General features: G+C 39.2%; 1 protein-coding gene across 2 annotated transcripts; it reads right to left on the reverse strand.

Moving 5' to 3' along the window:
• Positions 1–538: 538 nt before the first annotated feature.
• On the reverse strand, positions 539–85,074 carry LOC127423955 (protein dispatched homolog 3-like). 2 transcript variants are annotated; one of them, XM_051668673.1, is made up of 22 exons: positions 84,822–85,074; positions 53,482–53,625; positions 52,611–53,329; positions 50,824–51,043; positions 49,675–49,811; positions 45,988–46,122; positions 45,700–45,860; positions 43,258–43,397; positions 42,341–42,429; positions 41,937–42,101; positions 19,522–19,683; positions 16,318–16,449; positions 15,926–16,062; positions 15,129–15,298; positions 13,761–13,891; positions 13,159–13,334; positions 12,236–12,362; positions 12,006–12,151; positions 9,578–9,737; positions 9,236–9,349; positions 4,174–4,349; positions 539–2,323 (listed from the first exon to the last, which is right to left on the reverse strand). In XM_051668673.1, the coding sequence occupies exons 2-22, from the start codon at positions 53,514–53,516 to the stop codon at positions 1,979–1,981; spliced, it is 3,777 nt and encodes a 1,258-aa protein (XP_051524633.1). In that variant the 5' UTR covers positions 53,517–53,625; positions 84,822–85,074; the 3' UTR covers positions 539–1,978. The 2 variants fall into 2 exon arrangements, with proteins under 2 accessions (XP_051524633.1, XP_051524632.1); XM_051668672.1 differs by having other exon boundaries at positions 52,611–53,625.
• Positions 85,075–115,998: the final 30,924 nt, after the last annotated feature.

Raw genomic sequence — 115,998 nt, forward strand, 5'->3', positions numbered from 1 at the left:
CCATAATTTTACAATTTCATCATACAATCCAGACAATGCTCTTAAAGGGATAGTGAAGTTCTCTCATCATTTACTCGCATCTCATCCCAGATATGTTTGACTGTCTTTCTTCTGCTGAACACAAATGAAGATTTTTAGAAGAATATTTAAGTTCTGTAAATGTTCATAAAATGCAAGTGAATTGTGTCCAAAACTTTGAAGCTCCAAAAAGCACATAAAGTCAGCATAAAAGTAATCCATACGACTCCAGTGGTTAATTCCGTGTTTTCAGAAGCGATATGATAGGTGTGGGTGAGAAACAGATCAATATGTATTTATTTTTACTATAAATTCTCCTTCTTGACCAGCAGGTGGCGATGTGTATGAATAATGTGAATCACCAAAAACAAAATAACTCTAAGGAGAAAAGTGTGCATAGGAGGGCTGTTTGAAAGTGGAGATTTATAGTAAAAAAGGACTTAATTATTGATCTGTCATATAGATTACATTTATGCTGCCTTTATGTACTTTTTGAAGCTTCAAAGTTTTGGTTACCATTCACTTGCATTGTATGGACCTACAGAGCTGAGATATTCTTCTAAAAATCTTTGTGTTCTGCAAAAGAAAAAAGTCACACACATCTGGGATGGCATGAGGGTGAGTACATGATGAGAGATTTTACAGACAAACAAACAAAAGCTTTTCTGATTATGTTTAATTTGAAATACAGCTAAGTGTCCTAAGGTAGAAAGATACTGTAATCAATTTTGGTTTATCTTCATGGTCACATTAAAACAAAACAATGTAATCTCATTTCTTTCATTAGGGAAGGAAAATGTTGGCCTTCGTCATGAGGAAAGAATGCTTTTCATGTTTGACAGACCTTGTTTCTGTTGCTTAAAGTCTACATGATATCAAAATTAAGCCTATTTACTTTCTTAAAACACACCCCTGGTCTTACAGTGCACAGTCATGTTTATACTGTATTTCTTCTAAGACTTCAGGACCTCATCAAACCTCTCATAATAACAGCTAATAGCTATTTAGTCGTTAGGGTTTTAGACTGCTCTTTTAGGTAATGCATCCTTTCTAAAAAAAATTCCAATTGTTAAAAGTAATTTAATGCCAATTACCATAATAAAGGTTATGGCAATATTAGGAAATAACAATTGAAACAGAAGATTTCAAGGGTCAACTTATGTGCCTCTATGTCCCGGTCAAAACCCCTCCATGAAAGTGGGTGCCAGCTGTGTTTTAGGAGTGGAGTAGTCTTCCAAACTCAACTGCGAACTCATATTCAGGTCTGGCACTATTCTGGTAATACCCACTTTTCATGATACAATCTGCATCACATTAATGTAAATAAATTGTGAATGCCATTTCATGTTGACTTTAACCCAAAGCTGAAATGTAGGCCTTCTGGAATTGATTTTTTTGATTTGATTCTTTCACTGTTTTCCACCATGCAAGATGAATTCACAGAATTCATGTTTATACTGTATTTCTTCTGAGACTTCAGGACCTCATCAAACCTCTCATAAGAACAGTTATAATACATGTCCTTCTGTACCCCCAGAGTTACTTCAGTTCAGGATGTGAATAAGATACAAAATACTGAAAGGTGATCAGTTCTATGTAGTCATACATTTACATAAAATGTAAGCCCCTGACAGACTGACTTCTCTAACATGGGACTCATAGCTGATAACAAATTCAGAGGGTGTTATTCACCTTAATGTCTCAGACATCAATTTACCACTTCTATAAGAGCTCGCTACCTTCATGCTGACTATTTACGTACTGGATTTCCTAATTTCTAACAGCATCACAATTTGGCCAACTTGCTGAAAAACATCATCACATTCATAGGACAGTCATATACATGTCATCTCAACGTATCACACATAAATTCAGTATGTGCACATTAGCACATTTGAATTTGCACTTGATTTGATTAAGCAACAGGTGGAATCCGCAGTGTGATTTCTTGATTCCAACATTATATCAGTGTGCCAAGAGCAAATTGTGATCCAATCCACCAAAAGAGACCTCCAGAGGCTCCCAATATCAGCACCGCCAGAGCGGCTTTGAGCACTGCTCTAGCGGGTCGAGTAAAGTCAACGGGGCCCATTGTGGCCAGTAGAGCGGTAGTGACCGTGTGTGTAAATACAATGGAGATGGCTGTGTTGATGGCCACAATCTGACCAAACTTTGCGAAAGGCACAATGACACAAAAAAAGAGTGGAAGGGTAGATATCACTGTGGTGACGGCACTAGAAACTATGGCAACCCCCACGTGATTGGCTGCTTCAAGAGTCCGTAGTTGCCGTTTGATATATGAGTCCTGAATGTAAAAGAAAAGGGGGTGTCAAAGGTTTCTGCATTCAGTAACTATGAAGACCATTGTATACTTCTAGAAGCTAGGGTTAGGATGTGATACAATAGGACACACTTGTTGCATCAGTGTGTACTTTTTCAGCCGTCTAGGTTCTGGAAGTATTTTTCCCATTCATTTCTTCCATAAGAATCTCATAAAATCATTCATAAAAGAGTTCTAAGCCATGAACCAAACCAACCAGCTCTGCACCAGCAGATGGTAATAAAGTTCATGTCCAAACCCTGAAAATATAGTGGAACATTAAATAATGTCCTTACTACTGTTGTAGTCATTTGATTAAACAAAAATGTTTGAGATATGTGTTAAACTTTCTAGAGGTCATGGTTTATTTTTCAATTTTTATCATTATAGTGTTTAAATTTACAATTGTATTTATTATCTAATTTGTTTTGGTATTTTTCAACCTGTTATCGTAGAGTGATATTTAAGTCACTGCAAAAGAGAGAGAGTAAAATGTTTGGATTTTGGGAGATGTTTACGATTTTTTGTACCACTTCGTTATTTTAATTATATTTTCGATTAGTTTGAAATGTAATTTGAATTTTGAAATATTTTTGGTTTAAGTTTTTTGTGTTTCAATAAATGAATGTAAATTTTAAAGCAGAATCGACTGGTAGAAGTGAAGTGCATGCATGCAAAAAAAAAAAACCTGATCCCTCGATCCACAGTCTAACCTGGAAGGCTGACCCAATCACTGTTAGTACTAGCCATGATTTCTGTGTCACTTGATCCATATGATTAATAATGCTTACATTCTCTTTAATTTAATGGAGCCAATATCCAAATCCTGAACCATATTTTCCATGTGTATAAAAGGAGCGTGTCACTGTCATAGAAATATGACTGACATTCAACACGGACGCAGATATGCACAAAAGAACGTAAGTCCATATCTCTATTCTTCTAATTCATTGCATACAGTCCATTTTCACTACCAACTTCTTATGAATGTGCTTTCTTTGTGTATATTGCTGGTGCTTGAGGGATCACACTATCAAATAGGACGCAGATGATTAGAAGAACCTCAGAATTAAATTTCACTTGATCAAGCCCATTAGCACTTTGCACACACGATTTCACCAAACCCACTTGCGCCTAGACTTAGCGCATGCTTGCACAAAAATGTTAAAACTTCATGGCCATGCCCATTGACTGCACGTATGACATATCGCACAGTTTTCTTTCCTGTGTTGACATATTTTCTACTGCCTTTGTTGACATATTTCCTACTGAAACAGCAAGTTTGTGCAGGACATATCAAAGGGTTTGTCCCTTTTTTTTAAATGGCCAATAGGATTTGGTTACCATCATTTGCTACTTGCTTGTTGGGTACATTCTCGTTCTATTGAGCATTTAATTGGATGTGAAGTGCAACATGAGTCATCAATATTTTTGGTATATTTTCTCAGAAGAGAAAGATTGCAAAAGTGAATTTTGTCAATGATTAGAGGTACACAAGCATATAGCAAATATAAACCATAAAACTCTAATTCTGATTTAATTCTTTAATCACTATGCACTAAAATTTTTTTTAAAGCTACAGATGTGCTTTATATGGTAATATCTAAATGAATAGGTTACACCAACAAAACTAATTTTAAGGGTTAGATCAAGTAGAAATAGCTCCTTAAGATAACAATTTCAGGTTACCGCTTTTCACAGTTTGCAACCACCACTACAGGAACGGTCGGGAAAATAAATATCCTGAAAACAGCCACTATCAATGTTTTCATTTAAGAATCAAAGAACATATTTTTAGACACATTTGTTAGTTAATGGACAAAGGGTAAACATACCAAACTGTGATCAGCGAGTCCTAAGTTCCCAGTGTCTCCAGCCAGTAGATAGCCCTCCACAAGATGTAAGCAATAGTCTACCGAAGAGCCCACCAATATGGAGAGCGAGATGGCTTCTACTGCACCCATCTCCCAACCTAACCAATACATCATCGCCACCACCAGACAAACCATTCCTGCAAAATATAAAAAGTCTTTGTAACAGTGTTACATTAATGTATATGGCAGACGTATATATCCAAAATGACTTGTACTGATAAAATGTATACCTTGAAAGAACTACATGAGTTGCTTGGGAATCAAACACATGACCTTGGTGTTGTTCGTACAATGCTCTAATGTTGATTCTAGAAACAGTTCTGATGGCCCCCACCCTGGTCGGACGGCAATACGCTATGTTGGATTCAAGGAACATTAAACCATTTTGTAAATCTATTTTCTTGTTTAGTTCGACCCATAGGAGTTGGATACTTTTCAGAGTCTCCTTTCATTTAGCATAATTTGTGTATTCGTTCAGCATGAGTAATCACTTGCAGTGATGATATTCCTGATTGAAAGCTAGTAAAAATAAGGCCATGTTTGGCATATTGTATTAACATATAAATGAGATGGGAATAGAGCTGCACATTTCAAAGGCAATGATTTTTACCACCAGTGCATTTTACTTGAGTCAATTAAAAAGGTGACGCTATCCCTAAGTATCCTCAATGGAATTTATTGGGGCCCACAGTAATAAATGGTGGTAAACTATATCAAAGGGAGAGTTAAGTATAATATAAGAGTAAACAAAAGTGTCAATTTTATTTAAGCAATATCACACTCGCAATCATGCTATATGGCCCTAATTCAGCACTGCTGTGATTCCTCCGCAGGCCGAGTGCGATAGGTAATAAAACATGGCACTTTAGAACTAGTATCATGGCTTGGGTTGTTTCTAACAGGTTATTGGAGAAACAAGGGTGTGTGTGTGTTTGTGTGTGTGTTTGTGTGTGTGTGTGTGTGATAGTGTCAGAGAGAGATGGAGTGTGTGCGATCACCTGTTGCCACTCCCAAGCAGAGATGCTGTAGTTTGTTAGTCAGCTTTCTGGAGATAATATCATTTTGGTCAAATGCATACTATTTTCTCTGTAGAAAAATAGCCATCCAAGCAGGGGTATTCCTCCCTGTTTCACGGTAGCCGGTGCGCAAGATTAATTCACTATAGAAACCGCAATCTTCTCTGCCATTTTGAACAGTATGTCCTCTCAAATGTGGAAACTCCAGTTAGAGGTAAGCGCCTAAAGTTTGTGTAATTAAAAAGTCTGTTGTGTCTCTCAGCTGTGATGAGCCTTAATGCTGAAGTTGTTAGTTTAAAGCATTTAAAGCTATTTCCTAGCTTTAGTAGTGTAGTAGTAATACGAGCGATCACGTAGTGCTGATGAATGATAATACACGCCACCTAGCTCATATTACACACAAAAATGGTCTTTTGCCGCCACCTGCTGGCAAAAATATGTAATGTCACAAAATTGTAAATAGACAAATATAGCTCTTAACACATCTGCGCTGCTCTTACACTTTAGTTTAGAACGGTACGAACACAAGCAGAGTGATACACACAGTGAAGCGTCCGAGTGCTGATGGTGTGAGACCATCAGTACTCATTGAACGTCTCTCGTCCAGTCAGATTCCAGGACCGGAACTAACCGTTGTATATATGTGTATATACACTATATTGCCAAAGGTATTCGCTCACCCATCCAAATAATTAAATTCAGGTGTTCCAATCACTTCCATGGCAACAGGTGTATAAAATGAAGCACCTAGGCATGCAGACTGCTTCTACAAACATTTGTGAAAGAATGGGCCGCTCTCAGGAGCTCAGTGAATTCCAGCGTGGTACTGTGATAGGATGCCACCTGTGCAACAAGTCCAGTCGTGAAATTTCCTCACTACTAAATATTCCACAGTCAACTGTCAGTGGTATTATAACAAAGTGGAAGCGATTGGGAATGACAGCAACTCAGCCACGAAGTGGTAGGCCACGTAAAATGACAGAGCGGTGTCAGCGGATGCTGAGGCGCATAGTGCGCAGAGGTCGCCAACTTTCTGCAGAATCAATCGCTACAGACCTCCAAAGTTCATGTGGCCTTCAGATTAGCTCAAGAACAGTGCGTAGAGAGCTTCATGGAATGGGTTTCCATGGCCGAGCAGCTGCATCCAAGCCATACATCACCAAGTGCAATGCAAAGCGTCGGATGCAGTGGTGTAAAGCACGCCGCCACTGGACTCTAGAGCAGTGGAGACGTGTTCTCTGGAGTGACGAATCACGCTTCTCCATCTGGCAATCTGATGGACGAGTCTGGGTTTGGCGGTTGCCAGGAGAACGGTACTTGTCTGACTGGATTGTGCCAACTGTGAAGTTTGGTGGAGTGGGGATTATGGTGTGGGGTTGTTTTTCAGGAGCTGGGCTTGGCCCCTTAGTTCCAGTGAAAGGAACTCTGAATGCTTCAGCATACCAAGAGATTTTGGACAATTCCATGCTCCCAACTTTGTGGGAACAGTTTGGGGATGGCCCCTTCCTGTTCCAACATGACTGCGCACCAGTGCACAAATCAAGGTCCATAAAGACATGGATGAGCGAGTTTGGTGTGGAAGAACTTGACTGGCCTGCACAGAGTCCTGACCTCAACCCGATAGAGCACCTTTGGGATGAATTAGAGCGAAGACTGTGAGCCAGGCCTTCTCTTCCAACATCAGTGTCTGACCTCACAAATGCGCTTCTGGAAGAATGGTCAAAAATTCCCCTAAACACACTCCTAAACCTTGTGGAAAGCCTTCCCAGAAGAGTTGAAGCTGTTATAGCTGCAAAGAGTGGGCCAACGTCATATTAAACCCTATGGATTAAGAATAGGATGTCACTTAAGTTCATATGCGTCTAAAGGCAGATGAGCGAATACTTTTGGCAATATAGTGTGATATATATATATATATATATATATATATATATATATATATATACACACACACACACACACACTCTCAGCACTTTATTAGGAACACTATACTAATACTGGGTAGAGCCACCCTTTGCTCTCAAAACAGCCTCAATTCTTCATGGCATGGACTCCACAAGAAACATCCCTTTGAGATTCTGGTCCATGTTGACATGATTGCATCACACAATTTTTGCAGATTTGTCAGCTGCACATTCATACTGCAAATCTCCCGTTCTACCACATCCCAAAGGTGTTCTATTGGATTCAGATCCGGTGACAGGGAGGGCCACTGAAGAACAGTGAACTCATTGTCATGTTCATGAAACCAGTTTGAGATGACTTTTGCTTTGTGACATGTTCATGTCATATCATGCTGGAAGTAGCCGTTAGAAAATGGGTAAATTGTGGCCATGAAGGGCTGCACATGGTCAGCAACAATACTCAAATAGGCTGTGGCATTCAAGCGATGAATGATTGGTATTAACAGGCCCAAAGTGTTCCAAGAATGCATTCCCCACACCATTACACCACCACCACCACCAGCCTGAACTGTTGGCACAAGGCAGGCTGGGTCAGTGGATTCATGCTGTTGGCACCAAATTCTGACCCTTCTATCTGTGTACCTGAGCAGAAATGGAAATTCATCAGACCAGGCTACGTTTTTTAAGTCTTCAACTGTCCAGTTTTGTCAAACATATGCCCACTCCAAGCTTTCTGTTCTTGGCTGACAGAAGTGGAACCCAATGTGGTCTTCTGCTGTTGTAGCCCATCCACCTCAAGGTTCGACGTGCTGTGTATTCTGAGATGCTATTCTGCTCACCACAATTGTACAGAGGGGTTATCTGAGTTACCGTAGCCTTTCTGTCAGCTCGAACCAGTCTGGTCATTTTCTGTTGACCTCTCTCATCAACAAAGCATTACTGTCTGCAGAACTGCCGCTCACTGGATGTTTATTGTTTTTGGCACCATTCTGAGTAATTTCTAGAGGCTGTTGTGCGAGAAAATCCCAGGTGATCAGCAGTTACAGAAATACTCAAACCAGCCCGTCTGGCACCAATAATAATGCCACGGTCTAAATCATTGAGATCATATTCTTTCCTCATTTTGATGGTTGATGTGAACATTAACTGAAGCTCCTGACCCATATCTGCTTGATTTTATGCACTGTACTGCTGCCAAATGATTGGCTGATTAGATAATCGCATGAATAAGTAGGTGTATATGTATAGCTAATAAAGTGCTCAGTGAGTGTAATTCTCATTATTCTCAATGGCAAATCTCATTACTGTATAACAGTAATTTTTTTCCTTAATTGTCATGCAAATAATGTAACAATTTAAAAATCTTACTGATTATAAAATAGGCTTCTATTTCTTTACGCAAAATGCAATTTCTTATTTTTATTTTAATTTTGGGTAAAATATGATCTGGACATGTTCTAGACAGGGTTTGTTTGAATCCTAATGATTAAATGTATCAAAACAGCTAAGCATCTTATGTTATATGTAACAACACAGTTATAACCACAAAACAAAGGGATGAAAAATAATATACAGACAGAAATGTACTCTAAATGATTGAATAATTGGGACAAAAATGTTACAAAACATACTATCAAAAATATTAGAAAACATGCGTTAAGCAATTTTTTGTATAAGAAAGTCATTTAGATTCCTTTAAAGGTGTACACAGTAATCTTTTGAATATGTCCTCTTGGACTTACAGTGACACCTATTGGTGTGGATGCAGCATCATTCAAACGCAATAGTTTTCAGTTACAGATGCTATTGGAGAAATGTACTATTCACAGTCAGCCATGATTAATTTAATCCAAGAGTGAAAGTGCCCAATAACAGGGTGGTTTCTGAGATTAATCAAGTAGTATTCAGCTGGTCATGTGATCCTAACATGGCAGCCCCCATGTAAAATAAAACAGCTTTTATAATGTTACTGATATGACTGGAGTCTTCGTATGTTTCAAAATAACAAATAATATTTTTAGAAATAGTGAGTGCATCTTTAAGTGATGTACTAAAATGTGCAAAGTACTAAAATTTACTAAAATTTGCAAAGGTATCACTTACCTAGAATGCTCAGCAGGATAGGAAGCAGCAAAAGTGGATGAGCAGTAAATACAGCTACAGACGCAATGCAAATGGCAAGTGACAGCAGTAAACTGTAGAGGGCGCTCTCCACACCTAGACTCAAGGGGAAGAGCAGAGAAGAGGTCAGGGGGCAATCTGATTTTATTAAATGTAAAATAAATAGAGAAACTGAATACACTCTTATTTTTATGTCTTGAGTGTCAGGTTAATGGGTACTCCTGTTAATGATGTCTGCGTCTCAGACTAATCACTCTGAAACTGGCCATTTATTCAACCAGAGGCACTTTAATTAAAGCTCTGTACTATTTTTCGCTCTCTTGCCTATAATTTCCATGAAGATCTGTTTCCAGTGTTGGCAGGTCTGGAACCCGCGCCTCAAGGCAGACGATGCTGGGAGTGATGCAAGCTGCTTCTGTAGGAAACTCTCCCATTGGAGGAAATCAGAGTGAGTCTGAAATGAAGATTTTCCCTTGTAGGTGGTCTGGATTACAGAGACAATGAGAACAAAGAACCAGAAAAAATACTTATTGACTTGGAGAGCTTTGTATGAGGTCGATGACAATGAAAATAAAAATGATGCAGATATTTTGCAATTGACAGAATTAAGGAATAGTTCACCCCAAAATTTTATTATCTGGGGCTGTCAATCTCGAAAAAGGATCAAAAGCACCATAACAATTATTTATGAAAAATTGAAAAATATTATTGAAATTACTTTTTCATAAATTAATGAAAAATTTAAATGCCAATTCTTTCCAGGGCTGCTGAGTGAATCCAGTCAGGCTTCCTAAGCTAACATTTGGCCCGGTTGCTAGGGTGGGTAGAATCATGCTGGGTTAACGCATTGGGAATTGGACATGCTCTATGGAGAATTGGACATTCCCCCCCCAAAAAAGCCAATTCTTAAGGTCAGCAATGGAATTATTTTTTATATCAGTAATTACATTTGCACTAGTAATAACATTATTCATATAAAAATGACGTAAATATTTGTGGAAATCAAATCAAAAATGGAATTTCAACTATTAAAAAACATACTGATACCTGTAACTGCATTTTCACCAGTATAATTCCAAAATGATCTGTCATTTACAAAACGCAATGGACCCTTTTCACACTTCTGGGATTTGGAACATGGAAGTAAACGACTGCAGGGTAAACTTTGATATCGGTGAATGGGAGTAAAATGGGAGACCATGCCAAATACTAGTTTTTACTTGCCCATTTGCTCCAACACCAAAATTAAAAAACCCCACCACTATTACATTACCACAACATTAGAAATGAAGAAAGAAATTGGGAATGATGGATTATGACAGAAGAAAGAGAGAAGAGAACATTTACTGTCACTCAGCTAAGTTAGAAACTTCATCGCATTTGTGGTAACAGTTTTTTTTATTTTTATTATTATTAATTCCAGGGTAATATAAAAGTATATTGTTATAAATTAACACTTAATAATTAAAAAATTGGGTCCATTACAGACATCAATAATTTATTTATTACTAGTTGAAATTAGAATTTCACATATCAGTAATGTACTTATTAGTAAAACTGATCATTTTTTGATATCAATGATTAAATTGTTACTAGTGAAAATGTCCATTCCAGATATCAACAATTGAATTATAACTAGTACAATGGTCATTTTTAATATGTGTAATTTGGTTTTCACTAGTAGCAATGTTAATTTCAGTTATCTGTAATGTGATATATTTCATGATATATTTAATTACTCTTCAGTTTATTAAAATCTGAAATCCATTTCCACTGAAACTGTAATGCAAACCAAATTATAAATGTCAGTATCAGAAATGGACATTTGCATTAGTGACAATACAATAATTATATCAAACATTATTATTTTTACTAGTAAGGAGTGCATAGCTGATATGTGTATTTGGAATTTAACTAATAAGAAATGAATTTGACTACCACCCCTGGAGTCACGAGTTCGAATCCAGGGCATGCTGAGTGACTCCAGCCAGGTCTCCTAAGCAACCAAATTGGCCCGGTTGCTAGGGAGGGTAGAGTCACATAGGGTAACCTCCTCATGGCCGCTATAATGTGGTTCTCGCTCTCGGTGGGGCATGTGGTGAGTTGTGCGTGGATGCCGTGGAGAATAGCGTGAAGCCTCCACACACGCTATGTCTCCGCGGTAACGTGTTCAACAAGCCACGTGATAAGATGCGCGGATTGACGGTCTCAGACGTGGAGGCAGCTGAGTCACTACGCCACCACAAGGACTTAGAGTGCATTGGGCATTCCAAATTGGGGAGAAAAGGGGAGAAAATAAAAAAAATACAAAATAATAATATAAATAAATAAAAATAAGAAATTAATTATAAATATCTGTAATTGCTTTTTGAAACAGGAGTGAATGACAGGTCATTGTGAAATTCTATGAGTGAAAATGCAGTTATGAATATCAAACCTTTTTTTTACGTTGAAATTTAATTTTTGATATTTAGAATGGATATATTCGCGAGTAAATGACAACATTTTGATATCAAGAATTCACATTTGAACTAGTGCAAATGTAATAACCGATGTCAAAAATTTGCTTGCAAAATTCCTTGTAGCAATTCCATTTCTGATCACAAGAATTAACATTTTAACCAGTGCAAATTGAATTATAGATCTATAGTTCGTACCCTGCACATGATTAAATGTCAAAAGGGCTTATGACAAAAGTGTTTAAACCTTTCCACTTTAATTATTAATCCATGAAATGTTGCAGTGAACTCACAGATTCAAAAGCCATAGAGATCCAGTGCACTCTACCGCCCTGCATGCCCACTGCACCATGAGACAGCTGGCCAGGCAAGAGGTTGGGCTCAGGAAGAGAGTGACAGTCAGGGTGGAGCAAGGGCAGAATGGAAGTGAGGCTATTACCTGCGAAATATAAAGGGATCACGGTAAAACTACGAACATCAAGATAGGATCAACAAGCATTTCTGCTGTGTGATTCACTGCTACCTGATGGCAAACACTGAGCTCCACCAGGCTTCACTAGCTTGGTATTGGCACTGATGGCTTTGCAAAGCTGGCACAAATGTCCAATCTCATTAAAGAGATCAAAGTCTGGATCATAGATCACACTGCCCTTTGAGAAGGAGAGAAAATCAATAATATTCATAAATCAACTGGAGCTTCAAAGGAAAACAACCTATATAAACAGCAATATGTATTTATGATTTCTATTGGGAATGGACATGACATATTATGAGAGATAAAACTTACTGAGAGTAATAATTAATATTAACTAGTGCACAAAGCTGAAAATTAGGGTCAATGTTGATAGTGTTTTACTGGGCAAATCCAAAGCTTAGCTTATTAAAAGGCATTGTGCTACTGTTTGTTCATTAAGTGGAAGAAACTGCTATTACTGGCTGATTCCCAATTTGTATACTTCTACTATGCAATTAAAGTATGTATTCCACATCATAACACTGCATCTTAATACCACAGACCCCTTCGTTGCACATTGGTGTTTGCATTTAATGGCCTCTGGCTAAAATAGTTACCTTTAGTGGTCTCGCATCCATTGCTGATTATAAACTACTAAGAAAATCGAAAGAGAACCGTCACAAACTTCTACTCTTCCGTGCATCATTAGAAAATCTAGCATACTATGAGTAGAATTGAAATGCCATTTGCCATTTCTACCATTGCCATACTATCAGCATAATTGAAGATGCACTAATCCTAATGTTGCATACTAATTAGGATGTATTTGAATGACACTTGGAATGCAGCCACTGTGATTTTTTGGTAAGTTACGAGCTGATGTTATCCTTGAGCATTAGCAATTATGATTGGAACATCACATATGTAGTGGGTATGATATTTGTTTTTAGAGGTATTTTATTCACAGTGGAAACAGTTTAACTATGACTCACCAGGTCTCCAATAACATGGTTGTCTGAATGCTGAGTGCGGTTAACCCCTAGTATACCGAAAACCACAAACACCATGGCTCCAGTGTCCACTAGAGGGCGCACTGCTGGTTTCCCACATCCACCTCCACTGCAAGGGTTAAAACCTGATGTCCTAGAGATCTTAACCTGGGTGGGGACTGATGAGATATAGAAGATGTAACTGATGTTCATGTAAGAAAGAACAAAAAGCATCGTGCCAAACGAGAATACAAGAAAGATTGGTCATGGGCGTTTTTTGAATTCAACATTTTATTACGTTAACTTTGTCTATCTCTAGATCTCTAACCACTAAACCTTAGATTTAGATATCGAAATCTAGAAAAGTCATCTCTAGAGTGGGTTCATGAGTTTGTTTCTCAGACTTCTGCTGTATTTTAAGACCGTTTTTATGTGTATGACTTTTGTGTATGAAATCTGATTCGATATTCAAGATCAAATGTACAATTAAATGTAATTATATGTATATTGTGCTGTATATTGCATAGTATATGTATATACTGTATATGTAATTACAAATAATTAAGTACATTTAACAACAAAGAGTGCCAATTTCAATGGGGTACCTGCAGGTAGTGGGGCGTAGAAACTGCCCTGAGTGGGTCCATCGGGACCAGAGCTGAACACACACCCCGGTGGCCCCACACACACACGACTGGGGTACGGGCTGATCGTGTGCTGGGCAAAATAGAGCTTCCTGGAAAAAGACATACGTTTCCACAATATGAAAAAAAAAGCAGTATTAAGTGTTAACAGAAAATTACGTTGTTTTTGTGACATTAAGCTTTTTATGCATCATTATTTTATTTTTATTTTTTACATTTAAGCACATGTCCCCCAAATTTACATTACTGTAATGAAAAAATAAATAAAATAATTTTAATTTATTTAAAAATAATAATAATAAAAAAATAATTTAAATAATTTGATTTAATTAAATCATTGAAATTAATAAATCACTAAAAATAATAATTTGCATTTCTGTAATGGGAAAAAATCATTATATATTATTTAAATATTAAGATATTTATAGATCATGGTTAATTAACCTTCATTATCTTTATGTAAAAGTTTTGTTTGTTTGTTTGTTTGTTTGTTTTTTACATGTGAACTGGACATACATTCAAAAGGTTTACCAGTTTTTTTTAGGTGATTTCTTTAAGAATATCCAAGCCTCTTTTTTCCAAATAAGAAAAGTGAATGAGGACTGTAGTTGTCAAGCTCCAAAATAACCAACAAGTATAATTTTTTGTCTATTATAATATCATTAAAGTGATCCATGTAATTTCTGTGCTATATTCCAAGTCTTTTGAAGACTTATGATAGCTCTGCGTGAAGAACTGAAATTTAACCACATAAAGGAGCCAATACACTTATAGCGAAATCGAAGAATGAACAGGTGTTACGTCATTTAAAAACAAATCTGCCCAAAAATGTGTTTTTAAGTTAGTTGCAGTGGTTTGTAACAGCTCGCCAACTCAACAACGGAAAATGAAAATTTTGCACCGACTGCTAAACATCTTCATACTTCTATTGGTCCACATCATTGTACGCCCCCATATTTAAATGCACCTGTAAACACCTCCACCAGCAGCGTGGCCGATTTCAGAATGTTCACAAACAATATACCATTGCTCGACTGTTTTGAACTGCTTACCAACTCTGAACGAAGAACTTCGCCGTGAGTTTATCAAAGCCTTAAGTCATCGACTCCTTTTATGATACTTTTGTGGTGCTTGTGGTTTGGAAGGTTTGGAATGACATGAGGCAAAGTAAACTCATGAATTTTCATTTTTAGGTGAACTATTCCATTAAAGGTTATACGGAGAAATGTTGATCAGTGGAGAGGTGATATTGCTCTGGCATGCACATAATAAATTATCTCAATGAGTTACGGATCATCTGAGAACATCATGTCTGCTCCTGTTCCTCACCTGCTGTGCTGTTGCTCAACCAAAGCCACATAGAATTCAAACTCTGTTATCCAGCGCCGGCTGACGTCACATGACCGTAGAGTAAGCATCCACCGCGGGCGGGGGTGATAGGCATGAGATACACACACGGTCATCCGCGTGCTGAAGTTGCTATGGGGACTGCTGTAGGCCTGTTACCGTGACAACACATCGATCAGTTTGTCAGCTCAGATGGAATGGAGCTATAAGGGCAAATGAAGCATGCTGAGGTGATATGAACACACACCACACACATTATTGCACATAAATTCTTTGAAGGATGATGGAATTTGGAGGGCTTGAACTAAATTGTGTACATTGAAAGTTTTATTTGTTCAGTAAGGCGTTTGCAAATAGGCAGTAAGGAATTTTTTTTTCCTGTGTTGCAAAGGAATTAAGCAATGTGAAAAACACATTTGCCGAACATAATTATGTTGTCATGAAAGTGTCTTGAAAATGGCATTTTAAGAAAATGGTTTCTCCTTGCAAAGTTTGTGCTTGTATAAAGTAGTTTTTTAATTATTATTATTTGTTTCTCATCCAATGAAAGTGAATGGTGACTGAGACTGTCAGTCCCTAACAATCTGCCTAACAGCTCCATTTGTGTTTCTTATGTGTTAGGTACAACATGAGGGTGAATAAATGATAACAGAATTTTCATTTTTGAAAATGTAATGATACATTACAAATTATGATGTTCAAACGACAATAGACTTTGTGTGTATCTATGCATGTATTTATGTGAAGATGTACATTTACATATATAAGTGCATACAGACCTGAAAGAACGGTACATCCCCGTGCCCAGCTGATGATTTTTGCCAGGGTTTGGGTACGCTGGCACTCAGTGAATAGCGATAGAGAGTGACAGGTGAGGCCAGCTCCAATTTAAAGACATAGATGGTGAGGAGACCATCTGTTCACACAAACAGTTTTTTTAGTACAAACACCAGTGCCAGGAGAAGATCCAAACGTTAGTTTTCACTGAGCATTAGATGCATAAGTTTAAAGAGATAGTTCACCCAATTTTCTCATCATTTACTCACCATTTACTCAATGAAGATTTTTAGTAAAATAACTCAAATAAGCAATGTTGGTCCGTTCAATGCAAGTTATTATGTAAATTATTATTTTGTGCCCCCATTCCTTCCAGTAGAGCAGAAAAACAAACCTGTGATTGTCTGTGCTGTGCTGTTGGGTGCTGCTTTGGTCTGGTTCGAGTAAATTACGGGATGTTTTCCTGAGGCAGAACTTGTGGAGCCAGAAGTATTGTGCAGATTATGAGGTCGCTCCATAAAAACACCTGTAAGACACAGAGAGGTGGGACAGGTCAGTCTGTTCCAATTTATTTCATGTTATGTCTCACATTTAGTGATAAAACCTGTATAACCTTCTTTCTTTTTAGGAACACAAAGGGAGAAATTTGGGAAAATCTCCTACTCGTTGTTGTCCATACAATGGCAGTGGACAGTGCCCATCTCTTCAAGCTTCAAAAGGATGCAAAATTATAATTTGGAAGTCTAATAAATAATTACATTTTACTTGTAACTTGTTCTGAAGTTGCTACAACTGGAGTTGGACCACCAGAAAGATATTCACAACGAGAACACAACACAGCTGCCACAAACTGGAGAACCAAACTTACAAAACCTGTCTGAAGAGATTGAAGTTGTAGAGGAGATGCATTTGTATGACCAGTCATATTTGTATGAACCAGAATACTCAAACTGATAGATGGAAGAGGCTGACAGAGTCAGACAGAGAATACAGGAGACCACAGTTTTTTGGATGTTTCACTTACCAAAAGTGAACTGTAAAATCAGGGAGAAAGTCAGAGGGAGCCGGAGCCACCTCTTCCGAGTCCTCCGGTTCATAAAAAAATAAAGCTTAAAGGAATAGTTCACCCAAAAATGAAAATTCTCTCATCATTTACTGATATCCCAGATGTGTATGACTTTATTTCTTCACCTAAACACAACAGTTAAAAAGTTAAATTGTTAAAAGGTACTTAAATATTTATGTTTTTCCACATCAAAAGTAATTGTGTCACTTTAGAAGACATTTATTTAACATCTGGAGTCATATGGATGACATTTATGCTGACAGTCTGTGATTTTTGGAGCTTCAAAAGAGAAATCTCCATTCACTTGCATTTTAAGGACCTACTGAGCTGAGATACTATTTTTCTTCAAATGTGTTCTGGTGAAGAAAACAAGTCATACACACCTGGGATATCATGAGGGTGAATAAATAATGAGAGAATTTTTTGAAATATCCCATTAATAATAATGCATGTCCTCCTCAGACATGTTTTGTCAACTTCAGACATGTTTTGTAAGTCAGTTTCTTTAGTTTTTGTGCAGCAGTGTTGTAGTCTCTGATGTGAATATCTCTGTGGTGGTCCGGTTGTAGCAACAGCAAAAAACGAGTTCTCGCTTGAACATCCCTTCTCTCGAGTGAGGGCAGCGTGAACTGCTGCTCTCTTGCAATCTCTTGATCGCACACAGGAGAGCAATGGCCGGTCAAGATTTTCACTAAATAATAAATTAGATTTCGGTTTGTTTCTCACCAAACCTTATTGTATGCTTTTCCATGAAAAATTATTTAATCGACTTTTGAATAACACTTTTGTGTCCTTTTGTAGCTAAAAGAGAAGTATACTATCCACTACCATTGTATGGACAACAACGAGCAGTAGATTTTCCCAAATTTCTCCCTTTGTGTTCCGAAAAATAAAAAAGAAACATGGCTTTAGAACAACACAAGCACAGGTGACTAAACAATGACTGAATTTTCATTTATGAGTGAACTATCACTTTAAGTTAATCTGCCTTATTAAACAGCTCTCTGGAATACATGATTCTGATTGGTAAATTGCAGCATTCTACAGTCAAATATTTTTGTATAATGATAGCTAAACTGTATAAGTTCAAATTCGTATCTCCTGCATTCATACAACTTTTCCTTTAAAAGACAGGTGCGTCCCAAATCACACACTTCTGTGCTTTTTTATGCCATTAAGTATGTTTACACTGAAAATGCAACAAAAAAATGTGTACTACAAGTACCCGGATGATGCACTTCTTCAGCCGTCAAAACTGAGTGTGGAATGTTGGACACTTCATGCACTCAGCGCTCGCGGCTTGCCGTACATAGCGGAAGGGGCGATTGCTTGTTTGACAAAACAATTGTGAATAATGGAGAATGTAGCAACTAGCGAAACTACAGTGAAAACAGCACCTTACAAATGTAACTTGAATGCTTTACCATCACCCCACACTGTGTGAATATGGACGTTATTTGAGATAGAAGTGTTGAACTGAGGATGGCTAACACGCTAAAGCTAGCAGCAACACATCACATGCATTTGAAATGTCACTTCTGTCAGCTGTTAAACAGCGAATGTTTCTATGTAGTAAAAAAAGGTTACGTGTTCCATTTGGGGCGATACTACGCTTTTAAAATTCATACACTACATGGCTGAGTTCATAGTGTATATTTGTAAGCGCATAGTGTATAGTGTGTCATTTGGGACACAGCTACACTTTTCAAGCAAAACAACAAAGGTTTGTTTGGTTTGAAATGATAAAATAATACAGATATACTGTTCAGAATGCAGACAAAAAGTATTTTGACACTTTCTGGTTGTTAAACTTGCATAAGGGGAACTGACTTCATACATCCATAAAAATCAGCTTGATAACAGTTTGTTTAAAGTAGTAGCAAAAATGGCTCAGAAAAGTGAAGTTAGTTCTGTGAAATGCTCTACCATCATTTGTTTGCAAATGCCACTTGGTTTGATATTGTTATACATATAATGCAATAACATCCATACACCGACAGATGGGCTGGTTTGAATATTTCTGTAATTGCTGATATCCTGGGATTTTTAACTCACAACAGTCTCTAGAATTTACTCAGAATGGTGCCAAAAACAAAAATACATCCAGTGAGCGGCAGTTCTGTGGACAGAAATGACTTGTTGATGAGAGAGGTCAACAGAGAATGGCCAGACTGGTTCAAACTGACAAAGTCTATGGTAACTCAGATAACCGCTCTGTACAATTGTGGTGAGAAGAATATCATCTCAGAATGCTATTCTGAGATGCGGATTGGCGCTGTTTTGGCGGCACGAGGGGGACCTACACAATATTAGGTAGGTGGTTTTAATGTTGTGGCTGATTGGTGTATGTTTTTAAGTGCATCTTCAGTTTCCAAATACTTTTTGGGGCCACTGTACTTCACTGTACTTGTCATGAATAAAAGCTCTAAAACCTATTTAAATAAGGCAGCATAACAGAGTTTATGCAATTGTTTTTCGTGACCCACTGGGGTACACTCAAGCGGTTGAGTCTTTATAGTTTTATTCCCGCACCCGAGCACATGTGGCAGGAGATCCCCTGGGCACTCAGGTTACTACGCAGATTCAGCAGTCTCTGCAGGTTTGTGTCTCGGTGGAACAGCACAGGAGCGTGACTGGCCGGCCGCAGTAGACAGCAGCACCACACGGATCCCAGCAGAACCAGAACATAAACCCCTATGAGATAGTGAACACAAACAAAAAGAATGACATCAAAGAAACATATTTTAAGAGCCCATTTAGGGGCCAGACACCAACGGTGGTACCTGTTGTATCTATTAGCTAGCGTTTCTCAGTTCTTCCAATTGTTTTTTGTGTGTTTTTTTTTCTGTTTGTGAGTCTATGGCAGCCCATAAAACAGTATGGTAAAAAGTAGTGGAATTTGGCACACTAATTGGGGAGTGTTTCAACACATCTGATGGCAATAGTTTTTGGGTGAACTATTCCTTTAAGATTTAACCTGTAGGTGATGTTTTTTATAGAAAAATAAAAGTTTGAGATGTATTCTTTGTGTGGCTTTTTATTTTTATTTTTTTGAACACTTGAACATCATTTCTCTTTTCATTGTGATTATACTAAAACATATTGCGTGGATGTGCATAACATGGCTTTTTATCATTGTTTTGTTTTTATTACATTTGGGGTCTTAAAGTGTTGGAATGTTCCCTGTCTTGTATTGTAAATTTGAAATAAACTTAAAATACTAGTGCATCTGTGCTGATATTGGTGATAGAAATAAAGGAGGGTAGACAGATATTCGAGGAGATGTTTATTTGAAAAAACAGGTGCTAAGATTAAAATGCAATCTGCTACATTATGCATGAATCTGCATGGTAACTGTCTCTGTAAGTCTATAATTATACTGAATTTGTATCAGTACTGCTCAAGCTGCACATGAAATAAGAGTAAAGAGCATTGGTGACCTGAGAAAAAACTGACACTAATTTAGCTTATTGACATGCATGATGCATGGGGTGGCATAAATATGCATTTACACAACAAATGTTTGTTAAAATTGCTTAGTACAGTTTGACATGCTGATAAAAGCTTATTGCACTGTTACAGGCATATGAAGAATGTAGTTCAGAACTCTTTTGTTTGAACTGTGAACAGACTGTCATTGAGAATAAGAAACACATTAAATTGAGTCTGAAGCAAAACAGAATTTTCACTTTACTAATCCATAGATTATGTATTTTAGCAGAAAGATCTTTTGCTCGCCTTTCATTAATTCCTCTTTTTAATAACAACCTTATACAGTAATAGTGCTTTACATGTTCATAAGGAGTATGAGTATATTATATAATTCATTGTATATTATTCATCCATCCATTTTCTAAAACTGCTTATCCTATAGTGTTGCGAGGAGTGCTGGAGCAGGACTGAACTTTTAGGTGTTAGCACTGGTGCTAGTGGGCTAAAAGATATGGTAGATTTTTTTGTAGAATGGCATGCAACAAACGGATGCTCTTAAAATAATCACTTAATCATATAGGCTACAGTATAATCTGCTTAAAACAGTTCTCTTTAATTTCATTTAAAGATTCAATCCCATAAATTTGGCAAGCTTTGGCAAATCTAAAAAGTTTTCGACAAGTTCTTTCTTAGAGGAGTCATTTACAAGTACAAGTACTTTACAAGTACAGTAGCTAAAACAAGGGAGTGCAAAAAAAAAAACAAAAAAAACTTTTAATTAAACCCAAATACAAAATGCATTTTTATATAGATACATTTTTATTACTTTTAATATTCATGTTAATATAAATTATAGCCATTTTGAAAACTCCAACATATCACAGAATACACATTTTTGTATTCACTGCCTTGTAATAAACACTAACACAATACGTGTATACATACAAATACATAAATAAATGTTTTTTACATTTTTTTATTAAAATTCATTGTACTAGTTTAAAGTACCGCTAAAAAACCTTATCTGTCGGCCACTTATATGAATAGCCTCTTAGAGTAATGCATTTTTGTTTCTCTAAGAAACATGCTGAATTCAGTGTTTCTGAGTTAATAGCTTTTCATTTTAAGCTCATTTTCTATAAGTCAAGCATCTACAAACTCACAGACTTGCGGGCAAACAGATAAATATCTTGCGTTTTAACTGATTCCAAAACGTTTAAAACGGTATGATATCATCTTGTTGTTAATTTTGGTACCATATTAATGTATGCTGCCATTAGCAAAATGAAATGTAATGTGAGAGTTTTGAGATGAAATCAAAGACCATTTGAAAATAATGATAAAAAAGCCTCTTTATGGTCAAGTGTATCATTAAACAGCAGAAGGAACCACGGGTGTGCTGAGTGACTCCAGTCAGGTCTCCTAAGCAACCAAATTGACCCGTTTGCTAGGGAGGGTAGAGTCACATGGGGTAACCTCCTCGTGGTCGCTATAAAGTAGTTCTCGCTCTCAGTGGGGCGCATGGTGAATTGTGCGTGTATGCCGCGGAGAATAGCTGAAGCCTCCACACGCGCTATGTCTCCGCGGTAACGTGCTCAACAAGCCATGTGATAAGATGCGCGGATTGACGGTCTGAGACGCTGAGGCAACTGAGATTCATCCTCCGCCACCCGGATTGAGGTGAGTCACTACGCCACCATGAGGACTTAAAGAGCATTGGGAATTGGGCATTCCAAATTGGGGAAAAAAACAGCAGAAGGATGTCATTTAAAGAAATAATATACAGTCACATGTGCTGCACGCCACAGTATGAATAACAGGCGCCTCTCTGCCCTGTCATTTCCTTCACACACAGGCACACACAAACACACACACACGGATACGCACAGGAACACACGCACAAATGCAACACACACTACTAATGCTTGATTTTCATGCAGTGTGTCCAGTAGTATCCATCTGCCTAGCCACAGATCAGTGTGTTGAATGTATAAACGGCTGTAAACTCTATAATGAACACTTTCTCCATTGCAGCTTGGAGATTTCAGCTCGCGAGTCGCAGGAAGCTTGATATAACAAACCTCAAATGAACTTCAAAGATCTTTAAAAATAAAAGTCCTACTGAAATGAGAGCTTTATTTAACTGAATGCGTGAAATTTAAAACATTACGACAGAAAAAGTGTTCTTTTTTTTTTCTGCCATGGGAGTCTATGGCAGCCCATAGAACTGTTCACAGGAAAGTTCTGAGTTATTAAAATATTCAGAGTCAAACGATACCCAATTTTCCCATGTCGGCCATTTTGGCCGTTGGCCATTTTGAATTTTGTCGCAAAATGCTGTATTTTATGAATGCATTGGCGTATCATTACGAAACTTTGTATGTGTCATCAGGACCATGAAGGTGCCTGAGAAGATTGGGTCCGGCGCCACCTAGTGGTGGAAAAATGATTTTTTTTTTTAACTGTGAGCTTATAACTTTTAGTGGCATTGGTCTATCTTCACAGGACTGGTCTCGTTAAGTTTGGGAGGACTTGCCGAGCGCAACGATACCATATTTGCTATGGTTCGCCTTATGGCCTGTTGCCACTTCGAAAATAGTTCCGAAACTACTTTAGCGAATTGCTTCAAAGCCCTTCGTCAGATCGGAATGAAACCACCAAAATGAGAAGTGTCATTAGTACATTTCTTAAGATTAAAGAGGACATGGCAAAATTTTGCCCTTAAATGCCAAAAACAGGCTGATGAATTTTAAAAGTGGTCTCTGCTTTTTTGTAAATTTATATAACTCTTAAGTGAAATGAGACATTTTAACCAAACTTGACACACTTATATAAGGGCTCAACCTGAGAACACACAGAAAAGTTGCGGGGTTTGGCCATTTGGTGGCACTATAACAGGGAACAATATGAAAGTGGCTCTAAATATAGAAACATTGGTCTGATTAATTTCAAAATTTGTATGCAGTGTCTTTGCATTCAGTGTCTTTGTGGGAGATGCCATCATTGATCATGAGGACAGTTGCATATATTGAGAAACATGGCAGCCATTGGCCAGTCATCAACAAATGTGACATTGAGCACACCAAAATGGTCCTGAGGCTGTATGTTTGCATTTGTGTGAGACTGGTCTTGTTAGATTGTGTGGGTCATGCAGAGAACAATGATACCATGGTTGGCCATGATTTGATTTTATGTAAACATTTTGTTGTTGCTATTACTCCTATAACATTTGTCCAATCAACATGAAATTGAAAGCTGCTGATTATTTGCAGACCATGCCTAAAAATATTAGCAAATAGATTTTTGTTGTTTAGAATTATTTCACAAACAAATTTGAAAGTACCAAATTTATAAAAAATACTAAAGAGGAATTAAGGCTGTTGCATTTGCTTAGTAAAAAAAAAAATATTTTAGGACCTTGCCCTGGGGGGTCATTGTGAATTCTGGATGCCCTGTAGTAAACAATGGCTAAATGTGCTTGCTTAAATATTTCAATCAATTAGACAAATTGTTTTCAATTTAGTTAGTGTCATGGAAATCATCAAAACATATATATGTATATTTTTGTTTAAATGATGTATTGAAATCAGCATCACTGTCACAAAATACAAAAAATAATGAGAAGAGACAAAAACAATTTTGTTCAAAGGCAAAAACATTAGCTGTAGTAAAACAAGAACACTTATAAAAAAAAAAAAAAAAAGATAATAATTACAGAATCAAAAGAAATATTTGAAAAAATAGCAGTTCTGTATTTAATTGTGTCAAAATTCACTCAGTGTTGCACTTAACACTCTCTGCACAACCTTGAGTAAACACTCTTTATCAATGTACTAATAGCCAAAAGAGCAAGCACTTTTGTTCTGCCGATAATAGAGATTTTAATGTGCAACTAGTACATGCAAATAGAACAGTAGTGTATCTTGAGAAACATGGCCATAGATGTTTCTTTTTTTAACTTTAACTCCTACAGCATTCACCAGAATTCTAACTTAAAATGTGTCACGATGCTTCTTTCGCTGCTCATGCTGCCGATAATTGGCTTGACCCTGGGATTGCTGCTTGCAATATTTAGTATTATATTTGCAATATTTAGTATTATAATCTGTAAGCAATATCACATAAGCAAGTGTACCGTATATCAGCATGTTGTGATTCAGCCATGGCAGCATTTTGCCTCAGGTAATCAGATTGTTTTAATTTACTGTTTTATTTTTGGAGAGGTGGTGGCGTAGTGGGCTAAAGCACATAACTGGTAATCAGGTTGCTGGTTCAATCCCCACAGCCATCACCATTGTGTCCTTGAGCAAGGCACTTAACTCCAGGTTGCTCCAGGGGGATTGTCCCTGTAATAAGTGCACTGTAAGTTGCTATATATATATATATATATATATATATATATATATATATATATATATATATATATATATATATATATATATATACAGTTGTGCTCAAAAGTTTGCATTCCCTGGCAGAAATTTTGGCATTGATTTTGAAAATATGACTGGTCATGCAAAAAAACTGTCTTTTATTTAAGGATAGTGATCTTATGAAGCCATTTATCATCACATAGTTGTTTGGCTCCTTTTTAAATCATAATGAAATCACAGAAATCACCCAAAAGGCCCTGATCAAAAGTTGACATACTCTTGAATGTTTGGCCTTGTTACAGACACACAAGGTAACACACACAGGTTTAAATGGCAATTAAAGGTTAATTTCCCACACCTGTGGCTTTTTAATTTGCAATTAGTGCCTGTGTATAAATAGTCAATGAGTTTGTTAGCTCTCACATGGATGCACTGAGCAGGCTAGATACTGAGCCATGGGGAGCAGAAAAGAACTTACCAAAAGACCTGCATAACAAGGTAATGGAACATTATAAAGATGGAAAAGGATATAAAAAGATATCCAAAGCCTTGAAAATGCCAGACAGTACTGTTCAATCATTTATTAAGAAGTGGAAAATTCGGGGATCTCTTGATACCAAGCCACTGGTCAGGTAGACCAAGAAAGATTTCAGCCAAAACTGCCAGAAGAATTGTTCGGGATACAAAGAAAAACCCACAGGTAACCTCAGGAGAAATACAGGCTGCTCTGGAAAAAGACAGTGTGGTTGTTTCAAGGAGCACAATACGACGATACTTGAACAAAAATGAGCTGCATGGTCGAGTTACCAGAAAGAAGCCTTTACTGCGCCAATGCCACAAAAAAGCCCAGTTACAATATGCCCGACAACACCTTGACATGCCTCACAGCTTCTGGCACACTGTAATTTGGAGTGACGAGACCAAAATAGAGCTTTATGGTCACAGCCATAAACACTATGTTTGGAGAGGGGTCAACAAGACCTATAGTGAAAAGAATACCATCCCCACTGTGAAGCATGGTTGTGGCTCACTGATGTTTTGGGGGTATGTGAGCTCTAAAGACACAGGGAATCTTGTGAAAATTGATGGCAAGATGAATGCAGCATGTTATCAGAAAATACTGGCAGACAATTTGCATTCTTCTGCACGAAAGCTGCGCATGGGGTGCTCTTGGACTTTCCAGCACGACAGTGACCCTAAGCACAAGGCCAAGTTGACCCTCCAGTGGTTGCAGCAGATAAAGGTGAAGATTCTGGAGTGGCCATCACAGTCTCCTGACCTTAATATCATCGAGCCACTCTGGGGAGATCTCAAACGAGCAGTTCATGCAAGACGACCAAAGACTTTGCATGACCTGGAGGCAATTTGCCAAGACGAATGGACAGCTATACTACCTGCAAGAATTTGGGGCCTCATAGACATCTATTACAAAAGACTGCACACTGTCATTGATGCTAAAGGGGGCAATACACAATATTAAGAACTTAGGGTATGCAGACTTTTGAATAGGGGTCATTTCATTTTTTTTTATTGTTGCCATGTTTTGTTTTATGATTGTGCCATTCTGTTATAACCTACAGTTGAATATGAATCCCATAAGAAATAAAAGAAATGTGTTTTTCCTGCTCACTCATGTTTTCTTTAAAAATGGTACAAATATTACCAATTCTCCAAGGATATGCAAACTTTGAAGCACAACTTTATATATGTTTTATATATATATATATATATATATATATATATATATATAGACAGCTCTATAAAAAATTAAGAGATCACTGCAAAATGATCAGTTTCTCTGTATTTACTATTTATAGGTATGTGTTTGAGTACAATTAACATTTTTGTTTTATTCTATAAATTACTGACAACATTTCTCCCAAATTCCAAATAATAATATTGTCATTTAGAGCATTTATTTGCAGAAAATGACAACAGGCCAAACTAACAAAAAAGATGCAGTGTTTTCAGACCTCGAATAATGCAAATTAAAAATTCATTTTTAAACGACACAATACTAAAGTTTTAGCTTAGGAAGAGTTCAGAAATCAATATTTGGTGGAATAACCCTGATTTCCAATCACAGCTTTAATGCATCTTGGCATGCTCTCTACCAGTCTTTCACATTGCTGTTGGGTGACTTTATGCCACTCCTACAATTCAAGCAGCTCCACTTTGTTTGATGACTTGTGGTCATCCATCTTCATCTTGATCACATTCCAGATTTTTTCAATGGGGTTCAGGTCTGGAGATTGGGCTGGCCATGACAGGGTCTTGATCTGGTGGTCCTCCATCCACACCTTAATTGACCTGGCTGTGTGGCATGGAGCATTGTTCTGCTGGAAAAACCAATCCTCAGAGTTGGAGAACATTGTCAGAGCAGAAGGAAGCAAGTTTTCTTCCAGGATAACCTTGTACGTGGCTTGATTCATGCGTCATTTACAAAGATGAATCTGTCCGATTCCAGCCTTGCTGAAGCACCCCCAGGTCATCACGACCCTCTACCTAGTCATCTAATGGTTAGACGGAGACCTGGAGAGGACTTCTGAGAGGATCTGTGATGATCTGGGGGTGCTTCAGCAAGGCTGGAATCGGGCAGATTTGTCTTTGTGAAGGACACATGAATCAAGCTGCCCATGTCGCCCATGCCTAAATCCGCCACTGCTTACTGTACTTCACCATAAAGTTTAACAAGCTCAAATTTCTGGTACAGGGTCCTTCCAGCTTGCTTTTTATCAGTGGACCAAATGGGTGGAGCATAAAAAGTCATAAAATTATACTCCAACACCAAATAACCGCACTGAAGATGACAGTATATAGAAGATCAGGTCTTAGATTTTGTACTTTGTATAAAGTATTTATGAACTGCCTGGAATTTTCTGTCTGTGTTGAGATCCATCATGTGGATTTTTTTCATGGGCACCTCTCAGCAGTAAGTAACTAATATTGTAGCTTTGCATGCACTTAGCCTTCCAGGCATGTGCTAGCAACATGTTATAGTGTGATGCACTGCATCCAGTATTATTAGTGACCAAACAAAGATTAGTGGTGTCAACGGCACATTCTAGGTGATAAAATATTTCTAAACCAAGCTTATTGCAGATACAAACAGTGAATGCCAGTATTTAAATTCTTAATTGAATTGATCAACAACTATTCAGATACCTTGACCTGCATGTTAATCATTTCTGTAAAGTGATTGCCTGTGACATGCAAAAACATTATCGCATTGGAAAGCCTGTTGGCGTACTGTAAGTTGCTGTTCTGCTTGGGGCGCTGAGTCTAAAATAGTTCCTTATTAGTGGAGTGGCCAGTATCTCCGTCTTTCATGTGGAAACTGGGTTTCAACTCCCAGAAAGGAGGATTTCCTTCTTTTGGTCTGCTAAACAACTTTTCCTGCCTACCAAAACTACAGGTTACCCTTAAAGGTGCACTCAGTAACTTTTGTGTTTGTGTCCTCTTGGACTTACACTGGCATCTAGGGGCATGGATGCAGCATCATTCAAAATCAATAGTTTACAGTTTTTAGATGTCATTGTAGAAATAAACTATTCACAGCCAGCCATGATTAATTTAATCCATGAGTAAAAGTGTCAAATAACAGGGTGGATACTGAGATTAAGCGAGTAGTATTTGACTGGTCATGTGATCCTAACATAGCAGCCTCCATGACCCTCTCCATGTAAAATAAAACAGGTTTTATAAGGTTACTGATATGACTGAAGTCTTAATCTCATGTGAGTGGTTATGATTTCATACATATATTTCAAAATTACAATTCGTTTATTTAGGTGTAAAACCTTTTTAATAAGGAAAAAATTACTGAGTGCACCTTTGTGAAGAACTGTGCCCTCTAACTGCCTTTCATTTTAATTACAGCTTTTCCAAAGTGAGTGCATTGGCGAGAAGGGTCTGTCTGCATCCTGCAAGATTACTACAAGGCACACCCACTACAAGTTACGCTCCCTCCAAATAACCAGTGAAATCCTGAAGTCTTGGAACTACACTGTGTTTGTTTTGTCTATTTGGAGACCCGCAGCAACCCTACACCTATCCATATCTCTAAACCTAACCATAACCACAAAGATTTTAAACGTGAAAAGTTTGTAAAATCATTAATTATACTGCAAATTAAAAGTTCTTGAATAATCATACCACCGTATCACTAGGTGGCGACAGTGAGGAGAAATGAAGTGGAAACGAAGCAAGCGGTATGCTAAGCTAATAGGCTAACCAATTAGCTTGTAAGCTAACTGGAGAAAACAGAACAGATAAATGTTTATTTTACCATTTATGCCTTTTTTATTATTATTGAGCAAACATCAAAAAAGAAGAAAAATCACTGCTCACTTGATAAATTATTAGCAGGTGCATAGGAAAAATAACTGAGGTAAATAAACAAGAAACAAAATCCTGCAAAGTGCAGCTGTTTGTGAATAAACAATTTAATTACACATCCCAAATGTCTGGACCCAGCTTAGACATCTTGTTTAAGAAAAGTACTCCCTTTAATACTAAATAACCATAATGCTGTCTTTATACTTGTTTATGAAATTCATGTTAAAAGTTGATAACTTAGGCTAGTCCTATCCTTCTATTACACTATAATTCTCAACAAGGGTAATCTCTGGTGCAAGCTCCTCACAGGCAACTATTTATCAATATGCCATACCAATTGGGTGGCACAAAACTCATAAAAATTTAATTTGTCAGAATAACCAAAATCACAAGTTAAGGATCACTGAAGTCACAGAAGACAATAGTAAATTATTTTAAAATTAGGTCCATGCATTTAACAACAGTGTTTAAACACTACACAACAATTAATAAAAAGCACTGAAGAAATCAATACATGTTTAGGCATCCTCCAATTAAAATGATCCCTGTTAAAGGGTTTATACATAATGAAGAAAAACTCAAGCTGTGTCCCTTGATACTTTGGGCCAGTCCTATCCCTCCATTACTCTCAAGCTGTACCCCTGAACCTTTGGGCCAGTGCTCTCCCTCTACTACACTATAATACTCTTCAAAGGGTAATCTCTGCTTCAGGCTCCGCAAAGCCAGCTTTATTAATCAATGGATCATTCTTATTGGGTGGAGCAAAAGTCATAAAAATCCCTTACATCATCAAATAACCCCAATTCAAATGAGAGAGGAAATCACTGAAGATGAAAGTATGTTAAAGTTAGGGTTAGGTGAAGGCAAGGGTTCGGGTTATTTGGATATGCATTTGCATTTACATATGCTGTTGTGAAACAAGAAACCCTCAGAGCTTGGGTGGATTTACAAATCCAATTGACTAAAGATTGTGTTGCACTTCATAACATATCTGCAGTACTCTTGACTACTTTGGACAGGCTTAAATAAAGGTCCAAACATGCAATGGCTTTTTAGAGTAAGTTGATGTTCTGCTGTCCAGTTCTTGGATTTTGCAATTTGCAAAAGTTTTTTTGGACATCCTGGAACATCTGCATATGACTGCCTCTTCACCAAGACATCAATGCCCACTTTTCATCATTGCACCCTTGGCCCCACCCACTAGTTACACTGCTCAGTTACACAGGTGAAATGAAAAGACATGGGCCTGTCGTGGGAGATTCATCTAAAGGAGACTTACACAGGACACCTTCATGTGCCTATCTGGATTTAAATGTTTTTCTACACTAGATGAACAGTTTTGTTCTGTTATCATTCATGTCACACTGCTTTTAAAAGACGCAATGTTAAGTTATAACTCTAAAAGGAGACCTCCATTCAGTTTCATTCATCTGCGCTGTTTCTTGATGTTTTGAAGGCATCCTGGATCGTTTTTGCAGCCATCTGTGCTATTTTAATTGTTAGTCTTTTGAAACATGCACCTATATGGACATCTTTGATCATTTAGATGTGCTTCCAGTGATGTGTGCTGCGTTTTAAAGGAATGGTCCAGGTTCAAAACAAGTTAAGCTCAATCGACAGCATTTGTCACATAATATTGATTACCACAAAATTAATTTTCACTCGTCCCTCCTTTTCTTTAAAAAAAAGCAAAAATCTTGGTTCCAGTGAGGCACTTACAATGGAAGTCAATGTGGCTAATCCGAAAATTTTAAATTACTCACTTTTTCAAAAGTATAGCCACAAGACATAAAGGATATGCATGTAAAAATGATTTTTTGTGTGATAAAATAATTTACTAACCTTTTTTGTGTAAAGTTATAGCCAATTTTACAAATTTGTTACCATGACGGTGTTGTCAACAAACCCTAAAACCCTAAAATGACTGTAAAAATAAAAATTTTAACAACTTTACAGCTCAAATAATACACAAGTTTTAACAGAAGAACTGATGCAAGTGCCTTTAAAAAATTATAAGCTTTCTGTGTTTAAACCCTCCAAAAATTGGCCACATTCACTTTCATTGTCCCAATTCACTTCCATTGTAAGTGCCTCACTGTAACCTCAATGTTTACCTATTTTTTATGCCCAATTCCCGATGCGCGCTCAAGGTGCTCAAGGTGGCGTAGTGACTCGCCTCAATCCGGGTGGCGGAGGACGAATCTCCATTGCCTCTGCGTCTGAGATAGTCAATCTGTGCATCTTATCACATGGCTTGTTGAGCACGTTACCATGTAGATGTAGCACGTGTGGAGGCTATTCTCGCTATTCTCTGCGGCATCCACGCACAACTCACCACGCGCCACAAGGAGGTTAACCCAACGTGACTCTACCCACCCTAACAACCGGGCCAAATGGTTGCTTAGGAAGCCTGACTGGAGTCACTCAGCACGCCCTGGATTCGAATCTGAGACTCCAGGTGTGGTAGTCAGCGTCTTTGCTTGCTGAGCTCAACATTAACTCACAGCGCCCAAACTGGGCAAAGCATATGTAACCTTTCATGCTCCTCTGACTCAAATGGGGGAGAAGAGAATGTCTGAAAAATAATGGTATGCGAGTGAAATGACAAAGAAATAACTTTGGGAAAATAGCCCAAACAAGGTCTTAAAACAACTTTTGAACACCCTGGCTCAAAATCCATACACAAGGGATTGACCGACAGGCCATGCAAGTCACTGACTCTCCTAAACGATGCCAATGCCACTAGCAGTGCCATTTTGAGAGTCAAAAACGTATCAGTAACTGTTGTCAAAGGCTCGAACGGACAGATAAATCCCATAAAGGAACATGGACGGGACAGAAAGGTCTAAGTCTGCATACCCTGCACATAAAGAGAGAGACAAGAGAATGTCTGCCAATAGAGACTCCATTGATAAGCGCATGTTCAGTAGCTATAGCGGCAATATAGACTTTAAGCGTCACTGGGGCAACCCCGGACCCCGAACACTCCTGAAAAAATATCAGCACTATACCGACAGGGCAGTGAACTGGATACCGACAGGGCAGTGAACTGGATTTTCACTTCCCGCTGTACACCAAGAAGCAAAAATACATAACCTACTTGGTGATAGAGCTGTAGCATTTAGAATGATATCAACCACAGTGTGGGTTAACCATCATTCAAACGAGCGCCCCGTTAAGTGGCCACACACATAATTCCACAAGTCTGGCCAGGGGTTCCAAATGCTGCCCCGTGCCTGAGACAACATGTTCACTCAGACTGGAATCTCCCAAGATGTCTTCTCCAGGAGAGAGACCAGAGTCAAAAACCATACTTGAGGTGGCCAATACAGCGCCACTAACAGAAGCCGAACCCAATTCTCTCGAACCCTCTGCAGACCTGCATGCAGCAGAATGATCAGTGGAAATGCATAAATACATGCTCTCAGCCACTGATGCGCCAGTGCATCGATGCCCAGTTGTGCCGGGGGCGAGAGCGAAAACCAGAGGGGACAGTGCGATATCTCATTCAAAGTGAACCGGTCCACTTCTGCTCTGCCAAACCTACTCCAGATTTGTTCCATAATCTGAGGGTGTGATGTCCATTCTCCAGGTGTCAGATCCTGTCTGGACAGGACATCCGCCCCCAAGTTCAACCGGCCCAGAACATGTATGGCTTGTAGAGATGGTACATTGTCCCGTGCCCACAGATGAATATGACGTGCAAGCCTTAGCATGGCACAAGAGCACACCCGTCTCTGGCAATTGATGTAGGACACCACTGTCCTGTTGTCCGACTGGATGAGAACATGACTGTCCTGAATCTCTGGAAGGAAAAACATTAATGCCAGCAGCACTGTAAGCATCTCCACACATTTTATGTGCCAATATTGCCATTGGCCCGTCCAGACTCTGTGTACAGCGCCCCAATCCATGGAGTAGGTGTCTGTAGTTATCACCTTGCAGCGACACACCTGTCCCAACAGAATGCCCAACATCAGAAGGCGAGTCTGTTTCCATGGCAGCAGAGTTTGGTAGCACCCACGCATCACTCTGAAGGGACAAAGCGCATGTGTCAGTGGTTGAAGTCCCTTTGTGGAGTTCATCCAGCACTGAAAAGGTCTTGCATGCAACATGCCCAGGAGAATGACAGCAGACACTGTGATCATGAGCCCCAAAAGCCTGTGAAATGATCTTGCAGGGAGAACAGCGTCTGTCATTATCACTTTGCAGTGACACACCTGTCTCAACAGAATGCCCGACATCAGAAGGCACGTCTGTTTCCATGGCAGCAGAGTTTGGTAGCACCCACGCATCACTCTGAAGGGACAAAGCGCATGTGTCAGTGGTTGAAGTCCCTTTGTGGAGTTCATCCATCACTGAAAAGGTCTCGCATGTAACATGCCCAGGGGAATTACAGCAGACGGCGCGATCATGAGCCCAAAAAGTCTGTGAAATGTTCTCGCAGGGAGAACCCGTCCCACTCTGAACATTGCTAGACACTGGCATAATGACAGAACACGTGCTGGAGACAGGTGCGCCTGCATCGCCTGCAAGTTCAGCTCCACATCTAGAAACAGAGTCTGTTGCCCTGGCAGCAGTCCCCGGCTGTACTTGTGACATTATTTTTTACTGCATCAGCATTCTGAATTGACATTTCATTAGGGTGAAATTCAATCGTCTCTAATCCAGAATGGGAGGCAAGCCGCCATCTTTTTTGGGACCAGAAAATAATGGCTGTAAAAGCCACATTCTCTTTGAGAAGGTGGAATCTCCTCCTCTACTCCTCTAGCCCCTTTTTCTTTGTATACAGAATCAGTTATATAAATTAAACCCCTCCCATCACACACAAGTGATCATCAATCGTTTGATTACAGCTTATTTTTCAGTTTAATCCAATTCAAAGTACTTACATACCCATAAATTGTTTCCAACTATCCATGGTTCCCTGTCTGTCACTCACTCGTCGTTGTGTTGATGTAGTGACACTAGGGGTTCGATCTTGAGATGCTAAGATGGCAGCCGTGCTTGCCCAGGTGGCTGCGAACATCTGGCTGAAGTGGAACCCTCCACCCTGCCCTGAGCGTTTGCGGCTGGATGATTGGTTTCTGGGCTCCGGTGCCTTTCTTCCTGGAAGTGCACGAGGAGCTAACGAAGTCGTGGAAGGCACCTTTTACTGCCCGTACATGCTTCGCAGGCTAGTTCACTCTAACTACCCTCGACGACGGAGCGGCTAAGGGATATGTCGAGCTTCCCCAGGTATAGTGCACTGTAGCGGTGCATTTATGCCCGCAGGGTGCAGCCACCTGGCGTGACCGACCAAGGATCCCTTCCAAGGCCTGTAAGTTCTCTTCCTCTTTAATGATGAAGACTTACAAGGCCGTGGGTCAGGCCGCTTCCGCCCTGTATGCAATGGCCATCCTGCAGGTCCACCAGACCAAGGCACTAAAAGACCTGCACGAGGGTAGGACCGACCCACTTCGACTGACCTCGCCTTACGTGCGGCGAAGGTCATGGCATGCGCCCTGGGGCAGACGATGTCCATGCTTGTGGTCCAAGAGCGGCACCTGTGGCTTAACCTTGCAGAGATGCGTGATGCCGAGAAAGTCCACTTTCTTGATGCGCCCATCTCCCAAGGGGGGCTTTTTGGCGACACCATCGAGGATTTTGCCCATCAGTTCTCGATGGTGAGAAAGCAGACCAAGGCAATTATTCACATCCTGCCATGGCATGACCCGGCCACCTTCAGGCCACCAAGGTCCTGCACCCCGTCTGCTTCTCGCCAGAGCTGTTCCCCTGCGGTGGCGGCCTCAGCTCCTGTATCATCGGAGCCCGCACACCAGCCTCAGAGAAAAGGATCCTCCCGTGGGAAGTCGGCTCCACCTGCCCGTCAGCTGGCCCCCAAGAACCCCAGATGGGCTTTGAGGCAGTCCTGACATGGCCCACCCAGGGATGAGGCGACCGCTCCTGACCGATCTGGCCCGGGACATCTCTCCAGCCCCACCATTGCCCCTGGGCCAGCATGTGGTGAGTATGACATCGCCGAGTGCCTCTGGGCCTCGGCACCCACATGGTCAATAAAAGAGTAGTTTCCTCATTCCCTGGACCAGCACACTCGCAACAGCCAGGCGCTGGTAGACTTTCCGGTCAATCAGAGTACTTCCTGTTCCCTCGTTCTCCGTCGAGAGACAGCCGGCGAACAGGTAAGTGTGCTGGTCACTGGGGCCACTCAACCACCCCAGTCACCGGCCACCGTTGCTGGCTTGCGGAGCAGCACGTCCCCCCTGGGCTGTCTTCCAGGTGGGGCGCCTGCTCTGCCTTGCCGCAAACTACCCTGCCCGGGCACGGTAAGTCCAGTCGTCCCCCTGGTGCTGCTGTCACGGAGACTGGAGGCCTGGTTAGAGCTCTCCAGCCCCTCACGTTGGCTTATCTGGATGATTCGCCTCGGCTACGTGATCCAGTTCGCCAGACACTCACCCCGGTTCAGTGGTGTCCTCTCCACTACGGTGCAGGACGAGGGTTCCTCTGTCTTTCGGGCGGAAGTTGCCACCCTTCTGGCTAAGGGAGCAATAGAGCCCGTCCCCGTAGCCGAGATGCGCAAGGGCTTCTACAGCCCTTATTTTATCGTGCCCAAGTGAGGGGGAGGGTCACGCCCACTCTTGGACCTGCGTGCCCTGAACAAGGCCTTACACAGGCTTCCGTTCAGGATGTTAACGCAGAAGCGCATCCTGGCATCAGTACGACATCAGGATTGGTTCGCGGCCATCGACCTGAAGGACATGTACTTTCACGTATCGATCCTGCCTTGACACAGACCCTTTCTTCGGTTTGCTTTCAAGGGATGAGCATACCAGTACAAGGTCCTCCCCTTCAGTCTATCCCTGTCCCCTCGCGTCTTTACCAAGGTCGCAGAGGCTGCCCTGGCCCCGCTACGGGAGAAGGGCATACGCATTCTCAATTATCTCAACGACTGGCTAATCCTAGCTCATTCACGAGATCTACTGTGTGCACACAGGGATCTTGTGCTTCAGCACCTCGACCGACTCGGGCTTCAGGTCAACTGGGAGAAAAGTTGCACTCTCCTCTGTGCAGAGCATATCTTTGCTCGGTATGGAGTTGGACTCAGTCGCTCTCAGGGCACGTCTTACAACTGAACGTGCTCAGTCAGTGCTGACCTGCCTGAAGACTTTCAGGCAGAAGGTAGCGGTGCCAGTGAAAAAATTTCAGAGGCTCCTGGGGCATATGGCATCCTCGGCAGCGGTTCTCCCCCTCGGGTTAATGCATATGAGACCACTTCAGTACTGGCTACAGACTCGAGTCCCGAGGTGGGCATGGCACCACGGCACCCGGTGTGTGACCATCATGCCACAGTGCCATCAGACTTTCAGCCCTTGGTCGGACCAGGTGTTCCCCTACAGCAGGTCTCAAGGCACGTCGTGGTCACGACAGATGCCTCGAACTCAGGCTGGGGCGCCATGTGCAACGGGCAGGCAGTGTCGGGGCTCTGGACGGGGACCCAACATTGGCACATCAACTGCTTAGATTTGCTGGCAGTATCGCTGGACTTGAGGAGGCTCCGGCCATTGATTCAGGGCAAGCATGTGTTGGTCCGAACTGACAACGCAGCAACCATAGCGTACATAAACTACCAAGGCAGCGTATGCTTGCGTCACATAGTGCAACTCGCCCGCCACCTCCTCCTTTGGAGTCAGCAGACCTTGAAGTCTCTGAGAGCCACTCACCTTCCGGGCGCCCTCAACTTTGCAGAGTGGAGGACCCAAATTAATCGCGCATGTGAGCTGCTCTGCATTTGTCACAAGAGCTCACATTTTAAGGAGTGCATGGTTGACGTGCTCGCACTGATCCTGTCACTGGAGCTCACATTTCGCGGGAAGCATGGTTGACGCGTGTGTAAGCCGCACGGATAGCAGAGCGCAATTTGACTTCAAAGACACTGCGTACATCTGTGTCCCACATGAAAAGCATATTTAGCACTCATAAAGTCAAATGAATGTAATAAGCTTGCTTCATCGCCTGACAGAAATGCATACAGACATGGCTGACACTAGAGATTTAAAATAAAGGTACATCTTAAAAAAATGTATATATCGATATTTACGCATTGTATCGATAACATTGGATCGTTGGTTAAGATCGATGAATCTACTTTGCGCCTCTACTACTGTGGCTGGTTGAATGGGATTTAACAATATTTCTGCCTTTATTGTATTCAGGCATAAATAATGAGCGCCCTGAAATGCATTTATAGCAGGGATGCTGACAGAATAAACATTTTCCCTGGTATTTTGAACGGGGAAGAGTGTGTGAACATTGGGGGGAATGTTTATTAGAGAAAACTGGTTTGCCACAATGGCCCCAGCATTCTTTATGGGGGGTGGGGGGTGGGGCAACGTGTGGTGCTTACGTTCACAATGTGTTTGTTGTACACATGTGCTTGATGAATATCGAATTCTGATATACATGTCTTAAGACCACTGGTCATGGAGACAATGGCTGAATTCGGGAAGTGGTTTTTTAATGTTCGCTCCCCAGAGCAAGCTGCGGGGGGAAACTGAACCATATTCTGGTTGTCAGGCATTCGAGGCATGTACAAGAGTGAACATTTATGCAGTCCAATTTCATTCAATGAATGGGGGCTCACCCTTTGTTACACAGCAAGCCCATCAGGCTCATGTGTAGACCTATTTTTATTGTACATTGAGTTATATTACATGTGTCCTGAGACCCTTGGTCATGGAGGCAGAGGCAAAACTCAAACTGAAGATATTCAATGCTCGTTCGCCAGTGCAAATTATGAGGGAAACTGAGCTAAATTGGTGTAATGAAAAACCGATTAGACACTAAACTGGTCCCAGCATATAATTGGGGAACAATGTGTAGTACTTGAGACAAAGTGCTTTTGCACACCAGACAGAAAATGTACTTGAGAATTCTCAACATAATTTTTTTTTGCGTTATTCACTGGGGGGGAGACAGACACAATTTCAAGTGCTCGAGATGTGAAGAAACTTGACTCGATAGTGAACTCCGCTTCATCAATAAATACTTTAGCGGGCTTCGGCCTGGTCAGAAGTACGGTCCTCTGGATGGTGCCAATACAAACCCTTAAGAGCTTGTTTGTGAGACGCGATACATGTGGGGGGGAGCGATTGCTAACCTCAGTTTGTAGAAGAAGGCACAAAGTCTCTTGTCTATCACCCTCGCAAACAAAAGCATTGCCTTGACCAACTTGTTTCCCAGCGTGAGGCGCGGGGGGGAAATCGAGGGAAAGTCCAAACGGAGCCGGTGAACTCAAAGGCATTCCTTAACGTGATGCACTTGGTTTGACTGCAAAACCATCGTGTGTCGATCCAACAGCTGTCTGAAAAGAGCAACATCCATGCCACCATTGAAAAATTGAGCAGAGACAGCAGTGCCTGTCTCTTCTCTCACCAGAACGCCTGTGTGAACCATGAAAGGAGCAAAAGAAAAAAAATAACGAGTTAAATTACCTCACATCTCCCGATAGAATACCAAGAGAATAATGGCACCGACAAAGCACTCCGCACGTTGGTTCGCCATCACTCAGTTGGGGAATATTCTCTTATTCCAGCCCCCTTGTTCTGCGGCCAGGCTCATCAGTCCATGCATGATCCCCTCTGCAGCGAGCAGTGCTCCAAATAGGGAGGGGAGTGAGAGAGAGGCTTAGGCCGCTCCTCCATTGCCTTATACATGTGCAATCTGGAGGCTGTAGAACTGGAACATTTGGGGATAATGCCTTGTGGTAAGAAATTGCAAGCCTTGACGAAGCGCCATTGTCCTCGTCTGTCCCTTGTAATGTTTGGAAAAAACACATTGAAATTGGTCTGAAATTTACACTGTCAACAACGTCCTTACGTGTTTGCCAATCAAAAGGGAGAAAAATAATCCTCACTTTGATGTGAGTGGCAAGAGACAAACACGGCCTAGAAAATGAATGCACTGAAGAACAGAAAATCTGACTCAATGGCAAAAGCGAGCGCCTTTATGGAGCCCGTCACGTAGCTCCCTAAGGGGCGTCACTTAAGCGCCATCAACCAATAAATTGTCGTGATTGCATAAGGGCTTCAGACCACATGACACTCGGACGGTGTCCTGTAGCAATCATACGCAGCTTGAGTTCCCTGAAAGGTGGGGTAGTTAAAACACTATTCGACTGCAAAAACGTAATTAAACTATTTAATTCATGAATATTTCATATGTCATGACTGTTTGATAGTTTATGATGCTGTGTGAACAGTTTAATATATTCAGATGAAATGTGGTTGATGAGCGCTATATGTTAATCCTGAAATTTAGTTTTATAAATGTTGTGGTCTTGTAGAGTTTGTTCATTTTCTTCGGATTGCGTATCAAATATGGCTGTATTGGAGGGGCTGCTCGTTGTCAGCCAATCATAACAGTGGGTGTTTGTATTGAAGTTTAAAAGGGCCAGAGACAGGGTGGAAAATGATTATATATTACTAAATTATGACTGTTTTGGTGCAAAAAAAAAAACTATATTAACAATGGGCCTCATTCATGAAACACGAGCAGAACACATTTTTGTGTAAATCGTTCGTAAAGCCGTTCTGATGTAAATGTTCAAATTCATGAAAGTTTTCGTATTTTCAAAACGTTAGTTGGTACAAACAAAATTTACACCTGCTCCCGCCAGCAAAAAGAAAAAGTCTGCACACTTTAAAGGTTTTTCCTGTTGCAAGGGAAATATCACTGTTACATCATGATTTACCTGAGAAGTTTTACCAGTGACACTGGTGATGTGCTCAACTGAACCAGAGAAGATTAATGGTGGTGGACGTTCTCCTGAAAAATTTTTTACACTAAAACTTCATTTCAAACCATTGTTATTGACCTCTTGGACTGTTTAATTGACAATAGAACCTCAGATGACAGCAAAAGCATGCAATGACTGTAAGTTCCTCACTTTCTTTTTAGAACGAACATGCAAGTGTTTGCTAAATCAGTATTTTACGATGTGAATGCATTCCATTTGAAAAAAAAAACTTTTATTACTGTTCGCATAGATGTTATAAGCTTCCTATTCTCATTTACTAGCGAGTCTGAAGTTTTCCTTATATGGCTTTTCTATGGCCGTGTATTATGATAATTGTGAATGAACGTGCACACGCACCCTGTTTACGAATTAAATGTTACTGTTGTGAAGCAGAGGCTGCAGCCAGAAAATGCTTCTTTAAGGCCCAAATATACTATACGCAAGTTCGTGAACACAGACACACCTTGCTACACAAACTCGATGTCACGTGTCGTTGCGTTGTGAAATGTGTCAGTGCTGCATTCTCAGCATTGCCACAAGGGGCGCTAGAACGGATTTTCTTCTTTCAATCAACAACTGTCATGGTGGACTCGGGCAGCAATTTGAGTTGAATCTTTTTGAAAAATATATACGACTTTTTGTTCCCAGGCCATTTAAATGAACTGCCTAATCAGTTAATGGCTTGACTGACAGCTGTTTTGAATGAATGGAACTCTTAAAGAACTGGTCTCCAAACAGTTTGAAAAGCACATAATTTTCATCCTGCCTCCGTATACAGTCTCTGAAGGCAGCATTTTCCTGGTTTGGGACGCAGCACCGGTTTCGTGGTCATGTCTAAAAAATCTATTGCCCTCTTGTGGTCTGAGGTTTGTAACCGCCAGAGCAACACAAAAGCGCATGTAATGTATGTACAACGGGACCATGCATTGGCAATGCGTTGGCCAAACGCTCACGTCTGGCTTGCGTACTTGCGTGAAGTATGTTTCGGCCTTAATCCTTTGCCTGTACATGTGTCTGAAATTGTGGCATGTCAGCACTTTAAAATATGCCAAAAATACACAAAATTAACAAAAAGTGAAATCTACAAATTTTTTGTTTAATAAATATCTAATCAAATGATCCTCTGGAGAGCACACTCCAAAAACATGCCTATATTTCAGATTTACGCATTTCAATTTCATAACAAAATTCCATGAAATTTAATTGAGTGATCTTGAACAAAATTAAATTAATAAAACCTCAGTATATTTAAATGTTATTAATGTAATTTTTATAAAACTTAATCAGTTCAATTTGATGGAATTTTGTTTGTTTGAGTGAATGAAATTCTATCCATTTATCAAACTAAATAATGTTTAAGACAACTTCACATATATTCATTAACAAAACAGCAAAGGGTAGTAAACTGCTGTAATTTCCTTCTTTTAGCCTTTGAGACTCTGAGCTCTTACCGAATTGTTTGGCAGAAAAAACAATTTCTAATTAAGAAGAGAGCAGTCAGTTGGCCAGACAGTGTAACTCCTGTCCCCACCTTCCACCTGAAATATTCAATTACTCACTACAAATAGTTTAAGGATTAATTTGCTTTATTTAATTTATTTTACAATTGAGTTGAATATTTAGGCTTGCAAAAAAAGTAAAACACATTTAAAAGATACTAAATTATAAAAATTGGTTCAAATACAACATTTTGACAGAGTGTGTACAGTGGTCTAGCTGAGGGGGCACTGCCCCCTGGTGCCCCCCCATGGCACCGACCCTGTGTCATAAGAGTTAATTATTATAATTGTGGACATGAATATATTTGTGAAAGCACTTAATCACATCTTTCAAAATTCTGGAATGACACCATTTTTGAGCATCATAAGTCCAGTCTTGTAGTAGCTAAGAATTATTCATATCAGACATTCTAATGAAGTTCAGAAATGCTGTCTAGGCATTGAAACACAACCCATGTCTTTAGAGATAGCTCCATGTGTTTATTTTAATCAAGATGTTAGTGTACTCACCTATAATAGTTTTACGTTTCTTCACTACAGGTTCCGCCACCCAGTGTCTCAGTGCCCTCTGAAGGTGCGCACTGACAATCCCTACACCGCTCACAGTGGACGCGTCCAAGGGAGTTTCTACAGAGAGAGACAGCAGGGCTGTATCTGATTCTGAGTCACACAGACCTGGACCAAAACAGAGGAACAAAATGTTTTTGTCGTTACAATCTTATCAAAAGTAATAACTATCTCCGCTTCTGATCCGACTTTTTGGCAGACATCACAAAGCCCCTCACTCTAAGCACATGGCTCCATTCTGAAAAAATCACTTAATTTGTACACATTTTCCAAGACATTCTATTCTCACTGAATATTTGTATGATTGCTCAAGCGTCTGTGAAGGGTCAGGGATGTGTCTGTCTTACCTGGTTCCATTTCTACGGTTAGGAGAGCAACATCATCCTCATCTGAGAGAGGACTGGGGCTGGCAGACAGTTTAGTTAGGGTGTTCCACCTGTAACAGGTATGTTTTGAAAACCTTAGTGTTAAAGGGATAGTTCACCCAAAAATGAAAATTCTCTCATCATTTACTCACCCTCATGCCATCCCAGATGTGTATGACTTTCTATCTTCTGCAGAACACAAATGAAGATTTTTAGAAGAACATCTTAGCTCTGTAGGTCCATTCAATACAAGTGAATGGTGTCCAGAACTTTGAAGCTCCAGAAAGCACATAAAGCACCATAAAAGTAATCCATACGACTCCAGTGTTTTAATCCATATCTTCAGAAGCAATATGATAGGTGTGGGTGAGAAGCAGATCAATTTTTAAGTCCTTTTTTTCCATCAGTGTCCACCTTTGACCAGCCCCAACCAGTAGGTGGTGATATGCACAAAGAATGTGAATCGGCAAAAAAATTGAAGAAGAAGAATGTGGACGTGAACGTGAACGTGGAGATTTATAGTAAAAAAGGACTTAAATATATATCTGTTTCTCACCCACACCTATCATATCGCTTCTGAAGATATGGATTTAACCACTGGAGTCTTTATGTGGTTTTTGGATCTTCAAAGTTCTGGTCACCATTCACTTGCATTGAATGAACCAACAGAGTTGAGATATTCTTCTTAAAATCTTCATTTGTGTTCTACTGAAGAAAGAAAGTCACACATCTGGGATCTGGTATGGCATGAGGGGGAGTAAATGATGAGAGAATTTTCATTTTTGGGTAAACTATCCCTTTAATGAATAAACAATACAACGATAAAATTATGCACATTCATCAAAAGGAGACACCACATCATGTTGAAATAGGCCAGAAAACCTATAGGAAGACTCTACCAATTGGGACAGGCATTGTGCTGGGCAGCTCCACATTGGGTCCAGATGCAAAGAGCAGCAGGCATTAGAAAGGACACCCAAAGCCAGCAGCAGCTCACAATGAGGGACATGAACAGACCAAAATCATGAACTGCTGGGATCTAATGACACATGCAAAACAGTTAAAGGTCATGCATCAGATGTTGTCAGAACTTTTACACTTCTTTGCATGTTTTAAATAAAATTAGTCAGTGTGATTCTCATTCCTCCAATACTGAATAAAACATGAGTTGGTGACAGAAACTTAAAAAACCCCATGGGTCCAAAAGCTTAGTGGAATAACATAGTTATCTGTAAAGATAAAGAATCATTTGACTGTCTGCTTTATATGTTATTGCAGCTTATTTCATCATTTGTGCTCATTGTGTTTATTCTTTGATTGATGTTAGATCCTGAGCTTCAAAGTGATGTAGACTACCACAAACAGGTCACTTGTGAACCCGCCAGTTCACTCAGACATTTGACTTATTTTGTCATACCATCTTAAATCAAAGTGACTGTTTAAGTGTTTGTTTTTCCTGTTGGCCATGTCAGGTTAACCAGTCACTGAAGTGGACATTTACATATCTACAGTATATTATTTATTACATATACATAAAAAGTGCTGTGGAAAAGTATTTGCCCCCATCCTGATTTCTTCTTCAAACGAGACATAACAAAAAACTCAGGCTACCTGAGTAAACACAAAATACAAATATATATTTTTTTATTGAAGCAAAAAAGTTATCCAACACCTATATCACCAATGTGAAAAATGAACTGCCCCCTTAAACTTAATAGCTGGTTGTGCCACCTTTAGCAGCAACAACTGCAACCAAACGCTTCCAATAACTGGAGATAAGTCTTTCACAATGCTGTGGTGGAATTTTGGCCCACTCTTCTTTGCAGAACTGCTTTAGTTCAGCCACATTGGAGGGTTTTCGAGCATGATCTGCCAATTAAAGGTCCTGCCAGAGCATCTCAATTCGGTTCAAGTCTGGACTTTGACTAGACCACTCCAAAACTTCAATTTTGCTTCTTTTGAGCCATTCAGAATTGGACTTACTCCTGTGCTTTGGATCATTGTCTTGCTGCATAATCCAGTTGCGCTTGAGCTTCAACTCACAGACAGTTGACTGGACGTTCTCCTTTAGGATTTTCTGGTAGAGAGCAGAATTTATGTTTCCCTCAATTATTGCAAGTCGCCCTGACCCTGAAGCAGCAAAGCTTCCCCACACCATCACACTACCACCACCATGCTTGACCGTAGGTATGATGTTCTTTTTGTGGAATTCTGTGTTCGATTTATGCCAGATGTAACGGGACCCCTGTCTTCCAAACAGTTCCACTTTGACTCACCGGTCCACAGAACATTCTCCCAAAAGCTTTGAGGATCATCAAGGTGTGTTTTGCCAAAATCCAGACGAGACTTGATGTTCTTCTGGGTTAGCAGTTGTTTTCGCCTCGCCACTCTTCCATGGATGCCATTTTTGGCCTGTGTCTTTCTGAAAGTGTTGTCATGAACAGTGACCCTTTATTGATGCGAGAGAGGCCTTCAGTTCCTTGGATGTTGTGCTTGGCTTTTTTGTGACTTCCTGGATGAGTCGTCGCTGTGCTCTTGGAGGAATTTTGGAAGGTCGGCCACTTCTGGGAAGGTTCACTACCCTGCCAAGTTTTCTATATTTGGAGATAATGGCTCTCACTGTGGTTCTTCGGAGTCCCAGAGTCTTTGAAATAGCTTTATAACCCTGCCCAGACTTATGTATTTCAATCACCTTTTTCCTCATCATTTCTGGAATTTCTTTCAGTCTTGGCATAGTGTGCTACTGGGTGAGACCTTTTGCCACTTCATGCTGCTGAAAAAGTTCTATTTAGGTGTCGATTTGATTGTACAGGGCTGGCAGTAATCAGGCCTGGGTGTGTCTAGTCCAGCTGAACCCCATTAAGAATGCAGTTTCATAGATTTGGGGATTTAGTAACTAAGAGCAAATACTTTTTCACACAGGCCCAGTTGGTATTGGATAACTTTTTTGCTTCAATAAATAATATTGTCGTTTAAAAACTGTATTTTGTGTTTATTCAGATTGCCTTTATGTTAGATTGTGTTTGAAATTTTGAAATGTATACAGAAAAACAGAAATCAGGAAGGGGTAAATACTTTTCCACAGCACTGTATATTATATGACTTGTACTGCAAAAACAGCCTGTGTAATGCAAAAAATCAGAGAGAGGGTGTAAATTATTATTTTAACTAAATTATGTTTTAGTGCCAAAAAAAAAAAAAAAAAAAAACTTCAGGGAACAACAAAAATGCAAGAAAATGTAGAATTAGGCCCCTTGAGAAAAACTAACGCAGCCTTCAAAATGGTCAAAATGTTGAAAAACGATTGTCAGGACATGTTTTTTATGCTTCATTGACTGCACCTGTGAAAAAGAGTTTGCAGCATATGCTGCTGCCGTTGTGAAGGACGTCAGGAATGTGGCTCTGCCTGCTGTCTTCACTGTATAAATCATACGCTGCATTGAACAAGTCAGGTGAGCTGCCTGTCTGAAGGTACTTATGAACACAAACACATCATCCACACCTAGAGAGAGAGAGAGAAAGAAAGAAAGAAAATTAAAGCTTTATATTAAGATGGTAGACCAAAGAACATTTACATTTAAAATGTGTAATGCTGAAAAGGTGATAGACTGATTATTTATTATTATCACCAATGCCGATGATGACGAAGGCTGCCACCCCATTGAGAATGCCGAGGTATTTCACTCCAAACACCACATGGTACAAGAAGAGTGCCACAAGACAGCTCAGACCAATGCTGGCCAAGCCAAAAAATGTTAGAAACACTGCAGACACACAAAATGGAAATGGAACGTTAGGTAAAGAAATGGAAGCCTAAGCGATAGTTCTATCAGTAAGACTCGTAGTAAGCATCACATCATTTAATCAATTCAGGCATCCCATCCTATCATAATCCAGTTTATCCTATGCTTTAAAAGCTTTGCACAGTTGTCCTTTATTACTTCGTTATGCCACCGCTTGTTTTCACCCCCCAAACCACCCCTTCACCATCAGTTTGGGTTCTGTCCTGATGTAAGGGGTAAGCTCATCTCTCCTCCCATCATCATCATCAATTTCAAGCTAGAATCTGAGAGCTGAACTGTAGGACAGGGCTTGTGCCAAAGGAAACTATTTTTTCACTTTATTCACGACATTTCTTACATTCCCCGAGTCTTTCTGTTATAAATTACACTGGTGACTTGAGGATGTTATGGGTAAGCTACTTTGAAACTGTAGCTTACCAAGCTACAAGCTACTCATAACTTCACCTTCCTATACTGTTCGGTCACAATTTCTGATGTAAAAAAAATGGTTTCCTTAATCTGAGCAATACAAGACTTGGTGACTGTTACTCCATTTGCCATCTGAACACAAAACAACTTGATTCAGCAAGTCTAAGTGGTCATAAAAAAAAAAAGGGACACCTTTGCTGTCCGCGGTAGGAAATGAATGGGAAAGACTAAAAAACAGAACAATTTCATTTGTCAAATACAATATATAATCAGCTACAATGCAGAAGACACACAAACACACACACACACATAAATGAGGGGGTAAGACCATAACACACCCACCTACACTCACACAAAAATAAATGGGTGAGACTAAAGCCTAATTTATACTATGGAAGAAGCCAATTCTTTTTTTCTCCTGGACAAACTAAACCACACTAGGCAAACGAAGCCGGCATTTATACTTTGCACGGCATCGTTTTATAATTAGTTTGTTAAGGGTGACGTCACTGTGTTTAATGTACTGTTCATGCCACGGAAGTAATAGCAATTATGCCAGTCTTTCTCTCCATAAATCAATGCTTTTAGCACTGTATTGTACGGAGCCCCTTCCACTTTTGGCGAAAAGTTATCTGATCTGACTTCATAAAAACACAATCTTTCTCCACGGATTTGTCTTGGCTATGCTGTCTTTGTGGAGTTTGTGTTGTGAATCATAAAAAAGTGTACTTCTGCACAATCTTCTAGGTCAAGAATTTTAGAGAAATGCCAACAAACGAACACCTTGGCAGAAAAAACGTTGCTGCATTTATCATAATTTTTAGGCGAACTAAAAGAAGCATGTTCGCCTAGTAAGTATACAATAAAGGCCCCATAGCAGAACACAAACACACTCACACAAGCATGCATGCAAACAGAAAGAGTCTTCTGTTTTATACACATTACTGCTCATTTTTATTATATTTGATGTTTGAAATAAATAATTGGCAACAAAATTATCATTCTATGAATAATAATAGTATAAATAATAGACAAATAATAGTTTGATAACATCTTAATATACAGTATATACAAATGCATAACATGTGATACAATTTTGAATTACTACACAGTAGGTGGCTGCATAGAACACTACAGCCACCTACTGGCTATTATTGTCATAACATGATTTTCAAGTCATGTTATTTTTCTTTTTCATCAGATGGCAGTAATCTGCTCCCTATACATGACACATTACAATATTTTCTTCATGTCTCAACTTATAGAAGTGCAGGCTTTCACTGTTATGAAGTTACATAAATGTGCTTATTTACATATGCAAATGAATGGTGAAATCGAGAAATGTATATGTAAATAAGAAAAAAAAAAATTATCCCAAAAGAAGTACATACTTTTAATGTTTTCACCTCAGGGAAGAATAAATGTTATCATTTGTTATTAAATGTTATTATTATTTATTATCTGTGCAAGTCAAGCACTTTGCAAGTGTTAACAGCTTAAATGAATTTAATGGGAGCAATCTAATATACCTTTTCGCTGAGTAAATAAATGCAAGCATCTACAGTAAACTACGACATGACTACTGACAAGTAACGTGCCTGTCTAAGTTCACCAAGGCATTATTGTAACTGTGAATTCTACATCAGCACTGTAAAACTGCAAACTATTTTCTGCTGAAACTATTATACCAAAGCTCCAGAGCAGCACTCTAAAAGTTCAGGAGAGTGTTAAAGACTTTGTATCAACAGTGGACCTACTGTTTTCAAGATCTGTCCATTGCCTCTCTAAAAAGGCAGCACATTGCAAAAGTGAGTGTTGTGCATTTGAAGAATAAATGAACCCTGAAAGTTCAGGTAAGGTTATATGATAAACAGATAAAGCACAATTTGTACAGATGTTAGGTAGTGTGAAATAGTGTCATTGGGATTTTCAGAAAAATATCAAATGGAAAATTACTGGTCCATTTTCTGTTTTCCAGACTCTTGTTGATGCCGTAGCAGTGAGGAAAATAATGCTAATTTTAGGAGTGTCTGGACAAAAATAGTTTAATGACCTGAATATACCCAGGAAACCAGCTAATGGCCAAATCAATAAGATTTACTTGATGAATTGCAGAACAACCAAACCTACAGCTGATACAGCTTGAAGCCTTCATCCACTGACAAGCCAAAATAGATTTGCTTGTGCTTTTAATAGATTCAGTAGCTGAAGTACATGCTTGCTGTTGTGTTTAATTAAGTCATACTGCACAAAGTTGTAATCTCATGCTGTTACTTGAAAGCCTCAGCAACATCTGTGCAGGTTTAAGACATGAGTAAGATTTCTTTCAAAATCCCTTGAAGCTAATCTGTTGACAAAAAGCATATTGAGGTCTTTGAAGATGAGAGATGGAATTCAATTAGCAATTCACACTAAAACCAGTCTCAATCACAATAAATTGGAAGAGAGAGAGAGAGAGAGAGAGAGAGAGAGAGAGAGAGAGAGAGAGAAAAGATTTGCTATACAAATGTGTTAGTATATTTACACTGTGAAGGAATAAAATGTGCCCACTGATAGCTCTGGTTATTTGCATTAGCTGTCTGCATTGTTTTACCAGCTGATTCACTAAAGAAATTAGGCACATTAGATTACAGTGAAAACACAACCAAATATTTTGTGCTAAATGCAATTTTCACTGTGCAATTCTTGATCTCGAAAAGAATGACAATGACTTAATTTAAATACTTATGGTGCTGAGCTATTTCCGTGGATTTGGTGCCAGGTCAAACTGGATTGCGGGTGGTTTGATATAATGCAACTCTTCAGTGAATTTGCCCTCAGATGTGTTTACATGTTTATAGAAAGTTCTGGCTCTAAAATCTAATTGGATGAGTTATGTTTGAAGCTGTCAAAGTTTGATAATTAGAGCTGGGGCTTGTTAAAATCCCTAAACCTAAGTATGAGAATTTGTAATAGAGATGCTTGCCTCATTAGACACCACTGGTTATTTACTGAACATTGGTGTGTCTACTTTGCATCATACCAACACCTCTTAACTGCGGTTAAATCACACATGGTCTCTTGTGTCTTATTTTTTTAATCTAGAATGGTCATTGAATATCTTACCAGAAAATGAGGTTAGAACGTACACAAGAACAGTGATGCAGCCGCCACTGAACAGAGCCAGCAACATGTCACTGTGGAAGGTCTTCCGTACCTCATCATCAAATAACTCTGTGCCCCCATACAGCACCTTCACTTTACTGAGAGAGGGAACAAGAAACAGAATGAATGGATTAGAAAGATTGGTAGACAAGAAGAGCATTGGATATTAAGCAAGAGAAGGATGGATGAGGGGAAGAGAGGGAATGAGACAGAGAAAATAGAGATGGGCACACATTAGTGATAGCAAAAGATTATCTTAATTACATCTTTGGGCTCTTAAAGGACTTATTACACCATCAGTGGTACAATGATTGTCTATTCCCTGTCTGGCCACTAGCTCATTTCTAGGCCTCCTACTATTGTAATCCAAGCAATAATGATGTGTCATTTGAAGAGTATCTGCCAAAGAGCCTTACAATGTCAGTCTTAATAGCAGTAAGTATATTAGTAGCATTTTTGCCAATGTAATGAAACCTTTAATGCGTCATTATCTCTGATTCATGGCTAGTTTGGTTTGGTTTCGAACTCAGTGATCATCCTTCTTGGGTTTTGTTTGCAAAAATGATTAATGCCAAAGCTAAACCTTGCACTAAGTTTACTAGTGAATTGGCACTAAGCAATACATAAGTGACTTTATGTTCCCACATTGTAATTAGTCATTAAATAGGTAAGTAGTGATTTGGCAGACTATCCAAATTTTATCCAAAGTGACTTACACTTATTACAGGGAAAATACCCCCGGAAGAATCTGGGGTCAAAAGTACCTTGCCAGACCGATCCATGCAGGAATCAAACCAGGACCTTCCAATTATCAGCCAGGAGCTTTAATCAGTACACCATATCACCCCAAGAAAGAAATCTCCAAATAAGGGAATTAAACCCCAGTCTTCTGCATGACATGCAGAAATACTGTCCAGTTCTCCAACAAGAGGGGGAGGGATCCAAAAACAAGTGTGTTGTTGAGGTTTGTTTGTTCTATTGGAACTGCTTTTACATTTACCAACAATGAATTAATGGTACATGCCATGGCATTGAGACCAGACAAGTATCCCCAGTAAGTTACATTATGAACATAAACCTACCATCACTAACCGTGACCTCAACACCCACCTGGTGGATTGCTGTGACAGGATGTCAGCATATTGCACCACAAAGTCTCTGAACTGACGTCTCTGTTCTAGTGGTCTGTCTTGGAGAGAATAGAAGGAGGGGAGAGGAGCCCCAAAATGGATTTCACTGCGAAGAAGAGAGGATTGAAGCTTGGCTGGTGTGAGTGACTCATCCACGTACCAGTAAAACTGGGGATGGGTGATTGCCAAGCTTAGGGCACCTGCAGAGAAAGGAAACTACCCTCAGGGAATTTTTATCAAAAATACATCAGTTTGGGCTGAAATGTGAAGGAGTCCTTTGAAGATCAAAACCTCACAATTTGTGTATACTCTATACAAGTCAAGCTCAATGAACAGCAAAATACTGATTACCACAAAAAATAATTTTGTTGTCCCTACTTGTTGAAAAATCGAGGTTACAGTGAGGCATTTACAATGGAAGTGAATGAGGCCAATTATTGGAGTGTTTAAAGGCAGAAATGTGAAGCTTAAAATTTTATAAAAGCACTAACATCAATTCTTCTTTTAAAACCTGTGTATTATTTGAGCTGTAAAGTTGTTTAAATTATTGTTTACTGGGATTACAGGGTTTAGGCGTTACGTCACCATGGCAACAAAGTTGTAAACTTTGATATAACATCACACAAAATTAGTGAGCAATTTTATCACACTAAAATCAAGTTAAAACTAGTGCTGACAGTCGATTAAAATTTTTAATCGCGATTAATCACATAATTTTTCATAGTTAATCACGATTAATCGCCGATTTTGAAAGTGCTGCAGTTTTACTCTCTCTATATTTCTTTTCTTGTGAAAATGCATTTAATTCCCTCTTAGGACAGAAAACAAAACAATATGTAACAATAATGTTTATTGACAGTTTCCAAACAAAGCCTTAACACAATATAAAGATAGAAATGCACTAAAATTTCACCAATTCAAGTAACATTAAATATTTCCCAAAGTCTAAGTGTGAGTTTTACTAACTAAAATAACTAATCCCCACATAGGTTGCATATTCATTGCAATGGGCATTAAATCTCTTAAACTCTCATCCTCCACAATATTAATTGACTGCTATTCGCTTTGTTACAGCAATCGTGAAGCTGCATTCATGATTCACGTCAGGGTGTCAATGCCAGCATCACACGGCACTTTGAATTCCACATGAAAACATTTGCAAAAGTCTCGTTCTGCATTTTCGTGATAGTTAAGACTTGACGTGCTTCTGTGGCAATTAAATTGTGCCTTACAGAGGCATCTGGGCTTGTTTTGTACAACAGATAGAGTTAATCATCATTTGATCACTGACACGGCTGTTGTGTGTGTGTTTGGTCAGTGTAATGACTCCGGGCGAACACATCACAAAGGTTCCACTCTGCCCAACCAGTGTATATGCTAGTTTATGCTGTATTAACGGTAAATGCGTTAATCGCGATTAAGAAAAATGAATGCGTTAAACTTGTAAAATTAATCATGTGCATTAACGCATTAACTTTGACAGCTCTAGTTTAAACACATATTGTTTACGTCTTGTGGCTATACTTTTGAAACAGTGAGTATTTGAATGTTTACGGATTGTCCCCATTCACTTCCATTGTAAATGCCTCACTGTAACCCAGAGTTTTGCATTTTTTTAAGAAAAGGAGGGACGAGTCAAAATTCATTTTTGTGGTAATGAATATTATGTTAAGTACACTAGCTGAAAATTAAGATTTTAGGGCCTAATTTACAGCTTGTGTATCATTAGTGGAGAAACAGTGTAAGATAGGTCTCCAGACGACTCACCATGTATATCGGCTAGATCAGGTCCCATGCCATCATAGTAGATCTTCCCTGCATGCTCACTGGGGAAGAGGTATGACAGGAGGGAGCTTGGAGGAGCGCAAAAGGAAGGTCCCAAGGGTAAGTCTCGTAGAGCCTCCAGCGGCTTCCAGCAGAACTGCTGAAATTGTGGATGCTGCATTAGAAGTCTCTCAACATGGTGTATGGTATGAAGGCGTTCGGGGGTGAAGATGTTGTTATCCCTGTCCCCCTGAGCAACAAACACCAGCTCTATCCTCCACAGGGCCTGGGTCTGGAGGTAGGAGTATCCCGCAAATCTTTGCTTCCTGATTAAAGGTGTGTTGGGTTTACTGCAGTCCTCGTGGGAGTTGTCTACATGGGAGTTGGCGCTTGGAGCTATTTTAGGGGTTGTGGAGTTTGTCTCTTGCTCTTGCATCTTGCCATTTTTCTCATTACTAAACCATTTATTTTCATTGTGTACCCTTGTCGCATGCTGTCCTGTTTCCGAGAACTCTGCAGACGTTTTGGCATTTGCCATTTCAGAGACATCCTTCCCTTGTCTGTTTGCCATGAGCAACAGAAGGTCCCTCAGAGCATTGGCCTCAAAGTCAAATCCCTCAGCGTCACGCCTGTGCCTGTCCCAAGACCCCAACTGACTTTTCAGTGCAATGGTAAGAGCATCAAATCGTTCAGCAGAGGAATGACTCCTAACCTCAAATGCGCTGTAGGAAAGATCAATGTCTAATGGTTCACAGCGAAGGAACATATAAGCTGAGAGGGCAAAGGGCAACAGAAATCCTGCCACTAAAACCAGCCCACTCGCCCAGGGCTGCGTGTACAACCAACCCAAAGCCCACCACACCCCTCTACGGACCTGCTGTCCTCTTCTGGCTCCTTCCACCACCCCATCTCTTTCCTCCTCCTCTTCTTCCTCGTCTTCTTGCTCTTCAAACCCGCTCACATTCCAGGTACCTTGGAGCCACAAGGGTTCGTCTTCCGAGTCCATGACAGCCACTGCCTATGACAAAGACACAAAGTGCTTAAATTACTGCCTTACAGTCCTTGAGGTGCTCCTGTTTGTGCCCTGACATGTGAATGTTGCGTTAAAGCACAGTTGATTTACGAAGGAACCGTAAGAGAGTGGCAGGTTATTCTCAGATGGCCACTGCAGTGACAAGGACACAGCCGTTAGCTCTGTCTTTCTGTAAGTGTAATAGCAGAAAGTTTGGCCTCTGGGTAGTGAGTGGTGAATGGAAATGAAGGTAGTGGTGAACCGAGTCTCACATGGCAGCGATCACACTGGAAGATGGTTTGGTCTCTGGTATAAGATGCTAAACCCAGAGTAAGTTTTTGTGTGTGTGTGTGTGTGAGTGATAACATATTCTTCTCTCTGAACTGTAAGCAGGTTTCATAGTAAGGGAGCCTTGTTTGTACTGTATGGTTGAAGACTCTCATTTAAATTGTCAAGAAATGTCTGGGTTGTTTTTCAACCCAAAATCAAAATCAAACAATAAGAAATTATATTTGCATTATAGTTTTGTAATATTATAAAGAAAATGAAGCCTACTTGCTATATTCTTTGTGTGTGTGTGTGTGTGTGTGTGTGTGTGTGTGTGTGTGTGTGTGTGTGTGTGACATCATTTAAAAAAAGAATAAATACATACAGACACACATGTATACATACATGAATAAACAGTTATTTATTAATCATAAAACAATTGGTAACACTTTATTTTAGGGATCAAAATTAGAAAAGTAATTCATGACAAATAATTACACTTGTAAGTGACTAGTTATGGACTTGTTTGGCATTATGATATATTTATTTAGTCTTTATTGGCTGATTTCTTGTTCTTGCTTTATAGCCCCTTTACATTTGCTTTAGTCATAACAATTAATTTGTTAGCTAAAAACAAAAAATATCAATAGCTAGTATGATGCAAATGACATCCTTTATGGGTTCTCAGTACTCTGTGTGAATGTGCAGCTTATATGTTTAAAATACATGTAGGAAGCATATAGTATTCCAACAAAGCAGGGAAGGTTATGGTTAGGTTTAGGGGTAGGAGTTGGTGTAAGGTGTTTGTGGGACTCTAAATAAACACAATAAACATGCTGCAGTGATGCCCCTTTATGGTATGGTAGTATTTAATTAGGCGTGCAAATAGCATCTAACACTATCTGCAATCAGTGCAAAGAAGATGATTTTGGTTGCTATTTACACTGAGTAACAAAAGTCTCTGCTTTCTATATTTTTATTATATTGATGTAGTCAAGTGGAAAAATTTCATGTAATTTAACTCTAGTCATAAATTGGACGTGGCCCCTTTAAGAACCTGAGATTTGCGGCACCTGCTTTCCGGCACTCCTTGTGTTGTGTATGTGTGCTGGATAGAGATGTGAGAACATATGTTGTGCAAGAGAGCTCCCGGTTTTGTTCATCTGTTCAGAATGATTGTGTAAATATCAAATTTAACACAAAATTCTTATAAATTGCATTAAATATGTGTTCAGAAGAGTCGTACGTTAAAACTGAGTGTTTTTATGGGTTATTTTTGAAGGATGCATATGGATTGTATGTGTGGAGTTTGATCACGTTTTGCACACATGCGAAGACTGGGTATATAAATTTAGAATTAATCATATTTCATTTTATGACTTATAGCCCAGAGTGTTTTCCAGTTTAGTGAATATGTGTAATACGTGTTATATGTGAAAATACGAGGGGTATTGTTGAAACTGCAATACATGTCCTTAAAGCCTGGTTAAAAATGCATAAAATGCTTTGAGTGATTTAAGCATGTGTTAAATGCATAAAATGCTGTGAATGAAATAAGCATGTATTAAGGTGATGTATGCTGAAGCATATGGGTAGGCTAATACCCTGTTTGTATTTTCATTAGCCTCTACCGTATTTCATTTTTTGTTTCATTATCGTATTTCATTGTACAGTATTTCTTTCTACTGATTTTCATTGTGCTGCAATTCACTTCATTTGGGACATTTTTCTTTTTGAGTCACATTTACAAATTGTCAGAAAACACCTGGATTGTGATCCAAATTTTCATTCTTCAAATATGTACAAAAACTGTGTAAGATAGGACTGTTCATATATATATATATATATATATATATATATATATATACACTTGTGGCCAAGAGTTTGGAATAATGTACAGATTTTGCTCTTATGGAAAGAAATTGGTACTTTATTCACCAAAGTGGCATTCAACTGATCACAATGTATAGTCAGGACATTAATAATTTGAAAAACTGGGGGCCTGGGTAGCTCAGCGAGTACTGACGCTGACTACCACCCCTGGAGTCGCGAGTTCGAATCCAGGGCGTGCTGAGTGACTCCAGCCAGGTCTCCTAAGCAGACAAATTGGCCCAGTTGTTAGGGAGGGTAGAGTCACATGGGGTTACCTCCTCGTGGTCACTATAATGTGTGGTTCTCGCTCTCGGCGGGGTGCGTGGTGAGTTGTGCGTGGATGCCGCGGAGAATAGCGTGAAGTCTCCACATGCGCTACGTCTCCGCAGTAACGTGCTCAACAAGCCATGTGATAAGATGCGTGAATTGACGTCTCAGACAAGGAGGCAACTGAGATTCGTTCTCCGCCACCCGGATTGAGGCGAGCCACTATGCCATCACGAGGACTTAGAGCGCATTGGGAATTGGGCATTCCAAATTGGGGAGAAAAGGGAAGAAAACCAAAATAAATAATAAAAATAAAATAATGTGAACAATTACTGTTACAATTCTACGTGCAGCAATGACAGCTTTGCAGATCCTTGGCATTCTAGCTGTCAGTTTGTCCAGATACTCAGGTGACATTTCATCCCACGCTTCCTGTAGCGCTTGCCATATATGTGGCTGTCTTGTCAGGCACTTCTCACACACCTTACAGTCTAGCTGATCCCACAGAATCTCAATGGGGTTAAGATCCATAACACTCTTTTCCAATTATCTGTTGTCCAATGCCTGTGTTTCTTTGCCCACTCTAACCTTTTCTTTTTGTTTTTCTGTTTCTAAAGTGGCTTTTTCTTTGCAATTATTCCCATAAGGCCTGCACCCCTGAGTCTTCTCTTTACTGTTGTACACGAAACTGGTGTTGAGCGGGTAGAACTCAATGAAGCTGTCAGCTGAGGACATGTGAGGTGTCTATTTCTCAAACTAGAGACTATGATGTACTTATCCTCTTGTTTAGTTGTACATCTGGCCTTCCACATCTCTTTCTGTCCTTGTTTGAGCCAGTTGTCCTTTGTCTTTGAAGACTGTAGTGTACACCTTTGTATGAAATCTTCAGTTTGTTTGGCAATTTCAAGCATACAATGCTTGAAATTGCCAAACAAACTGAAGATTTCATACAAAGGTGTACAGCCTTTATACCTCAAAACAATTATAAGCTGTTTCTTTTTTGCCATTTTTGACCTAATATTGACCTTAAGGCATGCCAGTCTATTGCATACTGTGGCAACTCAAAAACAAACATAGAGACAATTTTAAGCTTCATTTAACAAACCAAATAGCTTTCAGCTGTGCTTAAAATAATGGCAAGTGATTTTCTAGTACCAAATTAGCAATTTAGCATGATTACTCAAGGATAAGGTGTTGGAGTGATGGCTGCTTGAAATGGGGCCTGTCTAGATTTGATCAAAAATTACTTTTTTCAAACAGTAATGGTGCTGTTTTTTTCTATGAGTAATGTCCGGACTATACTTTGTGATCAGTTGAAAGCCACTTTGGTGAATTAAAGTACCAATTTCCTTCCGAAACAGCAAAATATGTACATTATTGCAAACATTTTGGAATAATGTATAGATTCTCAAACCAGCCTGTCTGGCACCAACAATCATCCATGCGATTATCTAATCAGCTAATCATGTGGCAGCAGTGCACTGTGTAATATCAAGCAAATACGGGTCAGGAGCTACAGTTAATGTTCACATCAACCATCAGAATGGGGACAAAAATGTGATCTCAGTGATTTGGACCATGGATGATTGTTGGTGCCAGACAGGCTGGTTTGAGTATTTCTGTAACTGCTGATCTCCTGGGATTTTCACATACAGCAGTCTCTAGAATTTACTCTGAATGGTGTCAAAAACAAAAAACATCCAGTGAGCGGCAGTTCTGTGGACAGAAACACCTTGTTGATGAGAGAGGTCAACAGAGAATGGTCAGACTGGTTCGAACTGACAAAGTCTACGGTAACTCAGATAACCGCTCTGTACAATTGTGGTGAGAAGAATAGCATCTCAGAATGCTATTCTGAGATGCAGGTTGGCCCTGTTTTGGTGGCACGAGGGGACCTACACAATATTAGAGAATCAGAATCAGAATCAGATTTATTGCCAAGTATGCTTACACATACAAGGAATTTGTCTTGGTGACAGAAACTTCCAGTGCACAAACAATACAAGACAGAGATAATAAAAAAAAATAAAAAAAATAAAAAAAATAAAAAGCGAATAGAAAATATAAGTATATATAGAAATACACAATAAGAAAAAAATTAAATAAAAAATAAATAAAATTATATATATATATATATACACTATATTGCCAAAAGTATTCACTCACCCATCCAAATAATTGAATTCAGGTGTTCCAATCACTTCCATGGCCACAGGTGTATAAAATGAAGCACCTAGGCATGCAGACTGCTTCTACAAACATTTGTGAAAGAATGGGCCGCTCTCAGGAGCTCAGTGAATTCCAGTGTGGTACTGTGATAGGATGCCACCTGTGCAACAAGTCCAGTCATGAAATTTCCTCGCTACTAAATATTCCACAGTCAACTGTCAGTGGTATTATAACAAAGTGGAAGCGATTGGGAATGACAGCAACTCAGCCACGAAGTGGTAGGCCACGTAAAATGACAGAGCGGGGTCAGCGGATGCTGAGGCGCATAGTGCGCAGAGGTCGCCAACTTTCTGCAGAGTCAATCGCTACAGACCTCCAAAGTTCATGTGGCCTTCAGATTAGCTCAAGAACAGTGCGTAGAGAGCTTCATGGAATGGGTTTCCATGGCCGAGCAGCTGCATCCAAGCCATACATCACCAAGTGCAATGCAAAGCGTCGGATGCAGTGGTGTAAAGCACGCCGCCACTGGACTCTAGAGCAGTGGGGACGCGTTCTCTGGAGTGACGAATCACGCTTCTCCATCTGGCAATCTGATGGAAGAGTCTGGGTTTGGCGGTTGCCAGGAGAACGGTACTTGTCTGACTGCATTGTGCCAACTGTGAAGTTTGGTGGAGGGGAGATTATGGTGTGGGGTTGTTTTTCAGGAGCTGGGCTTGGCCCCTTAGTTCCAGTGAAAGGAACTCTGAATGCTTCAGCATACCAAGAGATTTTGGACAATTCCATGCTCCCAACTTTGTGGGAACAGTTTGGGGATGGCCCCTTCCTGTTCCAACATGATTGCGCACCAGTGCACAAAGCAAGGTCCATAAAGACATGGATGAGCGGGTTTGGTGTGGAAGAACTTGACTGGCCTGCACAGAGTCCTGACCTCAACCCGATAGAGCACCTTTGGGATGAATTAGAGCGAAGACTGTGAGCCAGACCTTCTCATCCAACATCTGTGTCTGACCTCACAAATGCGCTTCTGGAAGAATGGTCAAAAATTCCCATAAACACACTCCTAAACCTTGTGGAAAGCCTTCCCAGAAGAGTTGAAGCTGTTATAGCTGCAAAGGGTGGGCCGACGTCATATTAAACCCTATGGATTAAGAATGGGATGTCACTTAAGTTCATATGCATCTATAGGCAGATGAGCGAATACTTTTGGCAATATAGTGTATATACAAATACAAATCTGCTATATACAGATAGTGCAAGGGAATGTAATGGCAGAAAAGGTAGGATATGCTGGATAAATATAAATAGACTAAGCTGTGTATTGCACATAATTATTGAACAGTTTTAACTGTTCATGAGATGGATAGCCTGAGGGAAAAAACTGTTCTTGTGCCTGACAGTTCTGGTGCTCAGCACTTTGTAGCGCCGGCCAGAAGGCAACTGTTCAAAGAGGTAGTGGGCTGGGTGAGTGGGGTCCAGAGTGATTTTTCCAGCCCTTTGTGCTTCATTGTCACTTCATTATCATTTATGACTTTATCAGCTCTAGAAGAACTGTGCATATGCTTTCTGTGGGTACACCAAGGTTTCAAAAAAATAATTTGGCCTGCATAAGCTGACGTTTTGTCCAAACGCACCCACACAGTGTGCCGCATATTTTGGGCGAGGCAAGTGACTTATTTTAAGCTTGTTTTTCCAGACCAGGTCCCTTGTTTTTCTTGAAACACTGGTTCTGGATCTGGCAACACTGCAACTGGTATATCACCCACCTTTAGCACAGAGTACTGTCATTTTATTTAATGGTACATATAATACCATTTAAAAATGAGGTGGTGGAACTGGAATGAAAAAAATACTGTTTCTGCACAGAACAAATTGAAATGAAAAACAAAAAAATTAAGAACATATGCAGTGTGTATATATATATATATATATATATATATATATATATATATATATATATATATATATATATATATTCGTTGCACAATAGTGCCTCTTAATTCTTATTTCTCAACACAAATTTAGTAAAGTGTGAGCAGCAGGGTAACTTAAAGGGGGTCGCACACCAGACACGTCTGGTGAATGACATGGCACGTTCTAAAATTAGAAACAATTGTTTTCTATGAAGGTATGCACACCTCCTCTACCACTCACCGTCCGTTGCCAGTGCCCAGCTATGACTCTGGAGGCTACTCAAAATTCTGCAGAGATGTTATGAAAGGCATTGATTCTAGCCATCACTGGGTGATATACAGTATTGTGTATATGTATATTTTATATTGCTTACACAATGTATTTTCAGCTACAATTATGTCTTTTTGTGGTTTGACAGCTTGAATGAAAGCTATTCAAGGCTACATACAGTGAAATTGCTTAATAAACGCCTCCATTTCTAATCGTTCAGTTTGCGCATTTACACCAGTTTCATTCATTAACCTGCAAACTGATCAATGTCACTTTGCTAATTCTTGAAGAAGTACAAAAATATTTGTAACTTTTGTGAGTATGGTGAAAAGATTCACAACTTTGGACTGCCACCTGCACCGCAAAGACGCATCCTGTGTGGGTTGTGTCTAAAAGGTAAAGTAACGGCGACATTCACACACTGATTATTGTGTTCAGTTGGAGTCCTACAGAAACCCTATACCTACCCCTTAAACTAACCTTGACCTTAACCCTACCACTAAATCTAACCCTGAACCTAACCTCAGTAACAGCAAATGTGACCCTCGCAAGACTTAGGCTGCCTTGGTTTTACCTTCTAGACACAGCCTCCTGTGTGTGATACCTGTGCCTTGTCCTGCCCGTGACATGGTGCTTCTCATCAATGAGGGGATAAAAAAATTAAATTAAAAATCTCAATTATTCTATAAACAAATTAATCTCCATTGTGATTGGATCAGTCAATGTGAGCCAACTTTGAACATTTTTCATAACAAATCTATTCACCCCATTTAAGAAAAAATGATGTGTTTAATAGGGGCCTTTAGCCCCTGCAGCAGGGAGGCTTTTTACCCCCAAATGCTATCCTTTCACTTATTGGACAGTTATTGCAAAAAGTTTTATATAATCACCTTGAACAAAACTGAAAATGAAAAAAGTATTTTGTCTCAAAATAAATGTGATCATTTCCAGGATATTAATTAGGTACATACATTTGCAACATTTTAAATAATATTAAATATTAGATCAAAATGCTATTTAGTGTTTTGGGAGAAAATAAAATCAAAGGTGCCTTTTACCACCGGGCAGCCTTTAGCCCAGTTGTACCCTATCAATATTTTATAAAATTCCTATATATATATATATATATATATATATATATACAGTACATATATAATACAGAAAGAGAGTGAGAAAGAACAGGGAGAGCGAGACATTATATACATTATAACATTATATTAATGTTATATTATTATAACATTCATTCAGCGGCTGACGGACTGACCATTGGCAGCGTCACAAAAAATTATATCGGCAGAGTGAGACAGGAGCTCAATGTAAGAACTGCCTAATGTACAATACAGCCTGAAGCACCGGCAACTTGAACCATTTCATTTTCAACACAGACTGCCCACAGAGCCCTGCATGTAAGTGCAAGGCCAGGAGGTCATTGACTCCCTGACACAGAGAGAGAGATAGACTGAAGAGGAAAGAGGAGAGGCAGACAGGTACAGATACTCCATTCCTGTATCTGTGTCCTGCAGAGAGTCTGCAGATTTTGCTCCTGTGATCAGATGGTCTGTGGTGGATCGATGCTTGATTTAAGCATTAAATAAACCTACGTGGAAAACTGATAAGCTGTAGAGACAGCAATTAACATTCTGGTATAGGAGCCATTTAGAAGTCACCTTTCAGTGCACAAACACCGAAGGCTCATCTCAAGTGTAAACTCTGGTGTGAGCTCTTTGGGGTCTGTGAGGTGTATACTTCATTTCTGAGGACTCATCTCTCATTAAGTCTTAAAGCTGAAGTGTGTAATTTCTGAGTCACTAGCGGAGTCACCAAATGGAGTCATACACATAATCAAACAGATTCCTGAAAACTCCCTCCGTCTACCTTTGGTTGTAGATTTTCTTTGTGATTTTTCTTTCCTATGGGATGAAAGGACTATCTGAAAAAGGGATGAAAGAAGAAGAAACTCTTTGTTTATGGTCCCCTGAAATATTCATGTGTGATCTTTCATACTGAATATGTAAAAAAAATATTCTAGTGATTGTTTCTCTGTAAATATGTCTTCACTTATGTCACGCATGAGAAAAATTTGTTTGGGAAAAAAAACTACATTTAGGAACCATTTGAACATATTACTGTGCCCCCCACCTCATATTTGAAAATTTAAGTTTCACTTTAAAATATTTGAATCGCTGTGGCAAAGGTTTGTGATTGGAGCAGATAAAGGAGGAAGCGGGAGCTGGTTTCCACGTGTGTCATGTTTATTACAAACAAAACAGAAATCGCTTTTCAGCATAAACGAAACCAAAATACTGCTTTTCAGCATAAACACACAGTATCTTGCTTTTCAGCGTAAACACTCTCTAAGAAACAGACATGCAGACTCTGGTGTGTGCCACTCTTTCTCTCTCGGTGGACTGGGCCATCTTTTATCTCCCCCGACTCTCACTGTGCACATAGAAACAGTCATTAGTAACAATTCATCTCAGGTGGATGTCCTTACTGCTTTCTCTCTCCCCCTCACCTCCACATACCCCCCCCCCCTCCCCTTTCTGGAGAGGAAGTCCATGACAGCCATCTGTGCCCCAGGTCTGTGGACCACCTTGAACTTAAAAGGCTGGAGTGCCAGATACCAACGAGTGATCCGGGCATTGGTATTCTTCATGCGGTGGAGCCACTGGAGCAGGGCATGGTCTGAACAGAGGGTGAATGCTCATCCCAGCAAATAGTAGCAGAGAGTGAGGACCGCCCACTTGATGGCCAAACACTCCTTCTCTATGGTGCTGTACTTCGTCTCTCTCATAGAGAGCTTTCGACTAATGTACAGCATCGGGTGCTCCTCCCCCTCCACCACTTGGGACAAAACAGCACCCAGCCCCCTGTCCGATGCATCCGTCTCCAAAACAAAAGGGAGAGAGAAATCAGGGGAACGCAGAAGCGTCCCGCCACAAAGTGCAGCTTTAACCAGTGTGAAAGCCTGTTGGCACGGCTCCATCCACTGGACAAGGTCTGGAGCTCCCTTTTTAGTGAGATCAGTCAGCGGGCTGGTGACGTCCGAATAATTAGGCACAAACCTTTGATAATAGCACCTGTCCATGCCCCAAGTGGAACCCCAGATACCATACCTCCACCCATCCAATTGCGCACTTCTTCGGGTTTGCCGTGAGTCCAGCTCATCGCAGTGACCTCAGAACGGCCCCCAGATGCTGCATGTGCCGCTGCCAATCATTTCTGTAAATAATGATATCATCCAAATAAGCAGCGGCATACGCAGCGTGCAGTCTGAGGACTCGGTCCATAAGGTGCTGAAACGTAGCCAGGGCCCCAAACAAACTGAAATTAAGGGTCACAAATTGGTGTAATCCAAACAGTGTGGAGAAGGCCATTTTCTCATGGGACATTGGCGTTATGGGGATCTGCCAATAACCATTTGTTAAGTCCAGTGTCGAGTAAAAGTGAGCTGTGCCCAGCCAATCAAGCAGTTCGTCGATACGAGACATTGAATATATGTCAAATTTCAACATCTCGTTGACTTTTCTATAATCCACACAGAACTGGACCGAGCCATCGCTCTTAGGTACCAGAACCACTGGGCTGGCCCAATCACTGTGGGATTCCTCTATTACCCCCATATCAAGCACCGGCGTCTCTGGCTCCCCTTTATCTCTCTCTTCCGCTGATTAGTTGACTCAGCACCCACCGTGCACCCTCACAGCCTGGCCATGCCCCTCTTCTCATCACACTCTTCCCCCTCCCGATTCAGGCTGGGGCGCCGTTCAGACTGGCCTACTCCCCCCCATCTCTGGAGGTGAGACGCTGCCCTTCCGTCCATTCCGCCAGCCAATGGTCCACCATGCCTCCTGGGAACCTGGGAAGAGGTGAGGGGAGGGAGAGGGAAAGGGTGTGCAGGAGAGACACAGAGAGAGAGAGAGGAGAGAGAGAGAAAAACATGCTTGTCGGTCCCCGGACACGCCGTCGCCTAGTCCTCAGCCACTCCTCTGACCTCTGGCGGATGACAGCCGCTCCTCCCCGGGAAGATGACAGCGAGTCCTCCGACCCCTGGCGATGGAACGGCTCCTCCCCTGGCTGACGGCAGCGGCGAGGACTCCACTACAGCACATCCCTCCTCCCTCCAGGGTTTCGGCACCAATGTAACGGATTAAGGATGGGCAAGGAGGAGGCAGGAACTGGCAGGATAGTCAACATAACTTTAATGACGTAACTGAACTTAAAACAACATTAAACAGACATAAACACACCCACACAGTGCCCGTGTGTCTCTCTCTCTCGAAACGGCATCTGTGGCTCCCCTTTATCTCTCTATCCCACTGATTAGTTGACTCATTGCCGGCCTTGCACCCTCACAGCCCGGCCACGCCCTCCTCCTCATCACAGTGTCATTTTCCATTTAACATGACTATTTGTGTATTTATTTCTCCACTGAAAAGGATGATTAATTTGAGCAGGGAATTTAGTTGGTGGCATCTCTAGTGGATAGAGTCAACATCTGCCTTCACAGTAGCCACGAAGTTCAACATCTATCTCTGCAGATGACAAATTCATTAGGATGAGCATGAATTTTTGAGAAGAGAGAAAATGACTCATGTCTCATGACAACTCGTAATAATTTGCATGGGATGGTGAAATCGTAAAAAATATCGCACAACTTGGCTCCTACGAAAAGGTTTGACTTTTAAACAAACCAAGCAATCACATATGCTTCCCACGTCACGTTCCAAAGGGGTTACACTTTATTGTTAGGTTTAAGTTTGGGTTAGAGGTTAATTTACTTGTTTTTTGGCTCGTTTATTTTTCTCTAGGGAGTAAAAGTCGTATGTTTGTGTACGAGGCAACTTGTACAATTTCGGCATCTCATACAATTTTTATGACTTGTCATAAGATCGGGTCGGAATTATCATGAGTTGGCAATCGAGAATTATTACAATCATGATGATCATCATGAAATCTACAGTCATTTACAAGGTATAGAATGTAAGAGCATAATCGTCTGGATTCCGGGAGATTTACTTAAAGGGATTGTTCACCCAGAAATGAAAATTCTCTCATCATTTACTCACCCTCATGCCATCCCAGATTTGTATGACTTTCTCTCTTCTGCAGAACACAAATGAAGTTTTTTAGAAGAATATTTCAGCTCAGTAGGTTCACACAATGCAAGTGAATGGTGACCAGAACTCAGAAGGTCCAAAAAGGATATAAAGGCAGTATAAAAGTAATCCTTAAGACTCCAGTTGTAAAGTACATATCTTCTAAAGCGATATGATAGGTGTGGGTGAGAAACAGATCAATATTTAAGACCAACCCCGACCAGTAGGTGGCTGAATGTGAAAGTCACTTCCACACCAGAATGCGGAAGTAAAAGTGAAAAAAAGAGTAAAAAAAAAAAGAAAAGAAAAAAGACGGAGATATTGATCTGTTTCTCACCCACACCTATCAAATCGCTTCAGAAGACATTAATTGAATGTCATGCATTGTGTGGACCTACAGAGCTGAGATATTCTTTTAAAAACCTTTGTTTGTGTTTAGCATAAGAAAGAAAGTCATACACATCTGGGATGGCATAAGGGTGAGTAAATCATGAGATAATTTTCATTTTCATCCTTTTTTCAAACAATGGATGAGTTGTTCTCTTTTGACATTATTTAGTGCTGTTCCACAAAACCAATATGGCAAACGATTAAGTCAAGTCATTTTTATTTGTATAGCGCTTTTCACAACACACATCGTTTCAATGCAGCTTTACTGAAAATTAAGCATTAACAGAAAATGAAACTGTAATATCTATAAAGTCTTAGAGTCATCATTGTGTAGTTTGATTAAATAAGATTGTAAATTGTGTATAAAATAAATAATTAAATAGTTAAATAATAATTGTATTTAGAACCCCCGTGAGCAAGCCGAAGGTGACTGTGGCAAAGTTGTAAGAACTATAAGATTAATGATTAATGTCTTTGAAGATCATCCTGGATTAACTGCAGAAGTTCACATAGATGCATTGTCCTTTGTTAGTTGGCTGATGAAGGCTTTTGTTGGCAATTCATTGACAGTCTATGTATTCCATTTCAAGAGTGTAGTCCATCATTATACCAAGGTGATACAGGCAGAGATGAGTGAGGTGCATCACAGTTCAACCGGTTGGTCATTTCGGTGAGGTCTATCCTAAGTCCAAGGTTTAGGCAATGGTATATGAAGTATCCTATGTCTTATGGTTGGAGTTGGCATCAGTTCATTCTCTAAAGTCCATCATAATAGACTTAAATGATGTCTGGCTGGCACCGGCTACATTTAGTCATCATCACGAGACACGTATCAGTGGAGTCCCACACCGATGGAGCTGGATCTGGCCGGTTCTGGTGACCTCAGGATAGGAATCCCGAGGTTGAGACAGGGATACAAATAGAATAATATTAGTGTAGATGCCTTTCAGTTTTTTTCAGAGTTATAGATCATGATAAATATTTCTGGTTCCAGTAGACATAACTAAAGCAGCCTAATTGTGAGTTGAAAATAGATGAGTCTTTAGTCTGAGTTCTGAACAGTGTTAGGGAGACAATTCCATAGTTTAGGAGCCAAATAGGAAAAGGATCTACCTCCTTTTGTGGATTTTGATATTCTAGGAACTATTAACAGGCCAGAATTTTGCGATCGTAATGAACGTGATGGAATATAGCATGGTAGAAGGTCACTTAAGTACTACGGAGATAGACCATTCAAAGCTTTGTACATAGTTAACAAAATGTTAAAATTAATCCAAAATTTAATAGGTAGCCAATGTAACAACAATAAAATGGGGCTAATATGATCATATTTATTGGTTCTAGTCAGCACTTTGGCTACTGCATTTTGAACCAATTGAAGTTTATTTATTGAACTTGCTAGACATCCTCCCAGTAATGCATTACAATAATCTAGTCTTGAGGTCATGAACGCATGAATTCGTTTTTCGGCATCAGCAACAGAGAGCGTGTGTCATAACTTAGTATATCAATATTTGATACCAATCTGTCCTTTGAAAATCTAATTTCCAATGTTTGTAGTACAGCATTCTTCCACCTCAGAAATATTGCTAAGTTCTTCGCTGTAGAAGACGATGTAACAGTACATCCATCCATTGAGAGTTAAATCATATTTTAGTGGCTTATTTTTTTTTTAGAGGTTTTTGGTCCAAAAATTAGTACCTCTGTTTTGTCAGAATTGAGTAGAAGGAAATTTCTGGCCATCCAATCTTTGATTTCACTGATACACTCTGCTAATTTGGAGAATTGTAAAATTTCATCGGGTTTCGAAGGAATATAAAGTTGGGTATCTTCGGCATAACAGTGGAAACATATTCCACGATTCCTGATAATATCTCCCAGGAGAAGCATATATAAGGAGAAGTGTAGAGGCCCTAAAACTGATCCTGTGGCACTCCATACTTAACTTTTGTTTGATTTGACAATTCCTCATTTACATATGCTAAATAGGACCTAAACCATGCTAATGCAAGTTCACAAATGTCAGCATAATTCTCAAGCCGATTGTGTCGAAGGCAGCACTAAGATCTAAAAGCACGAGAAGAGAAATGCAGCCGCGATCAGATGATAAGAACAAGTCATTTGTAAATCTGATAAGAGCAGTCTCTACACTGTGGTGGGGCCTAAATCCTGACTGAAATTGTTCATATATATATATATATATATATACTATTTCTCTGTAGAAATGAACATAGTTGGGAGGACACTACATTTTCCAGTATTTTTTACATAAATGGAAGATTTGGGATTGGTCTATAATTAGCCAATTCTCCAGGATCAAGCTGTGGCTTCTTAATAAGTGGTTTGGTAACTGCCATTTTAAAGTTTCTTGGGACATGTCCTAAGGATAATAAGGAGTTGATAATATTAAGAAGAGGTTCTGAGATTACAGGGAATACCTCTTTTAAGAGCTTATTTGGTATTGGATCTAACATACATATTGTGGCTTTTGATGTTTCGATTAGTTTTGTTAGCTCTTTATGACCTTTGACAGCGAAAGATTGAAGTTGCTTGTGAGGAAAATTATGAGACACTGTTTTATGAGGTACTGTGACAAACGATTGCATAATTCCAATTTTATTTCTGATGATTTCAATTTTATCAGTAAGGAAATTCATGAAGTCATTACTATTGTGCTGATGGAATATCTGGTTCATTCGAGGCTTTATTCCTAACCATTTTAGCCACAGTACTGAATAAACACCTAGGATTGTTGTGGTTATTTTCTATGAGTTTGTTAAAATATGCTGACCTGGCAGCTTTTAGTGCCTGTCTGTAGCTACAGACACTACCCTTGCATACACCGTGAAATACCTCTAATTTTGTATTCTTCCACTTGCACTTCATTTTCCGAGCTGCTCTCTTGAGAGCATGAGTGTGATCATTGTACTATTTTGCAGGGCTGTTTTCTTAAATTTTCTTTAATGGAAGGGTGGCGACACTATCAAGAGTACCAGAGAAGACTGTATTTATATTTTCTGTTATTACATCAAGTTCTTCTAGACTTTGTGGCTTACTGAGTATATGAGATAGATCTGGAAGATTGTTAGTGAAGCTATCTTTAGTGGTTGAAAGAATATATCTAGCTGAAAGATAGCGTGGTGTAGAGTGAGTAACATTAGCTAATCGCAGCATACAAGAGAGGAGGTAATGATCTGAGATGTCATCGCTCTGAGGCAGAATTTCTATAGTATCAACATCAACTCCATATGACATAATTACATCTAGCTTATGATTATGGTGATGAGTTGGTCCTGACACATTTTGTCTGACTCCAAGAGAGTTGAGAATATTGATAAATGCTAATCCCAATGTGTCATTTTCATTATCTATGTGAATCTTTAAGTCACCAACAATTAAAGCTCTATCCACTGTAACTACTTGATATGCAAATTCACCAAGGAAATCAGAATATGGCCCGGGTGATCTATATACTGTAGCAAGGGCAAAAGACGACAGAGATTTTTTATTTGTATCTGATGGTGTCACAGTAAGCATTATTAGTTCAAAAGACTTAAACTTATATCCTGTCCTCTGATTAACACCAAAAACTTCACTGTAAATTGTAGCAACACCTCCTCCTCGACCCTTCAGGCAAGGTTCATTTTTATAACAATAACCTGGGGGAGTAGATTCATTTAACTAATATGTTCATCCAGTTTAAGCCAGGTTTCAGTGAAACAGAGCACATCCAAACTATGATCTGTAATAATTTCATTTACAATTAGTGCTTTGCTTGAAAGAAATCTAATGTTTAGTAGCACTACCTTTATATAATGTTTATCTTCAAATTTTTTATTTTTTTTTTGCAAGTTTTATCTTAATCAAAAAATTTCTAAATGATTTAGTGAGAGTTTTGTGTTTGGTAGTTCCGGGAACAGACACAGTATCTATATGATATCTAGGCAATACAGTCTCTGTATGTTGTAGTTTATTTGGCCTGTGTGATGTCTCAAGGCAGCTAGCAGATATTTGGATTAGCCAGTTTGTCTGCTTCCTGACCTGGGCCCCAATTAGTCAAATGCTATCACTATTAAGACTATGAGCCAAATTACTAGAGAGGAGAGAGGCACCTTCCCTGGAGGGATGGAGTCTGTCTCTCTTTAGCAGGTCTAAATAATTCCTATGCTATTCTCCGGACACCACTCAGACATCCAGCCATTCAGTGACACTAATCTACTATAAACCTCGTCACCACGATGAGAAGGTAGGGGGCCAGAGCATATTACAGAGTCTGACATCATTTTTGCAAGTTCACACACCTTTTTAGCATTATCTCTAGTGATCTCCGACTGGCGAAGCCGGACATCATTAGTGCCAACATGAATAACATTTTTTGAAAATCTATGTTTAGCATTAGCCATCACTTGTAACTTTGATCTGATGTCAGATGCCCAAGCCCCCGAAATGCATTTAACAATAGTGGCTGGAGTCTCTATTTCCACATTCCTTACAATAGAATCTCCTATAACCAGGGCACTTTCAACATGATTCTCAGTGGGTGCATCACTGAGTGGGGAGAATCGATTGGAAACCCTAACAAGAATGGGAGAGTGGTGTCACTTTGCTAAGCGAGTATGCTGCCGAGACATCACCCAAACGCCCTGCTGCAGGGGCTCTACAGCCGGAACAAAAGTGTGTGTTGCTCGCTGTTCTACCCGCATCCGAAACAGTATCTACCGGCTTCTCTTTCTCACTGACCTCCACTAGTGTTCGGATGCGTGTCTCTAACTCATTCATCTTCTCCATCAGCCTGACTAATTCCTTACATTTATCATATGTAAATTCCTCACTGCTGATGGAAGAAGCCATAGTAAACATGTGGCATGTAATGCAGGAAACAGTAACATGAGCGGTTGCCATGACTTACCACAATTGTTTGTTGTTGTTGTTATGGTTGTTCCTGAGCGGCGAGGGTTTGAGATCGATGCAATAATCCGTGTAACGCAGAGGAGAAAACAGGTGTACACAGTAAAATGCATGCAGTTTAATCGCGATAAAAATAGAAAGCAGATGCACATGGAAAAATGCACACAGTTGAATTGCGAAAAGAGAATAATGCGGGGAAAAAAGATGCGTGCTGAAAAATGGCAGAGATTAAAGATTAAAAGCTGAAAACAGATAGATAAGCGATGCTAAAAGAGCTAGCAGGCTACAAACAAAGACTCAAGCTTTACAGATTGTGTTAATAAATAGCTTTATTATTCATTTTCAACATGTTTTCTGCTGAGCTCAGTGTGTTCTATGCGGCTTAGACTCTATACAATAAAAAAAAAAAATTCAGCAGCTACAAATCTTACAGCTTTATGCAAGAGCCACAGATATTGTCCATTGGGATGAACCAATCTGTTCTGAATCCCTCTTCCCATTTCAAGATCTGTGCTTAAATTGATTTGTGAATCTTTCAGTCTAAAAGGTGGTCACATCGCTATCTGAGATACTATATATTTCCTGAACGTCCGGGTCATGAGGGACGTGAGCTGTCATCCACGGCAACACATCTAACTCGTGCCGGGGGTGGAAGGCATGCCCGGTTACACATCTAATTTGGCCAGTACCCTCCCCGCTCTATTCCTGGACCAGCGAGGATGCCTGTGGTGCATGCACTTTTGGAAATAGAAGCTGGCTCCCTGAGGAGGGGTGCGCTCTCTACTTTAATGGCAGTGGTGATGAGGCTGTATTCACATCAGGTGTGCCTCATCACTGCTGCCCAAACAAGGCTTGTTAATTACGCCCCTCCTCTCTCGGCCCCCAGAGGTGAGGCAACAATGATGAGAGGGGGGGTGGTCGTTCCGCCACAAAAGTATAAAGGATTTGTAAAGATTTTTACATTTCTGAAGCTGTACATAAGTAAAATGTGTTAGATGTCTATATGTCCTTATTGTACATTCCAGCATCTATTCAAATGTAGAGAAATATATACATAAACGTTACATGTAAATGTATACATGTAAATACCTACAAATAATAATGTCGTCAACCTGGAGATGAAGTCTCCAGTGATATCAGTGGCCTTGAAAAAGCTACTTTATTATTCGTCTGTTATTTAATTATTAAAATGCAGTAGTTCATACTTAGTTTGTGCTATGGGCATGAATGATATATCAAATTATGCGACTTGTTGAGGAGAGCTGTGCTGCTTTTCCTTTTCTAAGGGATCAGACTTTACTTGGTGGAACAAGTCCTATAGAAGGAGGGGCCAAAGCCATATCTAGTGAGCAGAATATCATAGAAACTTTGAGGTTGTCAAGAGCAAGGATCATTCGAGACTTGTCAATTTGCCAACAGATGCTTCTGCAAATAATCCAGCACTTTGAGAACAACGTTTCCCAAAGACAAATTGGAAGGATTTTGGGCATTTCACCCTCTACAGTGCACAATATAGTTAAAAGATTCAAGGAATCTGGTCAAATCTCAGTGTGTAAAGGGTAAGACGAAAACCACTTTTGAATGCGCGTGATCTCTGATCCCTCAGACATCACTGTCTTAAAAAAACATCATTCATCTGTAATGGATATCATGAACATGGGGTTGGGATTACTTTAGTAAATCTTTGTTAGTCAACATCATTCGCCGCTTCATCCACAGATGCAAGTTAAGACTTTACTATGCAAAGCAGAAGCCCTACATCCACACTGTCCAGAAGCGCTGATGACTTCTCTGGGCTCAGTCTCATCTTAGATGGAAAATAGAAAGACAAGTCCACATTTCAAATAGTTTTTGAAAAACACAGCCATCTTGTTCTCTGGGCCAAAAAAGGAAAAGGACCATCCAAGCTGTTATCAGCATCGGCCAGGGATGTGTCAGTGCCCATGGCATGGGTAAATCGCACATCTGTGAGGGCACCATTAATGCAGACCAATATGTAAAAATTTTGGAGCAGCATATACTACCATCCAGCACCGTCTTTTCCAGGGACGTCCCGGCATTTTCAGCAGGACAACTTCAAACCACATACTGGCCGAATAAGCAGAGAGTATGGGTGCTAGATTGGACAGCCTGCAGTCCTGACCATCTCCAATTAAGGATGTGTGGTACATTACGAAGCGCACAATATGACAACAAAGACCCCGTACAATTGTGCAGCTGAAGATCTGCATAATGGATGAATGGGGGAAAATTCCACTTTTTAAACTTAACAAACTTGTGTCTTCCGTGCCTAAATGCTTAAGTGTTATTAGAAGTAGTGGTGATGTTTCACAGTGGTAAACACTCGACTGTCTTTTGGTGTTGCAATCATCTGATTTGAAATTACTCTACATAAAAAAAATAAAAAACTATGAAATTCACAAGGTTAAACATCATATTATGTGTAGTTGTAGTGCTTTCAATATAGCAAAGGGTGAATATAATTTACAAATCACTCCTTTTTGTTTTTATTGTCATTTTGCATACTGTCCCAACTTTTTTGGAATTGGGGTTGTACTATTTGTGTAGAGCTGGCTGCTTTTAAAATGGTAAAAAGGGTTCATATCATTGGCTTCATTCATCTCTGTGAATCAAGTGGAAAACAGTCCTCAGTAATCTCCAACTGAATGCCGCCCTGGGACTTCATCCATTAACTATAAGCGTGCATGCTTGGAGAACTGAAATACTGGCAGATATAGCACATGATGAGCATATTCGTTATGGCTGTTTTTGTTGTTGTTGTGCTGTCACTGCTGGTCCCCATGCACGAAAGACTCAGAGATTATGTAGCAGCAGCTGAGAAATGGGCCAGACCTATTCAATTCTCCCTTATATTTGGAGAGAATGAAAGACAGAAAGAAAAATAATAAAATGGAAAAACAGAAGGCAGTCTAAAGCAAACTCACTGCAAGCAGCCCTCTTTTAGTGTCTACCTCAGCTTTGTGATCTGAAAACTCATCAGCTAACCAAAGTGAAGATTCAAGGCCACTGTTCAATTTTACACTGTTTGTCTTGATGCCGCAGTTGTGATCCACTTTTTAAAGCTATACGGTAATATTATTTTTACCCAAACTGACCCAAAAGCACCGTAGCCAAACTAAAGAAGGAAGATTTAAAAAAGAAAGAAAGTTCTGTCATCATGTATTCACTCTTATGTCATTCTAAACTTGTATGACTTTTGGAGACATTTTTAAGAATGTACTGGTCACCCTTTTCCATACAATTACTGTATAATAAATGGAGAATGGAACTGTCAAGCTTCATAAAGGTATGATAAAAGTGCTTTTTCCTAGGTCCTCTGAAGCTTTTAAAGCCTTTGTGTGAGGAACAGACAGAAGTTTAAGTGGGTATTCACTGAGCTCTCCTTAGCACATTGGAGATCTTGAGAGAAGTAGTGTTAATGTAGTGCAATGTTGAATGAGTGAATGAATTGTTCTTTTAAGACAGAGCTTTTATTGATCCAGTTTACAAAAAGACAGTCTTTCCGGTCCATTTACATTTTTTTTAAAGAAATAGTTCACCCAAAAAGTAAATTCTCTCATCATTTACTCAGCCTTATACCATCCCAGATATGTATTTGACTTTCTTCCTTCTGCTGATCACAAATGAAGATTTTGTTGGTCCATAAAATGCAAGTGAATGGTGACCAAAACTTTGAAGCTCCAAAAAGCACATAAAGGCAGCAAAAAAATAATCCATATGACTTCAGTTGTTAAAACCATGTCTTCTGAAGTGATATGATAGGTGTAGGTGAGAAATAGCTCAATATTTAAGATTTTACTATAAATGTCCACTCTCACTTCTTTGTTTTTCTTCTTTTGGTCTTGGTGATTTGCATTCTGCATGCATTTCGCCACTTTCCGGGCAGGGAGGAGAATTTATAGTAAAAAAAGGACCTAAATATTGATCTGTTTCTCACCCACACCTATCATATAACTTCTGAAGATATAGATTAAACCACTGGAGTCATATGGATTACTTGTATGCTGCCTTTATGTGCTTTTTAAAACTTCAAAGTTCTGGCTACCATTCACTTGCATTGAATGGGCCAACAGAGCTGAGATATTATTTTAAAAATCTTTGTTTATGTTCAGCAGAAGAAAGAAAGTCACACACATCTGGGATGGCATGAAGGTGAGTACATGAAGAGATAATTTTCATTTTTGGGTGAACTATCCCTTTAAGCTTGGAAGCTTTAGTCCCCATTCATTGTAATTACATGGCAAAAAGTGGCCAGTATATTATTCAAAAATTCACATTTTGTGTTCCACAGAAGAAAGAAAGTCACACAGCTTTGAAATGACATGAGTAAATAAAGACAGAATTACGACATCATTTAATTTACATATTCAAATAATGATGTTGAACTATTCTTTTAAAAGAATGTGCAGAGTCTGTTATGGGCACTGTCCATGTTTTCATCCAGAACTCTTTTAATATTCCCTTCTGACAAATAAAGAAAATCAGTTGCAGTGCTTGTATGGACTGAAAATGCAATATTTATGGTGCACCAGTGTACAGCTGTAGTTTAATACGGTAATAAAAAGTCTTCAACTAAAGTGGGATTTTATTTATTTATTTATCTTTCTTTTGCTCTGGGTGCTGTGTAAGTGCTGATATCTAAATAGATACTGCATTTGACTGACAGTGCTGGCTGCGCTGTTATAAGCTGGACCACAGCATTTTGTTTGTGAAGTTGTGAGGTACAGTCTCCCGTGGCATTGTGTTTATACTACATTGTGTGATCCCAGCATCCCCCTTGCGTATCACAGAACTGCATTTGCATAAATGATTGACAGAAGAGGATAAATACAGCACAATTATCAGATGGTGTCACGGTTTGGTAACTTAATAAAACTAAATCATTTAAGATAATTACAGCATACATTTTTAGTCATTTGGTGAAACTTGGCTGCTGTGTTGTTTTAACAATTATGTACTTTCACGTAGCCGACATTTGACTATCAGCATTAAAGGGATAGTTCACCCAAAAATGAAAATTCTCTCATCATTTACTCCCCCTCATGCCATCCCAGATGTGTATGACTTTCTCTCTTCTGCTGAACACAAATGAAGATTTTTAGAAGAATATTTAAGCTCTGTTGTTCCATACAATGCAAGTGAATGGTGACCACAATTTTGAAGCTCCAAAGAGCATGTAAAAGCAGCATAAAAGTAATCCATATGACTCCAGTGATTTAATCAATATCTTCTGAAGTGATCTAATTGGTTTTGGGTGAGAACAAACCAAAATAAAACCCCTTTTTCACTGTACATCTTATTATTGCAGTCGATTACACATCCTAGTGCATGACACATGTGCAGAGTGCTAGATGGCGCTAGGAAGTGTAATCGAGCTTGAAATCATGATCTCCAAGAAGACTGCTGATTTCAAGACCTATAGTAAAAAAGTAGTTATAATATATTTTGGTCTGTTCTCACACAAAATCGATTAGATTTGCACACGCAGTTCGGGCCGGTTCTGAATGCTATAGAGCAGAGGATGCAGCAGACCACCATTATCTGACACACTTTGGCAGGACTGAACAGCATCCCTGACTACTGCGATCCAGACACCTGAATCATCTTTTTAACATGCCAAAATTGCACTTGACTACATTGTTTCTCCATCATTTTAACATTATTTGATTAATTACTGCTGATATGATTGATAGAAAATGCACAAAAACATCTCTTTTAATTAAAATTCATTTTACCGCCTGTTTTCATCTGGCAGTAATAGTGCAATATAAATTGCACCAGACAATTTTTGTGAATGAAGTGCAATCTATAACAAGTCCAATTTACATAGATAGGAGCCATGTTTGTGTGGAAAGGAATGACAATGATTAAGGATAACTTGCAGCGCAATTTCAGCATTGATTGCACCTGCTTAAACTGGATTGCTGGTGGTTTAGTTTTTTGTTCTGAAATACCACGCGCAAAAGTGCTATAGTGAATTTACCACTGAATGTCTTTAAAAGATTTGAAGCCACAAACCCAGGGCCATTTCTGAGCATATGGAGGCCCTAAGCAAAATCCTACTTGGAGACCCACCACTGTCACATCTAGCTACATTCTCCCTTCGCTCTTGGGCCACAAGGGGGTCCCCTATAACTGTCTAATTGAGCCATAACAGCTGTCTCAGTCTTATTTGCAGCTTTTAGTGTTTTAAAAAAAAATAAAGGCTTGCTTTGCAGGGTCTCCTGGTGGCTCGGGGGCCCTAAGCGTCCGCTTATACCGCTCATAGCTGGAAATGGCCCTGCACAAGCCTGACACATCCAGAGATTAGTTTGTCCTCAAAAGCAGTCGTATCGACACAGTATCTTTTCAATAATTTTTTGTTTCTCTACAGACTGACAAAAACCTGTGTTCCTGACTTTCGCAAGTTGTGTTCCAGTCAAGCAATCTGTTTGGAGCTTGCACTGTTCACAAGTGCTTCCCAGTTTTACATGCAATATGCATCAGATGATCATTGAACAGTCTGTGGGAGACTTTGTGCATCCTGACTCCCAGAAACTGCACAGCCAGTCGATCAGATTGAAACTTGCCATTATGAGAAAACTGTTGCCGTTTTTTATGCAACAGACAGTCTGTGGGCGTGCCGCCTGAGGCTGTGACTAACAAAGCTGTAACCTCTCTTTGTTCCATGCCTGAAACTCTCAGGCTGTTTTCAGAGGATTTTGCTGGAGTATTCCTCTACATCTGATCTCAATGCTTTAGTCATTCCTCCAAAAGGTTTAGAGAGAAACCTTAAGGCCATGGCAGACTGGTGGATGGTGTGGAATCAAATCTCTTTCAGGGTTGCGGTCCTGCAGAGAGCCTCTCCACTGACAGACCGAGCTCATTTTCCTTTCGTATCACAGAACTTCTGCTTTTGAAAAGTAATTTTTCTATGTGATAAAAGGCTTTGAAATATTGAAGGTTATCTGGGAGTTCACTGTTCACTTCTGCTGTGTTTTAAATAATTAAAGCGAAGCAAATATAACATAGACACGACCAGGGTTTGCTGAATCAAACATGGTGAGATGGTTACATATGATTAATGACAAATGAAGATGTATAATACCTTAAAATAGTATGTGAAACAGAACAAATCATGCAACGATAAAGGTTTAAATTGACAGTTTACCCAAATGTCATCCCAGATGTGTATGAATTTCTTTCTCAGCCTGTTCTCGTGGAAATTACGTGGGATTGCAACGTTTTTGCAAAACGTAATTTACGTGGTGTTTTACACGTTTGGCACGTTTTACATGTTTAAAAGTGAAACGTCCAGCTGAGGGCGCCAAAACCCAGTGAAATGAGGTTGTATTCAGATGAGATTTTGAAGGTGGATTTGGAGGTTTTCATGAGTAAAACATACGTCCCTTAACAACCTAACACAAAAACCCCTAAACCCAACCAATAGTGTTGTAAATTGCAAAAGTGAAATGAAAAGCAGTTTATTTTTTTCTGAAGCAACTAGCCAACCAATGGCTAAACCCAAACGATAGTGTTTTAAAAGGCATAAGCGAAATGAAAAGCACATTTTCTGAAGCAAGCACATCTTTCCATGTTGCTTCCGTTACACTGTGGTATCATGTTTCAACTTGCGTTCTTAAACGGTCTTGAACTCCTCTCTGTTGTGTTCAAAGTCCAGTGATTTACCATGTGAGCTACCATGCAAGCTAATCACTTTAAAATAAGTGCATATCAGTAGGAGGGTCTATAATACAAGCGTAAAAAATTTCTCGTTTTTCAAACGATGCGTTAGAGTAAAAGTGTGTCGATATCATAACATAGCAGTGTATGAGTAATAGAGAGAAAAAGAAGTGTTTATAAAGTCCTTATCAGCTTTTGACCTTATGATTTGTGTAAATGTGAATAAAACACAGTTGTTGTAGCTCCTCTAGTGTTCATTTCATCTAAAAACTGAAGCGATTTGTACCTGGAAACACATATCGAGTTTTGCAAAAATGTATATAGAGTCACGTTTTCACTATGAGACCAGGTTGCTCTTTCTTCTGCAGAACACAAATGATGATTTTTAGAAGAATATTTCAGCTCTGTAGGTCAACACAATGCAAGTGAATGGTGACCAGAACTTTGGTGCTCCAGAAAGCACATAAAGGCAGCATAAAAGTAATCCAAACGACTCCAGTGGTAAAATCCATGGCTTCAGAAGCGATATGATAGGTGTTTGTGAAAAAGAGATCAATATTTAAGTCAATTTTTACTATAAATGTCCACTTTCACCAGCCGTCCTAAGCGAGAAGGGTCTGTCTGTGTTCTGCAAGACTACTACAAGGCACGCCTACTACAAGTTATGCCCCCTTCAGATAACCAGCTAAATGCTTAAGTCTTTCAACAGTTGGATGTCACAGTCATACACTGTGTTTGTTGTGTTTATTTTGAGTTCCGCAGCAACTCTACACCTATCCATACCCCTAAATCTAACCACAAAGATTAATTCGCATTAATTTCTTTCTTCATACATATCGCCATCTATTGGGCAGGGAGGAGAATTTATAGTGAAAAAGGACTTAAATATGGATCTGTTTCTCACCCACACCTATCACATCGCTTCTGAAGATATGGATTAAACCATATGGATTCGTACTTTTATGCTCATTTATGTGCTTTTTGGAGCTTCAAAGGTCTGACCACCATTCCCTTGTATTATATGGACCTACAGAGCTGAAATATTCTTCTGAAAATCCAATTTGTGTTGTGCAGAATAAAGAAAGTCATAAACATCTGGGATGGCATGAGGGTGAGTAAATGATGAGAGAATTTTAATTTCTGGGTGATCTATCCCTTTAAAGTAGTAATAGTTGTTGACTACACTGCATGTTTTCAGCGAGTGGCGTCCAGTCATCCTCTTGGAAATAAAAAAGTTTATGTTGCATTTTTAATTTTGTGTAAAAACATCTTAACTGGCAGTTCCTGAGTCAAGAAAAAGATGTTAAAAATGGCATATTATACTGATATTACTTTGGGTTCATTTATCACACTGGAAATGAAAGGTCAAGTCAAGTGCGTTGTAATAGCAATGAAAGTGAATGGTTAGCAGGAGCAGAGCAGCTTGGTGTTTCTGCTAAATATCTCCTATTCAGTTCAAAATAAAAAAAGAAAGTCATATGGGTTGGGTTTGAAATGAGGTGAGTAAATGAAGGTAGAATTTACTACCTTTAAGATAACAGATTCATGTGAATGGAAATACATTATGTGTTCAGAAGAGTGAGACAAAAAATAGGATTCTGTCATCCTTTCTCTTTTGTGTCCCAAGATGGTTGTCAATAGCCTAATAAAACTAAATGCCTGAACACTTTAATTTGCTATCAGAGTTGGAGGCCAAGAGTACAGCTTAACACCCCATAGGAATTAAAATAACAAACATGCAGATATCTTATTTAGATTATGTGGGACTGTTACAGTCTGCAAACAGATGTTAACAAGGGACTTTGCTGGCATTTTAGAAACAGTGTTGGGATTACTTACAGCTGTACTGCTGTAGGCACAGAGCAATGAAAAAAACATAATTATTGTTTACTTTTCATTTAAAACAGTTATCCATATTAGCATAATTATTTTATGTAAATCTCTTTATCTTGCGCAATGTATTCATAATTGCAGAAATAGACTGCTGTGTTCAGGATTCTTTACAGGAATGTTCTGGCGGTGTCTGTGACTGTCAATTACCACAGACCATAATTTCAACTTGTCTCTAAGTTTGTACAAACAAACAGAAATCGAGTTTACAGTAGTGCACTTACATTGGGGATCTATGGGGCAAGGCATTCCGGAGGATTTAAAAGCATACGTAATTGTGAAGTTGGTATTTTTATTACATCATTTAAATGAAATATTCTGTACAAAAATATGTTATTTGAGCTGTAAATTTGTCTAAATTATGCTTTAAGCAGAGGGACTACTTTTGTACATTTTTAGTGAATTAACTTCTGTTTATGCATTACCAATGGAATTCCTTGGATTTTTCTGTAAACAATCCTTTTCTGGTATCCTTGCGTGTATCATGAGAAAGTTAATGGGTTTACAAGCTTTACATGGTCATGACAGACAAGTTCAAGTTTAAGTATTGTGAATGTACTTTCAAAACTGTGTGTATTTTCACATGTTTTCCAGTGCAATGCTTTGTCCCATAGACTTCCATTAAAAGTGTTTTTTTATGAACTAAGTGACGAGTCATATTTATTTATATATGAGTTGATATTATTTTCTGTGGGATCAGATGCTGTCTATAGTGCTTAGCTTGTACTGAACCCGGAACATTCCTTTAAGTTTAGGAATGCTGATTTGTTTTAAACATTGATATTTTGCAAAGTTCCTTCAGAAAGAAAATTCAATAGAGCAGCTTCAGTGATCAATATCCAGTAGCGGATCCTGGCAAAGGCAATATAGGCAGCCGCCTAGGGTGGCAATGCTCTCTGGGGCGGCACGACAGGGTACCTGATCGGCCACTCCCAACAGAGCTCGCAAGATCGCGATGGGGAAAAGGTGCCCCGATATGTACCACCCCGCCCCTGGCACACAATGGGAGAAAGGTGCTCCAAATCGTGCCACACTGCCCCTGGAAGACTGCGATGTGAGAAAGGTGCCCCAAATGGAGCCACACCGCCCCCGCAGAGAGCTCGCAAGAGTTACTTCATTTCTATATTCATTGTCTAGTTATTTTTATTTAAAGGGATAGTTTACCCAAAAATGAAAATTCTCTCATCATTTACTCACCCTCATGCCATTCTAGAGACATGGCTTTCTTTCTTTTGCAGAATACAAATTAATATTTTTTAAAGAATATTTCAGCTCTGTAGGTCCATAAAATGCAAGTGAATGTTGGCCAGAACTTTGAAGCTCCAAAAAGCACATAAAGGCAGCATAAAAGTACTCCATAAGACTCCAGTGATTAAATCCATGTCTTCAGAAGCGACATGATAGATGTGGGTGAGAAACAGATCAATATTTAAGTCCCTTTTTACTCTAAATCTCCACTTACACTTTCAGACGTGAAAGTGAAACTAAACAGGCATCAATGTGACTTTCAGATGTGAAAGTGGAGATTTAGAGTATAAAAAGGACTTAAATATTGATCTGTTTCTCATGTTGTTGTTGATATTAAGGGGGGCGCCACGTCGGATCTCGCCTAGGACACCAAGTAAACCAGAACCGCCACTGTCAGTATCAATACAGTAAGTTTTATTCAAACTCTTATAATAATGTTTCTTTTGAATTAACTGAATTGGTGTGTAATATTGTCCCAAGCATTTTCAAGGCTTTGTGTTTATATAAACTGAATCTCACATCTATGTGGCAGACTACACAACCTTCGCATCAGATGGCAGCTAAAAATAGCCTAGCACCCCCCAATCCCTCCCCTTCCACTCTTTCTTTCTGTCTTCACCTGCCTCTGCTCACCTTTTTCTCATCCGCCTCCTTCTCCGCTTCTGCATGCACACGCAGATCAGTGTGAATTTGATTAGTGTGCTACACTACAGTTTATAAGAGCATTAATCTCAATGGTGATTGTGAAAGCATCTTTTATGAGCATGCCCCAGAATGAACAACAGCTACTCATTCCAGTAGTCTCATTCCAAATCAGGAAAGTTCAGAAGGCTAAATAACCTCCTGTCTGGCTGCAAGAGATATAACAGCTAAAACATACTTGATGTTAGGTTTTCTCCTAGTGGCATAGCTGCTCGGAAAGACATCATTTCTCCTAAATAACTATTAAATGTTACAGAAAGCAGTGTGTATGTGTTTGTGTTTTGCAGGGAATGAGCGATAAACTGATTTGAGGGCTGTGAAGAGCCTTGCCAGAGCATGCTTACAGATGTGTACCAGGAAGTGTGTCTATTAGATCAACGCTCGTGGCTTTCACAGGATGAAGGATTGTGGTGTGTATCAGGTGTGCTTCTGCGGGTTTAGATGAATGTTTACTGTGTATTCATACTTGAAATGAGAATCAGATTTTGTGGTTTGTCTAAAATAGCGAATCTCATCTGGTTTTGCATCAGGGCACAGATTTTACCTTGTACATCAAGTGCGACCCAACAAAATACTAAAGTATTGTACAAAGTGAGCAAAAATGTATGGAGCAAGAACAAGGACTAAAGTGTTTGAATCTGAATTTTGTTCATTTGAATTCTAGACATGACATTTAACAAAATAAAAAAAAATGTGTAATACATTTTTTTTTTTTTTTTTTTTTTTTTGGAGGTGGAGGAATTAGCTATAAATATTCAGATTGGAAAATTCCAGGTTCACATTTTCAGATTTTCAGTGCTTGGCGACCCAGTGAGTCTGCCACATTGAAACTAGCTCATGCTGCTCCAACCACTAGGTGGTGCAAATAAATAACCCAGCTTTGCGCTGTCTAATCAGTCACACCGCACTGTTCATTTGCTCATGAACTAGTCTGCGCCATGCTGTTGAAACAAGCAGCACTGATTGTTATTCCTTCTGAGTTTTGTTTTGTTTCCCCTACAATCCTATTCTACATTGGACCGTGGCAGAGAATAGCTGTGATTGGCCAGAATGCCAAATTCAATTAATCTAATAACCTCTACTTTTCCCTATGGAACACGGAAGCCTGACATTTGGCCTAGTTTGTTTACATTATGAATTACTGAGATCTGAATTTGAGTTGAATTTGTATTTGGAGTTGAAAAAATTTAAGAAAAATTTGGAGTCGAAAAGTCTGAAAATTTGAACCTGTAATTTTATAAACTGAATATTTACAACTAATTCCACCTCAATAAAATTAAAAGAAAAAGAAATATGTTGCTTAAAAATAACAAAAATCTTCAGTTTTTGTTCAGTCTATGTCTAGAATAAAAAATAAAAAATTAATCCGATTCAAATAATTTAGTCATTGTGCTAGTTCCATAAAAATGTTCTTAAGATTGAAGTATTGAAACACATTAATATTACCATAAACTGCATACCCCTAGCAATATGCTAAATTATAATCATGACATAGCCCAAATTTAAAAATGTACCCTTTTGAGGGCCTGGGTAGCTCAGCAAGAAAAGACTGACTACCACACCTGGAGTCACAAGTTCGAATCCAGGGCGTGCTGAGTGCTTCCTAAGCAACCAATTGGCCCAGTTGCTAGGGTGGGTAGAGTCACATTGGGTTAACCTCCTCGTGGTCGCTATAATGTGGTTTTCACTCTCGGTGGGGCACGTGGTGAGATGTGCGTGGATGCCACGGAGAATAGCGTGAAGCCTCCACATGCGCTAGGTCTCCGTGGTAACGCGCTCAACAAGCCACGTGATAAGATGCGCGGACTGACGGTCTCAGATGCGGAGGCAACTGAGATTCATCCTCTGCCACCCGGATTGAGGCGAGTCACTACGCCACCACGAGGACCTAGAGCACATTGGGAATTGGGCATTCCAAATTGGGGAGAAAAGGGGAGACATTTTTTTTTTGCCCTTTTGATTTTTACATGTCTCTTGAATTTTATTGATGTCATGCTCTCAGTAGCCAATAATACATTGCATTAAACAAATTGTGGTTAGGTGGGTGAAATTACTTACAGGTATTGCTTTAGCACAGAGTAATAAAACATTATTAATGTGTGGCACAAAGCGTTTACCCTCCCTGTGAGTGAACCCATACTGATGTAGTCTGGGCAGGCTTGGGGTCATTGCCTTTTTTATGCATTGATAATCTGAAACAATGTCCCAATGATTATTGATCTATATCAAAAAAAAAATTAATACATTTTTTTTCAGATGAAAATAGGGCTAATAGTTGCATAATAGTTTTTGTCTCTTCATACAAATTTCTCAACACAACTTTGGTAAAGTGGCATATATTAACATTAGCCAACATTCAAATTAGAAGCCTTATTTGTGTTTTCAATTTGTTTCAATTTGTCACACATTTCAGTTGTTTTACCTTGAAAACTGTAACTGTATACAACAACAACAACAAAACATATGCTTTTAGAATGAGAATCACAATGGGATGATGCTGAAGTGAAAATAAAAGAAGTCTCTTACCTCGGTCAGTGGAGTTTGTCACTCTAAAGATGTCAAGCTTTTTTGTACTTCCACTGTGTCCGCTGCAGTGAGAGCACCTTAAAAAAACTACTTCATAAAATCTTAATATGATATGATATAATACTCCTTATATTTCAACCAGTGAGGGATGTTTTGTTTGCTTTGTGTTCGCTTGCTTTGTTTCTACTGTACTGAATGTTGTTGTCCAGGCGACCGCGTCATTGAGTGAGAGTGTGGTCTGTCTCTCTCCTCAGTGCTGCTCTCTTGTGCTCTCACTTGGCTTTGTTCATTCCTCCATCCAAGCCGACACATCAGCACAAAATGGAGAGGGGATAGACAGAGCTGTGCGTGTAATATATGCAGAAAAACCACTGAACACTTTAATGGATGGTTCATGTTATTGTAGATTGAACATACATCGCTGTTTTGGTATATTATGTTATAAAACTGCACACTAATGTGAAGATGTTGCACTATTAAGATGATGTATACACCGCCTGTACAGATGAGGATGGTTTAGTCTTACCTAGAGAGACGAAAGAGAGAGAGCGAGAGAGAGAGAGAGAGAGAGGAAAGAGAAAGAGAGAGAGAGAGAGCGAGAGAGAGCGAGAGAGAGAGAGAGACGAAAGAGAGAGAGAGAGAGAGAGAGAGAGAGAGGCAGTTTGATAAGTACAGTATATAAGACTATGAAGGAAAAGAGAAGCCCTATATTAGTAGTAGAGGTTATAATAGGACAAACAAGAGAACATTGCAAAAACTAATGTGAACATCTTAATAACAAGTCACCCCTGGGATTCAGTAATATTTCAACTTTTTTTTTTAACTACATTTGATTAATTGTCTGAATACTCCACTGCACTAGGCACATATTAAACCTCCAACAAATCTTATTTTCCCACTTCAGGCATCAAAGCCTTTTTATTATTTTCTCTTTTTTTTTTTTTTCTGATTTGAACACCTTGTTTTTTTCTCAACCTGTCACGGACATAATGGAAGTGGTTTGAAAATGATTCTACACAATTCTTGTTATGAAATAAACATCTACCTGCTGCTCATGTGTCCCTCGTACAAATTTAGTGATTACAAATATAACATTTATGACAGCTTTCTAATTTTATATGTGATCAAGCTACAAACAGGCAAACTGTGTGCCTGTGGTCGAATTATTTTTGTTAAAAATGTTTTAAAAATTACATTTTTAACTAAAACCCGAACTATTTTTGTGTTAGCCCTTAACATGCCGAGCTGTGCTCAGCAAACAATACATTGATTTTTTAATGTGTTTCCATTTTAATTATCCAAAATCGTCACTCTTGTCTCAACCCCGTCACAACTCTCCGACCATTAGGCTACTTGCACCCACATATTTATTAACACCATGTTTCATTCAAGTAAATATATAGAATTTGTAATGTATCGACTATTGCATATTTTTGTTACAATATTCATAAATGTTCAACCCTGTCTCATGTTGACAGTGAAAATTATGATAGGGTTGTGTGTGACAGATTTGTGTTTTTTTTTTTTTTTGCTCACATAGCATGCATGAAATTAATAATTTCTGTAACACTTTACAATAAGGTTCCATTCGTTAACATTAGTTAATGCTTTAGGTATCATGAACTAACAATTAAACAATATAATAGTACAGCATTTATTAATCTTAGGTAATGTTAGTTTATAATTGTTCATTGTTAGTTCATGTTAGTTTACAGTGCATTAACTAATGTTAGCAAATACAACTTTTAATTGAAAAAATGTATTGGTATATGTTAAAATTAACATGAACTAAGATTAATAAATGCTGTAAAAGTATTGTTCATTGATAGTTCAGGTTAAATAATATAGGTAACTTATGTTACCAAATGGAACCTTATATTGTGAAGTGTTAAAATCACGAATTAGGACATTTTAATTATGTATTTGTTAAATTAATATAATTATGAATAAGTGTATTTTTATTAAGCATTCATAAAATTTTTCAAGTTAAAATGTTCACTATTTGCTAAGTATTGCATGACCCTTTTTTATTCATGTTGTTATAGCATATCAATTTATTACAATGCATTTGTAAATGATGAATTAGTCATTAACTAACCCCATAATAAACCCTTTATAAACAAAAGACACAAGTTTACGTATAGATAATCCACCCACAGGAATTACGTTGGTAATATTACCAGAAGTTCATTTACCTAAACAGAGGACCTGTCACTAAAATAATGGTTTAGACAGCTGTACAGCTCAAAGAATTGCACATATTGTAACCGCACATTTATGCTTTTAAACTCTTCGGTACACTAGCCCCACAAACTTCCATTGTAAACACAATTTTAGCTCTTTTTTTTTTTTTTTTTTCAAACTGAGGGACAGGTTAAAATTATTATTACATGCTTAATTTGTTTTGAACCCAGAACATTCCTTTAAAGCACACCTGATGTGAATTGTAAAGTCAAATAGGCACATACACATGCAAACACACGACATCCATCACAATGCTAAACAGCAGTGTTTGGTAGAACGATGACATTCAGATCCATGCTGGCTTTTTTAATTAAAGAAACTGCCATTGTGAAGGAGGGGGAGACACAAAGACACCCAGAGCGTCTTCTAAGAATATAGAGCAGGCGTTCTAATGACTGTACAGCCCTTCATCTCACATTTAACCTTTACATTTGGCAACCAATAATTTTTCATAATTGTGCCAGCAAAGGTTTATGGTATGCAGAGGAAAAGTTTATTGCTCAGAAGTTGCTCTTACATAACTCATGTGACGTAATTGAGTTCTTAGTTATATTTCATTCAAGTATCTTTGACAAAATACCCTGGGAGAAATAAAACCAGACACAAATGAGATAATTGTTGACAAACAATAATAGTATAGAAGTAGAAACTTAAAGGGATAGTTCACCCAAAAATGAAAATTCTCTCATCATTTACTCACCCTCATGCCATCCCAGATGTGTATGACTTTCTTTCTTCTGCAGAACACAGACAAAGAGTTTTAGAAGAATATTTCAGCTCTGCAGGTCCATACAGTGCAAGTGAATGGTGACCAAAACTTTGAAGCTCCAAAAAGCACATAAAGGCAAAATTAAAGTAATCCATATGACTCCAGTGTTTGAATCTATATCTTCAATAGCTTATGATAGGTGAGAATCAGATCAATATTTAAGTAATTTTTTACCACTTTCACTTTTTTCTTCTTTTGTTTTTGGCGAATCGCATTCTTTGTGGATATCTCCACCTACTGGGCAGGGAGGAGAATTTATAGCAATTAAGGACTTAAATATTGATCTGTTTCTCAACCACATCTATCATATCACTTCTGGAGACATGGATTTAACAACTGGAGTTGTATGATTTACTTTTAAGCTGCCTTTATGTGCTTTTTGGAGCTTCAAAGTTCTGGCCACCATTCACTTGCATTGTTTGGACCAACAGAGCTGAAATACTCCTCTAAAAATCTTCGTTGGTGTTCAGCAAAAGAAAGAAAGTCATACACATGAGTGTGAGCAAATGATGAGAAAATTTCATTTTTGGGTGAACTATCCCTATAATATGGATAAAATAGCTCAGGTGCAAAATCTGAGCACAGTTTGTGGTTGTATAACAAAATCTCAATAACTACAAATTTATTTATAAGGATGATGGTTCTTATTTTTTCACATAAAAGAGTCTTCAAACAAAAACATATTTCCATGCTCCACCAACAGATATAAGTGTGATATTTTGAGACCTTGTGTTGAGCTCCATTATCACACTTCATCATATGTTATTTGAGAGAGGCTGCATGTGTAATCACCTCCTCTGCTTGTTCAGTGCCTCTGCTGTGCCGAAATGTCTCCTCTCTCTGGGTTTCATCGTGTTTAAGCACTGGAGTGTGTGAGGCTTGGATAATGATGAAATTGCTATTAGCTCTCTAATATTGCATGGAGAGTGGAAACGCGTTAGTAGGACAGAATCAAGTAGAGAAATAGAATAGAGGAACACTGAACAGAACAATTTTTCTATTTTGTGATTGGGTGTTGTATAATAGCAAATTTCCATCTTTGAAATGTTGATGGTTGGAATAGTTTTGTATTGACACTTAGGATGCATTAGTAATAGGGGAAAAATGTCTATTTTTTAAACAGATTAAAGTCCAAAGATGTTAATTGCAAAACATTTTATTTCATCAAAATACAAGGCTACTTTTGAATGACTGTTAAAGGAGAAGCATGCTTTTTGACAGCACTGTAAAGAAGCTTACATTTTGTCAGACAAACTCTATTTTAAAGTTGATTGAACTGTCTAATGTATAAAACGTTGAGATTACTTAAAAAAATCAATTAAGTCAAATTAGTATGATCAACTTAACATTTTAAACAGCGAGAACATACAATGTCAAATTTGGTCTTGTCAAAGTAGAACTTGAAGGCTTTTGAGCTTGCTCAGTTTAATGTTCATTTCTGAGGAAGTCGTTTGTGGCAAAATAATTCCCCCAGCTTACAACTGCCAGTTACATGCTCTTACAGCTTTGGCTTGATAATTTAATGAGAAAACTGTATTTAATATTAGATGTATTCATGACATCGTAATATTGATAAGTAATATTTATTTACGTTTACTGCAAGTCTATTAAGGCCAGAGCTCCCACAGACATGGAAAATCAGTGAATATCAGAGAATGTACAACTATTTTACAACTTTTACTACTATTGTGGCAGGGGAGAATACCCCAAATCCCTTCCACTTGAATTTGCTCACTTGACATGCTATTTGGTGGAAATTAAGAGCTCCCTATAAAATATTTTTTTAATTTATACATCTCAAAAGTTGTGGTCAGCAAAACCTCAAAATGTGAGTTAATTGAACTTAATTTTACATGTAAAGTTTATACATCATGTACAGGTGCATCTCAATAAATTAGAATGTCGTGGAAAAGTTCATTTATTTCAGTAAGACTGACAACAAAACAACAGGAAAAAAAATCAACATAAATGCACGCGCAAATCAAGCGTATCGTCAGTTTAGGCAGGTCACGTGAATCACGCTTAAAATCAGCTGACGCTCAGCTGATTATGATGTCTACCAATACATTTCAGATGCTCATCAGAGCTGTTCTATTTAAGTCCTTGATTATATTTAATGCCTTAGTTGCCTTTCCATTGCATGGATGCAAGCTGCACTTTAACACCCTCCTCCATCCCCAGCTCCACCTCTTGCATGGCAGCTTTGCATTTATTTTTCTCTACATTTGCCTTTTTGTTTTGTGCTGTAAGATTACAACTGACAGTTGAAATTTCGGCCTTGATCTTGATTTATCAACTTGATATACAGTATCGGAAGTCAAGTGTCCATTTAATGTATTATGCAACGAAGGATTGTACCATGTTGCACTGACAATGTATATATATATATATATATATATATATATATATATATATATATACACATACACTACCGGTCAGAAGTATTAAGATGTACAAGCTTACACTAATTGTGTAAGGGTTGGGGGTTTAAAGGAACAGTTCACCCAAAAAATTAAATGTCTGTCATATTTTCCTCACTCCCATGTAATTCCAAATCCATCCATTTCTTACTTCTGTAGATCGCAAAAGTGGATAATTTAATGAATATCAATCAATATACATAGAGACTGCTATAGTGGCTTAAAAAAGGTATTCAAAAACCAAATACACTTTTATACATAAAGACTCACTTTAATGCTTATTAAAGCACCCAGGAGTCTCAGCCAAAAACTCCATACTGCTCACTGAAACAATGAAAGGTCTTGCTTGACAGTGAGGTTTCATGAAAACAAAATGGTGGCCGCCATAATATTACTGTAAAATTGCTTAAAAATCAGGTTGTTTTTCATCAAAACCGATTGGAGTGTTTGGAAAATTATCAGCGAGCCGCATGGAGTTTTTGGGTGAGACTCCTGGGCGCTTTAAGTGTTAAAGCGAATCACAATGGACTGCCATTGCAGTGAATTCAGCTGACCGGATTTCGTTAAATTAGCTCAACAGAACAAAGTAACCCACGTTTGGAATGACACAGGGGTGAGAAATGATGGCAGAAATTCTGTTTACTTCAACTAATCCTTTAAGCTATTGTAGTGGAGAAAAGCAAACATGACTGATCAATCTGTAAAGTTTCACAGTCAGTGGTGTCCTTCAAATTTGTTGTCTCCTCCACAAACCATGTAAGGGGGGTCCCCCCCCAAAAAACTTACCCTTGTGTGTCTCTTCAGCATGTGAAAGAGCACCATTGTACTTTGCCAGGTGATCCTTAACTACGCCTCTTCTTTGTGCTTCAGCCAGTATTTTTTCAGCACTGGTCCCAATGCTGTCAGAATTCTTCTGGCCATGTCAATATTATATTTTCTTTTGATATCTGAAAAAAAAAAAAAAAAAAAATCTGTTTTTAACAAATATCATCTTAATAGGTTAGATTACTTTGGATACAAGATCATATATGAAACAGCATTACGTTTTTTTTTTTTTAAATACTGCTTTTATACTTAATTAAAAAATGTCGTTATCTTACTATTGCTGGTAATCACAAGGCATGGTCCTGAGCCAGTATTTTCATGAGTGTCTTTTTCTATTATAAATATATCTCACTCTCTTGCAGTTCTCTTCATTTTATCCTGGAGCATAGCCATGTTAGGGTTCTTCTTCTCGCATTCTGTCCTCATCTTTTTAATGTGGAGACTGGCTAAGTTCATATTCATCTGAGAAATGCTAAACAAAGTAATACTGGTTTGACCAAACCATCACAATTTCAATCACAGTTGATAGCCAGTTTATGCATTATGGTTTAAACACAACTGTTACATTGTTTCCCCAGTCCAATATGTCATAGTAAATGGGCAAAACCCAATGTGTGCTTGCAGCACAGTGGGCAATTAAATGAACATTCCATTCTTAAAGGGATAGTTCAACCAAATATTCTCTCATAATTTACTCACCCTCATGCCATCCCAGATGTGTATGACTTTCTTTCTTCTTCAGAAAACAAACGAAGAGTTTTAGAAGACTATATCAGCTCTGTAGGTCCATACAATGCAAGTGAATGGGTGCCAACATTTTGAAGCTCCAAAAATCATATAAGTCAGTATTAAAGTAATCCATAAGACTTCAGTGGTTAAATCCATACCTTCAGAAGTGGTATGATAGGCGTGAGTGAGAGGCACATCAATATTTGAGTCCAAATGAGAACACATAGGTACACCATGAGCTGTCATTACTAAAAACCATGGTCAATATATTAATAGTCGTCCTTTTATACCACAAATTAAATTGGTTTTGTTAGCATCGTGGCTAAAACGTCTCAATCATGAATATCCAAATAAATGGTATAAAAGCATACAATTTATAATAGAATCAAGCATATATATTTATATGTGTGGGCTTTAATATAGTGTGTTGACAATATATTCATACACTTTGGAAGGTTTAGTAACCATTAAAGAGAAAGTGAAGCTGTTGAGTCAACAAGCCGTTAAGAATGACTGGCAGATTGGGGTTTTCTCTTGCGTGGGAGAATGGCAGCTGCGGCAAAATCCCCGTCCATCAGTGCCCTCCTTAGTATAGCAGAGATATTACAAATGGCTAAAACAATTAATTGAGCCTAAAACAGAAGCTGATGTATCTTAAATTATTCTTCCGTTTATTCTTCTTGAAAGTTATTCTTATATCCTTATTCCATTTTAAATTATTATAAAATTATTGCATTTTGTTATTATTTACATATATTATTATGGTAACATTTTCAAGGTTTCCATAGTAGACAATTATAATACAGGTAGTCCTACATCTCACAGTTTCTCCAGAAGTCTTCAGCAGCTTGAGGGATCTTTGAGGATCATGAGGAACCACTTAAATGTTCACAGATCTTACAGTAACCCCTTAAGGCATTTGAGTTCCTCCAGTAACCTCCTAAAGCACCCTGAAGCCTCAGTGTATTGAAGAAGGTGACTCAAGAATCTTAAAGCTGAAGCAAAGTGCTTAATGGAACCCATAAGTTCTTACAAGAACTCTAAAACTGTCAATTGTAACCCTCATCATAAGGGAAATGGGTTTGATGGAACCCACATGTTCTTGTAAGAACTCTTAAATGTCAGTGGTATGCCCAGTAACCCCTTAATAAGGGAACAGTTCTTTGAGGCACTTTAAACATATATTGAAGTTGCTTGAGTACACAATAAGGTTTTTGAGGCACCTATACCGTTTACAGTGTAGTTATGGTAGTTATGGCTATAGCAGCACATGGCTAACTGGCCAAATACTAACCAGTTTAGCAAGCATATTTTTAAACTTCAAAATCTTATATTAATAACATGGCAACATTTATATTAGTGTTCCCTTTGTCATTTACAAATGTCTTATGAATCAATGATATAAAGTTTATATAAAAAATTATATAAAAAACATGCATAGAAAAGGCGATTTTCATGCAATATACTTGCCAAATAGTGGGTATTTTAACTTACATGCTATAAATGCATGATTAAAACTCTTATTCATACTGGACTTAATGTTCATTAAAAATAAAATGCCCTAATTCTTTATTTTTATCAAAATGTAGCAAAATAGACTATTATCATGAGAATAAAAGGAGGGATTATGTCGTTTGGCTACAGTCTGCTTTGTGTTTATATTAATTACTGTAATGTCTTGACTCACTTGTGTTGTCACTTTCCTTGACAAAACAATGGTGCAACTCTGAGTGGTGTCCCAGAAAAGGCCCTTCCCCACTGCAGGAACTAAAGCTTGTTTTAGGTACTTTTACTCGCAACTACTACTTGGTCCTAAAGTCCTCTGCAAAAACACTTTTCAGGTCTTCATGCTCATTCACATAACACATATCAAGCCTGATGACTATTAAACCATACTGATATGTACATGTTCCTAATGTTGGCAAATTAATAATTGCTTCCTAGTATCCACTTTTCATAGGTTACTAATGTTGAATAAGTGTTATTAAGTATTTAGAACATGTAAGGTAACATGGCTTTTGGCATGAAAGGTGCCTTTTTATGCATGTTGCTATAACGCCATATCAGTGATGTATAATGCATTTGTAAATGACTAATCAGTCGTTAAAGAACCTCTTCATTATCCCATAATAAAGGGAACCTTAAGGTAAATTGTTAGCAATAGCATATACAGTAGTAAGAAGACATTTAGCAGGCATTTTGGCCAAAGGAACTTAAAGTGCATGTATTAATAAAATGGTAGACTCCTCCTAGCATGATTCAAATCAACAACATATTCTTTACCCACCCCGAGTTTTAACCACACCACCCTCTAAATAACATTCTACAAGGTGAAATACAGTACTACCTGTGCCTGTTAAAAATCATTTACAGTAGCATTCAAAAGTCAACAGTGAAGATCTGAGATTTAAAATCTAATTAAAACCAGGAATTCAACAAAGTTTTTTGGATTTTGAACCATTTAAAACAGAAATGTTTTGTCATAAAATTAAAAAGAAGAAGATTCTGCACTATTTTTAAGTCACTAATCAAATGTAAGCGGATTTAACATTGACCATGTTAACACTTGAACAAAGGGTCAGATATTTTTTCTTCCATTGACACACACAAGATGCTCTTGGAACATTCTGAAATCTTGCTGGATAACATTATCATCAGGTTTGACACAAAGAGTGTGTGCTGTCATTACAGCAAAAGGCGGCATACAAGATACTTGGAAATTCTAAAATTCATGCCAATTTTGTTATTTGTCAATTCACATTTCACTCAACTTTTTGTTATGCCAGTGATGTAATTTGTAACGGAGAGCAGCCATTAAATTTACCAGCATGTTCACTAGTGCTCTCAGACTTTTGGATCCCACTGACAAGCATGACCTTTTTCTACAGTAGCATTATGTTTGATGGATCTCATGGCAAACAACACAAAATCATTGTCTATGTTAAAAAAAAAGAGCAAGTGGGGAAGAGGGGGGAGGAGGGGACTTGACTGAACTGGGACATTTGGGAGAATTCATGCATAAAAGTGTCCAGCCTTTTCCAGAATGGATGCTAAGGAAGAGAAAACGCTGAAGTTTCAGGCGTGCAGTTTTACTGAGATTGCCTTTAAATCTCTCTTCTCAGAATGTGTCATCTGCTTTAATCACTGATACCTGGAATCCAATGGCACTCTGAGCTGATAGATGGAGGTAATTTGTAACAGACCCATAGATGACCTCACCAGCACTGGCTGTGTGCATTTATAGAACACTGAAATTACCACCAGTCAGGAATAAAAGTTAGCCGAATCAATGGACTGCAGAATTAAAAGCATTTTATAGACTGAAACTGTAATTTAGCCGCATCAGCCTGCATATGTTGATGTTCAGTTGATTTCTTGCCTCTGGATTCATCTCCAGCCATCAATAACAAAGCTGTTAATTACAGTCTATGATTTTGTTTTTTTCTGGAAGAAGTTGAGGTGCTGTCTTTACTGTTTTCATTATTCTCACAGAGATTTAAATATAGCCTAGCTAAAAGTTGTGATTAGCACAGTATTGATTTCAACAATAGCTGCATCAAGCTGCATGAAGCAGATGTTGCTAGCAAATGATTCTTCTGTGGTATTCATAATGCTGATCACAATAAGAGATCAAGCTAGATTTTTACACTCTTTGAAGACCATACAGTGTGAATGGTACTTGTGCAAAAGTCATAGGCAAGATGCTAAGGTGGTTGCTATGTTGTTCTGGAGGGTTGCTAGATGGTTGCATGCTGGCCCAAGTCAGAAGAGCTCACAGCAAAGTATCTATGATATACTGGTCCTTGGCTCAGGTCCCTCCATCAATGTAAGACTATGAGAGTTTTTGCCCCTTTTATTGTCAATCGTTTAAAAAAAAGTGTACTAAAAAAAGTGGTAACCTGCAATTGTTACATCAAGAATCTATTTCTTTATGTAAAAATGTTAGTTGGTTTAACCTCATTTGCAGGGTTGATTTTTATCAGTTTTTTTTTTTTTTTTTTTTTTTTTATGAAACCAGTTAATTTATGTTACTACATAGAGCACTTTCTTTTTTTTTTTTTTACATTTTCTTACAGGGTAATAGCACACTTCTCAACAATCTATAAGTCAAATAAGGAAACGAGAGAAATGGAAGCCTTATTTTAGCTTTATAATTAGATAGCCATTGTGTATATCTTTTATAATAATTATCAAACGAAGCTGTATTACTTGATCCGATATGATTTTTTTTTTCTGCAACCGAATGCAAAAAGCAAGACCCCTATCCTATGTTTAGAAATACCTTTAATAATTTCAGCTTCATACTGCTGCACACGTAATAAAATCCAGCTGATGGCATTCAATAGCAATTGAATCTATTCAGTTACAATGCTTATTCAGCTGTCAAAGGCAGATCAAAAGATGCAAATACATTTTTCTTGCTTATTGGGAGAACTCAACAGTATGAACAAAAACGTCTATATAAATATTGGATTAAAGTTTTAGTCAAGCAAGAAAGCTGGAAATGGAATAATATTTGTTACTTATTCTCAGCACAGACATACATAAGCTGCTTTTCAGATCTGATCAGTTATTAATGCCAAAGTGAACAAGGTTGCAGGATTTCAAGATCAATAGTGGAGTCTGTTGTTAATGAAGGGTCTTATCAGTCAATGTTTCAGTACAGCATCAAAAACATTTCTTTCTGAAAATAAACTAAATGCAAAAAGGGAATTTACATTTACTAGTAGGAGTTGTCTTGATGGGCACCTCCAAACTCATGAGCTGAAAGAACTGTCAAATAAATGCCTGAAATAACTAAGTCTCATATTCCCATTCTATCAAGAATGGGGTCACAAGTTGTCAGGATTTGCTGTCACATACAAGCCACAAATGACTGCTTTAAATATTATGTTACAAAACAACAACTTTTAGTAAAATCAAATCTATCTATCTATCTATCTATCTATCTAAAATGAATTAGGGATAGTAATTATGTAAACCTTTGTCTCTAACACATCTGATTAAACTTCACCTTATTGCCCTAAGATGATTTTATATTTTCAAGTCAGCTTCTAAATATGACTTCAAGAGATTTGATTAATTGAGGATCTCTTGGAACATTTTGGCTGCACTACTAGATCTGATAGACATCTGTCAGTTAACCCAAGATCAGGGACAAGCAGCCAAGATTATAATTACACATAATTACACATTCTGTGTGCAAATGCCAACAAACAATCTGAACTGGCTATGTGAGCTCATAAAAGGGTCTCATTACTCATTACTTTATCTTTTTATATATGACAACTCCAAAAAAATCTCTCCTGGCTGTATCTGCTTTATACATTTCATTTCCACCCAGAGTAATCTCAGAGCAATCTAGGCATCACTTATCATGCCTCAGTGCTGATATTAAAAAGAAAGTCACTTTAGTTGTACGACTCCACATTCCAATAAGATCCATAAGTCTCTCATCTGACAAGTCTGAGACAAGTGAAAGCCAGTTAAAGTATTCACTCAAAAAAGGATTAGGATTACTCAATCCTCCAATGTTCATATTACTCCAAAAATGTATGTAACCAAGGGAACCTTAATTAAATTGAGTTGATTAAACTAAAAAAAAATAAGCATCTTGTCAGCTTCACTTAATCCTTTTGCATTGGGGCAACATGAATATTTTTTGTTTGGTTAAATGAAACTGAGCCGATAATTTCTAGTTCCCAGCATGCTTTGCATGAGACTCAAAAGGGACAGTAAATGTTAAAATTAAAGGTGCACTCAGTATTTTTTTCCTTATTTAAAAAGTTTAATTCTAAAGAAATTAATAGTCATTTTGTATAAAATCATGAGCACTCATGTGAGATGAAGAGTTCAGTCATATCAGTAACCTTATAAAAGCTGTTTTATTCTACATGGGGCAGGGGCGCCTCATGGGGGCTGCCATGTTAGCATCACACAACCAGCTGAATACTACTGGATTAATCTCCATAACTGCCCTGTTATTGGACACTTTCATTCATGGATTAAATTAATCCTGGTTTACTGTGCATAGTGAATTTCTACAATGGCACTGGTAACTGGAAACTACTGTGTTTGAATAATGCAGCATCCAGGCCACTACGTGTCAGTGTAAGCCATACATCGACATACTTCTAAAAATGACTGAGTGCACCTTTAAGTGTTATTTCATGTGTCCAGATCCATATAAAGGGGGGAGACCTGTTAGTGTTTAATGTTTTTGTTATGTTGAGATTTAGAAGAATTTCTGTTATGTAGGTAGTTTTAAGGGGTTACCATGATGATGAACAGTGGAGCTTGAGTTTAGGTTGAGGACCAATACATTTGGAGTATTCCACATGTAAATTGTAGTGTTAACCATAGTAGAGTGACCAAGCTGCACTCAGTTCTGCACTACTGGATAACAGTATTGTTGCCCCACCCATGCAAAATCCTCAAAAATCTATATGTGTGCTCAAAGTGGAAATGTGAACTTGTTAGTAAGTTAATATATTTTGATTGAAGATTATGAAAACAAAGACTTTTTTCGTTGGAATAATGTGTATGAATCATGCACATTAATTTTGACTTCATGTTGAATTAAGTTGAAAATAATGTGGTTTAATGCTTTAAGCGCATTCTTGTTTTTGTGTTGAGACAGCAGTAAGTCATCCGATTTCTGATGATGGGCAAAAAATAGCCTGTGTGCCCAAGGCCTTGACGTGAGTGCTGACAAAGCAATTTTTGTTCTCTTTGGATGCGTTTGCACTATCCCTCAGGGAAAGTTCAAGTTTGATAACAGCGTGCCTCCCTCTGCAGGATGAAGACCAAACAGCCAAAGTGGTCATGATAGAGATGAGAAAGAAAATTCTGTAATTATTTACTCACCCTGATGCTTTTTCAAACCCATGTGACATTCTGTCTTATGCAGAACACAAGAGGAGACATTTTTAATGTCCTGATCGCTCTTTTTTTATGCAATTACAATGAATGGAGACTGAAGCTTTCAAGTAACAAAAAGGGCACAAAAGCAACATAATATCCTAAAAGTGATCCATATTACGTGTACGTGAATTATTCAAAAATTCACCTTTTGTGTTCCATGGAAGAAAGACAAACATGTTTGGATTGAAATGACGTTGAGTAAATTACAGAGTTTTCAATTTTGGGTGAACTGTTCATTTAAGCAGCTAAAATCAGATTAGAATTGTTATTCTAATCTGTGAAGAAAAGTAAAGAGAGACTTGTGATTGAAGATAATGACATTCTCTGTCTCTCTTCACACACACAAAGTCTGGTTTCTTCTAGACTTCAGATCTTATTTTAGTTACTAAGTGCTACGGTACACATTGAAGAGAAGATGAACTTTTATGCTGAAATATCAAATATCCGTTCTGGTGTATGATAACCAGTGCTGGGCTAGTACCTTTCTTTGCCTCTGCATGAAGTCCATCTGAATTTGGCCTCTTTCTTTGCTTTCTGCAGAGTGTCATGTGTCTTCACATGCAAATGAAGATATTACTGCATTCATTAGCACTGATACAGCCCACAGGCTCTATGGAATAATGAACTACCTACACTCTGAATGCCATTTGAATTTGGAGGTGTGTTGATTGTATCCTCAGTGCAACATAAAGTTCACATAAGGTAAGGTAAATGTGTGAGGGAAATAATTCAATTTTGAGATCTGAAATTTAGACCACATTAGAGATTTTTGCTAAGTTCTCATGCAAGTAATATAAGATATATATATATATATATATATATATATATATATATATATATATAAATAATTTTTTTTAATTTTAATTTTTTATTTAAAGGGACCATATTATACATTTTATGGTATTTTAAGTCTACTTAAATTGTTAGTCAAGAATTCTTGCATCATAATTGAGTTTTACATGACCATTTTCCACCATGATTTACTACTTTTTTTTTCTTTTTTTTATTTCGTATGCTGATATTCATTGGAAAAACATAGTAATAATAAAGGAAAACCAAAACTACTGAGATAAAAATCATAATCATTCTACAAAAAAGAAAAAAAAAGAAAAAAAGAAAGATAAAAAAGAAAAGAACATTTTTTACTACAGTTTTCCTACAGTTGTTTATTTATTTATTTTTGTAGTTGAAACTACGGTTTTAAAAACCATGGTACATGTAGGCCTACCAAAAAGTAATCATGGTGGTTGTTGTGAATTCTTCCCAGTATGGTCGTTGCCAAGCTACAATACATAAACCTAGCTGGGTATCTGAATGGGACAGTTACGTAAAGCTGTCACCACACCAGCAGACTCCAAACAACTAGATCTCACTCTCTTTAGTTGGAGGTATGACAAACTTGCCGAAAAAAAATGGTGGAGTGGTGACAAACATGCCACCTCACCGCAACTCTCTCTCTCTGATTCCCTCTTACGTGGAGCTCAGCAAAATAACAACAGGAGTACCACATAAGCATAAACAACTGTAAAAGAGTGATTTGGGGGGAGTCACGTGACGCCATGCGAGGATCGGATGTGTGAATGGCGAGCTCTACGCACTTGCTAGTTTTAATACTTTTTATGTCATAAACCGGTGAGATTCATTACACTCTGTTCCATAACTGTTCTAGAAGGACAATATGTCAAAGAATTCAAAATGCTCAGGCAATGATGACGAAGGTCGTTGATGACTTGGAGGATCTTGCTGTGATACGTCGATCGATCACTGCCATGGAGGCGAAATTCACTGATATGGTTACAAGAGTGGGGGATGTCGAGAAATTATCTGGAGTCACTGGAGAAGGAATTATCTGCTAATCCGCTATCAACCAAGGTGGATTTGGAGCGTGTCTTGGCGGAATAATGTCCATATCTTTGGAATTCCTGAGGGCAAAGAAGGACAGGATACAATGAAATTCCTTGATGGGCTCTTTCCGAGTCTGCTTGACATAGCAGGACATAAGCTGGAAATCGAGCGAGCTCACAGGGTTCCGGCTCCGATCAATTCTGGCCAAATTTCTGAGATCATCAGATAAAGATTTGTGTTACATGAGGCGAGGAGTAAAGGAAGGCTTTCTTGGAAGAACCACAGTATTTTCTTTTACCCAGACTTTGCGAACTCAACAAGAGTGAAACGTGATCGATTCAAGGAATGCAAGAAACTTTTACATCAACAGAAGGTCACTTTTGCACTGATATTCCTGGCCAAATTGAGAATAGATGGTAAAGATGGCCATAAAACATTTGAATGCCCACAGCAAGCAATGTCCTTCATAAAGTCAATGGAGTAAGTAAGTCGCCTTGTGGTACTCACGTTGCAGCCGAATGGACCGGCTCACTGAACATTCGCTTGACTGTTTGAAGATTCTGCGCGCTCTTTTTGTGCTGGTTCCGCCTAGCGGCTGGAATTTATTTTGTAGAGCAACATACCTTCGGGACAGTTTTGTGGCTGAATCTACACGCTCTTTGTGCTTAGTCCGCCAATCAGCTGGAGTTTATTTTGTGGAGTATTTCTGGCTAAGTCATTGGAGTGAGTCATTTGCTTGCACTCATGTTGCAGCCGAATGGACCAACTCACTGAACATTCATTTGACTGTCTGAAGAATCTGCACGCTCTTTTTGTGCTGGTTCCGCCTAGCAGCTGGATTTTATTTTATAGAATAATACACCTTTAGGACAGTTTTATGGGAAACCTTTAGAGTTTGTTTTATAGATGATCTTTTGTTGTGTAATTCTGTCTCACAAAATTTGTATAGAAACACCGGACTTGAGCAATCCGATGGCAAAGTTGTCGCGGGGGCATGCATGGACTGTTTGAGTTTGGAGGGATGGTGCTGTCGTGCGTGGGGTTAATGTGCATGTTTTTCTTTTTTCTGTTTGTTTGGTTCTGGGGAATGTTCAGGGTTTAACTGTTGCACTAATGTTGGAATGTGGTCTTTATAATCCTGTTTTTGACACACAATCTATTTTTTCTTACATGTTAAAATGTCATATGTTAATAAGTGGATTGTCTCTTTCCACATGGAATGTGAATGGGTTGGGGCATCCCATAAAAAGAAGGAAGGTTATTTCTCTTCTTAACCGTAAGAAATATGATATAGTGTTTCTTCAATAAACGCACCTTTCCCCGCAGGAAGCTGAAAAATTTGGAAAGATATGGGGTGGGCATTTTTTTTTTTATAGTGCTTGCTCGAGTAAGAGCAGGGCGGTCATTAAACTGATAAGTAAACATCTACAATTCAAATGTCTCAAACAGAGTGAAGATAAATTAGGAAGAATCATTATTGTTTTAGCTGAAATTCAGGGACAAAGTCTTATTTTGGCGAATATTTATGCAACGTTGATGATCAGGGCTTTTTTATAGATCTTGAAGGGATGTTGCAAGCTGCTGGCATCCCTCATGAAATAATATTGGGAGGAGACTTTAATCTTTTGATGGACTCAGTCCTTGATCATAGTGAAGCAAAAGTGTGCAAGCCCCCTAGAGCAACACTTCATAGGATGTGTAAAAATCTTGATTTTACAGATATTTTGAGACTTTTGAACCCATCTGGTAGGGACTATAATTTTTTTTCTTCAGTCCATAAGATTTACTCCAGAATAGATTTTTTATATATCACCCTAAATTGGAAACATTTTAGTCTCAGATCACACCCTGGTGTGTTTAGAGGTGTTGCCACATACGGAAAAAAATAAATCATGTAGTTGGTGCTTTAATGTATCCTTTTTGCAAAATCCTGAATTCCAAAAAATGCTAAAGGCTGAAATCAGTGTCTATATGGAGACCAACTGGTCCTCAGTATCCTCTGTGGGTGTGGCTTGGGAGGCACTTAAGGTGGTTCTTAGGGGCCGGATCATATGGTATGCCTCATTCACCACAAAAATCCAAAGCGCAAGAACTAGTGGGATTGGAAGTGAATATTAAAAGTGCCGAGGCAGAGCTGAAGCACCGAATGTCATCTAATAGCCTCAGAGAATTGACCCAATTGAAACACAGATATAATACTATTTTGTCATGGAAGGTGGAGTTTTGGCTATCCAGGGCAAGACAGTCATACTTTGAGTCGGTGGACAAAGCAGGTAAGCTTCTGGCTAGATATATAAAACAATGGTTTTTCTGCCATTTCCTCAGTGAAATCTGCTGGTGGTGAAATATTTACCTCAGCCATTGATATTAATAATGCTTTTAAAGAATTCTATCTTGATCTCTATAATCCAAGTCTTCATTTACTGATGATGATATTAGAAACTTTGTGAAATCATTAGAACTTCCTAAACTGATGATGACTGAGCAAAATAATTCTCTTGATTCTGAGATAACCTTAGAGGAGCTTGGCGAGGTAATTAAGGCATTTCAACAGGGTGCCTTCCAGTGGCCCAAACAGGGCATTAAGTATTTAGGCAAATTATTCCCAGCAAATTTGTGTGATTTAATTAGAGATCATTTTGGCCCTTTAATAAAAAATGTTTTCGAGCAATGTGGGCAGGTGGGCTTCATTACATTTATCTATGATTGGGAAGGTTAATGTTATTAAAATGAATTGTATTCCAAAATTCAACTACCTACTACAATCTCTCCCTATAGATGTCCCCCTAGTTTATTTCAAGCAATTTGATAGCATAGCGAAGTCCTTCATTTGGAATGGTAAACGTCCCGGATTACATTTCAGTAAGTTGCACAGGCCGATTGACAAAGGTGGACTATGCCTACCCAAGATTTTGTTTTATTATTGTGCATTCGGTCTCAGACATTTGGCTCATTGGTTGCTTCCACCTGAGAGAGCCCCTCCCTGGTTTTGTACTGAACAGGAAGTTCTTGCCCCTATTTCGCCATTGCAAAGCCTTTCTATCAAACTAACCGGAGAAGTTATGTTACACCCTGTTATCTCACATTTGCAATCAGTATAGACAAAAGTGTTCAGAGTGTTTAATTTGGACATTTATTTAAATGTGGCCTCGAGCATATGGCAGAACCCAAAATGATGTATTAATAAGTCCCCTTTCTGCTGGTCAGAGTGGATTGAGAGGGAGGTTAATACACTCGGTGACCTATATGAGAGTAGTGTGTTGAGATCCTTTGAAACTATGGTTCAACATTTTGGGATTCCCAGATCACAGTTCTTTAGGTATTTACAGCTGCGCCACCTGTTCTGTACTATTTTTGGGAGTAGCATACACCCCCATAAAGCGGGAGATACTCTGGGAGTGGTGATTGCTACTTTTGGAAAAGATCATGAGGCATCAGTGTATTACTCCCTGCTAATTCAGAGTGTGGGGGACATAACTTTAACTTCTATCAAGAGATTATGGGAGAAAGATTGCAAGGGTGTGTCTTATGCAATTTAAGATTTTAAATCGATTCTGTTGGACCACCTCTAGATTGTATAGGCTTGGTCTGAAAGACACATCCACCTGCTGGCGATGCCAATCAGAAGATGTAGACACAACCCATGTTTTTTGATGGTGTGCTAAGATCCAAGAATTTTGGTTGAAGGTTCAGAGTATTATGTGTGACATATTGGGCACTCAAATTTCATTTTGCCCCAGACTCTGTATTTTAGGCGATGGGGCAGTCATTCAAATTGGATCCTAGCCAGTGTTATGATCGGCAGACAGATTGTTCTATGGGGATGGAAGTCGGCTGGAGCACCCTCATTTCAAGAGTGGTGCACAGAGATGGGGAGGGTGGCGGTATTTGAGGAAATGTCATGTAGAAGGCTGGGGAACTTAGATTCATTTGATAGGAAATGGGGCAGCTATTTGGCCTTCTTGGAGGGCTCTCAGGGAGGGGCAGTGGAGAGAGAAGTATATTTGTGTGTGATTATTATTATATTTCTTTTTATATATTTTTCTTTTTTGTGTGTGTGTGTGTGTATACTCATGTGTGACCCACAGGGATGTTTGTTGAGGGTCAGGGTGGGGTTGGGGATTGGGAGGGGGAGGGGTAATGGTGGGGGTTAAATGTTGATTCTGTGAATATGTTTTGCTTTTCTTTGTCAATTGTATGAATCAATAAAAAAGTGTTGATCAGACAAAATTATATACTCAGGGACTAAAAACATTCAAGGAACGAAAAACAAAACCAAAACGAATGAATTTTTTTGAGCAAAACGGAACCGAAAACTGGAACAAAGTGATTTTCAATTGTTCTGGAGTGAAAATGTTATTTTTAAACCCTTATAACCAGTTATAAAGGGTTAATTTTGTTCCGATCATTTTTTCATTAAACTAAAGGCCAAAGGGTTTATCACAGTATATTTTTGTAATTTCACCACTTTATGTTGCCTGAAAAAAATGAAACATGTGCTTTGATCCTGAAGGAAACTGGTGCATCACACATTTCTTTGCATAATTGCCCGTTGTGATTGTTGCATTCTCTGAATGAACACCTTTTTAACAGCTATGTATAATTCATATACATGCACAGCTATTCCAGATACAAGGAAAACATTTTTAGAGGTAAAAATTACATTTCTCAGTTGTTTTCCCAAGTCTTGATTGAATTATTGTTAGATATGATGCATTAATACAGATTTGATGCTGCTGGGTTTTGACTCAGAAGCAGATCTGTAAATAAACTTAACTGTTAATGAACTGCTTGTCATGATTTCTATGCCGATAAATCCACCACACAGGAAAAAAAAATATAGCTTATTTTCGCTTATTTTGGTGAGGCAAGTGGCTATTTTGTGCTTGTTTTTCCAGATCATGTTGCTTGTTTCTCTTGCAAGATCTGGCAAAACTGCAATTGGTATTTTACCCACCCTTTGGCACAGAGTACTGTCATTTCTAAAAGAACGTTACTAATCTTTCTTTTATTTTGCTCTAACCGGTAACCTTTTGGAAAGGATGCTGCGGAACTTCTGAACCAGAACGAAAAAATACAGTTATTGCTCAGAATGAACCGAGATGAAAAACATTTTGTTTTTAGTCCCTGGATATACTTGTAAAAATGTGTCAACAGGTACAAATATTTGATTACTGTTTATGTCACGGTAATGCAAAACATCACCACATGGTACAGAATGTGTCATCGTGTGAACGAAGAACAAGTGTAGACTCGAAAGCAGAGTGATGGAGTTTTATTAAAAACCAAAATAACAAAAACAAATTGAAACTACCCCATAGGAAAGAAACACAGTCCAGGGCAATAGTCTTCTAGAAAGTTTGGGCTAGGATAGACAGACAAAATCCAGACAGAAGGAACACGACTGACGGGAAGAGACTGGTGAGGTAACAAGATGAACTGGAAAAGAACAGCGCAAATGAGGAGACTAAATAGGGAGAGAAATCAAACAGGTTAACAAAGAGGGCAGGTGCAACTAATGAACTAATAAAGATTAAACAAGGATGCAGGGTATGATGCAAGACTGAGCCACATGCTCTCACAGACACAAACACACAAATGACATGAGCGCATATCGCTAGTAACTACAAGGCTCTCAACATGCTCTCATGCCAAGTGACAGACGAGAAAAGTAAATGCACAGCAACGGCAACAAAGCGATGCCCTGCACTCTCACACTAGAAAAATCCTGAGCATATACCGCAAGCAAATACCATGTGATGCACGCAACAGGCGACAAAACGAGACGGGACATCTGTATGAGAGTTCGGCCACAAATAAACAGGCACCTAAGACAGAAGCAGTCGAACCCCAGCACAACATGAAGACGGACTGCGGTCCGGACACCCTGCGAACGCGAAGCGCACCTGAGGTCGCGAGAGACAGGCACGAACAATTGACGCAAGTGCATGCTGCAAGGATGACATAAGAGCAATGCACTCATACCAATAAACCACAAGACAAGAGAATGCATGACAATGCCAATAAGGTGCGCCATGCATTCTCACACAAGACACAGACTAGACAAAACATGGAGCATGGGTGTCCGGATCCCAACACCAGAACCGAAACCGACCTAGACAGGAGAGTCAGGATCCAGACACCATGCTCCGAACATGAAACATAAACAGACCGAAGAGTGCATGGCAAGGAAACCAAAACCAAAGTCGTGTGCCCACACAGAGACAAAGACAGATAGAGCACATGACCAGGAGAATAACAATGAGCCATGCACTCAACACAGACACAGAACATGAGGGTCAGGATCCTGTCACCACAATAAACATGACTGACAAAGTGATAGGATCCTGACAAAATGCATGTTCTAGTCAGAAGTTGCACAGCAAATAAACATTATCCGACACACTGGTTGATATAAGTAGTACAATTTCTGCTGTGGTTATTTTTATCCATCTTTTTTTTTCTTTTTTTACAAATAAAAAAATGACTATTTGCTTTTGCATTATTTTGCATTGAAAAGTGCCAGTTCTCATGGTCAAGAAACTCTCCCTCTCTCTCTCACACAGAAACACACACACACACACACACACACACAAACTGAAAGAGTGAAGCCACGTTTTTATCTGTCAAAAGGTTGCTGAAGCCATCCTAGTGGGTGTCCGTTCTGCCACTATCCACAAGAGAGAAGTAATCATGCTAAAATTACCTTAGGAATTATTAAATAACTCACATTTCAAACATGCAACTATATCTTATATAATCCCCAAAATGCTATATTCACATTTTGATAAATTAGTAATGAGACCTACAGATTTCTTCTCCGCACATCCATCAGGTATGTTCATGGTTTTTATAGGGATATTATTTGTCTCACCACAAACTAATCACTCAGGAGTTTGTTTACTTCTTTTATTCATATATGAACACAAAAAAACGCTCTTGGATATGCACCAAAACAGTCGGATAGAGGACCGCTTTTTCTCCCTCAGGTTAGTTCATATAGGCATATATGAACACGGAAATCGCAAACGGATCTGCACCAAAACAATCGGACCGAGAACACCTGGATGACCACCGAACCAAGGGAGAAATCACACCAGGTTCCGAAACAAATGCTCCAAATGAGCCAGGTGTGAAAATGCCCTTAGGAAGTGATTCATGGAGTAACTTTACCTTGTGAAAGTGTGCGACTGTGAAAGAGGCTTGTCATCGAATGCATATGCCCACTTGTAACAGAATCTCTACAGATTACAATTGTGTTTGTGATGATATGCAGCTGAGTGTGAGTGAGAGTCAGTTCCTCAGTAAAAAAAAAAAAAAAAATTCTCTTTACGAGAAAAGATTCTGCCTCGGTAACAGAGCAATTTTTTTCTAACAATTTGATGTGCTTTTCCATTGCTGGAACCATTAAGCATGGAGTCCCGCTGGTCAAGTGATTAAGGACCTCTCGCTGAGAGACGCTAAAGGCCTGAGTATACTTTGGTTGTCAGCATAGCTGATTGCTCCGCGTACAGTATGTGTGACACAAATTTCATCATCAGCATAGTCCGTGCAGCCTGACAACACACGGCCCAGATTTCTCGTCCTGCGGACGCGGTCCTAGTCTGTGCAAATCACAACCACCCCCACAATCACCACACACAGAGCTTCACCCCAGTTCACCTCAGTTACCTCCAAGCTGTACACCATTACTGCAAGCTAAACAGTTAGATAACACAGACCCTCATGCTGACAGACAAGCCACAGCATATGCTTTTGCAGGACATGAGTGTGCATTCAAAATGAGAAACTGTATGCCCACAGCTACTGTAGAGCAATCCAATCTACATTCACTCCTATTCAGCCAGCTCCTATGAACTGTCAGAGCACACCCAATTCACCCATCTCTTCTGGCATGCTAACCCTAGCGCTACACCAGCTGCAACACAGGAAATTGTACCTCCACAGCTCACAAGCAGCCTCCTCATAATGATGATTCAAGGCAAACCCTCCACCCTCCAGTGCACTGGCAGTGGGCCACTACTGCTCCTGCTTACCAACATTATAATGTTCCTTTTGGCTATTCGGCGTTGCCCTATTCCTAGCCAGGCATTGCTCAAATTAATACCACACTATGCGCTTAATCTCTGTGCACTTCCAGCTTCATCAAAGCCACCTCAAACTCAATTCTCAGTCCATATTCCAACCATGAGAGATTAAGTCTTATTTGCTGCCCTGCCGCTACAACCTGCATAACACTGCTAGACCATAGTGCACCTAAACACCCCTCATGTAGTGTGGCTCAACCCCAAATTTTTTATTTCGCAAACGATTGCGAGAAAAAATGTGCAAACCTGAAATTATCCTTAGATAACCTGCTTGAACCTCATCCAGAGCTAACAGAGCAGTACAAGGATAATGTGCCATTAGAACATCTCAAGATGCCCAAGGCCCAAATGAATGGTCAGTCCTGCCACCATCATCCATTTCCATATTCAGCAGCCATGCAAGCACTTCAAATGCAGAATGGTCAACCATACTAGTTGGCTCAAAGTGAAATAGCATTGATTCTCACCACCTCTGATGTCAAGTCCAATGATGCTCACAGCTTTGCACTGCAGGTCCACCTATTAGATAGCATGCTGCTATCATAAGAGGGACCTCATGGTATGGAGTTTAACTGCTGCTCACATGTAGATCGCTTGCTAAGTAAGCTGCCAAAGTACTTATGGGATGGCTTCATAGAGTATTTGTAGCTCCAAGGGAAACTCAATACCATGAGTCTCAATCCCTACAACCTGTAAGTCTTTTAGTAAAGCACTACCAACAGGAGAAACCAGCAGTTATAGCGAAGGAGAGGACTCTTGTCAAGGGACAAGGTCAAGGTGTGGTTGTGTACCATTGCGTGGAGCCCTCAGAACCTAAAGGCCCCAGTAAGCCAACACCATCCAAGAAGAAACCACTCAAGGTCTATTGTCTCTTCTATGACAGTAAGGAGCACTACATCAATCGTTGCAACAGTATCATAGACCAGTTGATAGCAGATCTTAAAAAAAATGCATCACAGGGGGCAAACGTTGCTGGAAGTGTGCTCACCTAAGGCCCTCCTTAAAGTAGTACCGGCCCTGTCACATAACAATTCCAAGTTGTTGGAGGCATTTGCAATCCTGGATGATGGGGCTCTGTGGACCATAATCCTTCTTTTTGCAATCAAACTCTAAACTCTAAATCAAAGCTCTAGTTAAATGGTGAGCATGAAACTCTTGCCCTTCACACAGTACGGTTGATATCACACACCTCAGTGGGTCAAAGGTCACCTTTGAAATTTCACCAAAGGATAACTCACAAAAACACTTCAAGGTGCAGGGAGCATTCACTTCACTGCCTGTTACCAGGTATTAGCAATACAAAATGATCTTTTGAGATTTATTGCACCTTTCACTACAAGAGCGAAGGTGCTTATCCAACAGTTGTGGGTCAAGAAGAGGGACCAAAATGCCAGGTGTACCTGAGAAAATAAGCTACATCACCTCAGGAAATATCAATTCACCGCTGCTACACATCAGCACACGTAAATAAAGAAGATCTAGTGTATGATCTTCATGTGCTCTGTGACGCCTCAGAAAAGGCATACAGAGCAGTAGCCTATCTACCCATGCATTCAAGAAATTGTTCTCATACCTCATTTGTGATGGTCAAATCAAGGATTGCTCCTAAAAGGCAACAGTCTACGCCATGCCTTGAGCTCTGTGCTGCCTTGGGGGGAGCTCAGTTAGGCAAACCGGTGGTGACCGAAATGACATTTGCCATCCATCAGATGACCTGGTGGACTGACTCCACAACATATTGAAATGGCTGCAATTGGACTCCTGCCTATTCAAGGTTTTTGTTGGTACCCATGTGTATGAGATAAAGGAGTTAACGGATCGACAGAATTGGCGGGATTCTGCCAGTCAAATCAACCTAGCAGATGACATAATAAGAGGTAAACCTCTTAAGAATCCCATTTGGTGGACTCAGGGATCTCTTTTCCTGAAAGAGAGCCCTGAGTACTGCCCAAAGAGACTGCTGGCTTTGACACCAGAGACAACTTTAGAATTTAAAGGTACTACTCTTTGTTGTCTAACAGTGGTAGAGCCAAACCTCACAATTCCTGATGCCACTCAGTTCAACTCATGGAAAGAGCTAGTGGAAGCTACTAGACAAGCTTGCCCAGGGCTTTTCCGCACTGCGCACATTGAGCTCCTCAATTCCTTGGATACAAAAGCCTTCTTGCTTGCACTCCGCCGGTTTATTTCCAGACAAGGCCAGCCAAATGAGAAATTGTCAGACTGTGGAACCCACTTCCGAGGAGCAGAGAGGGAACTCCGTGAGGCTTATCTAGCTATGGAGCCACAGCTTCAAGCACAGTTAATGGAGTATCAGATCCTTTTCAAGTTGGTATATGCCAATACTTATGTAGCGATCTTGACCCCACGACACCAAACATCCTTCTCATGGGGCGGCGGGATGGAGTATCAAATCCTCTTCAAGTTTAACTGGCCAAATGCTCTCCACTTCAGTGGGGTTTGGGAAAGAGAGGTCCGCTCTATTAAGGCTGCTCTCCAAGTCACAGTGGGAAGTCAAACAGTGTCTGAGGATGTCCTACATTCATTCTTAGTGGAGGTGGAGGGGATCCTGAATTCGAAGCCACTGGGATATACCTCTACTGATGTAGCCGATCTTGACCCCACTACGCCAAACATGCTTCTCATGGGGCAGCAGGATGCGACTCTGTCCCAAGTAGCATATGCACCAGCTTTTAAGGGGCAGCGAAGATGGCACCATAGCCAAAATTGTTGTATCAATTCTCAATACAGTTTACATGCAAGTACTCGCCCTCAATGCAGATCTGCCACAAGTGGTGGACATCATCAGCCAACCTGCTTCTGGAAAGTTTACACAAGAGCCATAACTCTTCGGATTCAGCTCCCTACCCTTGATGAGGATACTAAAGACCCTTAAAGAATTCTTTCTGTAGCCTATTTGCTACTCAAATATAGGGGCAGCTGTTGTGATTTCTTCCTGGTATAGACATTGCCAAGCTCCATTATGTAAAATAGCCGGTTTTATCTAAATGGGACAGTTACATAAAATGTGTATATTCCAGCACAAGATGCACATTCATTCCATTTCACGTTTATGACATAACAGTCAAAAGACGATGTCAGAGTACAACCAATACATTTCTGCTTTATACTTTTATCACTTGAGTTATTGTTAGTAGTTACATGTCTTGAATATTACATGTGTTTAGATATCGCTATCATTGAGAATGCACATCGTTTCAAGTGGTTAGCTAATCAGCTACATATGTTCAGGCACATTAATATGAACACTGTGATCCCTATTTGATTCTTTCATATCAGTAGCAGATTAAGATTATATCATAATCATTTCTATACAGTACTTAAGAAACATACTTATTATACATACCTGTATGTTGATTGTGTTTAGTGTAAGAAAAAGAGACTTATACTTATGGTCATGTATTCCTTTATTTGTTACAGAAACTTTTGTTGTTACTGATGGTGTATGACATCTGTGTTGGAATAAAAACACACTCATCCTTCATTATACCTTCTAACTTGAGTCCTGAAGCTGTTAATATTATAAAAATCCAGCTTCAGTGGATAGATTCCCTAACAGTGTTACTATAGTAAAACTAACTGTTTTTTTTTTTTTTAGCAAACCTATTTTTATTACCAGAATATTGGTTTTCTGGCATTGTTACTACAGTTTTACCATGAATATCATGGTTAAAATAAGATTACTGTAGTAAAACCATAGTAAATGTTGTGGATGCTATAATTTTACAACAAATACCACAGTTCAACAGTAAAACAGTGATTAATTATTGTAAGGGATAAATAAAAGTATTGCAAGGGAATGCAAACTTTTTGCAAGGGAATTTAAACTATTGCAAGGGAACTTTAAGAAACATTTCAGAAAATAAATTCCACCTTTGTGCTCTAAAGGGTTCAGAAGTACGTAAAATAATTTAAAGAAATATTGTTTACCTATGTCACTTTTATGTATAAATCTGCTTCATAATTAAAATATTACTAATATAGAATATATACATAAATTGATACATTTGTGGAGACTTAGACATTTGTTGTATGGTTCTTATTTATAGGAGGCAAAATAATTGTTAAAGGTTAAAATACCTTATAAAAACAATTATTTTGCCTCCTTTAAATAAGAACCTTACAACAAATGTTGCAAGTAGTAGTAGTAGTAGTTTTTTTAATTGTTTTATAATGTTTTACAATGTATATTTAATTAGCATTTTTATTTATTTTTCTTATTGTGATGTTTTGCATGGTATTAAAATGTATTACTCTTATTTATATAATGTGAAGGAGAGTGAAAATGTATTGGGTGCAACACTATGGAGTCAAAGACAATTCAATTTCAAATTCAAAGCTGGCTTCTTTTGCTATGGACCTATTACTGGTACTACTGTTAACAATTCCATACATAGTCTCCATGTTAATAAAGCACAAGGTACAAGTCATAAAAACATGTTTGCCATATCAATATATGTAAAATAGATTAGTACGGTAAAAATTAGCAGTGGATCTGAATAGTTGAAGCTGCATGGGGCATGGTGCAGTAAAGTCCTAGACAAGTCTCCCATGTTATTGATTTACAGTGTGAGCAAAGCCATCACCCTCCTCAAGTCACCTTATAATAATTGTTGAAATCTTATGTGCGTATTTGCTTTGTGTGTTGCATTTACCTCTCTATAATAGCCTCTGGAAAGCGATGGCATGTAATTCAGATGCAATTAATTGCTGCTGTCTTTCCAGACATGTCACTGCGTTGCATTTTTATGGGTTGTGAGATGCAGATGAGTTTTATAAGAAAACTCCACCAGGTTTACTTGATTTTTAAAAATCAAAGAAAAATAATCTCTTTGAAATGCTGACCGTAGGCAAACTGTCTCAGCTCTGCTATTTTAAATGGTTAGTTCACCTATAAAATAAAAAATGATGTCCTCATTTACACATCCTCATGTCTTTCCAAACCTGTATAACTTTCTTTCTTCCCAGGAACATAAAATGAGATGTTTTGAAGAATGTCCAAGTTACTATTTTCCATACAATAAAAGCACACAGTGACCGCGGGTCGTCAAGTTTTCCTTTAGGAAAACATCACCAGGTTAGCTTTGTTTTGATAATGAAGTGGCAAAAGGAATTCATTAATATCATGATTTACTTTTATGGATTGTGTGGTGGTGGGGGCGTGGCTGAGTGCCGGCTTGTGAAGAGCGAGATCAAGAGATGAGAAAGGTAAGGATCATCGCCTGGCAATGATTGTCTCTACCAGCTGTTTGCCATTGCAGTGAGAGTGGAGACGGGTTTTAAGAGTGAGCCAGATGCCAGTGAGGAGAGGGAGAGCTACCCACGCACACACACACACAGAGAAAGCATGTGTTGACAGTCCGGGGAAAGCAAGTTTTTTTGAGTGTAAAATAAATGACCTTTTGAGTTGAATTTAGGTGTCTCCCACTTCCTCCTTGCCCCCCATCACAAATTTTGTTACACTGGTGCCAAAAACCAGGAATTGAACGCAGCCATGGAGGCCTCACCTCTGGAGGAAATGTTTAAGACCCTCGCCAGCATCCAACAGTCGCAGCATCAGGCCCTCCTCGAGCTGCACATGGACCAGAAGCAGTGGTTTATCGCACCCCTCCAGGCCAAGTGGAGGACCGGCAGGTGATCCGGAGCTTGCTACCCCAGGAGGGGGCTGCTGCTGCGACCCCGGACCCTGAGACTGCCCGGCCCATGTTCCCCTGGTCAAGATGGGCCCCCAGGATGATCCAGAGGCTTTACTAGAACTCTTTGAGCAGACAGCGGAGGCATGCAGTTGGCCAAGCAGCCAGTGACCATTTGTTACCACTGTTGTCCGGGGAGACCCAACTCACAACAAAGCAGTTGCCAGCAGAGAACCTCCTGGTGTATGGCGATCTCAAGAAAGCCATTCTGCAACGTGTCGGCCAGACACCAGAACATAAGCGCCAATGCCTTCGCCAAACAGCTCCGGGACGCCTGCCAGCGGGGGTTGCTGGCTGAGCAATGTGATGTCGGGGCTGCAATCGACCTGGTGGTACTGGAGCAGTTTATTGCTTGGCTTCCAAGAGGGACAGCGGAGTGGGTCCAGTGCCACCGCCTGGCATCACTCCAAATGGCCATCCAGCTGGCAGAGGACTATATGGTGCCGTATTCGGAAGCTGGCAAGCCCCGAGATCCTTTTTTTTCTTCTCTCTCTCCTGTCTCCCCTCACTCCCTCTCCTCCCCTACCTCTCATCCTATTACTCCTCCCCGGAAATGGGGGGTACATACCAGGCCTTGGTGGATTCGGGTTGCAACCAAACCTCCATCCATCAATGCCTGGTTGAAGACGAGGCTTTGGGTGCTAGTCACAGGGTGAAGGTGAGATGTGTGCATGGTGATGTCCACAGTTATCCTGTAGTGACCCTGACTATTCAATTCCGGGGACAAAAGCATAGTGTCAAGGCGGCAGATAGTTCTCGCCTCACCTATCCCCTAATCTTGGGTACGAATTGGCCGGCATTTATCACCTTATTGAGAGAAATTTGTGTGGATGGGTCCTGTAACAAAGGTCCTCGGTGTGTGATTTGCGATGCACTGGCTGGGGAGGTGGAGCCAGGGCCATCTACGTCAGCTCCACGGCAAGATGACGTAAGGGAGGGGGAAGTCTCGGCTTCCCCAGCCCTTAGAGGATTCCCTGCAGTGGATTTCCCTCTGGAGCACACGCGAGACAAAACCCTTAGGAACGCCTTCGACCAATGAAAGCGATTGATGGTCAAACTCTTCAGCCGGATATCGCACTCTCACTTCCGTATTTTTCTTTATAAATGATTGGTTGTATCGAGTGATGCAGGACACTCAGACAAAAGAGGATAGAACTCAATTGTTGATACTGGAGAGCTGTCGGGAAATGTTATTCCAGACAGCTCATCATAATCCGATGGCGGGTCATTTAGGGCAAGAAAAAACACTAAACCGTCTAATGGCCCATTTTTATTGGCCGGGCATTCACTGAGATATTCGCAGGTGGTATGCGGCATGCTGTGAATGTCAGCTAGTGAATCCACCGGCCACCCCAAGAGCACCTTTGCGCCCGCTTCCTTTGATCGAGGCCCCCTTCGAGAGAATTGCCATGGACCTCGTCAGGCCATTAGAGCGGATGGCACACGGACATCGCTTTGTGGTGGTTCTGGTGGACTACGCACACGATATCTGGAAGCAGTGCCTCTACGCAACATTTCAGCATGTAGCGTGTTGCGGAGGCACTCTTCAGAATAATCCAGAGTGGGGATTCCAAAGAAAAGCCTCACTGATCAAGGCACTACTTTCATGTAATGTACACT

Source organism: Myxocyprinus asiaticus, chromosome 33 (genome assembly GCF_019703515.2).
Source record: "Myxocyprinus asiaticus isolate MX2 ecotype Aquarium Trade chromosome 33, UBuf_Myxa_2, whole genome shotgun sequence".
NCBI classification, from domain to species: Eukaryota; Metazoa; Chordata; class Actinopteri; order Cypriniformes; family Catostomidae; genus Myxocyprinus; species Myxocyprinus asiaticus.

Coding starts and splice junctions, on each gene's coding strand:
- LOC127423955 (XM_051668672.1), bottom strand. CDS start 53,613: ATGGACTCGGAAGACGAACCCTTGTGGCTCCAAGGTACCTGGAATGTG. Junction 15,299..15,925: donor GGGATGTACCGTTCTTTCAG/GTCTGTATGCAC, acceptor TCACGGTAACAG/GCCTACAGCAGTCCCCATAG. Junction 9,738..12,005: donor TCTCTATGGCTTTTGAATCT/GTGAGTTCACTG, acceptor TCTGTAATCCAG/ACCACCTACAAGGGAAAATC.